The following is a 144,179-nucleotide window of genomic DNA, read 5'->3' as shown; positions in this document are numbered from 1 at the left end:
TTGTTTTCTATAATTTTTATGTTTCCGAATTCGTATTCGTTTAATCTAGCTAACCAGAGGACCAATTTGTGAAATTGTTAAATTTTCTGGATTGTGCCATTGTTGAGTTTGTGTTATTCTTGAAACTTTATAAAATATTATTGATTTTGGTTGTTAGATAGGACTATTTTGTAAAGTAGTTTTTGATTATTTTAAGGTTTAAGGACTAAATTGTTAAAGTGATAAAACTACAAGAACTTGATAAGAAATACTTGCAAATATGGGCTTTATTGAAGTCATTGAATATTCGGCCATGGATGTTTTTAACTAAAAGTTGTTAATTTGCATGATTAGGGCTTAGAGACTAAATTGAAATACAAGTGAAATATTTGGGGCAATTTCATAAAATGTTAAAAAAGACTTAATTTCATGAAATGAGTTAATTTTACTGTTGGAATTAGTTAATTGAGTGGAAATATTAGTTTAGATCATAAACGAGTGGAAAACCAAGGGAAAAAGAAATTATCGAATAGTCCCGGTGCCTATGTCATTACTGCAATTTAGTCAAGTAAGTTCGTATAGTTTAATTTTAGTATATTTTTTAAATGTATTATAGGAAATTAATTACATAATATTGTATTATAGTGATGTGTGTAATTGGAGATGGAAATAAGGAATTGAAATGACATTGATCACTGATTAAGATACTATGAGTCGTTACTGTAAATTAAACCTGTAAGTTCATACATTTAATTATGATTCGAATAATCCTTATAATCTTGTTAATATATTGTTATTGAATGTTATATCATATACCGAATTAGATCAGCAAGCGTTACCCACTGATATACTAATTGGTGCTCAGACAGGTCATACCTATTGAATCTATTGAAACGTATGCGCTCTTAAGCCATACCGTTAAATTTATTGAAAAGAATGCTCTAGCGAGTTAAAGAATCTATTGATATACTAAATAAATCTCAAGGAACTTTATCCACTGATATACTGAAGAAGCTCAGTCGAGTAGAATCTACTGGTATACTAGGTAAAGCTCAAACGAGAATTATCCATTGAATATACTGGACTATTGTACTGATTTTTAATTATTGATAAAGGTTGTGTTTATGGAAATTCAACATTTAATTTTGATTTATTACTATGTTTAATTTGAAAGGTTTATCAATATATACAAACGAACTTACTAAGCTCTATTCAAGCTTACCTGTATTTGTCTCATTTCGTAGATTACGTTTTGAAGGCTTAGAGGATCGGATCAACACAAGAAATCACACTATCCAGGAGATCTTTGGTAGAATTTGTTTTAGTTTGGTATATATGGCATGTACTAGAACACTTTTTTATGTGTGATATTGAATCATAATTGTGCAAGTGATATCTTTAAATTTGTGTTGCTATGTTGAATAATTAAGAAAGTATGCTTCTTTGCTTAAGTTGAAATGAATGATTTAAGTGAAATTAATGACCCTATATTGAATTGGGGTAAGTGATGAAATGGAGGTAAAATTCATTATGTATGTGTGCTTTGTATATGTTAGTATGGAACTGTTCTATCATGAAGTATTGAGGTGTCAATGATGGCACGTTGGTTAGGCATTTGAATTGATTCTATTATATGTTTTGGATGCCATTAGAGGTGTCTAATGACCTATAAAATTGTATGTTAGAAGATTTTTTTATGTACCTAAGCAAAGGGATGAAACTTGTGCATGGAATAGGTCATTTTTGGGCTCACACGGCCTAAGACACAGGCTGTCACACGACTGTGTGAAGCACACGGGAAACCCACACGGGCGTTTGCCCTGAGCGTGTTTTTAAACAATATAGATGCAGATCCCACACGGGTAAACACAAGGCCTGCAACACGGCCGTGTGAGGGTATTTTGAATGTTACACGGGCTAGCACACGACCAGCAACATGACCGTGGGATCCAAATTAGAGAGTTACATGCTTCATACACACGAGTGTGTAAGGTCGCGCACGGGCGTGTAGGTTAACCACATGGGCTGCACTCTGTCACACGGCCTGGACAGACGACCCTGTGACCTCTGACTTGAAAATTTTTGAGTTTTTCCTGAAAGTTCTGATTTGTTTCGATTTGGTCCTTGGATGTTTGTAACTTATTTTTAGAGCTTTGAAAGCTCAATTTAAGACCCAAAACCGAATGATCTCTTTTATAATGAATATTACTTGTAATTATGGAATTGATTGATTATTAAATGTAAATCGTATTAACTGTTCCAACTTGATTGGTAACATCCGATATCCTATTCTGACAACAGAAATGGGATATGGGTGTTACACTTTAGAACAACAATACCAATTTTCTTCTATCTTCCTAATTCAGGTGCACGAATTTGGAAGCACTGTGTTAACCTTGGGGGTGACGTCCATTTCCAATTGCACCAATTAGGGTAAAATCGATTCTCTATAATACAATATTTATTTATCTATTTTCCCTTATTATTTGTAATTGTTAATGCTAACGTCTTTGTTCTGCAGTAGTAATTATCCAACACCCAATCCCATGCTACTGAGATGTAAGAGAAAATGTGTGTAACAGCTTGAATTCGGGCCTAGTTGAAATAATGGTTTCGGGACTACAAATTGGAAAATAAAAAAAATTATTTTCATTATATTTTTATGGTCTACGATTTCACAAAATGATTTTGTAAAAATTTCGTTCGAAAATTTTGACGTTTGGGCACTCAATTTAGTCAAAAGGACTAAATTATAAAAAGTGCAAAAGTTGAGTTCTATCTGTTAGAGGTGTCCAATTTTTATGAAATATTAAATTGGAGGTCTTTATATGGTAATCAGACCATTAGTTAAGTTGGTGGACAAAAATGAGTATGGTTAGGCATGTTTCCAAAGTTTTTGATTAATGGCATTTTGGTCATTTAGTTATTAAACTGAATTAAAAACAAAATTAAAAGCCAATTTTTATCCATCTTCAACCCCTAGGCCGAAAATTGCATGGAGAAACCATGGCTAGGGTTTTTCAAGCTTCCAAGCTCGATTTTAAGTCCGTTCTATCCCCGTTTTTAATAATTTTTATGTTTTTGAAATCCTCGTAACAAGATTTACCTATTTTTTCCATTGTTTTGAACTAGGTTTTGTGTTTAAAAATTTACCATGAATGATATGCATGTATTTTGATGTTTTATGGAAGAATATGAATGTTTGGCGTGTGATAAACGATTTGTACTAAGTAAATTTCGATGAAAATGCCTAAAAGGATTATTTGTAAAAGTTATAAAATATGTCAGAAGTGTGTGAATAAGTGAGTATTGTGGACTGCTATAGTTATGAAAATGGTTCAGCTTGGCCTAAAATGCAAGAAAATTGAATAAAAATTATTTTACGAGCCTAGGGGCAAAATCGTAATTTTGTGAAACTTTAGGGGCAAAAATGTAATTTTTCTAAAGTATGATTTTTGGACTGGAATGAATATTTTGAAGGTTATATAATTTAAATGTATTGTTATAAATCAAGAAAGATGAGAAATTGAAATTGATCGATAAAAAGAAAAGTGAGAAAATGTGAAAAATTCCCGAATGAACCTTTGGAATAAAAAGGGATACGAATGAAGTGACAGAAATGATCACATGTGTGGCACGAATTGTGTGTAGGCCACTATGTAAAAGTGAAAGTGATGGTCACGTGTGTAGTACTATGTGCAGGCTACTACGTGTACCGGAATGATAGGTCGCATGTGTAGTACTATGTGCAGGCTACTATGCGTACCGGATAGTTTCGATCACGTGTGTAGTACTATGTGTAGGCTACTACGTGTATCGGATGGTAATGGCCACATGTGTAGTACTATGTGCAGGCTACTATGTGAACCGAACATCATTGATTACTAAAGTGGTTGCTATGTGCTGATTCCACCGGACATCATTTATTAATAAGGTGGTTGCTATGTGTAGAATCCACCGAGTATCTGTTATTATTCCGAAGTGTTCATCGGGAAATTGACTAAGTGTAATTGAATAATGAATATAGGTGTGGAATTGAATTGAATATTCACTTAGAAATGGAAAAGTGAATTTTGAATTGAATTGTGATTGAAAGTGAAAAAGTGAAATTATAAAAGAGTACATTTAGCAATAAAACAGTTTAGACAGCAATAGTTGTGTGACTTTGAAAAAAATCACCAAAAATGGTGGAGATCGAATTAGAGGCTAAATAATATGTGAAATTGAAGCTGAATGAGTCTATTTCACATAAAAGAAACAGAGCAAGCAAAAGAGTTATATATTTTGAGATATTTGAAGTTTAGTTAGACAGAGTCAGAATGAGTTCGGAATCCTCTGTTCTGACTTTAGAAAATTTTAAAAAATTTTTAAAAAATAATTATGGGATAAAGTTTATATTTTTATAATCCTCAGTGAATCTATTTTCAATAGAAACAAATAGAAACAATATTCGAATTCTATATAATGAGATAATTAATTTTTAGTAAAGAGAGGTCAGAACTGTCGAGCAGTGAAATAGGGGAAACTTTAAAGAATAAACTGTATTATTTGGCTAAACCAAAAATTCTGAAAATTTTATGGTAATAAGATATGATATTAATTTGGAGTTCTGTAGCTCTAGGTAAAAATAATTTAGTGACTTTGACTCGAATAGACAGCTTTGAATATACATGTGAGTGAATAGTGAAATTGTAGTTAATGTTTTTTAAGTGTGTTATACACATATTAAGGATGTGGAATGGAGAGGAGGAGGAGGAGGAAAATTGGAAGAACATATGAATGATTTGTGTATAATTGGCCATATGCTTGATTATAATCGATAAACGATTGAAAAGAAATGATGTTTATAATTGTGCATTATTAGTTATAGTTAAAGTTCATGTGAGAAAATAAAGTTTCATAGTATGTGTATGTGGTATACTTGGTATATGATCTGGTATGTAGCAATGTCAGAAATGGTTTATGAATTAACTCATGTTGATAAGTTTGATACATAAATAAATGTGGTGCTTATCCATGCTTATAATGCTTATACTATATGTTTATTTGGCTAGCATGTTTGGTGTGTATGCTTAGACTTTGGCCAAGTTGTGGCTGGATTACGCCACATTAAATTTTTAAATTATGCATTAAGATGGTAAATGTCTAGATGGAAATATGCTTGTGATCATAAAATAATGGTAAGGTTTAAAGTTTGTAATCTTTATTAAAATGGTTTATCATGTGGTTAGTCTTCAAAAAGACTAGCTTGCGACTATGGTTGAGTGTAATGTTTATATCTTGTGTGATATGCATAGGAAACGAAAGTGGAAAGGAAATGAAATACTAGGTTCAGGCTTGAAGTGTAAAATGATGCAAAAAGGGGACGTTAAGTTAAACGATAAATATGTATTAGTATTGAACTTAATGAAATTGAATTGTACGTGAATTAAATGGAAATTGAAAATTATATTATTTGAATTAAATGAATTATTGTGGTATTGAAATGTATATTGGATTGAGAAATTGAATTGAATCGTGAACATGAGAATCGTGAATTAAATGAAATGGAAATGAAGTATTGAATTGCATTAGTATATATTGGGTCTCAGAAGCCCTATTTGTTACAAATATAGTATTTTGAAGTTATAACGTGAAGATTTATAAAATCATGTTAAAAATTTGAAGAGTTTAAATTTGAATGAAATTTTATAATTCGGTTTAACATGTTTATAAGTGTATGTGTTCTAGTAATGCCTCGTACCTTATTCTGGTGTCGAATACGGGTAAGGGGTGTTACAATGTGACATCGCCAGATTCGGTCATAACGTTTAGACCGGATTTGGGGTGTTACAATGTGTCTCATGGAGGAACAACTCTTGGCTTGACAACTCCAATTCTAGGAACAACAAGAGCATAAAAGCCTGTTGGATTTGCAGAATACTCGTATTGAGTGATTAATTATGGAGTTATGTGCAACCAAGGACTTCACTAGCAGTGTACTAAATATTATTTTTCAGAAGCAAAATGCAATTACTTTTTAAGTAGGTAAAAAGTTAATTTGGTAATATAACTTTTTAATTTCTTTTTCTTGATATTCTATTACTTCTTAATTTATTTTTAATTAGATAAAAGATTCAAGTAAATTTGAAAATGAATTTGTAATTAGATAATAACGTTATTATTTTTAATTAGATAAAAATTACAATATAGATTAACAAATTTATTAAAAATGTTTTATCAAATATCACATTTAAGTTGAAAAATTGTTGGAGTTTTTGATACTGCTCGTTCCATGATATGTTAGAATGAGAATAAATTTCTAGTTGGGCCATAAGATGGTTTTGGCCTCAGGGATGTTTGATGTTTAACCTACAAAGCAGTGACATGTTTCATAAAATAATAGGTGATGTGCAGCTAGGGCTCTCTAACTCTTCAACCGATCTTCTTGTTGAAGCTATGAGTCTATCGGGTAAGGATTGAGTACTTATCCTTATCTTTTAAAGTGTCTGAAACAATTAGGGAGCTACTTTTATATGATAAATACTCTAGATAATTAATGGGATAAAATCAACTTTTAAATGAGTGTTTCAAACCTATCAAAACATTAATGATTGATCATGTTGGGATAACCCATGTTATGCAACGAACAAGTATATAACGTAAAATCAAAAAGATCAAACACACAAATTTTATGTAGAAAAACTCCTTAAAAGAGGATAAAAACCACATAGTAAAGGAGAGTACAAAAGATAGAGAGAATCAAAGGAAAACCTGAAGCCCCAAAATAAAAACCCTTCGAAACAAAGAACATATTTCTCTCAATCTAAATATTTCTATTGTATGTAACCAAGAGTAACTAAGACCTACTTATAAGCTGAAATTCGTAGAATATATGACTAGAATAATCCTAGGTTAATCAACATTTAAGTGAGAAACTAAAAACAAAGTTTAATTGGGAGAGGAAAGTCGAAAAACTTGAGGTGCACGTTGCCACATCATGACATCAACTGCTCGTGGAGTCAACTGCTCCGATAGCCAATACTAGCCATCTCCCCAATTTGAATTGTAGACGACATAATAATCCTTCTTAGTATTTGAATCAAATGATCACTTTGATTCTTTTATGGGATTACAGACTCATTTAGATTATCTACTGAAGTAAGTCATTTTTCTTACAATGTAAATGTTCTTTACAATGCCACTTATCTTCAGTTTGAAATTTAGATAATCAATGAGCTAATACTTGCTTGTTACAATTTTGCTATGCAGTCAAAATATAAAAAAACATAAATACAAAAGACATAATAGTGAAATGTGAAATTAACTTTATTTATTTAGTCATCGTTCAAATAAATAGAAACTAGTTACATGTTTACTACAACATGGGCACATTTCCCAATAGAAGAACACTTCATCGTTACGATGTCATACACTGTTTAGTCTGAAAATGTGAGGCATAACTCTAAATATCTCTACCTTGACTCGTATTTGACTTAACTCCCTTGCCAAGCCCTATTATGGGCCTAATTTGATCTTCTTCGGATACTCACCAAGTCCAAGAAATGTTTGAACTTTGAAATTGGAAGACTCTTTGTCAACATGTCAGTTGTATTGTGTTCTGTGTCAATTTTAAGAATCTGAACATCCCCTTGAATGATCACCTTTTGAAAAAAGTGATAACAAATGTCTAAATACTATATACGAGATTTGCCCCCTTTTTTCACTTACCAATTCACTAAACAGGCCTTTTAACCAAATCGCTTCTTTTACAGCTTTGGCAATTTCCATGTATTCTGCTTTAGTAGTAGATAAGGCTACTGTAGCTTGAAGTGTAGCTTTCCAACTGATGGCATAATTTCCAAAAGTGAATAGATAACCTGTGAGAGATCTTTTTCGATCTAAGTCTTCTGTATAATCTGAGTCAACATATCCGACTAAGCCCTTTTGGCTTCTTTTGAACTCTAAACACATGTTAGAGTACCTTGTAAATATCTACTTAACTGCATGTCAGTATAACGTACTCGGTTTGGCCATGTATCTACTAACAACACTAATTGCATGTGAAATATCGGTACAAGTACATACGATTGCATACATTAAACTTCCAACTACACTTGAATACGATACTTTTGACATGTACCACTCTTCTTATTCATTTTGAGGAGAATCTGAAATTGAAAATTTAAAGTGTGAAGCTATGGGAGTACTTATCGGTTTTGAGTCTTGCATCTCAAATTGCTCAAAGATATTCTTGATGTACCTTTGTTGCGATAAAAACAATTTCCCGGAATGTCTATCCCTTAAAATTTTTATCCCCAAAATTTTCTTTTTTGCTCCTAAATCTTTCATTTCAAAGTTACAATTAAGCATAGTTTTAAGTTTTTCAATTTTGGATAGATCCTTAGTCGCAATCAATTTATCATTAACATAAAGTAGAAAATATATGAATGAACCATCATCAAGACATTGTAAATATACACAACTATCATCCTTACTTCGTGAAAAACCAATACTTAACATGAAGGAATTGAACCTTTTGTACCACTACCGAGGAGACTGCTTTAGATTGTATAATGATTTTCTAAGAAGGTAAACATGATCTTCTTTACCTTCAGTTTTGAAAACTTCCGGCTACTGCATATATATGTCTTCCTCAAGGTTACCATGAAGAAAAGTAGTCTTTACATCTAATTTCTCTAACTCAAGATTATTGATGCAACAAGAGCCAAAAGTGCCCGAATGGACGAATGGACCTAATCCTTCCTTCTTCTTAAACACTCATTTGCAGCAAACTATTTTCTTATCGATGGGTGGTTTTACTAGCCGTAAAGTCTCGTTCTTTTGAAGTTACCCCATCTCTTCTTCCATATTAACAAGTCATTTGCTAGAATCAGAGGCCCCAATTGCCTCAGAATAGCATGAAGGATCGATCGAATCAATGCTCTCTACAACACTTAAAGCATATGCCACTAGGTTTCCTTCACAGTACTTTTGTGGTGGTTGGATTTCTCTCCTTTACCTATCATGAGCCAACTTTTAATTAGTTCAATAAGATGGTAATGGTACTTGAAGGTCGAACAAAGTCCCAAACTGTAACAACCCGACTATAGGCCTAATCAAAATAGTGGTTTCGGGACCACAAATCCGACGAGGGAAAATATGGTTATTATTATATTTTCATGGTCTACAATTTCACGGAAAATTTTTGTAAAAATTTCGTTAGAAAATTTCGACGTTTGGGCACTCAATTTAGTCAAAAGGACTAAATTGTAAAAAGTGCAAAAGTTGAGTTCTACATCTTAGAGGTATCTAATTGTTATGAAATTTTAAATTGGAGGTCTTTATGTGGTAATTAGACCATTAGTTAGTTGATGGACAAAAATGGGCATAGAATTAGTGAAATAGATTTTTTTAAGTAAGGGCATTTTAGTCATTTGGTAATTAAATAGAATTAAATGGGAAAAAGATGGCAAAATATGCTCATCTTCTTCATGGTGAACGAAATCAGCAAGGGGGAAGCCATAGTTAGGGTTTTCAAGCTTCCAAGCTCCATAGTAAGTGATCTCAAGCCCTGTTTTTAATGTTCTTTACGTTTTTAGAGTCCCGGGTAGCTTAATTTAGCTTATTCTAGCAATAATTCGTGCTAGGGTTCATATTTGGAAAAATACCCATAGGTGAAATGTGTTTATTTTGCTGTTTTATGGTGGAATATGAAGCTAGAAATTATGTTGAACAACTTTTGCTAAGCGATTTTAAACGAAAACGGGTAAATAGACATAATCGGTAAAAATACCTAATGTTCAAAAGTGTGTGTTAGAGTGAGAATTTGATGTTGTCATAGAAGGGAAAAATGTTCAGCATGTCATAAAACATAAGAATAAGAGATGAAGTTTAATTTCCGAGCTTAGGGATGAAAATGTAAATATGCAAAAGTTTGGGGGCAAAATTGTAATTTTTCAAAAATTTGGGTGGAGGATTATTTTAATAAATGTGAACATTAAATGAGTTAAATTTGTTATTATAGATCAAGAAAGACGAGAAGAATACCTCAAACGGGGAAAAGAGAAAGTAGTTGAGTAAATTGCAAAATTACGATATTTTGCACCGAGGTAAGTAAACATGTGAAATAATGTATTATTTTGATATTATTTGATATGTGTTGAGATTTATTTGAACATAGAATAAATATTTCGCAAAGATCCTAAAAATGTGATTAAATTGGGAAAAGTGGTAAAGTGTTGAAAAACACGGTTTCTGGTTGAACACTCGGAATAAGCCGGATTATATTGAATAACAAGGGAGTTGCTAAGTGCTGATTCCCTCAAGGGGTTGCTAAGTGCTGATTCCCTGACTCTTTGGTGGTTGCTAAGTGCTAATTCCACCATATCCTTGAATGTGAAAGGGGTTGCTAAGTGCTGATTCCCCGACTCTTTGGTGGTTGCTAAGTGCTGATTCTACCATATCCTTGAATGTGAAAGGGGTTGCTAAGTGCTGATTCCCCGAATCACTGGTGGTTGCTAAGTGCTGATTCCACCATATCCTTGAATGTAAAAAAAGGGGGTTGCTAAGTGCTGATTCCCCGAATCACTGGTGGTTGCTAAGTGCTGAATCCACCGATAACGGTTATCATTCCGAGTGTTCAACGAGTAAATTGGGAAGGTGAATATTTATACATATGGTGGACAAGGTTATGGGAGGAATATTGGGTTTGATACTTAATCAACCCATGTATAAGATGGGAGGAAATATCAGAAGTATAAAAGAAACAATTTAAATACAAAGCTGTTTCGAACAACAGCAGTTGGGCAACTTTGAAAAATCACCATAAATGGTGGAAAATGAATTGGAGGTTTAATAATATATGAAATTAAATCTGAGTGAGTCTATTTTCATATGAAAGAAATAGAGGAAGCAAAAGAGTTGTATATTTGGGGATATTTGGATTTATTTGAGACAGGGCTGGATTGATTTTAGAATCCCCTGTTCCAAATTTGGAAAATCACCAAAACTTTTATAAAAATAATTATGGCTTGAAATTTATATGCTTGGATTCCTTAATGATTCTATTTTTAATAGAAATAAACGAGAACATTTTTTGAATTTTTTTACATGGAGTTAAGTAAATTTTAGTAAAGGGAGGTCAGAGCTGTCAGACAGTGAAACAGGGGAAAATTTAAAGAATAAACTTTACTAATTGGATAAACCAAAAATTCTGAAAATTTTATGGTGGAAATTTACATGAGTCTAGTTTTGGGGAAAATTTACGGAATTCAATTTGAAGGCCTGTAGCTCCAGATAAAAATAAATTAGTGACTATGATGCAGAAAAATAGCTTGCTGGAAATTGAACAAACAATGAAATTTATTTGTGATTAAAATTATACTATGGTGTAACCTTGTGAGAAATTTATTTATCTGTCATATGTTTACTTACTAAGCTGTATGCTTACTCGTTTTTATTTTCCCCTTGATTATAGTGACATCAATCAACTCGGAACTTGGGCGAAGTCAGATAATCATCTACACTATCATCAACGCTTGGGTATTTTGCAACTCATATTTTGGAAACATGGCATGTATAGACGACTTTATGTATTATGGCGTAAACAAATATATAGTATTTTCGATTTAAAATGTTGATGTTTATTATTAGACAAATTGAGTATGATCATACAACTGTTTTTGGTTGGATTATTGGATTTGTTTGAAAGTGTGATTGAAAACTTGCAGGGGGTTGTATGTAAAAATAAGCAGAAATACTGTCAAAATTTTTTTAAAAAAAAATTAGTAATACCTCATACTCTATTCCGTTAAGGAATACGGGTAAGGGGTGTTACACAAACTGGTCCGAAATAACTTCAATTTTGCAAGAACGGGGATTTTATTGCATCATCACGACATCGCTTGCTTCCTCGTTATGATGATGACCCTATTTTTCACGATATTGTGACAAGGTTTTTCGTTTCATCATGATGTCAGCCCCTATTTTAGCTTTTTACTTTGCCTTGCTTGAGACACTCTAATTTGTTGTGTTTTTTTAAAAGCGACCCCTTTTCTGAATGAAACATGGCATATTAATCAAACGTAACAGCTCTGCTAACAATGGTTTTGTTGGTTTCCAAACACGACAGTTTAAAACCTTTTGTACCCACAGAGTAACCCAAATAAATGCACTTTATGGCTCTTGGATCGAGCTTTCCCTGGCTTACTTTAGCATAAGTAGGACATCCAAAACTTCTAAGATTAGAATAATTGGAAGGACTGCTTGACTATATCTCCTCTAAAACTTTACCATTTAATGCTCAATGTGGAGATCAATTTACCAAATAGCTTTCCAAATTTACGGTTTTATCCCAAAACCCCTTCCCGATTCCTGTATTTGGAAACATGTATTGGGCCTTTTCCAGCAAGGTTTTGTTCATTCTTTTTACAACTTCATTCTGTTGCGGGTCATTAAACTTGGATGCAAATTTCTTTCTATCCATTTTCTGTTTGTAGTAGTCATTAAACTTGGATAAGCAGAACTCAAGTCCATTGTCCATTCTCAATTGCTTTCGGACTTCCTGGTATGTTTTTCTAACAATGTTTTCCACTGCTTGAAGATTTCAAAGACATCGTTTTTCTATTTCAGAAAATAAACTCAAAATTTTCTAGAATGGTCATCAATAAATGTAGGAAATATTTATTACCTCCTTTTGAGATGTCAGGAGTTGGACCCCATAAATTGGAAAGGACATATTCAAGATTCCCTTTTGTTCTATGCACTGCTGAATCGAAACTTACTCCCGTCTGTTTCTCGTAAGTGCAGTGTCCACAGAAAACTAAGTCTCCAATTCCAGTGTCTTCTAAAAGACCTTGTTTGCATAATGTTGTTATACCTTTCTCACTTATATGATCGAGTCGCATGTGTCAGAGTTTGGTTGAATCAGAACTTGTGGAAAAGAATCACATTGCGTCGTCACGACATGGTAATGATTTCGGTAATCGCAGTCGCACCAGTAACCGTTAACCCTTGTAGAACGTATAAGTTTCCCTTTTTCTATCCTCTCATTACAACGAGAGCACCATGAGAAATTTTTAATCCATTTGATGTAATGACTATCCTGCAACCGTTAGTATCCAAAATTCCCAACGAGATAAGATTTTTCTTTAAGTCGGGTACATACCTGACATCTGAAAATGTTCAAATAATTTTATCATGCATCCTAATTTGTAAGATTCCTATTTTTCTTATCTTACATGGAGAATGATTTCCCATTAGCACAACTCCACCTTCAACTAAATTGTACGTGGAGAACCAGTCCTTGTTGGGACACATGTGATAGGAGCACCTTGAATCTAGGATCCATTTAGAAGTAAGCTTAGAGCTTTCACTCGTCGAAACTAACAAGAAATCATCATCTCTATATTCGGCTACACTAGCATCAACAAATTCATCTTTCTACTCTTTCTCATTGTTTGTAGCATTTGAGTTGATGTGGCCCTTTTTCTTATAGTAGCCATATTCTTTGTCATGGTTTCTGGATTTAAATCTCACCCTAGACCTGATTCAATCTGGCTTTATGATTGTTGTCTACCCCTTGCAACTAGAATTAAGGTTTGCCTGCCTGATATTTTGTTTGGGCCTAACTCGATGTCAAACTTATATTTGCTCAGTAGATTCCCCTTCATGTCCTCAAATGAGAGAATGATATCTCCCATAAATCAGAGTTCCCTGAAAGTTTTATAAGAAAAGGGCAAAAAACATAACAATAACATATCTTGATCCTCATCACTAATCTTTGTTTCGAGATTCTTCAAGCCATTTAAAAGGGTAACAAACTCACTAATATGAGTTCTAATAGACTCAACTTCGACCATTCTGAATGTGTAGAGGTGTTATTTTAACACTAACCTATTGGGCAAGGATGTCGTCATGTACAAGGCTTCCAGTTTCTTCCATAACATATACATTGTTTTCTCCTTTAAAACCTCTTATAACACATTATTTTTTAAACATAATTGAATTGTGGATAGAGTCTTTTTTTCTAACCTATCCCATTCTGACTGATCCATGTTTACAGGTTTCCCCTTTGTAAGGATCCTATCAGGACCACTTTGAAATAGTATTGCTGACATTCGAACTTGCCTTAGACTAAAATTTGTAATGCTATCGAACTTATAGATATCAAACCTTCATGTTGCCATCTCTAAATGGGTTAAATGTGGAAATCAAACTAGCTTTGATACTAATTTGTTGGGAAATAACCCGTGTTATGCAACGAATAAGAAAGTAAAGTAAAAGTTAAAAGATCGAACACACAAATTTTACGTGGAAAAACTCCTCAAAAGAGGATAAAAAACCACAAGGAAAAGGAGATTTACTGTAATAAATGAGAGTACAAAAGATGGAGAGAATAAAAGGAAAAACTGAAGCAACAAAAGAAAAATCCTTTAAAACAAAGAACATAATTCTCTTAATCTAAATATTTCTATTTTATCTAACCTAGAGTAACTAAGGCCCATTTATAGGCTGAAATTCATAGCATATATGACTATAATAATCCTAGGTTAATCAGAGTTTCAATGGGAAACTAAAAACAAAGTTTAACTGGGAGAGAAAAGTCGAAAACTTAAGGTGCACGTTGCCACATCATGACGTGGCATTTGTATTGTCGGAATAAAGAGGCGTCGTGTCATCGAGATGAAGGATCTCTTCTTGTCGGGATGAAGAAAACTTCCTCATCGTGATGTCACACAATGTTTAGTCTGAAAATGTGAGGCATAACTCTATAGATCACTTGAAGAGACTATAAATAGGTTGTTTTGTGCCGCACATATGTGCAGTTTTTTAGTGTCTTTAACATTTGTATTTTGCTATTTTATTAGGTAAAGTTGTAACACTCTTTTAGACATTTTTTTAGAGAGGTTTATTGATTGTATTATGAGGAATTTGGGTGAATGGTTTGAAAGAATCAAGGTCGATATGTAAAGGTATATTGGGCTTAAGCCAACAGGAGATTTGGAAGATTGTTGAATAAAATCATTCATTGAGCAGTGCTTTGTAGAGGAGGATTGTTAAATCCAAACTACGTTAACAAATATCATGTGTTAATTCTCTCATTATTTTGCTTCTTACTTCAATTTGCATTTAATTTGTTTAGTTCAATTCTATTGCAACAACAATTAGAATGAAACTATTTTTCTAGCTACAAATCGAGGCCTTGTCAAAAATAATTACAATTTACAAATAACAAAGTTATATAATAATAAAACATTGAACTCTTTAAGATCATATTAAAAACAACTCTATAATACCTGGCAAAAATTTATGGAAGATATATGTAGATAACATTCGTGTATTTAAACTATAAAACACCTTGAAATCTCAATGAAAGTGGTCATTTACTCGGGTGGCTACAAAAGAAATGGTAGTCCCTTTAAAGTTGGACTCTAAAAAACAATGAGTGTTTGTTGCACTAAGATTATCTATGCTACTATTATATTGAATTACATTAAATTAGGTAGTTTACATTGATTATCATAACAAAAACAATCACAAAAAATCTGGCAAATGTTGCCCATAAACCCTAACCTAGAAATCCACGCTAACCCCATGATTTTTGTTAGCCTCTATAGCCTTCTCAAAGCACTACTAACCCTTTAACACATTTCTTTGAGCCATAAAGACTAATTCAAAATTGTAAGCCTAAAACATTAATCTATAACTCGAACCCCAAACCTTAAAACATGATATTAAGTCAATATTATTTCAACTAGATACTGAGATCATATTATGTAATGCCAATATCTATTTAAATGCCCTGACCTAAACCTTGTATATAGCCCTTTCTCACTCTATTTTCTCAACCATGTAACCTAAAACCTTTAATCATAAATCCTAAATTTTCTATATAGTTAATATAAAATTCGTCAATAGTAACTAAATTACAAGCCACAACTTTTTTAATAAGGAATTTATAATAAAAAGAAACTATAAGAAACCCTAAATCCTTAAGACTTAAAATTTTAATTCAAATACAATTACCCAAAACGAATACCTTCTGCCCTATACTCAAAACCTAAAACATAAAACTTAAAACAAAACCTTTAAATACAAATCCCTAAATTGAATAACTTTAAACCTAAATCTTAAACTATGGACAATAAAGTATAAACTACATGCTACGAAACCTAAACCCTAAGGCTGGGGTAGTAAATGACTAAACTACATGCTACAACTAGTATAAATGGGGAATTTATAAATAAATATAAGTTATATACCCTAAAACATGATTTTGACCAATAACTTGTTACAACTTGTACAAGTTTTAAACATTAAAACAATAAATTAAAACGTGAATAAACTATTTAGAAATTAAATATGGAATTTTTTTCAATGTGTCCAATATTGAATACAATTTATTAATAAAATAGTCAAATATATATTTTCTCACTTGTACAATTTAAACATGCCTCTCGACACTTGATGTTTGTCCTGTTCTACATCTTGAAAATCGTTTTGGTTGGTGGCCAAATAAAAGCAAAATTATAACAATTTAAATAAAATTAAGTTGTTAAGTTAAATTATTTTTCTAATTTTATGACTCGATTTAAATAATTTTATTTTTAAATTTAGATAAACTTAGATATATATTTTAATTTAAAAATATTTTTTTAATTCTAATTAAAAATATCTTTAGACATCATACTAACATATTAATTAAAAAAATCTTTCACTATCTAAATATGTTCTATAGCTCATTTTAAATATTCTCTAGTTGTTTTGTCGATAATTCTATTAGGAAAGCACCATATTTAAATATTATATAATATTTATGAGAATAAATACTAAAATTATATACGAATTTTGATACCGTTTGTAATGTTATACATTAATTTTAATTTGGTGCATTGGTATACATTAAATTTTAATTTTGGTTCAATTTTCACATTTCATTGACCCGTTATTTATGTGATACAGTTTTTTATTAAATCATGTGCAAATTGTTGACATCATATTTTATTAGGTTAAAAAATAAACAAACAAATTTAAATTATTTCCTCCTAGATTAAAAAAAATCTGGAGAATAAAATACCCTTTTCCCGGATGTGTTTATTTTTTAATCTAGGTGAGAATGATTTAAATTTATTATTTTTTAACCTAATAAAATGTCATGTCAATAATTTACACATGACTTAACGAAACTATGTAGATAACAGGGTTAGTGAAATATGAAAATTGAACAAAATTTAAAGTTTGTTGTATAGTAATTTACCAAATTAAAGTTGATGTATAACATTGTAAATTGTAGCAAAGATCACAAATAATTTTAGTATTTATCCCATATTTAAATTATCAATATTATATAAAATCTTATTTTTTATTCAATTTTCAACATTAGTGAATTTTCTTCTTCTCTGCTCGTTTTTTTTCTCGAAAGGGTTTCTATGTAAAATTGTCTGTTTTATTTTTTTCTTTCTTATTACTTTCCGATTGTTTTATATTACCATTATCGACGTTTAGTTTTACAGTTCACATATAATTTTAGTATTTATCCCATATTTAAATTATCATTATTATATAAAATCTTATAATATTATTTTTCAAATATTATAAATTATAAAATCTCAATTTTTAAGAAATAATATTATAATTAAAATATGAATAAAATTATTTAATATTATAATATAAAACATAAAACTATATTAATTTAGAGAAGTAAAATAAGTAATATCCAATTTGTATTAAGAATAATCATAGTTTAAGTTTTTTTTTCTTCATTATGAGCATGGGATGAAAAAGTATTACCAACAAAATAACTAATGTAAATATATTCATTTGATTAATAAAAATGTAAAAAGAATTAAGCTCAAAGTAATAAATGGTGTATACTAAAAATGTTACCAAATAGATTGGATTAAATTAAAATTTTATTAAGATTAAGTTTAAAACTTTTGGAAGGGTCAAATATAATTTATATTACTTTTAAATAATGATACAAGGACTATTTTAAAATATTAAAAAATTTGAGTGGCCAAATCTAATTTTACATTTTTTAAAGTAATGATACAAGAACAATTTAATGATGTTAAAAACTTTGGGCGGAATTTTACCTTTTTTAATTGCCTAAACAACTGACAATAAGATAATAATAATATTGTTAAAATTTTGAGAGGGGCGGGGAGGTGGGAGGTTACCCTCCAAAATTGGAAAATTTTATTTTTTTACTATTTAAAATTTATAAAATTATAAAGTAATAATTGTTAAATTATATTTTAATATTTTAAAAATTTATAAAGATATTAACTATTATAATGATAAAATTACATTCAAAATTTATAAACCATGTGCTATGACCATTCTCCTTATTGGGGAGTGGTGGAAAGTCATGTTGATAAATGTTGATTATATGATCAAATCTGTAGACACCATCAACATATTTCAAGGGCGTCAAGATTAAACTATTTCAAGTCAAATCGATATTGATATAGTTGTACAAGATTTTTGGAAGATTATCCAAAAGTAAAAAACTTAACTTCTATCACCAATAAATTTTAGGATCTAGTAGGGTCATCTTATCATTTCCCCAATGATGAGACTCAATTTCCACAAAATTGTTTAACATTAATATTTGTTGATATTGAAATTAAATAAAAAATTGCCACATGGAAAACAACACATTTTTAGAAATAATTCCAAAATAAGAAAAAAATAACAATATTTAAATAAAAACCTCAAGAAGGATATTTTCTTCTAGTCTAATCTTTTTTAAAAGGAAAAGAAAGCGAAAATCTCATCTTCTTTGTTATAGTTTCTTATTAAATTTTATTTATGTCCTATATCAATAATTCCATTTTTTTTGTCAAGAAAATAATATGTTTATTAAAAAAAAACACTAACGTAGAGTTCGATACATAACTACCTCTAGAGCATCATCTAAAAAAAGATGACAAATGAAAATTACTGCCTAGATGGGCTAAAGCATCAGCACACTTGTTCCTTTATCGAAAGACGTGTCTAGCATCTAGAATTCATAGAACGGAGAAGCATCCTACACTCATCAATCAAAGGAGATAACAAAGTATTTCGATTAGTAGAGGATTGAATAAATGTAACACCCATAACCCGCTTTCATCGCCCGATTAGGATTACAAAGTCTTATCGGATGATTCAGAACAATCAATAACATATTGCATCAAGTTACCAAATTAATTAATGAAATTTTATAAATAATTTAAATCGGAGTGGAACCTACACTTATGGGCCTTAAATCCAGCCTACGAGGCCTTTAAAATAGTATAGGAACAATCAGGGACCAATTCGAGACAAAATAGAAGATTTGGGGCAAAAGTGAAAATTTTCAAATTAGGGGTCACACGGCCATGTGACAGAGCCCAGATTGTGTAGCTCCAGTCATGGCTGTGTGGCTATCCCAAATGCTCGTGTGCTACATCACACACTCGTGTGCTTAGGCCGTGGAGCTCACTGACTTGCTTCATACACCCGTGTCTCAGCTTGTGTGTTTACCCGTGTAACTCACTAACTTGGGCCACATGGTCGTGTCGGAGGCCTTGTGCTAGCGCATGTGAACATTGCACCTAACACGTTCGGGGTACACACCCATGTAGGTTGCCTGCATGTGACACACGGCCGTGTGACAGCCCGTGTCCCAGGGCGTGTGTTCCCAAAAGTGTTCCAAAACATGCTCATTTCACATCCAAATGTTTAGGTATTTAATTATACACTTACACACATGTTCACAAGACTTTGGAATGCATTTTAAACCACTCAAATCAAGTTAATCAACCATCTAACCAATGTGCCACCATTGACACCACATTTCAATCACATAACAAACTGTTATCAAGCTAAACATTCAAGCTATCCGTGCATACCACATCAAATAACAAAACTTACCAATTCATGCTTGATTAGCATCAACCATTCATGCCTTCACTAGAATTAAGCATACATGCCTCAAATAAAAACTTGACACAACAAAAATACAAGTACATCAAGCTACCACTTATGTGCCTAAGGCTATCACAAAACATCCACCATTAGCCTATTACATGCCATATAAGCCAAGGTTATAGTCAAAGTCTACCAAAAGATTCTCGGATAGTGTGATTCTTTGAGTTGATCCAATCTCCCGATTTCCACAAAAAATTAATCTACAAAGAAAAAGACAAGGACACGAGTAAGCTTACATAAATCTTAGTAAGTTCGTCGATTAAACAATAAAGCTTACTGAATTAAAATAATAATTCAAATAACAAGGTTACTAACAGAGTTCCTGTCAATCACAGCTCACAACAGGTGAGTAATTTTCAAACAATAGTACAAATCAATTTCTCACATTTCAATAACATTCAGTGATCAATAAAACATTGCCCGTACGAGTACATGTTTAACCATCCATAACACACCGGACACTTATATGAGCCAATCCAACCGATAACACACCTCGGCACTAAGTGACTAGCCCGTAGGCTAACATCCAGCCCCGTAACACACTAGAAAAAATTGTAATATAACACGATAGTCCGCAACATATGCAGGACTCCAATATATTCAGTGAACAAGGGATATACAGAAATCATCATCACATCTCATAACGATCCCATACCGCGCTTAAAACAACCTATTGGCATGCCAATCGTACTCTATCCTACGTTCATCAGTTTAGAATATTCTAATCAGTGATCGATACCATATAAATTCATTATTTCCATTCCTAAATACGTGCATCAATATTATCCATCATTTTACAATTAATTTCATATAATATACATTTAAAATGTATTAAAATCGAACCGAACAAACCTACCAGACTAAACTGCAACGATGGCAAAGGTATAGGGTCTATTTAGCAACTTTTCTATGCCTCGATTTTTAACCCATTCTTGATCAAATCAAGGAGCCCTAGCTTGGCTGAAAGCTTATCTATCTCTACTATGATAATTCGGTCTTCACCACCAGAAACAAAAAAAAAAAAAGAAGATGATGATATTATCTTTGTAATCTTTTAATTTCAATTACCATTTAACTTTTTACAAACTTAACCTTTCAATTATAACTTATAAAAGCATTAAAACATGTCCATATTTGTCCATCAAATGAGAATATGGTATAATTACCATCTAAAGGGATTCAATTGCACAATTGGTCCTTAAATTATTTTAAATTTTTAACTAAACAGACTTAATTTCAATTTAACCCTAAACTAATTAGGACTAAATGAGCAAATAGCCCAAAAGCTAGTGGATTAATCATATCCACCACTGCTTGGACTTTTTGATCATGGTTTAATCACCATTTTGGTCCCTTTACTAATTTAACTCTATAGAGATTAATTTTTACCTCTTTTACAATTTAACCCTTTTGGCTTAATCAAGCAACCAATCGTCAAAATTACCAGACAAAACCTCAATTCACCTATAATACAACTCTGTAAACATTAAATAAAAATAGTTATGGTCTTAAATTACAGAAACGGGTCCCAATACCTCATTTTTAAAAATCATTTGACTTTTAGACTAAACCACTTATACTAACCATTAATTCAATTAATTAAAAATCATGAAATCAAAATTCAATACAAATATTACTATTGAGTCGTATAATCTAAAGACGAATTTTACAAACCTACTCGTCAGATTTACGGTCCCGAAACCACTGAAAAACGGGTTGTTATAATTCTTCCCCTTAGAAAATTTCATCTTCAAAATTTCTTAACTAAAGTTACCGAATTCTGAAAGATTCTTTTATTGTTCAAATCAAATGTATCACCACAAACTTTTTCTCGCTCCATTCTGACAAGTATAATGAGATCCTACATTTTCGTTTGTGAAAAGCTTCAAACGATGTCATTTTTATTCTGGATTGACCACTGCTATAACAAGCGAATTTTATCAACGGCATAAATTCTTCATAGCTACCTTTAATCTCAAGAATATAATATCGTAGTTTAATTTCCAAAATTTGTATTACTGTTCTGACTGTCTGTCTGTCTATAGATGAAATGTTGTACCAAAGTTAAGTTTATTACCCAGAGCCTCACAAAGTTTACCCTAAAATCTCGAGGTGAATCTCAGATCTTGATTGGAAATAATAGACAATGATATTTTGATTAATTTGAGAATCATTGATACCTTTTCATGTAAGCAGTCTCTCCTGATCGAAATCAACTGAGTCAATTTCGTTAGACTGCCAACAACAACCCAGATTGAATTTTTCTTTCTTTGTATCACAAGTAATCCAAATATAAATTCTTTATGACTAGCTCCCAAATTTCACTCAAGAATCATAACTGGCTGTAATAACCCACAGAACCTGATGCTCGACTATCATAATTTTTGAAATTTCTTGGTTCCTACCTGGCCACCCGTATATCAGTTTCAAAGCATAAAACATTTTAGTATTACCCGTATGAATGGAGTACACACTACTATGAACCTATGATATTGTCTCATTGTAATTCCAAATCATTCGAAACACAATCTATTACGAAAATACGATATATCAATAATACAAATTCTGAATTCTGTGATTTGATCACCATGTATCTGTTATCGTTTAACTATCAGCTTTCAGGTCGTCATCTTGCAACTCCCGAATTCTTTGTAGAAACAATGGTCTAGTTTCAATTTAGCTAATACAAAACTATTACTATAAACAACATATTTTTTTCCCAATTCAGGATGGATTAGTACAAAAATTTTCGTCAATAAAGCTTTCAGCTGATCCAACTCTCAAAGACATTTCAGAGTTTTCATATAACAATAAAAGAGAGTTTACTCGAATCTACACGAATCCCATATACCATATTTACATAACCAAGAAAACCAACCTCGCTGAGCCAAAACTCGCATTTATTAATTTTCACATAAATTGTTTCTCGTATTTGTTAAACGTGCATAACTGCTATCTAAAATGGATTAGGATGTCATCAATATACATAACTACGACGATATATAAATATCTAGATAAGACTGAACAATTTGATTCATCAAATTCATAAATTAACAGAGATATTAGTTAGTCCAGACAACATTACCTGAATTCATAATGGTCGCCTTAAGTTCGAAAAACAGTTTTCAACATATCACAATCTTTAACTAGCAACTAATAATAACAACAGAATCTATATTTATCTTCGAAAACACTGTTACCACTTTATAAATGATTAAACAAGTTGCCTATATGAGATAAGAAATATATTTATTCTTTATCCTGAATTTATTTCATTTTCACATTTTGGTAGAAATCCTAGAAATTCTTAATGAAACAGATCAAGAAACCCACTGGCAATTGGTACATGATAAATCTTTAATCCTAATTCTTGAGTATCAAGTATATATATACTAGAAATGTTTTACAATCTTTTCACATTATTTTCTGTACAGAGGTAACTGAAATAACTCCGGTTGTACTATCTGGTTTACCCGATTTAACTATATTCATTTCACCGATCTAAAATTTCAAATCAATTCATTTCAGTCTACAGTTTACTATAGCATCATATAACTTTAGCCATTCTATTCCTAGAATAATATCAAATTCATGAAATGGTAATAACATCAGATCAATAGGAAAATCACAGTCATAAATTTTCAGCAGACAATCAAACTCAGTTGACTTAATAGGTAGATCCTTATCCGTTACTAATGCAGTACAAATATATGAGTAAGTTGATCCAATATCAATCAGTGCATATACAATAAATAATATCAAAGGGATAGAACGTACCAGAAATACTATCAAGCACAGTAACTTCAGATCCAACAATTTTGTCTTCGATCCCACTCCGTAACTCTAGTGTTATTGTTTTAACTAAGGCGTTTTCCTTTCTGAGGTGTAGACAACTGTTTAACATTATTCACTGACACAATTTATTGACCTGTATAATTTCTTGTCCAGATGACATTTGATGACATTTTTCAATCTGAATTCAAATCTGAAGAAATCCCAGTTAATTTTTCCTCTCAGTACAATCGCTGTTAATGTCGACCACCAAATATAAGCCTTACCCATTTTATCAAGACATGATGCATCTAAGATAATCATCAAGAAAACAAGCCATTTCCTCTAAAGTTCACTGTATATTTTCAAGCCAATACCCAACCCTAGTTAAATCTTCATCTATTTTACCTCTGAATTCTTCAGCACCATACTTTCTAATTATTAATCGAGAGCTATCAAAATATTCCAATCGATTGAGGACCTAGGGGTGCCATAAGAAGTATATTAGGGGGAGAGGTTGTGGAGCCACTAAATTGGCTCACGCCATTTCTGTGAACTACTAACTCATTAAGTTGAAAAGACATTTTGACTTCACTATCAGACATTTACAAAATTGATAAACTATAACTTACCTCTTGTTTAGAAAACAAAATATTACCGTTTACCTCATCAAGGTCAGTATGATTAGATTCTTTTAACATTCATTAAATCTGTAAGAAAAACAATGATTAGATCGGAACAATCAATATCACACTATCACCTATTTATATGGCATGTAATTCTAGACTTCACCACGATACGTTCGATAATTGACTAAACTGTAGCTTTGATAGCACTAAATATAACACCCATAACTCGTTTCCATCTCCAAATTAGGGTTATAGAGTATTATCAGATGATTCAAAATAATCATTAACAAATAGCATCAAGTTACCAAAATAATTAACGAAATTTCATAAATAATTTAGATCGGAGTAGAACCTACAATTATGGGCCTTAAATCGAGCCTGTGATGCCTTTAAAACAGTTTAAGAACAATCAGGGACAAATTTGAGACTAAATAGAAGACTTGGGGCAAAAGTGAAAATTTTCAAATCAATGGTCACACGACTGTGTGACAAAGCCCAGACCGTCTGGCTCCAGAGATGGCCATGTGGCTATCCCACATGCCTGTGCGCTTATACCGTGGAGCTTACTAACTTGGGTCACACGTCCATGTCCCAGCTCGTGTGTTTACCCATGTAACTCACTGACTTGGGCCATACGGCCGTGTCGCAGGTCGTGTGTCAGCCTATGTAAACCCTGCTGTCGAAACCGTTTTTTGAAAACAAAAATTTTGGTTGTCGACTTTAAAAACAAAACAGGAGTAGCCACCGATCCTTTATAAAGGTGTAATCGGCCCACCTTAAAAAATAATTTTGGTTTGCGAAATTTGAGAAAACAGGTTCGGGAGTCAGTTACGCACGAGGAAGGATTAGCACCCTTGTAACGCCCAAAATTGGTACCAAATTGATTTTTGTTAATGTCTTGGTGTCGAAAATTTCAAAAGATTTTAAAAGGAAACTCTTTATTTCAAAACATTCTTATTTCAAAGAAATAAAACACCACACCTAGTGAGTTAGGGCACAATGTTTTTAAATCTTCAAAATACCCGAATATTGCCTTCTGCTTTTGAAAATTCTTATTTCGAGAAGAAAATGTCATGACTAGTAAGCTTTTGAATTCCCGAGAATAAGCTTTTATTTAAAAATTGTGAATTTATTGCAAAACAAATACTTGGCTTTCTAAACTCATCGAAAAATAATCGCGATCCAGTAAGTTAGGACACGATCTTTCACGAGAATCATGAATGCCAAATATTTTGGAATTTATAAAATAGGATGATTTAAATATTTTGAGAAAATCCGAATGTATATTTTTAAAAGGGATGCTAAAAAGGGTTAAGGTATAATATGAAACAGATACTCTAATTTCAAACATATATGAATAAATATTTACAAATATATACAAGTAGGTATAATATACAAATAAATTTACAAGTATGTGTACGCATATATTTAATGCATACATATAAGTGTACATAAAAAGACAAAATTTAGTAATCTCTAAAAGCGTATATGTGAGCAGGAATAAGAAAAATGCCTATGTATGTATTTAAAAATCAGGGTGAAAAAAGGATATGTATATGCATATGTTCACAAAATAAAATGTATAAGTATATAAATCTATTATAAAAAAATGTGTATATTGAAAACCATGTGTATTTCAAACGTGCATGTGTACATATACATATATTTGTAAAAAAAAATGTTTGTGAAGGATAAAAAACGTATATACATATTTTCAAAAAAAAAGAGGGAAAAAAATATTTATATATATATATAAACGTATACTATAAAAACGTATGTACACTATATAAAAATCTATGCGTATATATATGTATAGGAGGTAATGAAAATAAAATAATAATAGAATATATATAGAGAGAGAGAATGCACATGTAATTATAAAAGGTATATATGTAAGATGCGTGAAAATGTATAAAAATAATGAAAATGATAATGATGACAAAAACAATAAATAATATAATAGTAAAAATGCAATAATAACATTAACAATATTAAAAAAACTAAAATGTCAAATGAAGAATTAAATCGAAAATAAAAGAATTTTGAGGGCTGAATTTAAAATTAGAAAATACGCGAATGGACCTAATTAAAGTGCGCACAACAGAAGGAGGACCCAAGTGGAAATTAATCCATCCTCTCAAAACACTACGCATCTAGGGACCAAATCGAAACAGTAACAAGGTGTGCGTTAAAATTTAAAAGACTTAAGAAATCTAATTAAAAACACTGCAGAAATAAGGGGGACCAAACGCGAAATTAGACCATTTAAGGTCTGAACGCGCGGACCCCCTCTCCCCAAAGTGCTGTCTGTTTCTGCTTTAAGGAGAGCAAATCTGGGAAAAAAGGGAAAAAAACACATTTTGTTCATTCTTTCTTTTTTAAAAAATGGTCTGCTAGGGTTTCTTCAAAATTTTCTTTCTGCGCCGTCGCTCGTCGGCCTTTTGAATCGGATCTCCGATTGCGGCAGAGATGGTAACAAACGGCGGCCCGAACACAGAGGTAAACTCCTCTTCGCTCTCTTCTCTTTATAAATCAACAATAAACATGAAAAAATAATGAACACCGGAAGAAAAAAACCTTTATTTTCAAAAAAATTTGTATCTTTCTTTCTTTTTCTCTGTATTTTTCAGTGTTTCTATGTGTATTCCTTTACACCGAAATATCCCCCCCGATTCATTGATCTTTCACGGCTTTAAATTGCTGAAATAGAAAAGGAGGAAAAAAATCAAAATCACTAAAGATCTATTCTGTTTGGCATCTTCTCCGATTTTTTGTTATTCTTTTGCCTTTTTTTCGCAGGTTTGGTGGCTGTTAAGTGCGTGCATAGAGAGGAGGCTCGAGACGTGCGGTGCCTGGAACCTCGCTGGAGGTGTGGGTGCTGTGGCGCAGAGGCAAAAAAGGGCTAGAGTTTTACTTAGGTTTTTTTTTTGTTTTGTTGTATTGGGCTAGTATGTGGGCCTGGACAATTGGGCTTATTATAGTTGCCCCTCTTTGCTTGTTGTCGTGTAACAGGAACAGAGCAAAGAATACAAGGCCCAATTGTCTGGTCTTACTGAGCCTTGACTTCTTCAATGCTTCTCTTCTTCAAATAGCCTTATTCCTTCCTACTGTATCTTCAGAGGTATAGGAACTGGTGCTCCAATCTACTCCACTGGAATGTCAGGAGATAGGATTCGCATGCTGTAGCTTCAAAATTTGCTATCTTTAATCTGCTCCACTGCAACTTCAGGGAGATAAGACTTATAGCTTCAATTTGTTCAACTGCAATGTCGGGGAAACCAGATCCGCCGTCGTAGCTTCAATCTGTTCCACCGCACCGTCAGGGAAGTAAGATCTGTCGTTGTGGCTTCAATCTTTTTAATTGCAATATCAGAGAAACCAGATCCGCCGTTGTAGCTTCAATCTGTTCCACTGCACTGCTAAGGAAGTAAGATCCGCCGTTGTGGCTTCAATCTTTTTAATTGCAATATCAGGGAAACCAGATCCGCCGTCGTAGCTTCAATCTGTTCCACTGCACTGCTAAGGAAGTAAGATCCGCCGTTGTGGCTTCAATCTTTTTAATTGCAATATCAGGGAAACCAGATCCGCCGTCGTAGCTTCAATCTATTCCACTACACAGCTAAGGAAGTAAGATCCGCCGTTGTGGCTTCAATCTTTTTAATTACAATATCAGGGAAACCAGATCTGCCATCGTAGCTTCAATCTGTTCCACTGCACTGCTAAGGAGGTAAGATCTGAAATCTTCAATCTATTCCGCTGCTGCCCAGGGAAGTAGAATTACTGGCTTCAATGTACTCCACTGTAACCACAGGGAGGTAAAATCTGCCATCTTTGATCTGCTCCACTACTGCTTAGGGAGACAAGATCTGAAATCTTCAATCTATTCCGCTGCTGTCCAAGGAAGTAGAATTACTGGCTTCAATGTACTCCACTGTAACCACAGGAAGGTAAAATCTGCCATCTTTGATCTGCTCCACTACTGCTTAGGGAGACAAGATTTGAAATCCTCAATCTATTCCGTTGCTGTCCAGGGAAGTAGAATTACTGGCTTCAATGTACTCCATTGTAACCACAGGGACGTAAAATCTGCCATATTTGATCTACTCCGCTACTGCTTAGGGAAACAATATCTGAAATCTTCAATCTATTCCGCTGCTGTCCAAGGAAGTAGAATTACTGGCTTCAATGTACTCCACTGTAACTACAGGGAGGTAATATCTGCCATCTTTGATCTGCTCCACTACTGCTTAGGGAGACAAGATCTGAAATCTTCAATCTATTCTACTGCTATCTAGAGAAGTAGAATTACTGGCTTCAATGTACTCCACTGTAACCACAGGGAGGTAAAATCTGCCGTCTTCGATCTGCTTCTCTATCTATGCAGGAAGACAAGATCTAAAATCTTCAGTCTATTCCACTGCTGCCCAGGGAGATAGAATTACTGGCTTTAATGTACTCCACTGCAACCTCAGGGAGGTAAAATCTGCCATCTTCGATCTTCTCCACTACTACTTAGGGAGATAAGATCTGAAATCCTCAATCTATTCCACTGCTGCCCAGGGAGATTGAATTACTGGCTTCAATGTACTCCACTGTAACCACAGGGAGGTAAAATTCACCATCTTTGATCTGCTCCGCTGTCTATGCAGGAAGGCAAGATCTGCTATCCTCAACTTGCTCCACTGTCTCCGAGGGAGGCGAGGTTGGTGTCTTTGATCTGCTTCACTGTCGATGCAGGAAGGCAAGGTCTGTTATCATCACTGATCTGTTATCTGGGGAACATGATCTGTATAATGAATTTTATGAACCTAATTATGCCTAGTGATTAGGATGTCATGATCATAATAAATCCAATGCTCCTAACTAGACATGTATGAATGACATTTGAATGAATGCAGAATGTCATGAAAATGATATTTTAACGCTTGAGTTATTATTACTCCAAGTTTATTAAGGTTTCATCACTAATATGTTATAACACCTTCTTGCTCAGCTGGCGTCTCCAAAGAAACACTTGACCAGATTGCCCCTACTGTAAACCTCCAAGTTTGATCCACTAGGATGTAAAATTTGTACCATCTTTCTTCCATTGTAACCCAAGAGTAAAAAGATTTGGCCTTTTCTTAATCATCTGCTATCACAACACAAGGATGTAGAATGTGAAGCTCATTTGTCATTTTCACCATTTCTAGAGAATCATACCAAATGTTCATGCACAAATGAAGAATATCCTTCTCCAAGAACAATTTTTTCTTATTATTCGGTGATCTTCGCTTGCTTGTTCATTGAGGCTTTGTCACCAACACGACATCTTGCCATTCTTCAATCAATGTTTTAGACAACAAAACTCAAAAGGATAGTCTTAATTTAGACTCTTCCTTATTAGATTTCCAACCCGGTGCGTTCTAAACAATAGTCATATTTCAGGTTCCTGTATTATTTAGAAGCTTCTAAAGTAATATGCAAAACTTCCCTTGTAAAAGTTTTATTAGTCTATTAATCATTACTCTAATGCGACACACTTGCAAAGAGAACAAAATGATGGATAAAATTGAATTGGTTCTGAGCATAACTCGAAATGAATAAATTATCAGAGATAATAAAGATGGATAACAAAGACATTGATTTAGGAATGCGTATCTTGGAAATGAATAAAGTGTTCCAAGAATAACAAAAATAGTATAAGGATTAGGTGCCCCAGATATCACAGCTTGAACTTTACTGTACAGACTTTCTGATGACCATTCTGAGTTTAACATGTGTTTAGGAGTACTTTGTCGATGCCCCAAGATGTCGCCTACCCTTTCCTGTTGATTCCGGTATAGCAAGACCACTGCATGCCCCCATTTTGATCAGTATTTGAGCTGCTCTAAAAATTTCAAAAGCCATTTTGATCAACATTTGAGTCGCCCTTTTTGGGTTTTCAACTCAAATCCCCTTTGGTCTAAGGCGCCCTTTGCGAGTTTTCACCTTAGCCTCTCCATTTTTACTTTTTCATTTTTTCATTTTCATCTTTTTATTTTTTCATATCACTTCCTTTTCTTTTTTTTTTGGGATTCAAACTGCCCTTTGCGGGTTTTTACCTTGGCCATCTCCTTCTTTAAGCGGAGTATTTCCTGACTGAACCTTAGTTTACAGGACTTTGCAGGTTTATCATTCATCTTGCTCAAAATCAAAGCTCCTTTGGAAAAGACCTTCTCTATAACATAAGGTTCTTCCCAATTTGGCCTCCGTTATATTTTTTTGTCGAGTGAGGATCTTCTTCAGCATTAGGTCGCCATCATGGAATTCTCTGGGACAAACCTTTTGCTATAGGCTCACATCATTCATTTCTTGGTACATCTGACCATGATGAATAGTTTCCAGCCTTTTCCTTCAATTAGGTTCAACTAATCGTATCGGGATTGGATCTTCATCCTGCTTCAGCTCAACCAAAACTCGAAGAGAAAGAATTTCAACTTCAATGAAAAAATCGTGATAAACTGGAAAGAGTGGCATTGCCCCGGTAGAGTTTTCATTCACCTTGAACATACTACAAATTTCTGGTATCGTGCTATTATTCAGATTGCAATGACAGTGCTTAAACCGAGCACATCCTGGTATGACTATCCGAAGGCATCTTTGAATGCTTGAAGTAACTCAATAATGTTTTACTTTATTTTTTCAGTCATGCATGTTCCCTCAAGGTCCCAGTCTCTATTGTCTCATTTTTTTCTCTTATTGCATTACCATCCTCAACAAGTCAAGAGATAAGCTACAATTTATGACATATTCAAAGTCATGAGATCTCTCTAAACACATGTTTCACTCAAAAAGCGGTTTTGAGTCTGTAGCAGCGTCACTCATGTCATTGATATCCAAAGACCTATTGTAGGTGCTAAAGGATATACAAAGAATGTATGAATAATATGAATGAACGAATGAATGGTTTGGCAGAAAAAATCCAAAAGAATGGAAAAAAATCGTAAAGAATGAAAGAACATTTGCTCAAAGATGATTGCAATAATGTATTTCATTAAAATAATAATGTTTAGACGTGAGCCTATCTCACATCGAAATTCTTATTGCTTCTAGGCTGAAAGCAACAAGTGTGTTCTGAACATTACTCTAAGTAAGCCCTAGATGCTATAGAGATTTCTTTTACAATCCGATTATTTAGACGCTCTCAAGTTTATAAGGGTGGATACCTAACAAGGTCCCTTTTCAAGTGTGTCTTCATATACGACATTGATATGAACGCTTTCCAACTCTTCTTCATATGTCGTATTCATCCCAATATCAATGTGATTGGGTAGTGAATTTTCTGCACTCGATGAGTCACCAAACTTGACAACACCCATGTTGATGAGTCTCTCAACCAGCTTCTTGAAGGCAGTGCAATTCTCTATTGAATGTCCTGTAATTCCCGCATGGTAGTCACATTGTGCGTTCACATCATACCATTCGGGATACGGAGGTTGTAGAGGCTTCACATGAAAAGGGGAAACAACGTGTTCATCAAATAAGCCTTGATATAACTCTCCATACGACATCGATATGGGTGTGAACTGAAGCCTTCCTGTATTTGTTCTCATGCAAGGTTCTTGCTTTAAAGGGGCTTGATGGTTGGTGGTCTTTGTCTTTGGCTGCCCCACAGTAGTTGGTTTTGAGTAGCCCCTATTGTACCTACTTGCATTATCCACCTTATTCCCCTTATTCCTTGGGGCTTTTACAGTATCTGGGTGCTCTACTCTTACCTGCTTTGTTTCTGCTGGGTCATTAAGGGCAACAGGACTGGTTAGATTGCCTCTTAGATTACAACCTGGGCCTGTCGAGTGATTCATCAGTGTCGATGTACCAGTCTGATATTGTTGAGGCCTGATAGTAAAGAGTGCCCCTCGTGGGTGTGCATCTGGCTGGATCTGAACACTTATTGGGGGATAGGCAGGGTCTTCATTATTATCCCCAAAGTGAACCGCTGGACTTTTCCCTTTTTCTAACCATTTACCCAATAACTGGGTTAATTGGCTCATTATATCTCTTTGGAATTCTAATAGCTGATCTCTCATATCTTGCTAAAATTTGGTCAATTGTTCTTGTATCCGTACTTGCATTTGCTCTAATTTATCCAACCTTTGGTCCATTTCTCTAGCCTTTGCTTGGGTGCCGTGAGGGTGTTGGTTTTCCAATTTAACTGAAATAATTTTACTCAATTAGGCTCTTTCAATGGATTTTAATGCATATGATGCTATGTAATGCAAATGCATGAGATGAATGCAAAAAGAGACGTTGATTCTGATTCAATTCCATTTAGAAAACTTTTCTAGAAGACAAATTTCTTTACATAAAGCGGATATATATATACGGCTTTGCCCTCATACTCCAAGCGAGGACATCTTCTCCTTCTTCATCTGGATGCTAAGATAAATCTTGCAAATTCTTCAAAAGGGGTATCTCCTCTACCTCTTTTTTACTTGATCCTGGTTATAATCCAACGTCTGCCCATCCCCGTAATGCTCCTCAACTTCTTTAAGGTAGTTGGAATGTCAGAAACTCTTGAATAATCAGCTTGACCTTGAGGCACGAAGTAAAGTTATGTATTCCTCCATCACCCTTCTCTTATCACGTTTTCTTGGACCATATTCGGACAACCATATTGTCATCCACTTTATCAAGAAACCCATTTTCTTATGACAAGCTATCTATTTAGTAATCGAACTCGAATCAACATCTCTTTTCTAAGATGCAAATGCAATGCAATAATGATGTCATGCAATTAAAACAAAATAAACCCAAGTCAGTATCCCACCAAAAAGATATAATCCAATACAAACATGAAATAGCCAGAACATTTATTCAGGAATCCTCTAAGGTTTGGTATAGCTCTACCTAGGGCAAGTTCTTAAAGCTCACTATATGAAGTTTAGTTTCTAGAGTAAGGGTACCCAAACCAGCAGATTCCTTGATCCTCACCCATTATAGGCTCATGTGGATCGAGTTCAGTTCAGGGGGATACATTTCCCTATGGCTACACAGAGATGAAAATCTCACGAAGACATAAGTACGGATGTATCCCGGAAGCGGTCCACTACCCTACACGGAGGTGAAAACCTCACGAAGGACTAGTTTCTCGCTCCCACTTAAGGATGAAATGCAAAATGCAAATGCAAAGTTGTCAACTTTCCAAGATGAAAAATCAATGAATGCGAAGGGAACTCATGAATTTTTTTAAAAAAACTTTTGATTTTCGACACAAAGACAAATATAATCAATTTATGGCTCGACTTTCTAGTTTCCCCAGTGGAGTCGCCAAGCTGTTGAAACCGCTTTTTGAAAACAAAAATTTTGGTTGTCGACTTTAAAAACAAAACAGGAGTCGCCACCGATCCTTTATAAAGGTGTAATCGGCCCACCTTAAAAAATAATTTTGGTTTGCGAAATTTGAGAAAACAGGTTCGGGAGTCAGTTACGCATAAGGAAGGATTAGCACCCTTGTAACGCCCAAAATTGGTACCAAATTGATTTTTGTTAATGTCTTGGTGTCGAAAATTTGAAAAGATTTTAAAAGGAAACTCTTTATTTCGTGAATGAATTAAAATAATAAGACATTCTTATTTTAAAGAAATAAAACACCACACCCAGTGAGTTAGGGCACAATGTTTTTAAATCTTCAAAATACCCGAATATTGCCTTCTGCTTTTTAAAATTCTTATTTCGAGAAGAAAATGTCATGACCAGTAAGTTAGGACACGATCTTTCACGAGAATCATGAATGCCAAATATTTTGGAATTTATAAAATAGGATGATTTAAATATTTTGAGAAAATCCGAATGTATATTTTTAAAAGGGATGCTAAAAAGGGTTAAGGTATAATATGAAACAGATACTCTAATTTCAAACATATATGAATAAATATTTACAAATTTATACAAGTAGGTATAATATACGAATAAATTTACAAGTATGCGTACGCATATATTTAATGCATACATATAAGTGTACATAAAAAGACAAAATTTAGTAATCTCTAAAAGCGTATATGTGAGCAGGAATAAGAAAAATGCCTATGTATGTATTTAAAAATCGGAGTGAAAAAAAGATATGTATATGCATATGTTCACAAAATAAAATGTATAAGTATATAAATCTATTATAAAAAAATGTGTATATTGAAAACCATGTGTATTTCAAACGTGCATGTGTACATATACATATATTTGTAAAAAAAATGTTTGTGAAGGATAAAAAACGTATATACATATTTTCAAAAAAAAGAGGGAAAAAAATATTTATATATATATAAACGTATACTATAAAAACGTATGTACACTATATAAAAATCTATGCGTATATATATGTATAGGAGGTAATGAAAATAAAGTAATAATAGACTATATAAATATATATAGAGAGAATGCACATGTAATTATAAAAGGTATATATGTAAGATGCGTGAAAATGTATAAAAATAATGAAAATGATAATGATGACAAAAATAATAAATAATATAATAGTAAAAATGCAATAATAACATTAACAATATTAAAAAAAACTAAAATGTCAAATGAAGAATTAAATCGAAAATAAAAGAATTTTGAGGGCTGAATTTAAAATTAGAAAATACGCGAATGGACCCAATTAAAGTGCGCACAATAGAAGGAGGACCCAAGTGGAAATTAATCCATCCTCTTAAAACACTGCGCATCTAGGGACCAAATCGAAACAGCAACAAGGTGTGTGTTAAAATTTAAAAGACTTAAGAAATCTAATTAAAAACACTGCAGAAATAAGGGGGACCAAACGCGAAATTAGACCATTTAAGGTCTGAACGCGCGGACCCCCCTCTCCCCAAAGTGCTGTTCTTCTGCTTTAAGGAGAGCAAATCTGGGAAAAAAGGGAAAAAACACATTTTGTTCTTTCTTTCTTTTTTAAAAAATGGTCTGCTAGGGTTTCTTCAAAATTTTCTTTCTGCGCCGTCGCTCGTCGGCCTTTTGAACCGGATCTCCGATTGCGGCGGAGATGGTAGCAAACGGTGGCCCGAACATAGAGGTAAACTCCTCTTCGCTCTCTTCTCTTTATAAATCAACAATAAACATGAAAAAATAATGAACACCGAAAGAAAAAAACCTTTATATTCAAAAAAATTTGTATCTTTCTTTCTTTTTCTCTGTATTTTTCAGTATTTCTATGTGTATTCCTTTACACCAAAATATCCCCCCGATTCACTGATCTTTCACGGCTTTAAATAGCCGAAATAGAAAAGGAAGAAAAAAAATCAAAATCACTAAAGATCTATTCTGTTTGGCATCTTCTCCGATTTTTTGTTATTCTTCTGCCTTTTGTCGTGTTTGTACGCCTCTTTTTCGCAGGTTTGGTGGCTGTTAAGTGCGTGCGTGGAGAGGAGGCCTGAGACGTACGGCGCTTGGAACCTAGCTGGAGGCGTGGGTGCTGTGGCGCAGAGGCAAAAAAGGGCTAGAGTTTTACTTAGGTTTTTGTTTTGTTTTGTTGTATTGGGCTAGTATGTGGGCCTGGACAATTGGGCTTATTATAACGCTTAACTTTTTTAGGGCACACGCCCGTGTAGGTTCCTTGTGTCTGACACATTGCCTTTTGATAGCCTGTGTCTCAGGCCATGTGTGCCCAAAAGCATTCCAAAACATACTTATTTCACATCCAAATGCTTAGGTATTTAATTATACATTTACACACATGTTCACAAGACTTTGGAAAGCATTTTAAACCACTCAAATCAAGTTAATCAACCATACTATATGCCTAACCAATGTGCCACCATTGACACCACATTTCAATCACAAACACAATATTATCAAGCCAAACTTTCAAGCCATCCATGCATACCACACCAAATAACAAAACTTACCAATTCATGCTTGATTAGCATTAACCATTCATGCCTTCACTAGAATTAAGCATACATGCCTCAAATAGCTACTTGACACAACAAAAATACAAGTACATCAAGGTACCACTTATGTGCCTAAGACTATCCCAAAACACCCACCATTAGCCTATTACATGTCATATAGGCCAAGGTTATAGTCAAAGTCTACCAAAAGATTCTCAGATAGTGTGATTCTTTGAGTTGATCCGATCTTCTGATTTCCACAAAAATGTAACCTATAAAGAAAAAGACAAGGACACAAGTAAGCTTACATAAAGCTAGTAAGTTCATCGGTTAAAAAATAAAGCTTATTGAATTAAAATAATAATTCAAACAACAAGGTTACTAACAGAGTTCCTGTCAATCACAGCTCACAATAGGTTACAAATCAATTTCTCACATTTGAATAACATTTAGTGATCAATAAAACATCCAGCCCCATAGCACACCAGAAAAACATTGTAATATAACACCATAGTACACAACATATGCAGGACCTTGGTATATTTAGTGAACAGATGATATATAGAAATCATCATCACATCTCATACGAATCACGTACCACACGCACAACGAGCTATTGGCATGCCAATCGTACTCTATCTTACGTTCATCGGTTTAGAATATTCGAATCAGTGATTGATACCATATCAATTCATTATTTCCATTCCTAAATACATGCATCAATATTATCCATTATTCTACAATTAATTTCATATAATGTACATTTAAAATGTATTTAAATCGAACCGAACGAACTTACCAGACTAAACTGCAACGATGGCAAAGGTAAAGGGATTATTCAGCAACTTCTCTATGCCTCGATTTTCAGCCTATTCTTGATCAATTCAAGGAGCCCTAGCTTGGCCGAAAGCTTCTCTACCTCTACTACGGCCATTTGGTCTTCACCACCAGAAAAAGAGAAGGAAAGAAGATGATGATATTATCCTTTTAATATTTTAATTTAAATTACCATTTAACTTTTTACAAACTTAACCTTTCAGTTATAACTTATAAAATCATTGAAACATGTCTGTATTTTTCCATCAAATCAGAATATTGTATAATTACCATTTAAGGGGGTTTAATTACACAATTGGTCCTTAAATTAATTTATATTTTTAACTAAACAAGCTTAATTTCAATTTAACCCTAAACTAACTAGGACTAAATGAGCCAATAGCCCAAAAGCTAGTGGATTAATCATATCCACCACCGCTTGGACTTTTTGACCAATGTTTAATCATCATTTTGGTCTCTTTACTAATTTAAACCTATAGCGATTAACTTTTACCTCTTTTACAAATTAATCCTTTTACCTTAATTAAGCAACCAATCATCAAAATTACTGAATCAAACCTCCATTCACCTATAATACAACTCTGTAAAGATTATCAAATTAAAAATTATCAAATCAAAATTTAACATAAAAATTATTATTGACTCGTATAATTTAAATGCTAATTTTACGAACTTACTTGTCAGATTTGTGGTCCCGAAACCACTGAACAGTAGTAACATCTACTTCTATATCAACATTTAAAATGTTATGGTCACGTGTAAGGGAGAGTCCATCTTGTAAATCCCAAAGCTTAGCTTCTACATTGGTCACTCTTGGTGTATGTCAATAGGCGCCAATCACCCAATTGCCATTATGGTCTCGAATGAGAGCTCTAGCCCCCACCTTCCCTAGATTACCTAAAGAAAAACCATCCATGTTAAGTTTGAATCATCCTAGTTGGGGTGGTTTCCAAGAGACAGGAACAAAATCTGAAAGCCCTTTAAACTTCCAATGGGGGATAGGGTAGAAAATTCATAAGCATTAACAAGTACTCTATGAACAATCCCATCTAGAGATCGATTCTGGTTAAAGATAAGCGCTTTTTGGCACAACCAGTTTCCCCATAGAAAGAAGTAGAACATAATAACCCATGGTTGATAGGGAGAATGAACTCACGCTTTAGTAGAAATATTTATTCAAAACCAATCTTCCTAATTATCACAGGGATGGGGGAGATTTGAAATTGATTATAGATAGACTTCTACAATAGCAAAGTTGAAGGGCAATCTCTAAATAGGTGTTGGATCCTTTCTGGGGTCGATGAATAGAAGTTATATCGGTCAGTAATATCGAAACCCCGTTGAGCCACAAATTGTTTAGTGTGAAGAGCCTTGTGACCACATTTCCAAAGAAAGAATGTAACTTTTTGGGGTAATTTGGATTTTCAAATCAATGCCTACAAGTTACTATTAGTGCTCAGGAGGTCTCTATACCTATGCAAGGATAGGGAATGAGCAATTGCAAAATTTAAGAATTAAGAACCCGATGGACCTCAGCCTAGAAAATCATCCCCTATAGCCTGAATAATAGAGGGTATACTGAGGAATTTTTTGAATACTTCTTGAAGGAGTTGGAAGGAGGTAGAGTTTAAACCATAGATACTCCATCTATTAAAAACTTAGTTATCATGCCAAAAGTTGACAATACGACCACTGCGTATGATCCATTGTAGCCCAGACTCTAGAATCAGGTTAATTTTTCGTAGTTAGGACCAAGTATGGGAAACAATTGTTAATCAATGAGGAAATATGGCTCATGAAGATATTTTTCGATAAGGGTTTGAACCCAAAGCCTATCATTCTCATGTAGAATCCGTTAGCCGAATTTAACCAACAAGTCTTGGTTTTTAACTTTTTCGAAAGGAATTCTCAAGCCACAATCCGATTTGGGTCGACAGATTGTTTCCCAATCAACAAAGTACCCATGTAGTGAATGTTCAGAACAACCCAAAGAAAGTTTTGATTTATACGGTCTAGTTGGGAAAGGATGGAAGCTGGGAGCATGTTGCACTGTAAAAAATAATTCTGAATAGTGGCCATCATAAATTGAATGAGGACTAATATGCCTACACGAGAGAGGAACTGGGCTTTCCAATAGCTTAGTTTGGACCTTACTTTGTCGACAATAAAATTAAAATCTCTCTTAGAAAATCGTTTAAAGAGTATTGGAAAACCCTAGTAATGCCCTAGCTTTGTAGATTCACGAACTCCCAGTGAATTAGAGATCCCCTCCTTGGTAGACTCTTGCATGAAAACTTGCAAGATATGATCAATCGCAAAGATTAATTGAGAGTTCGTTTTAGTAAAAAGTCTAACATCGTCTACAAAAAAGAGGTGAGAGAAAGAGGAGCCACACTTAGAGGCCTTAATGGGCGCCATTTTTGGAATAACACCACACTTGATTCCTTCATAGACAGTCGTCTCCAAAAGGTTTTACTAACAAAAAGCACTCTTAAAAATTGGTGCCTGAGATGGTGGGCACTCCTCCAAGCACTAAATGAAAAACAATAATCACACAAGATACAAGAAGATGATTACACAGTTCAATTTCCCTAAATCTACGAAGCTTGACTCAATGAGAAATATACACCTTTTCAACAATTACAAAGTGAACGTACTCAATCACACACACTGTGATTGTTCCCCTCACCACACAATTCTTTCACGACTATGACCACAACAAGTAAACCACAATAGAAGGTTTTACTAACAAAAAGCACTCTTACAAATTATTCTTACAAGAATAGATTAAGGGTATACCTCTCAACACAATTTCCTAGGCAAATCTCTCAAATATATAGAGTTTGACTTTGAGACTTGCTTACAATTGAAGATTTAATATAATCTCATTAAAATAGTAACACCATAAGAATAATACAATATAATAATAACAAATGAAGTAAATATGGCCTCTTGGCAGCTCATCATTAAAATCACTATCTAATCCAAAGTCCATAATCCAATGGATTGCTTTGGGAAATTTTGATCCAAATCGATTATCAATATTTGTATTCCCAACCAATATGATCTTCCATAATGGGCTAGATATTCACCATGAAATCAGTATAACCCAAAAATAAGGTTTAATAAATTGTCAACACCTAAATATGGAAACAATCTCACATATATTTTGTGGGCAAGAGAGTGGACACTCCCTCTGACACTAAATTGTATGTTTTATATTTTTCAACAATCATCTTACTTGAAAAAACTTATATAATGAACTAAAGAACCACATAAAATTACGTGTAAGACATATCACATTAAATATATATGTATAAATATAATTTTAAAAAAAAAATTTAAACTTATAAAAATATATTATATTGTTTATTGTATTCCATAATTATTACTAAATATAATAATTTTTTATTATTAAATATTAAATATTAGAAAATATTTTGTTAAAGATGAAATTACAACTTGTATCCAGAATTAAACTACACTTGCACCATGATTTTCAAATTTGAGTTTCACTTTTATTAGTATTTCAATAATATAAAACTAAAACTTATCACTATAAAATTGATGTGTTAACATTCAATATTTAGATATTTTCAGTTAATTAGTAATTAAAAATTACAAAAAGTTTGAATTTCAGTATTATTTTCTTTCAAACTTTAATTATGGTTTGAAGTTTTTTATTATTGTAATATTTTAATTTTTAAAATTATTAACATATTTTAATTATATTAAAAATTTAAATAATATTACTTTATATTAATTACATCAAATAAAATTTAATTATTTAACTAACAAAAAAAAAGTCACGTGCAATGCTTGTGATATTAAAAAATAATACATATAGAATGATGGGTTTGAAAAATCATTTTAAGTGACAATAAATATATTTATTGTTTATTATACTAATGGCATTAGAATAATATTTTATTTTATTATTTAATTTTGAATATTTAAAAAAATTATTAAAGCTTATATTTCACTTTGTATTTCTGTTACATTATTGCTATGATTTAAATTATTTAATTTTGAGTTAGATTATTACTGGTATTTTAATAATATAAAGCTAACACTTATCACTATGAAATAAATGTAACAATGTTTAACCTTTAATATTTTCATTCAAGTAGGAGCTATGAAATAAATAAATAAAAATTATTCCAATTTCATTATCACTTTCATTCGGTCTCTAATTATGTTGAAGTTTTTATTTTATTGTTTTAATATTTTAATTATCAAAATAATTAATTTATTTTAGTTTTGATATTTAATTTTATTAATATTAAAATAAAATAATTAAAAATTAAATAAAAAATAAATGTAAGGTATGGGATATTAAAATTTGTGACCATAAATAACTAAATTTTAAATATAAACATCAAATTATATTTTAATAATAAATTTTTGAATAACTTGATTTTGTAGAGGTGATCAAAACTCGATTTAACTTGAAAAATAAAAATAAATTTAAATTTCAAGTTAAACGAATCAATTTATTCGAGTTATTCGAGTCATCTCGAATTTTTTTTCGAATTTCGAATTCGAATTGAGTTTAATTTTTGACTTCGAATAACTCGAATAATTCGAATAAAATGAATGGCAAACTATAATATTTTATATTTTTACCCCAAACCCCCAAACCCCCAAACCTTTTTACTTTCCCCCAATACTTTTACTCCCTCCCACTTTCCCCTCAAAACTTTTACTCCCTTCCCATCCCACCCCCATCTACCCCAAACCCATTTCCCCCTATATGTTTTTTTTTTGAATATTTTCACCCCATTTACTTTCCCCCAAAATTTTACTCCCCCAACTCTCAAAACTTTTTATTTTCCCCTAAACTTTTACTTTTCACCCTTTATCCCAAATAAAAAATCATCCAAAAAATCACTAAACCTAAATAGTAATAATTTTATTTATATCAACTCTTTATATTAGTAAATTAAATTTCACATTTTGTACTATTTATATTATTGAATTGTTTAATCACATTAAATCTTTATAATTTTTTTGTTAAAATTGAATTATTGATGATGCTATAAAATATTCATGTTAAAGTTTTATGTTGGTATCAATTTCATGTTTTATCTTTAAGATAACTTTTATTAAAAATCAAATTTTTATATTTAATATATTTTTTTAATTTCAAAATACATAGTGACAAATCAGAAGATAATTGAAGCAACTAAGTAAGCAAATAAGTTAACCCGTATATAAAAAATTAATAAATAAATTATGAGGAGATGAAAGTTAATAAAAATTTTGATTATGGTGGGTGACAGTGGTTACAAGGACTAAGAGTTTGTTTTTTTAATTTAACTTGAACAACTATATTTGGTTCGAATTACATTTGACTCGACTTGATTTGAGAAAATTTCAAATCGAATTAGAAGGATAAAATATAATTCATCAAATCAATTAACTTGAAATTTTTTCATTCGATTCAATCGAACGTTTACTCCTAATTAGGAAAATCTGTAACGGTTGAATTAAACCTACCTAACTTATAAAAGAACCACGATTATCAACTTTCTTAATTCATAATTTTAGTCAAACAATAAATTAATATTTTGATCTTAATGAGTTGTAGCACATAATCTAAAGGTAGGGTAAGTGTACTACACTAGTTGTTAAATGACAAAAGAAAAACCTCTAAAATCTTATCGCATATTATTATTATTATTAAATTAAAAATAAATTTTTGAATAAAAATAACCTTTTTATCAAAATAATTTATATTTTAAAATAATTCTTAAAACGGGTGGCAAAATGTGTTTTTTTATATGTATATTGATAAAAAGAGAATTATAAGAGAATTTGAAATTCAATCATTTTGTAATGATTACAGAGGTTTATGGTTGAGTTTGGATTCGGTCTAGGTATGATATTAAGCTTAGTTTGGTTCGAAATATGGGCTTTAAATTTTGCCTAAGCCCATTTGTTTTAAGCTCACCCATATTGTTGTTAAAAAATTTTAAAATACATTTATATTATTTTTAATTTTATATTTAATAATTTTATCTATTTTATTTATTAAAATTTTATATATAGTCATCTTAACATTTTTTTTACTGCAATCTTAGCATTTTTTTAATGTTTACATTGTAATAGTATTATATACTATTATAGATTTAATTTTTATGTGTTATAAATTACATAATATATAAAAATAATATAATATACTACATTACAAACTTAGAAAATGAGCCCGGGCCTTGAATGTTCGAGCTCAGACCTTGAATATTCAAGCTCGAGCTCGACCCATATTTTTAACATGTCTAATTTTTTGCACAAGCCCATTTTTCAAGCATAATATTTTTGTCCAAACCTTCCAAATATCGAGTGAGATTTCGGGTTTGGATGGATAGTGACATGCCATCTAATGTAGTAGTCATTTTGATATATTTATGCATTTAAGGAGCTTTTTTTAGCACTTTTAATATTAATTATTGCATTTTCAATAGTTAGTAGTTAGGTAGTAAAAGTTAATAAAATAAGTGTTTTTAACACATTTTATGAGTGTTAGTGACCTATTAGGCCAACATGGGCCTTAGGTAGTCTTGATTTGTTAATTTGAGTGTGTAGGATGTTGAATTTAGGACCCAATGAATGTAGGAATTTGGAACGAGTTGGCACAAGATTCCCGAGCCACTAAAGTATGACACGAAACCAAAAGCCTACAAATTACCTATCGTGTCACGCCATAGCTTGTATATGGTGCGACATAGGACCAACATGGAGCCCAAGTCTTTTTAGGCTATTTTCATTCGTACAATAAAACTTATACGAAGACCTAGGACATGCTAAAGACCTAATTCGGGCTGCTAACACTTCTATAAATAAGACCTTAGGGGTTTGATGTAACTAAGTCGTCTTAGACGCATCCAAAAACCCTCATAGTTTAGGAGTAAGGTTTAGATTTAGTTTTCTCTTATTTTCTTAAACGCTTTGTTCTTTTCTCTTGGTATCAATTTCAATCCAAGATCTATTTTATTCAATCGAAGTTATATAAGTTACTTTTTTTTGCAAGCGACGAAATTCATTTTTCCAATCAAGAGATTCGTTATTCTACTCTTATCAATACAAATCAGGATTATTCTACATCTCTTTTCTCTTTCGGTTTATTCGTGTTATGTGCATGTTTATATCAATTAAGTTTCAGATTGTGAATACCATGAGTAGCTAATTCCCTTAAGGGAGATTAATGAGTGGATGGGGGAGTGATTAACGAAGGATTAAGGGTTTTCCTACAAAATTAGTTGGTATAATTTATGTGTTCTTAAAACCCTAGGCTTGACAACCCTAGGAAGTAATCAAAGGTTAAACGAGGTTGGGAGATAAGTTTGCCGAGTAGATCGTAATTGTTAAAATAAATGTCGATAATAGCAATAGAATGACCGCAATAATAAAGAAAAATAAGAACACACAAATTTTACGTGGAAACCCTTTCGAGAAAAAACCATAGGCAGGGGAAAAGAAATTCACTAATGTTGAAAAATGAATAATACAATAGAAGTTTCGACTACATCTATTTAAAGGTTGAAAAATCTTATTCTAATCAATGTCAAATAGAAGAAGTTTAGTTCTATACGAATTCTACTTGTGCACTACTAGTCGAGGATCTGTTGGGCTATGGCCTTGGGCCTTTAGCCTTCGACATTAAGCCCTACACAGATCTTTTTGTTTTACCACTGTATTTCTTTAACAATGATTTGGGTCACACAACTCTAACAATCTCCACATTGACATGAATTCTCAACGAACAAGTTCTCAACCTCTTTCACAAAACCCCTAAAGGGGTATTTTTAATCAATGAACACCAACCAAGTCCAAGCAATGCTCAAACTTGGTTATAGGAAGTGACTTAGTCATCATATCTACAAGATTATCATGAGTACTAAATTTTCTCACAACAATATCACCACGAGCAATAATATCACACAAAATCATACTGAATATCAATGTGCTTTGTTCTCTTATGAAACATTTGATCCTTTCTAAGGAGGATGACACTCTAACTATCACAAAACATTATACTGATTTAAAGGTCTTTACTGAGTTGATCAAAAATTCCCTTTAGCCAAATAGCTTCTTTACAAGCCTCAGTAATCACCACGTACTCGAATTTAGTAGTAGACAAAACAATTGTAGTCTGCAAAGTGACTTTCCAACTAATTGCCCAACTGTGAAAGATATGCGACTATACAAAATCGTATGTTTAAAGGTTGAATAAGATAGGGGCAATGAATAAAGTAGAATTAACCCTAAATCTTCTTTATCATATTGATCCTCTATGGCCTCTAAGTCCAAGACAATTTCTTTAAACACAGTTAAGTGTTTGAGCATAGACGCACCTTCTTCCAAACAATGAGAATAAAGACTCTGCGTTAGATGCAACTTGCTAGTTAGGGTTTTCAACGTGCATAACTGCTCCAACTTTGCCTATAATGTAGCGATAGTCTTTTCCTTCAACACGTCTTGTAGAATTTTATTTGACAGATGCAGATATAATTGCATTAAAAACTTTCGATCTTTACACTTCTTCTCTTCAGTCGTCAATTTCAAAGGTATCTTATCTAACCCTAGCAAGGCATCCTTCAAATCCATCTGCACAAAAACTACATGCATCTTTACTTGTCACAACGTGAATCTGGTGTTGCAATCCAACAGTGAAATATCATACTTCATTCTCGCCATTATAGTGATCGAGACAAGGAACTTGAAATGCTATGATAACCGTTTGTTAAAACTAAACGTCGATAATTGCAATATAGAACGATCGTAAAGTAATAAGAAAAGAAAAATAAAACACAGATTTTACGTGAAAATCTATTCGGGAAAAGTACCAGGGTAGAGGAGTAAAATTCACTAATGTTGAAAAATGAATAATACAATAGGGGTTTTGACTACATCTACTTAAAGGTTGAAAAACTTACTCTAATCAATGTCAAATAGAAAAAGTGTAGTTCTATACGAATTTTATTTGTGCCCTACACAGATCCTCTTATTTTACCACTGTATTTCTTTAATAAGGTTTCAGGTCACACAACTTTAACAATAATTTATCTTGGTTGAGAAAGTGAGGTTGGGACATAAGCGAGTACCAATTAATTAATTAATTAGTTAGAGGCTGGGAAGTAATAATTGGTTAGTTAATAGCTAATTCACCCTAAAACTCGAATTCGAAGTTAATTACAACCCCTGAAATGAGTTAATCTTCTTGATTGGTTTAATTTGTTTAGTTGTTTGTTTATTTTATTGTTTATTTATTTTAGCTATTTAGTTTCTGAAATTGATCTCTTTTATGATTTATCGCAATATATAATTATTGTAAAGAGGTTTTCAATAGATTTAATTCATCCTCTTTTGGGTACGATCCTTAGAATACTTCACTGTGTTTCATTGTAACATAATACTATATTACAATTTAACCTGTATACTTCCGGACACCATTGCTTTATTTCTTATATATGTGGTGTAATACTTTCCAGTCAAACGTTCGCACGTTTGGCGGCGGTCAAGTTGTTGGCATCGTTACCAAGGAGGTTTCGACATTAAATCTGAAAATATCTTTACAATTAATAAGATAAATAGGAAAGTTAAAACTATATATACTGTATTTTTATTTCTTTTCTTTTATTTATTGTTATTTGTTTAACTTCTTTTTAATTTGTAAGTTGTTTATGACTCGAAGAGGAAGCACCCAAATTGAGCCATACCCAGATCCTAAGTAGATTATTAGACGCCGTCGTTAGTTGATGAACACCGATCCACTCATGGCAGTTAATCGACCTCGGGAGAATGCATTTTTTGACGATCCACAAGAACAACAAGAGAACATCTGTATAGAAGTTTCGATGGATCAGAGGACGTTGCGTTAATATGTTCTACCTACACTAGATGTGGTGCGAGGTAGTATCAAAAGGTTGACGATTAACGCCAATAACCTCAAAAATAAGACAACCACAATTCAAATGATTCAGAATACTTTGCAATTTTATTGTTTATTTATTTTACTTATTTAGTTTCTGAAATTTATCTCTTTTATGATTTATCGTAATATAGATTTTAATTATTACTATTTAAACTTATTATTGTAAAGAGGTTTTTAATAGATTTAACTTGACTCATATACTTGCGGAAACCGCTGTCTTATTTCTTATATATTTGGTGTAGTATTTTCTAGCGAAATGTTCACACATTTCGTGGTGATCAGGTAGCCTAACCTATGAACAAGTCTAGTTAAGATAATATAGTCCTATACTAACCTTTATATGTGTTGAGGCCCTCTTAATATATTTTTAGAGCTCTCTTAGGAATCTTGACTTAAGATAGTACGAACACAAACATTATAAGTGTCGAGGTCAAGCTTTTTTTTTACAACATTCTAAAACAGATTTGGGTTTTGAGATCATGCTATCTCAAGTTTTCTTTCCCCTTCCCCTCTATACACTCTACAAAAAAAAAAGAATTAATCTTTTAAAATCCACAAACCCTAAACTTATTCTAATTACATTCAAATTTTACTACAACTTGTTTTATCATACATTTTTTCCCATTAACATGTGTTATTAGTGTTAATAAAATTGTCATAAGTTATTTTGGAAATATTGTGTCATTATTGCTATTATCAATTATAGATAGAAAATTTATAAGTGTTTCTTTTACTAATACTATGTTACTCTTGTTATTACCATTTGCTAAATATGTTTTATTTTAATACTATGTTACTCTTATTATTACCATTTGCTAAATATGTTTTATTTTATGAGTTATGTTATTGCTTTTTCTTGTTATTGTAGAAATTAGTGTTATTTTTGTTGGATACTTTGTTATTAAAAAGATATTAAATTTGCTAGTATTTTTCAAAATGTTTAGTAATTTAATATTATACAAAGAAAATGGCGAACTAATTTGTCAACCTAATCCATATGCATTGATCAATTACTTCAATTGAGATGTTTTGGAATAATGTCACCTTGTAGGACATGAAAACGAGATACAAAGAGGATATCCAATATGAAGTATAAATTTGTAAGGTCAACAAAAAAATGCTCAGTATTATGCAATGGATCTAAATGATGATGAAGATGTCAAGACAATGTCATTTGGACACTAATAGTGTGACAATCACAAAGTAGAGTAGTTAGCAAAGCTAAAGGATGTTTACTATGGATACAGATTTTTTTCAATTATCCAAGTGTGCCAATGGTTTATAGTAGTAAATTTGTTAGCAAAGCTAGAGGATATTCATCAACCAAGTGGTGATCTTGCAGTCGAGCTATTAGTGAATATTTTTACATATGTTAGACCCTTTTTCCACTCATTTGCATTACTTCTAAGTGATTTATAGCTAGTTTTGCGTCTTTTAGTTTATTTTACAAATAGTTGTAAAATGAGTCTTTGTTTACTTTTTTAGCATTTTAAGTTATTTTTTATTTATTTTTAAATGATTTTTAGTTAATAAGCTTCTGCAAGGTAGTTTCTATGCAAATGAATGAGTTCAAGGGAGGAAAAAAGTATTCGAAGATAGCAAAACAAGGAAAAAGCTAGAAAAGTAAAAAATCACACACCATCTCTTAAAATCGAGCTCGAACTTGCTAGCACCATAGCTTTACATCAATTTCTACACTTTATTTTTGTGTTTCTTTTTAAACGAGGATGATGTGATATTTTCAACTTAGCTCATGATTTTTCCTTAGAAAACATTGTATGAAGTGTTTCTTTGGTTGTAAGGAAAAGAAAGGACCTTTAGGTTTAGTTTTTCTTATGTTTATTTTCTTTTTATAGTTTTAGGAAGTATATTCAACTCTCAATTCAATCTTGGACTGCAATAACTCGATTGAGATTTATTTAATATTAAGTTTGGCTTAGTTTTATTTATTTATCTTTCATCATGTTTTACTTCCATATATTTTATGTTACTTGCAAATATACAACAAGCTAACTTGATTATGCAGTTGGGAGACCTATAGGTTAATAACTTATTAATTAAAATAATATTAAAACTCATGTCATTAATTCTAGGTGGTGGATAGGTTAACAACAATCTTAAGGGAAAGTTTGTTGAGAGCCAGTCACCCACTCTATGCTAACAATCTAAATCAAAGGTTACCCAAGACTGATTTCAGGTAACAACCTCTAGTTGAAGACCTTGAAAACCAAGGGTGAAACTAGTAAATGTGGTATATCACTTGGAGGCATTGGAGAAGGTGCGACAGTGACACTTATGCTTTCCAAGCACTTGGACAAGATCTAGAGATGTATTTGTGTCATTGATTCTAAATTTAGGTTAATTCAACATAGATTATTAATTTCTATTACCTAAAGGTGAACATTAGCATCTACTTTTGCAATTAGGTTGATTATTAAAAATAACATTTCATTATTCGTTTATGCTCTTTGCATTCATCTTACATACCTTTCATATTTTCTTGCTTTATTGGCTTTTAACTTATATTAGTAATTTAGTAGTTAGTTAGTTGAGTCATTAGTTGAATTCAATTGCACATTGTCCTGTGGGTTTGATCGATGAATTACTTCTTAACTGATTTATTTTGTCGTAATTATTACATGACAATAATAATGTGCACTTGCAATTATTAAATGATTAATAGACAATGTTTTGTGGCTTAATTGAATATTATTTTTGAACTAAATTTTTATATGTTATTCGTTATCGATCATATGGTAACATATCATATTGAGATTCCTTCAACCTCAATTGTTCTCAAGGTTAATACCTAAGACTCGATGATGCTTGAAATTCTAAAGATGTATGAAATGATGATGAATACATCATTGTTGGGACGATTTATATATCATCGAGAGATGCCTACAACCTTCGATAGGAGACATTTTCCGATAAGAAATTTCTAAAATGAAGTTGAGTTGCCCACCTCCAGTAGAATGCAGTCTCCAATTGATGCATCTATGAATTTAAAATATCATGATGACCACCTTTGAGATTTCACTAAATTCAAAGTTGAAGTCGAACTTCAACTTAAAGTTAAACATGACACTAATTTTGAGGTGGAAGATATTCCAACGATTGTTTTCCCACTAAGTTGCAACATACTTTCATACCAACCACAAATATATTATCGAACCATCAACATTGATGCAATTCAAGGGAATGAATTTCTCAAATATTCTCATGAAATGATGGATTTTAATTCCCTACAACTTGCAAACCCTAGTGAGCTTTTTATCAACCAATAATTTCCATCAAAAAAGTTGTATTTAGAAAATTCATTGACTATAGTATTAGAGAACCAAAGGATTACAAATCCTTGAATCTATGCTAATAGTTTATGTGAAAAATACAGAAAATTTGATGACAATTGCAATTCGTTAATCTTGAAATCCTATTTTTGTAAGAAAAATATTTGAGAAATCCATAAGTATAACAAGCCACATATGTAAACTGCTATATATGTATCAAATGATCATTTGAAATCCTACAATATCATCTCAGTTTTGATGGTTGGATAGGTATGATCAATTAGGTTCAAATTTCTCATTTTCTATAATATAGATATGCTTATGGTCGTCAATCACAAGTAAGCACTAAATATCCCTGACTCAAAAAGGAACAACACAATTTTTCACAAAAAGTTAATCATTCAACCATCTAATCACTGATATTCACCACTAAACACGTTAAATACTTAAATTCAGATGGATCTAATATAAAAGAAATTGTAACACCCCATTCCCGACCCGATCACCAGGTCCGAGTAATAGGATGCCACATTCATTATTGGAGTAACTACAATAAAATACATTCAATTACACCATTATACATTTTATTACGAGCAATTCATGCATTTAATATGATATACAATCATTTTTGGATCTTATATGAGCTTACAAAAACTCTATTGCTAACCTGAGGTCGAATTAGGACCAAATTGTAAAGTTTTCAAAATCTCAAGTTGACGTCGCTGTAACAACCCAATTTTTAGTGGTGTTAGAAACAAAATTTTTGGAACTTCATTTTCACAAAATGAGTATGTAAATATTAATATTTCATATTTACGAGTCTATTATAGAAATATATTAAAGTTTGGTCTAGTAATTTTGTCGAATTGATAATTAATTAAGGTAAATGGACTAAATTGTAAAAGTCTTATTATTATACAGTTTTTAATAACTAAAGGAACAAAATGGAAAATAGATCATTTTAATTTTCCATTCGATGGTGGATGAAGTTAAAAATCCACTGAGGCTAATCATGCTTATGTTGTAATTAATTAAAGGTTAATTAAGTTAATTTTGATTAATTAAAAACTAATCAAAGTATATAAGTTAAATTAGGGCTTTTATCTTTATTCTTTCTTCTTCAGACGTAAAACACCAAGAAAAACTAAAGAATTAGAGTTTGAAGCTTTCAAACTTTTGGCAACTATTTGTAAGTTGAATTCAAGTCATTTTCTTGTATATTTTTTTAATGTTTTTGAGGTCATGAGAGCTTGATTTAGCTATCCCATGTACCAAATTGTAAAACTATTAAAGTTTTTAAAAGTTTCCATTGATGATTTCTTGAACAAATTGGTGGAAAATTGATAGATTTTTAGCTTAGATGTGAAAAATGACTAGATTGTAAAGTATAAATTGCTAGTTTTGGAAAAAAATTAACGATTAGTCCTTGAAGCCTCGTTTATTATTGTTTTACTAGGTAAGTTCATATGGAAATTACTATTTTATTTGATAGCTATGTTGATTTTTATTTATTTTGATATAATTTAAATTATTATGAAATGGATGAAATTAACATCAATTGGACTAAATTGCAAAGTATGAAAACTATGATATTTATGAATAGGTACAAGGTACCAAAATGGACATGGAATGTTTATATGATTTGTATGACATGTATATACTATTATAGGGTTTGAAATGATACAATTATGATAGTAATGCTCGTGTGAACTTAGGAAAAGATTAAGATACATATGACATTCCATTAGTGTCAAATATTCAGGGATTTACATGGTTATATGAGATCCAACATTTGTTGTGGATTCTTGGTTTATATGTATCATTGGTTTAGCCTAGAATGGTAGCCTCGATATAATGTCATCATGTGTGAGCAAATTCATAAATGTAGCTTGTGTGAGCAACCCTGATTAGTATCAGCTTGTGCGAGCAATATATTCTCGTGTATCCGAGTTTGTTTTACTAGGGTTCTTTCAAGCTAGAATGTAACTTAATGGAAATGGAATTATTGAAATGGATTGACTATGAATTATATCACTTTTTTTTTCCAAATTGAATGTGATTTGTATTATACATGGTTTCAAAATTGCATTGTTGAATATGATTCCTTAACTAATGATCTTGATATGCAAAGTTTTGGACTAACATATTGGTTGTAAATTTTGATGTGCATATAATACTAAAGTATTGCAAAAGTGTTTAAATGTTTAGATTGTTGTAATGTCAAGTTAAGTTAAGTAAATTTCATATGGACTTACGAAGCATTCAATATGCTTACTCCGTTGTTTCCCCTTTCCTTATAGATTGTCAACTTGCAAAACGTGTCTAGTGGATTGTCTAGAAGCTCATACTATCACGTTTTCAAATCCGTAGCCTTTCGATCACTTTTACTATGGTTTGTGGCATGTACATAGGTGTTATGTATTGTTAAGTTGAATGTGGAACATAGTTGGAAATCTATATTTTTTCTTGATTATGGAAAGGTTAAACTTAGTTGAAATGGTATGTTTTGAATTATATGTTTAAATTACATGTTTTATATGCAAAATTTGCATGTTTCAAGAAGTTTTGAGAGAGGTAAATGTTTGGCAATTTGCAAATGGATTGGAATGTTTGTCATGGTATTTGAATGATGTATTTAATGGTTGAATAGGTGGCATATAGATTGATATGAAATTGATAATGGTTAAATGAATTGTTTTGGTATGTATTGAAAGTGTTTTAATGCAGGAAGGGTTAACCATTTATGTACTATTGATGAAAGGTCTAGTAATATTGAAATAGGTACCAAATGGCATATTACCAAAAATAGGGACTTAGTGGACAGCTTTCAGTAACGTGATACTACACTTTGGATATCACAATATCAACCCTAAATAATTATTGAAAGCTTTGCAATTTGGTCCTCAAGTTGGGAAGTTTGACAACTGTCTTTGAAATCGCGATACCAAGCCCTGGATATTGCGATACCCACTTGTTATCTTTTGAAAAATTTTAGTTTAGTCCTATTTCATGCTCGAGTCAACAATAAGATTGAATGATTAATTTATTGTATAATTGGTGGTAGTTGCTCCAGCAATGACTGTAGCATCTTGTAACTCAAACCCAGTGATCAAGTCGGGTGAGGGATGTTTTAGTCGCGACTTCAAGGGTTCCTCATCACGACAGAACATACTAACTTGGTCTCATTGCGACCACAAGGGTCTGACGTTGCGACATGACCGTTTGTTTCTAAATGGTCAAGTTTTGGCACCTATTTGCGATCACCTAAACATCTGAAACACATTTGCAATTACAATTTCAGCTAAATATACACATCCAATAAGTTCAATTACAGCCAAAGTCCCTTTTATACATTTATAATTTACATCCATTTCAACAATTTCGTTTAAGTACAGAATTCATTTCATTATACTCATCATTGAACTATTTGGCATACCACAAGTTATGCTTAACCAAATATTGTAACATTCTTAATTTCATATACTTAAACAGATGACCATTTCAAAAATACCAATCCCAACTTCAAAAGTTCACATTATCACATATTATATCAAAAACTGACTCAACCTAGGTACATGCCATATAAGGAACAAAAAGAGACTACATAAACATTGTTGAATCTAGGATTGCTTCCTGGATGCTGGAATCACTTCTTGGGACCTCGAAATGAACCTATACGTGCGCATGGGAAAACAAATCGTACACTTACTGATATACTCAGTGGTATTTCAATGATTCAAAATAATATAAAACAAGTTTATATCAATTGTATATATATTCAATATCAAATTATAACATTAAGTAATACATATACAATTCATACTAATTCTTAAGCTACATGTCCATATATATATATGCTACAAGGTGTACCATTCATTCCAAAAAAATCAATTATTCATTACAACAATTAACAAGCTATTTGAACATGTAACACCCCTAACACGTATCCGTCACCAGAATAGAGTTACCGGAATGCTACAGTAAATTAATAGAAATAAACAAGTAAAACCATGATCATTTCAATATAATTTCCCAAATACAATAAAGTAATTAAATTACAATAATATCTTACATTTACGAGGCTTAAATCGAGCTTTGGGGACTAAAGAATTAATCTTAAAACTTTTAGGGACTAATTTGTAACAAATCAAGAAATTTTAGGAAAATCTAAAAATTTTCAAAAAAAAGAGGACACACGGTCATGTGGCCAGGCTGTGTAACTTTCGAAGTTGGGATATACGGCCATGTCTCAATCTATGTCTCTGCCCGTGTAACTCACTGAGTTGGGCGACACGGTTGTCTCGCAGGCCGTGTGCTAGACCGTATAACTCTCTGACTTGTGACACACGACCGTGTTGCAAGCCGTGTAACACACTGACTTAATACACACGGTTGTGTCTTAGACCGTGTGTGGCACACGATCGTGTGGCAGTGGAGAAAGGTGTTTGGTTAAAAGCCGGGAAAATGTTATTGCTATAAATATCACAAACCGGCTCAGGTTTCAAAATTTTAATTTTCTATTGTGACAAAAAATTATTTTTAAACTGAATTTTTTCTAACATAATGATAGGTCACCAGTTGGATTATCAATAGGGTTGGGATTAGTTTTAGGCAACTCCCCCTAAGTGGTTAATGCCTAAATCAAATCCTCAATATTCTATTCTTGATTTGCTTAGGGGTTTGAAGGTGTAGGTGAATGTAACACCCCAAGCCCGGTCTAAACGTTATGACCGAATCTGGCGATGTCACATTGTAACACCCCTTAACCGTATTTGACGCCTGAATAGGGTACTACGCATTACTAGAAGACATACATTTGCATACGTATTAAACCGAGTTACAAAATTTCATCCGAATTAAAACTTTTAAATTATTAATGTGCTTTTATAATTCTTTATAGCATATCCTCGAAATATTATATTCATAACAAATTGGGCCTACGAGACCCGATATTTACTCATGTAATTCAAAGCTTCATTTCCATTTCATTCAATTCACAATTTCTAATGTTCACAATTCAAATCAATTTCTCAATCCAATATATATATTTCAATCATCTAAGAATATAATTCAAGTTAAACGAACTTACCAGGCTAAATTGCAGAAATACCAAAATTTAGGGATATTTTGGTAATTTTCTATTTTCTTTCGAATTTCCACTCAATCTTGATATAAATTAATATTTCATTCAATTTATTAATTTACGTAATAAAAAAATTCATTTCATGCAATTTGGTCACTTTTTTGACATTTTTACAAATTTACCCTTAAAATATTACTTTTATTCAATTTAGTCCCTGAACCTAAAACATGCAAATTAGCCATTTTTAATGAAAACTAATGCTAGTTGAATAATCATATATTTTTCCTCCTCCTCCTCTCCATTCCACATCCTTAATGTATATAACATGCTTATATGTAACATTATCTATAATTTCACTATTTATTTATTTGTTCATTCAAAACTGTCCACTTGAATCATTGTAACAAAATTATTTATATCTTGAGATATGTAAATCCAAATTGGGATCCGTTAATTTTATCTAAAACTAGACTCACATATCTTCTTACTATAAAATTTTCAGATTCTTTTTAGCCAATAAGTATAGTTTATTCTTTAAAGTCATCCCTGTTCTGCTGTCTGGCAATTCTGACTCTTCTTCACTAAAAATTAATTATCTCCTTGTACAAGATTTAGATGATGTTTCCATTTGTTTCTATTGAAAATAGACTCATTAAGGATTTTAAACATATAAATTTATGATTTTCCAAAGTCAGAACATGGGAACCCAAATTCAATCTGACATTGTCTCGCATAATTTATTATATCTCATGATTTACAATTTCATTACCTACATCGTTTCTTCTATGAGAAACTACACTTAATAATATTTAATTCCATATTTTTTTCATCCTATAATTCATTTTCCATAATTTATGGTGATTTTTTGAAGTTAGCCTACTGCTGCTGTCCAAAACTATTTTAGTGCAAAATGTTGATTACTAAGTTTATAACTTCCTTATTCATTTTCACTATAATATTTTCCATCACTTTCTCTTCTTTCCCTTCACTAATATATCAAGAACATAAGACTTCATTTAAGAAAACTCTAATATAACATCATTTCCATGCTTTTTCAATAATAACAAACTTTAAAATATATTGAAATCTTGATGTTCTTACCTTGTCCTATTGATTTCAATCTTTAACTTGATTTTCTCTCTCCTCCAGCTTCTATTTCTTAAATCTAACTTGATATTCTAGCTCCCCATTGTCTCCTTGTTATCTTTCTCTCTTGATGGATATGAAAGTTCTTCTGATTTCTAAGTGAAAATGGTGATTTTTTTGGTGAAAGGACCAAATTGTAAAGAAAAGAAAGTTTCTTTCTTTCTTTTCTCTTCATACGTTGGATGCATTGGAAGAAGATGAAGATTCTTCATCTTTCCTTCCATATATATAATAAATAGAATAATAATAAAATAATAAAATATCATTTAAAAATCAAATTAAAATATTAATAAACTAATATTTATTTAATTAATTAATCTAAAATATCACCAACATCATCATTGCCTTCTAGATTTCTCTCTCTTCTAATTGACCATTTTTCCCTTTATAATCTTTAAAAATTCCATCCTTGAGTCATCACTTAATTTGGTAAAATTGTAATTTAGTCCCTCAAAATTCTTCACCTTTTCAATTTGGTCCTAATTCATCCATTTTTCTTAGTTTCTAGCTTATTCCACCCTTAAAATATTTACACTATTGGTCCTTCAATTTTTTTGTATTTACACTTTAACCCCTCAAATTTTGAGTATTTACTCTTGGGCAACAAAAGTTTTCTCACTTTTGCAATTTAATCCTTTCTTGAATTAATATGTCATAATATACTTCCCAATGTTGACATAACTCAATATTATCCTTTTTATCACTTTATTTCCTTATTTTACTATATCAAGGATATTATCTTACTTTCTTACTGTAGTAATTTTCGGGGTATTATAGTGAACCTATTTCAAATGAATGATTTGGTGGACTCAACATCGGTTTAGGCAGTAGTGATAGGATCTTGAATGGTTTCAGGGATTGGGGTTTCATTGATTTTAGGATTTTCTTTAGGTGAGTAACATTTGAGATGTTTTTAGGCTTAGTAGGGATGGTTTTAGATAGTTGATGTAAAGGGGTTACCTGAACAAGATCTTAGGTAGTGGGCACTCCTTGTTCTTGATCAGTGGCAGCTTGACCTTGGCTACTTCCTTCCCTAGTCTATTGTGCTTAGAGATGTTTTTGCTATGCCTCAGTAGTGGTAATCTTGATTCTTTCCATGGTTGGGAGATGAAGTAGCGTGAAGTATTTCTTTAGGTTTCGAATGTAAAGAGGCGGCTTTGAGAAGAAATCATTGTAACACATTTTGAGAGCATTGAGAGATAGGTAGGTAAAGAATTAAGGTAATTTGAAAGGAAATTTAAATATGGAAAGAAGTAATCACTTAGCATTCAATGCGCGTCTTTCACCGAGATTTATGAGAGAGAATCCACCAGGTTTTCCCATAAAAATTTCACTTTTTTGCCCAAGAAAAATAATAATACCCTCAAATATTTTCTTTAGTAACCTGGGAATAAAAACACCAAAATGGCATTTTTGATAGTCGTGTGGATGACATCTTCAATTGTTACATGTTTTTCAAGCTCAACAAATACCAACAAAGCTTTTCAAGCTCTCAAACTTATTTGTATCTAAGGCATTCATGAACATGTAACGCCCTCGACCCGATTCGATTCGGTGGATCCAGATCTCGGGTGTTACCAGACTTATACTAACAAGCTTTAAACTTTTATAACTACTTACAAATATTTACATATATAACACTTACAAATTTTTATTAAACAAATGAACCTCTAATGTACAGACAATAGTAGATAGAAAATTTATTTACAAATTTCATTGCCATATAACATACTTTATTTCAATTACCCAAACTGTATACTTCTATGTAATACTACAAATTCATAATACGCCACCAAGCTTGCTTTGTATGCATAATAACCCGTATGTCACTCCACTGGCATAATCCTGGCATCGTTCCTCTAGGTGCGAACTCACATCTTCAAACCTATAACATAACATACAATATAGATAAGTTCATAAGAGCTTAGTGAGAAAAACACAATTTACCTTAGTGATACATGCTCATAGGAGAAGATGACTAATTATAGTGATCTTGTCGTTCTTAAACCTTAACCTTATTTCAGACAAAAACTTCTTCAAACTCTAATATTTTATACACAATGGTTATCGCCTTACTCTGAATTCATTTATATTTCCCATTGATAACTACAATTCTTCACTTATTTTTCAATCTTAACAACCATATAACTAATTTAGTTTTCTTTTCAAATATCAAAGCAATTCAATATAACACTTCATGTGCACACCTAACTTAAAACCAACGTACAAGCACAATTCATAACGAGCACATACTTAGTTGGTGGATACGTTCTTCGAATATTCAGAATTGAGCCTTTATTTAGAACAAGTCTCACTATTGAATCATAAATTTTATGTGTCTCTTCAAATCATTCTCTTTAATAAACTTTTCACCTTAAATAGTACTTACATATAACTAATTGATACTTTAAATTGTTTCAGACTTACTGAGTATTTAAAGAATCATATAGACCACACATTAGAACTTCCCTCAGAACATCACCAGTTATCCCATTCAGAATACTCCTCAAAGGCCATTCATTTAGAGTTCGCCATAAAGACAATTCTTACAGAGTGTGCCACAAAGGTTGTTCCTTTCAGAGTTTTCCATATTAGAGTTCGTGTTTTATTTGTCCTGAGAGACTTCATCATTTACCATCGTGGTGATTAGATACAAGCCTACAACCTAGACCCTTATACACTGACACGATCCATACCAGACATTTTTTATCACCAACAAACGACCTTATAACTCATTCTACAAATACCAGACACATAAATGTATATGCACTTCAACATAAAAAAATACCTAAACGCAATTCAACATGCAATTTGGACTCATCTAATTTCTTATATAAAATACATACTCACTTCTTCAATATTTTATATGCTCTTCATGATTTCCAGAAAATAGATCTTAACAATACCTTGATGGATACTTAGAAACCTTGTACGAACTACTGTGTACCAACCATTAGTCAGCAACATTTATTTCGTCGGATACCACCACAGTCTCATTATTCTCTAATACACCAGTTATCATGATCTTACCTTACCAAATCTTCCTTGACTAGCTAACTAAGAAATCCTTTCAAACCTTTCATAAATTTTGGTCACAATAATAATAGTAATAGTAATTTCTTAACAGAACATATCCTCATAAACCATTTCCAACCACCCATGCCTTAAGTTGTACCCTTGTTTTAAACAATTATCTAAAAATTATCTTGGGCGGATACATATGCATTTGGCGAATACTTTCATTGAACTAAATGCCTTCAAATTTACTCTCAAAAATACTTTGATTCTATACCAAACATATTGATATTGGCAAGAGACTGTTAGACCATTCAGATGAATTCCATATCCATATCTTTAAGAATACATATATTCAAAAAATTCATATTCCAAATTTTCTTGTGATTTTAGGAGAGGTCATTAAATCCCAGATAATCATGATTTGACAGATTCCAAGTAACCCTGATTCAACATTCATCATAATATAGACACAATTCAATGATAGATCCTTAAATCTTACATAGTTACAAATATATATCTAGCATTTTCCGGATCATTGTGGTGAATACTTTTATCATCATGTAGATACATGGTTCTTCAATAACTTATTCGATTAAATTCACAAATCTTACTGAACTAATAACCTTAAGCACAGTAATACTTTACCTCAACTATACTTATTATAGAACTAACTACTTATTCATATCTTACCAGAAATTCAGTCATGTAAATCTTACCAGACATTCATGACAGATCACGCCATACAAGCTAACCCAAGCATTCCATACAAGCTTCATACATAACCTCATTTCTACTGTCTCGGTAGACTTCATAGAAGATGCCATCATGACTTCATATGAAACACACCTTAGTGAATTCATACAGAACCATGTACTTGTGGTCTTTTCATGCAATCGTTTCATAACTGTCATGGGTCATAACCTCATGGTCTTATGTACACATTCATGTATCATGATCTACCACTTCAGTTCTTATATATATCGAAGGCTACGCCATGAATTATTCGTATCATTTCATTTCATATTCTTTATGCCATGGGACTTAGCCTCATGGACTTACACATATCATGTATCATGATCGGCCAATTTAGTCGTTAATTTACTAAAGGCTACGCCATGAGTGTTTCCATATCATAAGATGCCATGGGTCAAAATCACATGGACTTTTGTTTCATTCATGTCGTGACTTGCCAGTCTGATTAGCAATAACTGCATTATGATCTGTCAAGACTTACATGATTATTTACACCCTTTTTACACATAACTTTAGCTTGTTTAATAGTTAAATCAAAGCATCTTAGTATATATTTATGTTTTCATGCTTAAAGTAGTAGTTTATGCCTTTTAGTACTTTTTACAACATTTTATATATCTAAATAAGGTTACATGGTCTTGTACGACAAATCGGGAGCTAAAGATACATATTCGGGCTGAAACTGATGCTTATGTCGCAACACCAAGACATTGATGTCACAACATCAAAGGTAGAAGCAAAAACAAGTCCTGGAGTGAAATTGCCTTTAGTTTCGTGACATCGCTCTTAAAGGTCATGACATTGGATCTAATGTTGCAACATAGTAGGCCTGTGTTGCAACACCACTTCTACACTACCCAAAGAGACCTTACATGTAACAACTACGTTTTTTAAGGAAATTAGTAGTATTTTTCCTAATCAAACTCTAAGAACTTCAAGGAAAGTTTAGGCACTTTAATATACCAAGTTTAGCCTATATAAAGGCCATTGTAACCAAATTAAACAGGTAATTTTTAAGGAGATAGAAATCATTCTTTGGTTTTTATTTTGTTCTTAGTTTTTACTTAGTTTATTTTATGTTCTTGTAATCGAAAGATCCTATTCCAAAGTGAAACTCTCATGAGTGGAGATTGTTTCAAATTCACGCTTTCATCGATAAATTCATGAGCATCTCTTTTCCTTATTCTATTCTTTACTTCTTTTTTTTAACATTGTTAATTGAATATTTGTGTAAAGATTAGAATCAATTCATGCTTTATACATATTTCGCATGTTTCAATTGTTTAATCTAATTAATTAATTAACAGGTAGAGTTCAATTAGGATTAGTTGAATCTAGTTGACTGTAATTAAAGCCTAGGATTGACGACCTTAGGAAGTCATCTTGGTAGGTATGAACCCAAAATCGGTATTGCCTACCAAGCATCACTTAGTAGATCAGTGGTTGGGGAAGAGAGAATTTAAACCCTAGGCTTGACAATCTTAGGAACTCATATAGGTTGGAATTAACCCGAAATAGATATTGCCTATCCATGAAACCTTACCTTACCCTATCGAAGTCATATGGGTTCATCATCATTGGACTGCTCATTGGTTTCATCACTGACACCACTTTCTTGATTTTCCACTTCTATGTTTTCACTAATCTTGGTAGTGCCAAGGGGAATGGGTATTGCCTCAGGCACTAGATTGGAAGTTGTGTTCTTATCATAATCGCCATGGATTTCATGAACTCCAGCATCATCTACCACCATATTTATTAACTCCATAACATTTTTAGTTCGCTTGTTGAACACCCTATAGGCCTTATTGATCACTACATACTCAATGAAGATGCTTTCATAAGATTTAAAATCAAACTTATCTTGGTGTTCGCTATATTTCAAGATGTAATACGTACTTCTAATGACATGAAAGTTCTACATTATAGGCTTATTTCTTTTCCACAATTCATATAGAGTTATTCGAGTCTAGGCTTGATCATAACCCTGTTTATTACATATTTGGTTGTGTTAACAGCCTCAGCCTCGATGTGAAATGTTTTTACTGTTGAACATCACTCTTGCCATTTCCTGTACATTTTTTTATTGTGTTCTACTACATTTTGCTAAGGATTTTTGGAACCTAAAAACTCCCTTCTTCATCATAAAATTGCCTAAACTCTTCATTTTCAAACTCTCGTCCATGATCACTGCGTATTATCCTTATTAACCCAATGATTTTTCCTTTTAAATTCATGAGCCCCTTACACAATGATTTAAATTCATCAAATGCCTCAGCTTTTTCTCTAAGGAACCTTACCCATGTGAAACTAAAGTAGTCATCAACACACACAATGGCATATCTTTTTCCTTCAAGGATTCCTATTTAAACAGAACCAAATAGATCAATGTGAAAAAGTACAAGTGAGGCTTTGCTATGAATGTGGGTTAATTTCTAATGTTTTTCACGATGTTGTTTACCCTTCACACAGCTACTGTAAACTTTAAGAATGTTGTTGGATCTAGTGCCCTAATTCTATTATATTCATTTTGTACACTTGTAATATTTTTAACAAATTTGTTAAGAAAATTATTCATGAATTACATTAATATCCTTTGTATGATGTCATCATGTAATTTTTACGTGTAAAGAAACATAAAAGAAAATATTAGCTCACTAGTTGTCTAGTGTTTAACTAATACTAAATGGTATTACGTGGTAGGGTCGTAAGAAAAACAACTTATATTAGTAAACAAACTTAAAAATGTCCTTAGTCTAATCGAAAATGAGAAAAATTATTGAAAGACTAATATGTCGTATATCAAGTCCAATTGGGGGGATACTTTGTCTTGGGCATCAATGGATGACTTTTAGACAAGTGGACTAATAGTACATCGAATTAGACCCAAGCAGAATAGATCTTAAATTCGTTTATGGATTTATTCATTTGTGATGCTCATAGTGTGGCATACCTCAATCCTAAGTGGATGATGGACTATCTATGTGTGACTCATATACTTTGGTGTAAGTAAAAGCCTAAGTTAAAATAGATAAGGAACCTAAAGCCAGTACGTTGGGTACGCGACTTCTGCAATATGTAGCATCATTCAAAATAATGGAATTCATAGCCCAAGACATGGGTAAATGATATCCTCTCATTGGCATTACATGATAGATGAAAAGTAAACGTGGTCATGGGTCGTTTGTCTTTGTGATAAACGACTTAATTACTATATAGTAGTAATTGACTTTTCATGAAGGAAGATGCAATAGTTACCATGAGATAAAATAAGATCATATTGAGAGAACATATTTATCCCAAAGAGATTAAGGATATCCTATGAGGGTAACACACTTATGACAAGGTCATTGGACTAGAACTAATCGAGTAGCTTTCTTAATGGTTGTAATTAGGAAGAGCTCAATCACGGTACCATAGTGGAATAACTTCATGACTAAATGAGTTTATAACTAATATGCGAAAAGCTAGAACTTAATTTTAAATCATTTGAGCCCTAATCACATATGTCCAATCGGTCCCTTCGTTAGCTTGTTGAAACCAGAAATGAATTGCATGTTAAATCAACTAAACATAAATGGATAGAAATGAATCAGGTTTTCTCACTAAGTATAGGAATGACCTGAGAATTAATTTATGATTTTTCAATTTATTAATAACTAATTAAATATTTAAAGTTCGAAAATGAAATTAAATTAATTGGTCATTTTGAATCCATTGAATGTAGAAATATTAAATATATTTTTCTCATAGATTCTTTTAAGGTAAAGTTGTCATGATTTTAACGGAATCAGAATCGGACTGAGAAAATTATTTAATTGGAAAATTAATTCATTTAAATTAATTTATAATAGTTATTTTGGGAAATAGAAAATCATATATTGGGTTGGATTGAATTATAAAGTGTTGGGTTAAAATTCCAAAAAGCACTTATAATTAGACCCAATATAGGAAAGACTCAAAGCCCCTCATATTGAATACAAAGGGACGAAAAACCCTAGTGTTTTAAATAGGGTTGTCGCCCCTCTCTCTTCTATTTCAACTAGGGGATTATTTTTCTATTAAATAGGCATTAAATGCATTCTACTAATTCAATTATGGTTTCACTTCCTTTCCCTATAAAAACACAATAAGTTACACAACTTTGAGATATTGTTATTTTGCCCAAAAATAGTGAGAATTTATTTTTAAGTATAAATTATATTTTTCGGCAATAATAATTAATACCAATTTTTATAAGAGAGATAGTTTTACTTTCCCACTGAAAGTAAAGAAAATAAATTTTGGATCTGTGTTTGATTCTAAAGTATTCGAGCCTATATTCAAAGCAGTTCCTGGTATGAGAATAGCAGCAAAGGTCATTCAGTTGAAAGCCAAGAATGTCTAGGATCCATCTAGTCCAAAACACAGGTGTGATTTCGGGAAAAAGTTTATTACTAATAATATCACAAATCAGCTCGATTTTCAAATTTGTATTTTTCCATTGTGTAAGAAAACCCTTTTTCGAGCTAGATTTTTTCCAACAAATTGTTCCTGTAAGTTTGGAAATGCCTTAAACTGCCTCATATCTAACCAGCTTTTGTAATCCCTCAAAATGGATGTGACCAAGCGTTTCATGCCATAGCTCTAAATGTGATGTTCCAGCACTATTGTAGCCTATTTTAGTCATGGTTTTATAACAATTATCAAAGGTTCGACCTCCTTCCATGATCACTTCATCAATTTTATTCATGATAATGCGTTTGTTTTTAGTAAATTTAACCAACATACCTTGGTCACAAAGTTGGCTAATACTCATTAGATTTTTTGAGAACAACCATTATCAAAATACCAAATCCCATCTATAGTATACTTTAAATATCGATAAGCAACTAGCGAACATTTGACTTCTTTCTTTACCCAATTTTGTTTCTACACTTTTCTAGTTGCAGTGCCATGGAAAGTGGGCAGTACCCTAGGCACTAAATTCTTCCATATCAGATCATGAAGCATTTTGAAACAACATGACCGTATGTGACTCGGAGCACCACAATAATGGAAACTTACCATATGAGGATGCCTAATATTTTTATAAGCTTGACAATTATAATCTTTGAACTTTCTTTTGTTTCTTTTAAAGACTTAATGGACACAATAACTTGTTCCTATACAACTTTCCCTTGATCTACAAATACAAAGCCCCCTCTGCCTTTATCTCTTTTACCAGCTCCTAACATCTCATTAAGCTTATTGTTGCTGCTTGTAAACTTTTCAAGCATCAATTTAGTTTCAACTAGTTCCTACTTGATTAGCCTATAACCTATTTGATTAGCTTGGCATTCTCATCTTTCAATAGCTTGATTTCTTGAAACAATTGTGTGTTGGCCTCGCACACCATGCTCTATTTTCCCAACATGTCTTTGTAAGTCTTTAGAAAATCCTCATCACACCCCGTATCAAGTTCCTTTTTAAAATCATCTTTTACATTGGCAGTGAGGGCAATAAAGTTTTGATGATCCTCTTTAGAATCAAACCCACTAGATGAGTCATCATCATTCCATGTAACGTATAATAACTTCTTTTTCTTCAAGGTGTTAGCATACTCAGATTGAATGTAGTCATACCCCTGACACTCATAGCACTTTACTCTATTCTTTATATCCTTCTCTAGCTCTTTCTTTATGAAAATTCCCTTGGTTTTGTTTTTTTGGAGCATTTGAACTACCTTAAAATTTTTTTAACTTTCTAGCTTGTTTCTTAAAGGCCTTATTGAAGTTCTAAGTTAGTAGGGCAATTCGCTCTTAAAGATCTTCAATAGATACATTTAAGGAAGTAGGCACTGCCTCAGTGGCTTGAAAAGCTAGGTTCTTATCTTCTTTATTCCTACCTCGCTTTGCATCCTCAAGATTCATCTCTAAAGTTTATAATAAGCTAATAAGTTCATTAATGGCTAGCCTTTCCAGACCCTTGGCCTCTTCAATAACAATAACCTTTGTCGAGAACCACTCAAGAAAAGATCTTAGAACTTTTCTAACAAGCTTTTTATTAGAGTACTCTTCTCCTAATATGAATGCTTGATTTGAAAGATCGCAAAACTTAGCATAGAATTCACCAATTATTTCTGATTCTTGCATTCTAAGACATTCAAATCTATATGTTAACATTTGCCTATTTAACTGTTTGACAGTTGTAGTGCCTTCATAAGCAGTCTCCAATATATCCCAGACTAATTTTTTCATAGTGCATTTGGCAATTCTTTTGAATTCTTGAAGATCAACTCCATAAAATCTAGCATATAAATTATTCTTCCTCAATGGTCCACTAAATTTCAGGCTTAACTACTCTCCCACTTTCAGTGTCCATCTTAAGGGGTTCCCAACTTGTCAACACATCATGCCATGCATTTTCATCAATAGGCTTAATTTATTCATTCATATGTGCTTTCTAATAAGCTTAGTTTTCAACTTCGACCATAAGAGGTCAAGATGTAAAAAGCCTTCAATAACTTGATTCTAGAAACCTTTAGGACCTCCACTAGTTATGTTAAATAGAAAACTCTAATACCAATTGAAATTATTAAATTGTTGCTTACAAAATAATCTAAGTGCTTGTAAGAAGTGACAGAGACGTGGGCACGTCTTTGTGACCAAAACTTGAAACCAAAAACACAAAGAAGACACGAAAATTATTTACACAATTTGATTTCCCTACATCTGTGGAGTCTAACACAGTGAGAAATATACACTATCTTCAACAATTACAACAGGTGATCCTAACCTCTCTCACACTTCATGATGATTCTCCTCACTTTCAAACCTTGAAGACAGATACACTCACCACTAACTTCACCCCTGTGAACTTAACAAGTAAAACATTAACACAAATGGTTTTACTAACAAATTGCACTTAAAGAAACGTTCCTTACCTTAAACAAAATAAGTGCTAAAAACTCTCGGTATAATAACCTATACAAGTCTATCCTTTAAATAGATTTATGTTCAAGACTTGCTAACATTGAATATCTATAACAATCTCATTAAAACAATAATACAGTAAACTGGTTACAATATAAAATAGAGAATAAACCAATCATGGACTCTTGGCAACTAATATTATAGAGTTTCAATCCAATCCAATGCCTATGTTGCAATGGATTGACTTGGGTGTTTTAGTTCGATCCAATCTTCAATATGAGTCTCCCAAGTAAAACGACCTTTTTTTATGGGCTAAATATACTCCAAATAATAAGCACGACCCATTCAAATAGTTTAATAAATTATCAATACTCAAATATGGAAATTATCATTAAATAGCTTTGGTGCTAGAGAAGTCGGCACTTCCCTAGTATTTAAAGGTTAGTTTCATATTTTCAACATAATGCATTAACATATACATATACTAGAAATCTTATCACACACGTATAAGTGTGACAATCAAAGATTTAAAATACAGATATGTGTTTAAAAATAACAAATAATAAACAATGAAATTTATGGTTTGAAACTAATTAATCATAATAACACGTGACATTAACAAAATAAATACATCATATTAACAATACTAAATGCACTATAATTATTTATCTCGACTTTAACATCAATTGTGAGTTAATGTCGAGTTGACTTGTGACACCAACTCAATTAACAACATAATTAATACTAGGAATTCTATCACACATGTATGTGTGTGGAAACTACAAATTTTGAATAAAAATATGTGTTTAAAATAACATATAATAAATAATGAAACGTAAGGTTTGAAACTAATAATAATAACAACACATATGCAATACGTGCAAAATTAAAATGAAAAATAGTTTAACTTGTGACACCAACTCAATCAAATACATTATTAATACTAAAAATCCTATCACACACCTATTCGTGTTGAAGCCATAAATTTTGAATAAAAATGTATGTTTAAAAATAACATAAAATAAATAATGAGACGTAAGGTTTGAAACTGGTAATAATAATAACAGCACCACATGTGCAATATGCATGAAATTAAAATGAAAAATAGTTTAACTTTTGACATCAACTCAATCAAATACATTATCAATACTAAAAATCCTATCACACGGGTATGCATGTAAAAACCATGGATTTAAAACACAGATTTGTGTTTAAAACTAACATACAATAAACTATGAAACGTATGTGTTAGGGATCGACCCGATTAAGCAACAAGTAACAAAAATAGCGGAATAAATTGAGAAATTGAACACACAGATTTAACGTGGAAAAACCCCTCCAAAGAGGATAAAAAACCACGGGAAAAGATAATTTTACTATAATGGAAAAAAATGAAGAGTACAAAAGATGGAGATAAAACTAAACCCCAAAAACTCAAAAATAAAGAACCCTCAAAACGTAAACACAAAATTCTCTAAATGTGTTATGAGTTCTAATCTCTAACGGGTGTTTTTTCTAAGGTTGTAAAAGAGCCTATTTATAGGCTAAATTCATATGTCAAATAATAATAAAATAATCTAAACTAATCAGTGTTTGATTGAAACAAATAAACAGAGTTTAACTAGAAGATTATTTCTCAAATTTGACTAAAAATAAGAGTCATACTTAACAAATCTCCACCTTGACTCATATTTCTTCAACGCCATCTTTGCCAAAGCCCGCGCCACGAGCCTATCTTGAACTATGCAGGGAATTAACTGAGTCGAATCTTTGCTTAGAAACTGGAAGACTCTAGCCTTTGACTTGTACACTGCCAAATCAAAACTAACCCGGGTCTAATTTTTACGAACACAGTGCCTTAACTTTTCAAAACCTGCATCCAAAAAAGAATCTCTCTTCAACGAAATGGTCATACAATTTTCCCTCCAATGACCAAGCTTCCTCAGCTCCAAACGAGTTGACTTCGACTCTGTAATGGACGAGGGACGTCCGATTTCACCGGTCACTGTAGAACCTTCCAGAATATAAAGACTGCCAGTTCTTTTACCTTTTAACAAAACGAGAGCTCCACGAGATACTTTAATGCCGCTTGACTCGATGTTGATTCTGCATCCTTTCAAGTCTAAAATACTCAAGGAGATGAGATTATTTCATAAATTAGGTACATACCTGACATCTGAGAGTGTCCTAATCGTCCCATCGTGTATATTAATTTTAACAGTACCAATACCAATTACCTTACTAGATGAATCATTTCCCATGCGCACAACTCCACCTTCAACCGAACTGTATGTGGAGAACCATTCTCTATTAGGATACATGTGGAAAGAACATCCCGAATCTAGGATCCACTCGGACGTGAACCTGGAGTTATCGCTCATTGACACTAACAAGAAATCATCACCGCTTTCATCAATCAAATTAACGCCAGCTACATCTTCCTCGTTACTCTCAGTAGCTCTTTTATTTCGCAATTTATAACAATCTACGTTGACGTGACCTAACTTTTTACAATAGCGACACATTTTGTCTCGTTTCTTTGATGCCATCAAAACGGAAGCTTGCATATCTGGCTTGCTATCCAAATGAAGCTCATTGTTGAGTTTGTCTCTACTCAACAAATGACTCTTCACATCTTCGAGCGAGAGTTTGTCTCTGCCATAAATCAGGGTCTCCCTGAAAGACTTGTATGAAGGGGCTAAAGAACACAATAATAGCATAGCTTGATCTTCATCATCAATATGAACATCAAAGTTCTTTAAATCATTTAAAAGAGTAATGAACTGACCGATGTGATCTCTAAAAAGCTCACATTTGTTCATGCGAAACGTAAATAGACGTTGTTTCAACACTAAACGATTAGCCAAAGACTTAGTCGCATAAAGAGTTTCTAACATTTTTCGTAAGGCGGATGAGGTCTTCTCCATCAATACCTCCTGCAATATTGTATTCACGAGGCACAACTGGATTGCAAACAAGACCTTTTCATCAAGCTCTTCCCATACTGTTTTATTTAGATTCTCAGGCTTTTTCCCGGTAACAACCTTTTTCAAACCGGATTGAACTAGAATTGTCATCATCCGAACTTGCCACAGATTGAAATTTGCCTTACCTTCGAACTTCTCAATTTCAAACCTTGTTGTTGTCATATCTGAAAGGGCTGATCTATGAAAATTAAACTAGTTCTGATACCACTTGTCAGGAATCAACCCGATTAAGCAACAAGTAACAAAAATAGCGGAATAAATTGAGAAATTGAACACACAAATTTAACGTGGAAAAACCCCTCCAAAGAGGATAAAAAACCACGGGCAAAGATAATTTTACTATAATGGCAAAAAAAACGAAAAGTACAAAAGATGGAGATAAAATTAAACCCCAAAAACCCGAAAATAAAGAACCCTCAAAACATAAACACTAAATTCTCTAAATGTGTTATGAGTTCTAATCTCTAATGGGTGTTTTTTCTAAGGTTGTAAAAGAGCCTATTTATAGGCTAAATTCATATGTCAAATAATAATAAAATAATCTAAACTAATCAGTGTTTGATTGAAACAAATAACAGAGTTTAACTAGAAGATTATTTCTCAAATTTGACTGAAAATAGGAGTCATACTTAACAGTATGGTTTGAGACTAACATGAAATTAACAACATAAATAAATCATATTAACAATACTAAATGCACTATAATTATTTACAATGGTATTTTCATCAATTGTGAGTTAATGTCGAGCTTACTTATGGCACCAAGTCAATTAATAATATTATTAAAACTAGAAATCCTATCACAGCGTCTGTGTGTGGAAACCATAAATTTTGAATAAAAATTTGTGTCTAAAAATAACATACAAAAAAATGAAATGTAAGGATTGAAACTAATAATAATAACACCACGCAATATAATGAAAAATAGTTTAACTTGTAACACCAACTCTATTAAATACACTGTTAATACTAAAAATCCTATCATGTATGCGTGAGGAAATCACAAATTTTGAATAAAAATGTATGTTTAAAAATAATATAAAATAAATAATGAAACATACGGTTTGACACTAATAATAATATCAACACATATGCAATATGTTTGAAATTAAAATGAAAAATAGTTTAACTGATGACACCAACTCAATTAAATATATTATTAATACTAGAAATCCTATCACATGTGCATACATGTGGAAACCATGAATTTAAAATACAGATATGTGTTTAAAAATAACATACAATAAAAAATGAAATGTATTGTTTGAAACTAATTGATCATAATAATATATGAACTTAACAACATAAATACATCATATTAGCAATTCTAAATGCACTGCAATTATTTATCATGATGTTATCATCAATTATGAGTTAATGTCGAGTTGACTTGTGACACTAACTCAATTAACAACATTATTAATTATTAATATATACAACTGGTGGAGATAATAAATTGTGAATATTAAAATAAAAATGTATAAAAATATATTAAAATAAAAATTTAGTTAAGTGGCAAATTTAAAATTTTATTAATCTGTTTGGTGTGGGTTTAAATCTGACCATAGGCATATTTTCATTGGTTTTTGTGAAAATCAACAGACTAAAATACCCTCAAATAATATAACTTATTTTAATTATATAATTATATTTATGTAATTTTGGTGGGAACTAATTTGAGAGTAATATCTACTTAATAAATAGTAAAAAAAATATTGGCATACTAAGTTCCATCATCACTACTAACTGTTCACTGTTGAGGCATCAAGAACACAAGAACTAAGTCTGCAAATCAACACTTGCAACACAAATAATAAATCTCCATGAAATATTATATATATCTCCTATCATATGGAAAGCCATGGAAGCTCTCATGATCACCATCTTCCCGTAAATATCCAATTAAAGCAACCTAATTTGGCTGTTAATATACGGCCTCTCAATCCCTGAAAGATCACATAATAGAATTTATAGCCAAGGATTATTGATCTTTATTACAGATTAAATCCGAAAAAGAGAACGACCTACTCACGCCTACTGAAAGTGGATGCCTCAACCAAAAAACTTGATGATCATTATATATACATATAATATTATATTATATTATATACATATTATAAGGTATCTTCTTTTATCTTGTCCGCCGCCTAGGCGTGTCGGATGCCAAATTGCCAGTCCCTCAACACCATTGCTTTTTCCCCATTCCTTTTCTTGCGGAATTTCATGAGCAAACACCAACCATGGATATATATACATACATATATATATCATTTACGTGTATATATATGTATATGTATATGTATATATATATGTATATATTCTCCATTTCCTATTCCTTGAGCTTAATTAAGTAATATTAACCCATTCACGTATGACTCATCTCCAACTACACATGCATTAACTTCAGCATCTATTCAAAGATATTGCATTTACTACAAATTAGGCTAAGACAATGCGAATACTATTCCCAGGTCAGTTCTTAAATATGGCATTTGATGTTTTCCCTGCATCCTACAAATCCAAAAGCAAAAGATAGGGGTCTATTTCAACCCAATAAAAACTGAAAAAATTTATACCTCACGTATCCTAAAATTCTTTTGCGTGGTTCATATAGTTTACATTTTGTCATCAACTTCTTTAATCAACCCCTCAAAAGATAAATGTGACATCATTCCCACTAAGCCTAACCACGGTTCGGGTCAGGAGGCAATTCAATTTTATAAAAATTATTTCTTACCCAAGCTTTTTTTTTCTTGCTTTTTATCCAAGGGCACGAATTACTCTCCATTTAACATTAAATAAATTTAATTATTAAATAATAATTCGAGCCTTGATTAAAGCCAGGTTCTTGGCTAGGTGCATGAAAGTCCCACCCATTTCATCACCCTTTCTTGTTTTTTTTCTTTCTGAAATATACCAAATATATATGTTGGCCACGGAAGACGCAATATATGTTTCCATCTTGAGTAGTTCTTTGTTTTTGAGTAATTAGGTTTTTGTCACGTCAAAAAGAAGGTTCTATTACTCTATTCTTGGTGATAAGTCCACACCTTTCTCCCACGAACCCTTTTCAAAGAATCAGTTGGTGCAGTTTTCTATTGATTGTTTCAATCATCTATATATATAGATGCAAGCAGCCTTATCGTAAAGGCCAAACCCAAACACAAACCCAAAGTTTTAATCTATAATTCTTAACCTAATGATGGAAGAAATAGAATGCAAACCACCAACTCAGCTCATAGTAGAAGCTTCTATTAGCAGTACTGACCACCCAGAGAAGAACAACAGCGGTGAGGCGCTATCTCCATCATGTTCCAATATATTAACGAAGATCCATGCTGGGTATTTTAGGATAAGCCTTTCCCTTGGGTGTCAAGCTTTGTTGTGGAAGATTCTGACTCAACCAAATGGTGTTTCTCGAGATGTTCTGCATGTTTTCAGCAAGCTCCCATCTACGGCTTGTTTGCTGCTATGGTGTCTGGCTGCTTTAACACAGATTTCACTGACTTTGGTTTATGCTCTCCGATGTTACTTTCAGTTCGATTTGGTTAAGGCCGAGTTCTCACACCATATCGGAGTTAACTATCTGTATGCTCCTTGGATTTCATGGCTTGCCTTGCTTCAATCTGCACCGATTCTCCTTCAGAATTCCAGCCTTCTTCATATGATTCTCTGTTGGACCTTTATTGTTCCCTTGGCAATGCTTGATATTAAAATATACGGACAATGGTTCACAACGGAGAAACGGTTTCTATCGGTAATGGCAAACCCGACTAGCCTGATATCGGTGATTGGGAACTTGGTAGCCGCTCGAGCTGCAGCACAGATGGGCTGGAAAGAGAGTGCAGTTTGTATGTGGTCACTTGGTATGGTTCACTATTTAGTACTCTTTGTTACACTCTATCAACGCTTATCGGGTCAAAATTCTCTCCCTACGATTTTACGACCAACGTTCTTCTTGTTCTTCGCTGCTCCCAGCATGGGTAGTTTAGCTTGGAACTCCATTACCGGAACTTTCGATACCACATCGAAGATGCTCTTTTTCTTCTCTCTCTTCCTCTTCGTGTCTCTGGTAAATTTACAGCAAACAACGTTAAACATGCCTGTTTCTTGTATATATATATTATATATATAGCAGTCAAACCAGACAGTGACATCGATCTTTGCTATGGTTGGTTTTTACAGGCTTGCAGGCCATTCCTATTCAAGAAATCCATGAGGAAATTCAATGTGGCATGGTGGGCATACTCTTTCCCGTTAACCTTCCTTGCCATGGCAGCTGTTGAATACTCACGAGAGGTGAAATGTCATGTTGCAACTCTGTTAATGCTTTTGTTGTCAGTAGTGTCAGTTCTGGTCTTTCTTGGCTTAATGATGCTCACTGCTGCTAACATTGACCGGCTGTTGGGTGGAACTGATGATCCCATACTGGCTTTTTGCAAAAACAAGAAATCAAATGCTGGAGCCACAACGAAATAAGTGCCTAATATGGGTATATGTTTGATATGGGACGTAATGCTAAACTATTTCTAAGATGTATTTGGATAACTCTTGGGTTTTAATAATCAAATTATAAATGTTAAATTATGACACACCTGTGTGAGGTTTTGGTTGAATGGTGATGTATATAAAAATTTATGTTCAAATCGTATCATATATTTTTCTATATAAAAAGGCAAAAATACCCTCTACATAATACAATTACTAGGTATAATAACCCAAGAAAACAACTCAACCACATGCTTAATATATAGATATAGATGCACGTTAATGAGAATAGTTTGATGGTTTTCTTGGGCATACTTATAACTCAAATTACCAAGCATTTTGTTGGTTCAAAAATCCATATTCTTGGGTAATATAAAGTTCTTATTCTAGCATTCAAACTATTACAATGTTCTAAAATATATCAAAGATCAAAACTCATCCATTGATTCATTGAACAGATAGATTCTCAATAATAAAAACATGAAGCTGAAATGACAAAGAGAGGCTAATTTCTCAAATATATATATGAATGTGTGTATTTTTTTTTTCTTTGGATCTTTCTCCGTTTGACAAAATTCAAGAACTAAACTGCAAACGTCAAATCCATTACAGAACTCCTGAAGAACTTTATTGGAAAAACGCTAATGAAGCAGCAAAAACAATTCGCAAGAGGTGCTCAAATTCCTTAGGTATTCGTTCTTCTTACCACCTGAATGTGACAAGCTCTAGTCAGATTCAAGCTGCTTAATCCTTGCCCTCAGAGTGGCTATTTCTTCCTCCAAGGCCGTAACTTTGTCTGACCCACCTGCATCTTCAAATCCCTGACCTTGTTTCTTGGCAGTCTCCATGGTCTTCCTTCTTATACGGAGTTCTTTAATATAATGGTGTAATTTGTCTATAATTAGAGATAGGAATAGCAATCCCCCTGTAAAAAAAGTTACCCACCATTAAAAACACAGTTTCTTATCAGACCAAAAAGGAAGTGAGAGACATCCCCAGTGAACTTCTAGCTGAATAATGAAGCATACAACAACTTTTGGAAATTAATATGAGATGTAAAAAACCATAATATCAAGAAAACAAACGAAAGTTTACACTGCAAGAGGAGAATTATAGAATACATGATTCAGGTGTGAGCGTCAGCTATGAGTAAGTATACGACACGGGCATGGTTAGATTTTTCTAAGATTTTCCACACCTTTACAGATCATATCCTCAGATCTATGTGTTCAACATAGTGTTTAAGAAAAATGAAGGGTCCAAGTGCTATATGTTATATATAAGGCTAAAAAACAGGTACCATTGTCCTGTTTTCCCTCCATTTTTGAAGATAAATAATGTATACATTTCAGGGAATTGAATAAAAAGTAAAAGGGTATTGATATTATTAGAATTTGGAACCTGAATCAAGTCCTGCCTTCGCCACCCTAATTGCATAAAGAAGCAATTGAGTCAAACCAATTTATTTTGACAATTAGGTCAAACAATAAAAGCATTCTAGAAAAGAAAATAAGATATAAACAATCATAATAATTGCATACAGTATGGTAGAAGGAATCAAGATCCCGGATAAAAGTGAAAAAAATTAGGATTAGATTTTAGAAGAACTATGGAGGAAGAATTAATTAATTAATTACCCATGAGAGTAGTTTCGAGGAGGTTTTTGGCCATGAGAATCTCGTCCGTTAGAGAAGCGTTTCCATCAACGATCCAGCGTTTCTTGAGCATCATCATGCTGAATATGTACGACAACATCACAACGGATACTGTTCCGCCCACCGTCTTCACTATGACCGGACCTCGTCCCCTCTTGGCCCGATCCAGAACCATTAACACCAGCTTCCTTAACGGTGTCTTGAAGCATAGTACGATGATCACCGCCATCTCTGCGAATATCACCGTGAACAACAACTGTAGCATCTTTAAACGTTATTCCTTTTCTGGAACCCCAAAAAGAGTAATGCAAACTCTTTCAGTAACAACGAACCCAACACCGAAAAGCACAAAAACAGATTAGTTTTCCATTAATGAAGAAGATGAAGGAGCGCGATTCTCGTACGCAATTTTATTTTTGATCTTTAAGTTCTTTTTTGGGTTAAATTTCTAAAAGCCCCCTTACCTTTTTGTTTATTTGAGATATTTCTTCTTTTGAATATTCATGTAAGACGTATTTTTAAAATTATACTGATAATCGGATGGATCATATCATCGATTTTTTATTGACCAGTCCAACCAGTCTGATTGATCAAGAATTAAAAAAATTTTGAAAAATAGGGAAATCTAGAAATAAAAATTTGGAAAAAAATAAGAAAGAATATTTAAAAAAAGCTTTTATGAACTAGGTTTGAGTTGGTTGGTTATTGGGTTTAGGGTTGAGCTTTTTTTCTCGATTTGGGCTAAGAATTTTGGCCCAAAAATAAAAAGAAATCGGTTCAATTGGTTTTCAGTTCAATGCCAATTCAATCGCGGTTCAAAACGGTTCACAATTCAACCAATTCAATCATTTTATTTGAACTAGTATATCGATTGGTCCAATCCAATTTAAACAACCATAATCAACACCTTTTAGGCTGCTTCTTGTTTTCTTTTTTGAGATAAAAAGTAAGGAATATGGTTTGTCCAGAGATCAGACCTAAAATCAATTTCAACTAAATACTTAAAACTCAATTTCTTGTAATTAGGACTATTTAGGCTTTCAAAGTTTAGATTAATATTAGAGACGCTAACAAGGCTGCCCATAAGCTTGCAAGAGGCGCTTTGTTACATGCGGACTACTTTGAAGGGATGTTTGGTTCGTCGAATCTTAGATTTTGTTTCCTAATAAGATTTAGGAGAATGTAATTACGGGTGGAATGTGAGATTAACTTGTTTGTTTCATTTGATTGGAATGTAAGATTCATATGTTTGGTTAATAGAATGTAAGATTACCTAAAAGAAAGTTTTATATGTTGTCATTACTATAAAATATGAACACATTAACCAAATAATTAAGTCAACTATTAAAAGAATGTTGCAAGTTAATTCACCAAATTGTCAATCATTCTATAATCCTAATAGCTAGAACAAAAACCTAAAATCATGTAAAGAAAAAAATTTTTGATTGAAAGTTATGACCTCAATCAAAATTTCTATCGAAATGACAATTTAACTCACAAAAAACAAAGCAAATGTAATGACCCGAAAGTCAGTGATGTCGAAAAATATGGTTTTGAGACTCCATTTCTAAATACCGATAAAAATATTTACGGAGTTATATTATGCATGAATTGTAACATCCTAAAAACTGGGTTAGAAGAAATTGACTTGTGAAATCAAGAGTGGCCATCTCTCGATTTATGAGTTAAAATCTTGGAAATTTTAACAAGTAAATTGATCTGGTTTAGTGGTTAGGTGTTCTGGTCTCAATTGATGATTTGATTGATTCTCATATTCACAGAACGTCCTCTTCTCCTTCTATTTTTCTTTCTTTTATTTTTTTCTCCTCTTCTGTTCAATTATAATTTTTCTTTTCTTCTACTTCGTTATTCTGTCGTTGAATCCTTTTGTATTCGTTACGCCAAGTTCCTTTGTGCGATTAATCTTCAATCGAACTGTAAGTGTCCTTTGTCAAGTTTTATTTGCTTGAGTTTGATGATGGTCGAAGTTACATCCTTTTCATTTGGAATGGATTCTAATTTGTGTAAGTCTTTGTTAGGCGAAGTTCTCAAGAGTAATGTTATTTCAACGTTCTAAGTTTGTACTGTTGATTTTGTATGAGGGTAAGCGTTAGTTTTCGTTTTGAGATTTCGTCGGGTTTGGATGCTAATCTTAATGATTGTTTCGAATAAGTCGTTTGATTTATTGTTGTAATGTTATTTTAGGGACAGGAATCCATCCTTGTTGCTTCTACATCAAATCCGTGTCAGGTGGGTACCGATAACCCAACTTTATTTCAAGTTTAGTCATTGGAAAACTGACTGTCGACACCACACGGCCGCGTGCCAGGCTATGTGGTAAACCGTATGAGCTATACAGTTGTGTGCCAAGCCATGTGGCAGGACGTTTAACTCACTGTTCTTGAAAATTGGAGGCACACGGGTGTGTGTCCATGTCGTGTGTGGTTATGTGTTATGCGGGGTTCATACGGGCCAATGACACCGGCGTGTGTCCAGGCCGTGTAACTCACTGATTGCATATTAGGCCTGTGTAACACACCGGCGTGTGTTAGACCGTGTAAGACACACGGGCATGTGCTAGACCGTGCGGAGGCACACGGGCTAGCTATCCAGACCATGTGAAACCACACAAGCGTGTGGACCAATATTTGGAATTTTTTTCTTTAGGCCACAAGCGTCGTTCAAAACAAATGTAGGCCTATTGTAGGGTCCCTACGATCTGAATTAGGTTATATAACATTATATCTGATGATCTGGTGATGACCACCTTGTAATCTGTACGTATATCCGCTATGTTCGAACCTAAATAAGTAAGATATGTCAGAGCGGAATGTGCTGATCTTTTATGTATGCGAATTATCCAGGTACGATATGTATTCTGTTAAGTTTAACGGTATGCCTAAGAACATGTGACATCGAATATGTTGAATTGATTGGCACTGATTTTGATTTACAACCATGCATGTGACTTCATGGCAAATCTGATATTATTTGTTAAGTTTTGATCAATCTGTTTTATAACGCATGGGCTCCTATGCTTACTGACTCTGTTATTGTACGATAGCATGACTTACATGCTTATCACTATGCTTCTGTATATGCATGTCATGACACATTGCATGAGGTTTGAGATGATGTGAAAGGAGGAAGTTTCTTGCAATTTAATGATCTGCATTATCTGATGGTTTATCCACAGACCTATTCTGACAGCTTGACTGCAATATAGTGGCTTGACCACGTATATCTGATCTAGAAGTTTTAACTGCAAAATTCTGGTGGCACTGTCCATAGATATCTGTTGGTGTGATTTGGTTGGACAAGTTATAGGGGAACTCTATCTTGGTGTGTAGCGCAGTTGGATAGAATATTTTCTGATAAATCTGTATTCTTATCTATTTTGAAAAAAATGCTGCATCTGCATAAACATACATCCTTTGTATAGCTTTGCTCTATTCTGTTCTGTTTAGTTTAGCTCTGCTCTGTTCCACTATGTTATGTTCTGCTCTGTCCTGTTCCGGTAGGTTTGTGTTGTTTTGTTATATTAGCATGATGGAAATCTCCGTGATACTCTGGTCTATTCTATTCTAGTCTTATACTCGCTATTAAGTTCTCTATGTTACTCTGATTTATATACTATGTTTTGTTAATTGCAGTTGATGTTGGTTATACAGTAGGCTTTATAACTCACCTTTTGGTTTTATATTTGTGTGTTCAGGTAAGTCTCTGACTTAGGACCGGATGGTGTGTGAGATTTCATATTGTTTTGCAATAATATAAAAATGCTTTTGATCTTTTAGGTTTGTAGTCTATTTCTGAGCTCGTCTTGACTTTTGCTAAATTTGTCAGTAGTTGATAATTTTTAATGTGAAACTGCAAAACACTCAAGTCGACAAAGCGAATTTTGTTTTTCAACGTTAAACTCCGAAAAGATTTTTCCGCCATGAATCAAGTAAAGTTTTGAATGTTTTCTGGATAATTACTGAAATCAGTTTTTAATACGTTGGTGTAACTCATCCAGATTTGGTTTAAACTTCTAGGTTGGGTTTGGGGTGTTACATTTATTGAATTTTGGATAGGTAATTTTTCCGAAATAGTGATTAATTAAGGTTTAGAAACTAAATTGTAAAGTTCAATCGCTATAAATTCTTTATTAAGAAATGAGTTGGGATTTATATAGTGATTAAACCATGGACTAAAATGGAAAATTTACCACACTAGAAATGCTAGTGGACGGTAGATGGATGTTATAAAAATATATTATAAAATTTTAATTAGTTATATATTAAAAAGTTAAAAAACTAAAATTATATGTATATATATTAGAAATCAGTGGGGGAGAGAGAACATCATCTTTCCCACAGAAATTGAGAGAAATTTAAAGGGAAACTGTATGGCCGATTCTCAAGCTTTTATTCCAACAAATTGGTTAGTTCAATTTAGTCTTTTTTCTTATAATTTTTATATTTTTAAGATCTTGGGAGCTTAATCTAGGTTGCCCATGTATCAATTTGTAAAACTGTTAAAGTTTTGAAATTTGTTATAGTTGAGAATTGAAAGTTTTAGGTGTTAAATTGATAGATTTTAAGCTTAGGTGTGAAAAAATGATTAAATTGTAAAGTTTAATTGATAGTTTCGTACATTAGGGACTAAATTGAATAAAATGTAAAATTTGCTATAGAAATAAGAAATAGGAGGTCCCTAATGGATTATAGTGAAATCAAAATTAAATTTGGAGTTTTAATTTGAAAGTTATGTTAGTCTTGTTTTTAAGGACTAAATTAAACAAAATGAAAATTTTGTATAAAATGAAAATTAATTATTAATTTGGTTGGATATTGATAATATTTTATGTTTATGTTAATACGTAGCTAACATCGACTCGGATTCCTCGAAAAGAAAAGGAAAAGCTAAAGTCGTCAACGAATAGCTTGAAATTTCTGTTTGTATTTCTATGATTCAATTGAGTTTAATTATTGCTTGTTCTTGTTAAATTGCATGATTTAGTCACGACGTAAGTATATAATGCTTGTATGAGTTAAGTTGAGATGATTGATATGGTACATCGAGATAAAGGACTAAATCAAATAGAATAGAAAGTTGTATAACTTACCTGGTACATGAAATTGGTATGAAATTGAGTTGAGAATTGTTATATATGGTATTGAAATATTAAATTGATGATGAAATTGAGATTGGTAGAATGTAAATTGAACTTATAATGGAATTAAAAATTGGTTACCTAGTAAATGGATAGGTTATACTTCGGTTTATCCGATGATGCACCGTGTGTCCCAGTATAATTGCTTTGGCCTGTCCGATGATGTATTGTGTGTGCCAGTATAATTGTTTCGGTTTGTCAGATGATGCACTGTGTGTGCCAGTACAATTGCTTCGATATGTATTTTTTACATAAAACTTTTATTCGAAAATATATGTATTTTTTTACTTAAAAAAAGATATTATTTTCTTTGTTTTTTTAATTTTTAGTACTAATATTTTTTTTTAGAATTTTACTTGAAATAAATAATTTGAATTTATTTATAATATCAATAAGACAAACAAATTTATACAAAATTATAAAATATTTTTAAAATATTTTAATTGATACATACAACCAAACTTGTGCATCACCGGGTAAGAAAACTTATATTAACTAGAATTCGGATGTTATTGATGAGACATTTTTTAAGTGTATTCATTGCTAAAAATAAAAGTTTGTAGATGAATAAATAATATGAATAATCTCTGTTGTTGTTTTTTTTTAATAATAATCATAAGTTAAATGTGTTTTGTATATGATTGCACATTTTTTACTCTATTTTATAACGGTTGAACTAGAAGTGGTTTTAACTAGAAATTAAATATGTCATACGCTATATGCATGATTAATTTTTCTAGTCATAGAATAATGGAAAGCATTAGTTGATCTCATAAAATCACTGTTCTAGCACAAAATATTTTAGTGGAAATGTGGATATAATAATCCTATATTTGAAAGCGAGATCATATTATGCATGTTTCTAATGGTGCACATGATACTTATATATATATATATAGCTTGGATATGATCTACAATCTCATAGTCTTATAATTTTGAGATATAGTAAAATTTTGAAATTCACTTTAAAAGTCGTGAATCAAAGATCTCGTTAATATGAAAATACCAATATTAATGATATTTGACCTATTTTAGTAATGGATATGGTTTTGATTATAGTCACAAAATGATTAAAAATATTCATGATAAAAGGTGTATAAATGTGTGATGTTGTAGTCAAATAGTTGGACAGTAGATGATCCTCTAATATGACTGACTATATACTAAAATATATGAAATATCCTTGCTTTGTTAAGAAATCATGTTATTTGGATATGCATATGTGATAAGTTTTAAAGGTCATCTATTGACAATGAAAAGAGGTTATAGAAAATAGGAAATATGTTGTCTAGTTTCACCAAGGGATTTGAGGTCTCTTTGCAACATCTTGGTGAAAAATACATGATAATACCAATAAAGTGATCATTGTTAATTGATAATCATACAAATGGTATTCTTGATAGCATTCTTTTGCAAAAGAATGAATAACATGGTGGAGATGTTGGTCTTGTGAACTTTCAAGACACAAATAAATATAAAGTTTCACCATGTGATATAGAAAATTAATATAGCTATGTTGGAAATTTGGAAATTTAGGAATAAGGTACAAGTCCATACTATTTCAGTCACCCATGATGGAAACTTGATTCAACTCTTGGTATAACGTTAAGTCATAAGTTTTATGAGATAAAGTACATCATCAGTATGTGACTGCTAACACTATAAAACATTATATAATATACCATCACAGGGTGAAAAGTGCTAGGTACCCGTAATGATGGGGGGATAAGTATTACATTCTCAATAGACCCATAACATAAATATGTTAGATTCTTATAATTACGAGAACAATCTCGATGAGATCTACCTATGAGTAGAAATGTGGTCGCTTCTAAGAGCTCAAGGGCTTGGCTTTAACAACATGAAAAGAGGTTACAAACACATGGTCATAATAGTGTCTCTAGATACCGTGCATTGATTGGTATTGAAATCGTTGTGCGAGATGTGTTCGGTTAATCAAATGAAATACCATGCAGCTTTGATTAACTATAGCATATTTTCACTAAATGAAAATTCAATCCTAAGACCCCTTTCATTTATGCAATCGATTTTCAAGATTATCAAAATCTAAAATATTTTGAAAATGCGGGGAGGGGTGAATTGTTGGAACATTTTTAAAATATTTATAATGTTCTAATAATTATAATTGAAAAGTTACAAGTGATCCAAAAGTTGTCACTTGGTTATTAATTAAGCGATGTCATGATTTATAGTGATAATTTATGTCTATTGTCAGCAAAAGTTATATCACTTATTAATAATAAGGAGTCATAATTATTCAAATATATATCTATTGAATAATTATTTTTATTCCTAAAAGATGTGACTATTCATTTGGATAATTATGTCTCTATTAAGAGACATGAGAACTCCTATAAATAGAAGTTAAAATTCATTTATTTGGTACACCAAAAACACATCAAAAGTTGAGAAACAAAAGTTTCTTTTTATTCTCCTCCATCTTTTAATATTCTTAGATTGTTCTATAAAGAAAAACTGTAAAAAAAATTTATAGAAATTGATATTCTTGCTATGCTCCGCTCAATGCTCAGTGAACTATTTCTACTAGTGCAAAACGTAGACAACCTTTCAGTTTCATTATATCCTCAAGGTTCATTTACTAATAACTCTTACATACCAAATTATAAGTGAGACGAATAAAAATCTTAAAGAAAGTGATATTGATACACGCACATAAATTTTTTATCTCCATACACCAACAATAACAATATACTATAAATTTTTTTTAACTTCTTATAAATTAATCAAAAATTACGAGTTAAAAAAACACACAAAAATTTTAAACTTTCAACTCCACTCTTATCTAATTTTTAATAAATATATTTTTTTCAACTATTTCAATATCATGTATATGGCACGTGAATATAATTTGTGTGACATCATCTGTCTAGTCTCTTGGCTGACAGTCAAATTAATGCTAACTTATAAGTAGCTAAAAAATACTAATTTTAATAATCACATTTTCCCTTTACACAAAAATCACATTTTCAAACCTTTCCATCTTAGTGTATGCTATACTTTATAAAATTATATATAAAAGAATAATTCATCTACATAAATCCATCCATATGGGGCCAATCACAAAATCAGCCTCCCTTTTCGTTTTATCCATATAACATCATGATGTTTATATATATATATATATATAATGAATTATTTAGTTGTTGATGTTATTTTAGTTTTTTATTATTTTTTTTTTGTCTCTTTTAACTTTTAAATTTATATTATTTATTAAATTATTTTTGAAATGGATATTTATTAAATTTATTGATGTAAAATACATAACGTAAATTGTAAAGTTTAAAATCTAAAAGAATTGAACATTTAAATAAAAAATTAAAATGATTTTTTAGTAAAATTGAAGTAACAAATAAATGATTATTGCAAAATAAAAAAATTTATGTCTTACATCATGGTAGCTCAGGATGAATATAAAACTCCACCTTCTTTTTAAATCAATTTAATCATCTTACTTCATATGAATTCAAACTATGACTTCATGTTCTAGGTTCTAATAACCAGTTTTTAGTGAATACTCAACAAAGGTGTTCATTTGATCAAGTAACTGTTAAAATTATGTTTGAATGGTTACATATACATATATACATACAAAAGAAATCATTTCTAAGATGTACAAAAAAAATAAAGAATCATTTATAAGCTTATATATCAATCAAAATAGTTTGCTTGCAAATTCTTCACTGCATTCTGCAATTGCTGCAAGTTGCTTAAGTTCTGATAGGCTCCTCCCTAGCTGCAAAGCCACCTTCATTTCAAGGATTTCTCCATTTTCTCTTCTCTCAACATCTTTCTCATTGATATTTGACATTATGTTCTCTTCAATCAGCTTAAAGAATCCGGCATTACCTCGATACATCTCGAACACCATTCCGACCTGGCCGCCATGTTCCAACGAGTTCACCGCGGTAGCTACTGCACCTGCTACGACTCCCATCATCACAGGCCATGAGCAATCAGTAGTGCCCACGAAGGAAGATCCCAAAGCCCCTAAAATGGTTAACAAGGGACCTGATATTGCCAACATTTTATTAAGTTTCAATGCTTTGCTCCCCAAATCTATATACTCAGCCAAATCTTTCTGCTTCAAAACTCTAACAACTTGCCTCATTTCTTCCTCTAGCGTTCTGGTCCAACCATTGTTTCCCTCTATTTTCCCAACAAATCCTTGCTTTGACCTTTGTTTTGGCCACCACCTTGCTGGTTCAACTTTTGAAGGGAATTTTTCAAGCATAGAACCCAGTAAAGGAAGTGGATATGCCTTAGCAAGAGCTAAAACTTTCTCCATTGCTTCATTAACATCATTTATATCTAGTTTGCCAAGAGCTAATGTTGTTTCAATTTGAACACGAAGCTGCTTGAACAATCTCGCAGCATTTCTTTGTTCTTCTGCAAGTTGGGATGGTTGAATCTTGTTCATAACCAACAACAAACCCGTGGCTGCTACATAAAGCACAATGGAAGATAGCTTAAGTGCCATCAAAGGTGACCCTTCCGCAGCTAAAGCGGCTAGCCCGGCCATGGTGGCACCACTGAGGGTCATGGCGTTGATGGAAGTCAAAAGGAGGCGATTCCAATTATCACGCTGCTCTCCAATGTTCTTATGCATCTCCACTCTATCTGCAACAGCCTCCATGATCGCATAAAGCTTGGCAATCACCCGAGGATCATCAGATGATTTGGTGTCATGTCTAGCAATAGGATAACCGGTTCTCGTTTCCATTTCGTCAACTAAATATCTGCTAGGGAGCTTCGGGTGAGAGACTACACCAAGGTGGACCCTTGGTGCGTTAACTCTCGCACCAACTATTTCACGACGACAGCGCAAGGAAGGCAAACTTTTTGACAACAACAGGTTGCTTGAAACTTGAATGCCTGCCATGGCTTGTTTAAGTTTAATCTAAGAGCACCAAAGTGAATTGAGTTTTAATAGGAATGAATTCTATATATATGTAGATATGGTCTAATCATTGAAACTTGAACATTTGAACAAGATTTACGGGCTTCCTTCGCTGACTTTCAACGGTAATAACGAGTAACAGATGTTGAAACAGACAACAGCATGGGAGCTGACCATGGCTGTCTTTTGTCTTAACTCCAACCCCAATGCCAAAACTGCTACGTAGATTGAAGAAAACAAGACCATATAAAATCAAAACTTTTATTTTTGTTTAATGATAATTTAGTCAAATTATTCATGTGTACACTATAAATTAATTCTCCCCCAAGAGCAATATCTGGGAATTAGAAATTCTACAAAAATCCTAACCACATTTTCGTGTTAAAAATAAACTTCGTTGAAACTACTAGAAGTCATGTATTAAAGTATGTGAAACGTGCTTACCAAAAATAAATAAATTACAGTACTTAAGCATTTTAAAACCATTTCGTTAATTTTTTTTTGTTGACTAATTATTTCGAGGTATGGAAAAGGTCAGTAAATCACTTCTCAGCGAAATCATTCTTTCTCTACTAGTGTTATCGAATCTTACTAAATATTTTGCTGAGGGTATAAGCAAGTGATCTATATCCAAAAAGTTTTTGGTGCCCATAAGTCCTCAAGGTTTCGTCACCTTCCGATGCACCTCCATATATTCAAACACACAGTAAGTGCCTACCAATCGGTGTAATTCCAACATAACAACACCACATACTCATAACACGAATCCTACAAACATATAAAGTGATATATGTATTAAACTGAAACATAAAATATCAAACGCTAAAATTCATAAATTTTGTATTACATCTTGATGAAAAGTATAATAATTTTTCTAATTAACATATTACTGATGTTTAAAGGACTATAAGAATATGCTAACTCGAAATCAAAGTTTTAACCCCAATGACGTAGGTGGAAAACTACAATTAACTTTAGCGGGAACTCCAATGGCAATGGGTTAGAAGTATATAAAAAGAAAACCTTAATGGCTGTACAGAATATAACCAAAACAATAATTGTCAATCAATATTTATATCACAAAGTAGATGTTGACATAACGTTTAAACCTTGTTGACAAAGTGCATATTCATATTAGAAGATTTAGATTAAGCAGTAATTAATTTTACAAAACACATCAAAACATCTTACATAATAAATCATAGTTATGTATATACAAATAATTGAATATAAAAATATATCCAAAGATCAAATCTGGAAATGAAATCACATTCTAAATTCATATCAAATCATATAATTTGCGTACATAATGCAGCTGAGTTTGGATGAGATCTTTTTCCTTATTAAATTAAAATCTTTTTATCGGGTGAAGGTAAGGAAAGATGAGGTGGATTTATTGGAAGCGCAATGGTGGGACTACTCCTCGGTTATGTTTGCCTTCCAGCTCTTGGCATGGTTCTAGAGTGGGTATCAAATGGTCAGCTTCGTCCTTTGGAGCAGCAAAATTCAATGTCAACAGCGCTGCTCGACGAAAACTAGGTTTGGCTGTCTTAGGTGGAGCGTTGAGGGATCATTTCGGGAAAATATTGGAGTTATTCTCAAGATCTCTTGGTATTATGGACTCTAATGAGCCTGAACTCAAGGCCATTGTGATGGCATTGCAAATTTTTGCTTGTTCTCGGTGGAGAAATTTGTTCAGTTTGATTGTGGAATTGAACTCTGTTAAGAGAAAATATTAGTATAAAGATTGTTAAGATTGTTAGTCTGTTATCAAATCTGTTAATTAGTTTGATATGAAGTTGGTTAGGAGCAGTTACACTCATATGAGTATATAAACATCATTAATGTATTTACTCAAATAGATAAGGAATAATGATCAAAAATTACTCTGTAGATTCATCTTTCTCTCTATCAATATGTTCATGCAATTTGTATAGTATCTAACATGGTATCAGTCGCCTAACCTCCTGATGCTTTTGTCTGCTACCGCTCCATGGCTAATTCACAAGATTCCACGTCCATTGATCATTCTACTCCATCTTTTTCCAGCTCGCAATTGATCCAAGCTTTTCCCCGTCACAACACAGTGAAATTAGATGAGAAGAATTTGTGCAATGGTAGCAACATATCAGATTGGTCACAGAAGGATATGAGCTGCAAGGTTTTTTAGAAGGTACACTACCTACTCCGCCTATATTTGTGGCGTCTGCGGATGATGTTCTGACCCCAAATCTCGATGCATCTATCTTTCTTCAACAAGATAAGCTTCTAGCCACTTGGTACTCTCTACTATTAGTGCATCTTTATTATCTTCTTTTATAGCCGCTAAAACGGCGTGTGACATTTGGAGCATTGCAAATCGGTTGTTTGCTACCTCCACCGGTGCTAAAATCTCACAAATCAATCATGAATTGCACTCTCTCAAGAAAGGTACGTTGACTGTTACTGAAAACATAGCCAAGGTTCAGAATACCTGTGCTCTGCTTGAGGCTTCTGGATCTATCGTTTCGGAGGTCGAAAAGGTACAAGTGATTCTCGCTGGTCTTTCGTCGAAGCTCGATGCAATGTTGACTCTTGCATCATTTTCGTCAGAGACACTCCTGTTTCAAAAATTGGTTAATGTGCTGATGGAGTTCGAGAGTCCCCAGACACAAGCGGTGCAAGACATGCCGATGCAGGTGAACTTGGCTGAAGCCTCTCCGGCTGTGGCGGTGACTGAGTCTGATCTATGTGCTGGGCGTAGTGGTCGCTCCTCTTTTGGCTCGCTTGGGCGTGGTTTTTGTCCTCAGATGCAGTGCTAGCTATGTGATCGATACGGTAATCTCGCACAACGTTGTTTCTATTGGTTCAACCGCGACTACGGCGGTCCGAGCGAACCAACCTCGACGCGATTTCCTTCTATTCACACTGGCCAAAGCCTGCCCGGTAACTTTTCTAGCTAATCGACTACCTTCGATAGAGCTGGGCAGCATATGGAGACCACTCTGACGCACTACCCTGGTGACTTTTCATGGGAAGGGTGGCCGTCATTCCTCCGATGATGATATTTTTACTCTATGGCATAAAAGACTTGGTCATCCTTCTACTACTGTTGTTAAACTTGTCCTTGATAAGTGCCGAATTGCTTCAAATAAAAAATGTCTTGATAATGTTTGTATTGCCTGTCAGAAAGGAAAATCACATAAATTGCCCTTTTCACATTCTACTACTGAATATATGGAATTGTTTGAATTGGTTGTTTCTGATTTGTAGGGGCCGGCTCCTGTTCCCTATGGGGGTAATTTGTATTATGTTTCATTTGTAGACATGTGTAGTCGGTTTACTTGGGTTTATTTGATTAAACGTAAATCTCAAGCACTTGATTGTTTTCTTCAGTTTCAGAAAATGGTCGTCACACAGTTTGGAAAGAGTATTAAAAAATTTCAGAGTGATTAGGGAGGTGAGTTTCGTGCCTTTACATCAGTTCTAGCTAGTCATAGGATTCTTCATCATCTTTCTTGTCCACATACTTCAGAACAAATTAGGGTTGCTCAGCGTAAACACAGGCACATTGTGGAAACTGGTCTTACCTTTTTGGCTCAAGCTAATCTACCTATGAATTACTGGGATATGCATTCTGCAGTGCTGTTCATCTTATCAATCGTCTGCCTACTCCGGTCCTCAAAGGTCAGTCTCCATATCAGAATCTTTATTGTTGTGAGCCTACATATGATCACTTAAGGGTGTTTGGTTGTTGTTGCTTTCCGAATTTACGTCTTTTTGTGCAACACAAATTGGATTTTTGTTTACAGCCATGTACGTTTCTGAGGTATAGCTTTCAACATAAGGGCTATCATTGTCTCACACCAGATGGTAAGGTTATTTTTTTTCATCATGTTGTGTTTGATGAACGTCGATTCTTGTTTCATTCACCTGTTCTGGCCACTGTTCAGTCCTCTTCCAGTTTTTCTACATGTGTTCCTGTTGTTCGGCCCTCTTCTGTCTTGCTCATAGCAGAACCCGGCAGCACCACTATCTCGCCACCAGCTGTACCTCTTCCTCCTACACCAAGTTACAATTTTGACTAGTCTATTTCGATTGAGTTACCAGCTACGTGCCATCCCAGTAAATCAGTCTCAATTGATTCGTCAGCTGAATTCAGGATAAATCTAAGGGAACATTGTCTTCCAATTCCGTCTGCAGAAGCTAGTCCGGTCAGTCAAACCATTGTGTCTCCAACTATTCCTTCTCTTCTTTTCTGAAATACTCATGTTATGGTTACTAAGTCTAAGGTATGAATTTTTAAATCTAAGTCTTTGTCAGTAGACGCTTTAGATTTTGAGCCTCAATCTGTTAAGGAAGCTTTTGCTCATACGGAGTGGAAATTAGCAGTTCAAGTTGAATTTGATGCTTTAATGGCCAACTCTACCTGGGAACTTGTTCCTCTACCTCCTGGTCGGAAAGCGATTGGGTGAAAATGGCTTTCAAAATCAAGAAGAATCCTGATGGGTCGGTTGATTGTCAAAAGGCACAGTTGGTAGCAAAGGGATGTTCCCAGGTTCTTAGGTGTGACTTCAAAGAAACATTTAGCTCGGTGGTAAAACCTGCTACTATCTGAACCATTTTATTTGTTGTTGTATCCAATGATTGGAAACTTCGCCAACTTGATGTAAACAATTCCTTTTTAAATAGAGACCTAACTGATTAAGTGTTCATACAACAACCTCCAGGCTATGTTTAATATGGACCGAATTGTGAGCTATTGGTATGTCGTCTAACGAAGGGTTTGTATGGATTACAGCAAGCTCATCGTGCCTGGTTTGAAAAGTTGAAACAATTTCTAACCTCTACTATTTTTGTCTTATCTCAATCTGATGCTTCCTTGTTTGTTAAAGTTTCAACCAAGTCCACTGTCTATGTCTTGGTCTATGTGGATGATATTATTATTGGCAGCTCGACTGATGAAATAAACTGTTTTTTTCAACAACTACATAATAAATTCTCTCTAAAGGATATGGGTGAGCTTCATTATTTTTTAGGGATTGAGGTGAGTAGGTCCTCCACTGGCAGTATTCACTTGTGCCAGCGCAAATACATTCAAGACGTTCTTGACAAGAGTTCTCTGACTAATGCAAAGAGTGTTCATACGTTGATAGTTAGTTCATCAACTTTTTCTAAAAAAGAAGGTGATCGGCTTGTTGATCCTACTGAATACAAAAGTCTTGTTGGTGCTCTTCAATATGTGGTTCTAACTCGGCCGGATATTGCCTATGCTGTAAATCGTGCCGGTCAATTGATGCAATTACCTACTACAGTTCATCTGATAGCCTTAAAACGTATATTGAGGTATTTACATGGCACTATTACTCATGGGCTGGTTTTTCGACGATCCATCAGACTATCTTTGGTTGGTTATGTTGATGCCAACTGGGGTCTTGATTTTGATGATCGCCAGTCTACTACGGGCTTTTGTGTCTACTTTGGCCATAGACCTGTCTCGTGGTGTTTTAAAAAACAAAAAGTTGTTTCTCGGTCCACGACAGAGGCTGAATATTGAAGTCGAGCTACAGCTTCCAGTGATATTGTGTGGTTAGTTTCTCTATTAACAGAATTACAAATTAGTTCTGCTGATCCTTCTACGGTTTGGTGTAATTGTAACACCCCGAACCCGAGACCGACACCGGAGTCGGACACGAGATGTTAACAAACTTTGAAAAATTTTTCCAGACACTGCCCAGTCTGAGTACTAGTCGCTTCAAAAATCATATCTTGAGTTTCACAACTCGAAAATCAGTTTTGTGATTTTTCCCTGAAACTAGACTCATGTCCCCACCTATGTATTTTTTTCTAGAATTTTTGGTCAGGCCAATTAGTACAGTTTATTAGTCAAAGTCTCCCATGTTACAGGAGTCGACTACACTGACCTTTTCCCATTACGACTTGGATATCTCTCTGCACAGAGCTTCAATACTGATGCCGTTTGTTTCTATGGAAACTAGACTCAGAGAGGAATCCATACATATATGGTATGACCCCTAATTATCTCTGGTCAATTTATAGTGAATTTCCAAAGTCGGAACAGGGATTCCAGAAACTGTTCTGGCCCTGTTCCACAAGAACCCGAATATCTCTTACTGTACTGTTCCTATGATTGTTTCGTTACTTCCATATGAAAGTAGATTCATCAAGGTTCGATTACATAATTTATTCACTATTTAATTCCACTCCTACGAATTCTTGTGATTTTTCCAATCCACACCACTGCTGCTATCAGCTTCTGTTTTCAAAGTAAACCTTACCTAATTTGGGGTTTCATGGACCAACTAGGGCCTTGTCATACATAAGCCCACATATGATCATACTTAGCCATTCCAGTGGCTGATCATTTGCTCAACACTTCCATTCCAACTATAGTTACATCATGAAACCATCTATACATTCATAAACACGAATGGTCTAATGCCATACTCCACTTCTACAAGCCATTTTCGCATGGCTGTACACTTATACATTTCATAAAGTACTCGAAAAACAACAATGGGTAGTCCTATACATGCCATATCAAGATTCAACCAAAATAGTACCCAAAAGAGCCTTTGATAGTGTGGGCGACTTCGACTTCAAGATCCCGAGTCCGATAGCTGGAGAACCAAAAATCTATAAAACAGAGGAGCAATGTAACGAGTAAGCAATTTATGCTTAGTAAGTTTGAGCAAGGAATTCCAGCATAAACAAAGAATATCACACATTTAGCTAAACGGAATATTTCATAATACGCAATTTATCGATATTAAACTTGCTTCACAACATTAACAACCCTTATGCACATACACAATAGACTAACTTAGCCGAAGGCCGATAGCTCGTTTATCAACTGAGCGAACATTTATTTGTAAGGGCTCGATTAAATTCAACACATACGTAACATATCCCCATATTGGGATGTTTTTCGAGTATTCGCTGGAATTTTACAGCAAGCTCATTCATTACCAAATCACGTACCTTCGGGATTTAACCGGATATAGCTCCTCGTTCAAATGCCTTCGGGACATAGCCCGGATTTAGTAACTCACACAATGCCTTCGGGACATAACCCGGATTTAACAATTCGCACGAATGCCTTCGGGACTTAACCCGGATTTAACAACTCGCACGAATGCCTTCGGGACTTAACCCGGATTTAGTATCTCGCACAAAGGCCTTCGGATCTTAATCCGGATATATTCACTTAGCACAAAGCCTTCGGGACTTAGCCCGGACAGCATTCAATTAATCATGCACATCTAACAATAATTCATGGCACATTCATATTTCATTTTCGTTTACGAAACTCAAACACAAGGCACATATTGTCCTTGCACATTCGGCTCAATAGCCACACATAGAGCATGATTTAATCACATCGAAATTTAAGCTCTCTTACTCAAGAACTTACCTCGGGTGTTGTCGAACGATTCCGCTAGCTATTCAACCACTTTTTCCTTCCCTTTATCGGTTTTATTTCCCCTTTGCTCTTGAGCTTAATCAAACAAATAAATTGATTTCATCATTTAGGCATCAAAATATGAACACAAGGCACTTAGCCCATATTTATACATTAGACATTAAAGTCTCATACATGCAAAAATCATGCATCAACACAACATATTAGCTAATTTCTTTCCCCTTGGCCGAATATGCATGTCCATTTTTGGGGTCGATTTCAACACTTAATACACACATATACACACTAGTAAAGCATCCTCCCCCTTTTCATCAATTTAACACATGCATTGCTCATTAACATGCAAAGTTACATTCGGCCTTAGCACACATCTTGCTAGCCGATTCTTCTCCATTTAGCAACCAATGCACATATGTGCTCACACAAAAATGCTAAAAAGGAGGTTCAAGAATCATCAAGCCATCATCACATGCATCATTAACAAGCTTCATATTTTGCATGCAATGGCATTAACACAACCTCCACCTAGGCCGAATCTTAACTCATCCTCATGCCTCATCACCACAACATCAAACATCAACCAAGAATGATGCATCCATGGTCAAGTGCCATTTCCATCACATAGCAAGATTTAGACCATGGGTTAGGTAGAACTCAAGCTAACAACTAAAACATGCATGCCTCTCATGGAACATCATCAAACATACCTTAGCCTAGCTACATGCATGGCCGAATCTCTTCACCTTTCTTCTTCTTTCCTCCTTAAAATTTTTGGCCAAGGATGAACCAAAGGATGAGAAAATTTTTCTTTGTTTTCTTTCTAGTTTTGGCAAGCATGAAGATGAGAAAAGGATGAACAAAATTCCCCCTTTCTCTTCTTTAGCTCACGGCAATGGGGGGAACAAACACTACACACACATTTTTTTTTCTTTTGTTTTCCATTTCTTTATTACCCATACTCCTTATTTTATTCTTCCATTAACAAAACATGTTTCATGACATGTTTTGCCCATCATTCCTTGTCATGGCCGGCCACTACTCATTAGGGGGGAAATTTGACATGCAAGTCCCCCCTTTGTCCACATGCACTAATAGGTCCTCACACATTGACCTATCACATTTTTGAATTTTCTCACATAAGTCCTATTGACTAAATTCACATGCAATCAACCAAATCGAAGCTTGAAATTTTCACACATTCATAATTACATATTCTACACAATAAGTATCACATTCAAACATTTCGGTGACTCGGTTTAGCGGTCCCGAAACCACTTCCCGACTAGGGTCAACTTTGGGCTGTCACAGTAATAGTTCAAGTGCAGTAGCTGTTGCAGCTAATCCAGTCTTACACTCCAAATACAAAAATGTTGAACTTGACTTTTTTTTCCGTGAAAAGGTGGCTAATGGATCCATCGTTGTCGGTGAAGTGCCAGCCTATGACCAAGTTGCAGATATTCTCACTAAACCATTGTCTGTCTCTACTTTTGCTCAATTTCAAAGTTTATTTCGGGTCTTACCATTTGAGAAGCTGAGTGAATGTTAAGAGAAAATATTAGAATAAAGATTGTTAAGATTGTTAGCGTGTTATCAAATCTGTTAATTAGTTTGATAAGAAGTTGGTTAGGGGCAGTTACTTTCATATGAGTATATAAACATCATCAATGTATTTACTCAAATAGATAAGGAATAATGATAAAAAATTACTTTGTAGATTCATCTTTCTCTCTATCAATATGTTCATGCAATTTGTATAGTATCGAACGATTATTTCATGGTTGTTTAATCACACTAATCGACCTCAGAAATTCTGGGACCTATATAAAACTATTGATGCCATATGTTTAAAGCTAAACCGTGTGGCATTTGATAATGTCTTGAGAGAAGCAAACAATCTTGTAGATACCCTCGTCAACGGTGACACTGATCGAAATTCTTTATTCCAAGTATGCTAGCTCGGGGTGGCTAATGGATTATATTTTGGTGAATTTGTCTCTTTGGCATATTCCTTGGTCCGGTTGTTTGTTTTTATAGTTCCCTTTGTAGCACCCTATACCCGACTCGCTCGTCGGATTCAAGATAACAAGATGTCACATTCGTTACCGGTGAAACTACAATTTCATTTACATATTAAATAAACAAGCCATTATATTTTAAACTAATTTAAATACATTATTTAAATAAATAAGGGTTATAAATGAGCTTATTAAAGCTCTCATATTAACCTGATGATGAATGAGGGGTTTAAATATAAAATAATCAAAATCGGGGTCTACTGTCACAACACCAATGATTAATGTCGCGGCCCCAAATGCAGAATTCTGATGTTGCGACATCATATAGAATGTGTCATGACCTTGAAAATAGAATCGCGACGTCGCGACTTTAATAGGGAAACATCGCGACCTTGAAGGTAGGGGAAACTCAATATCGTAACTTCAACAAGGGAGAGCCATGACTACGAGAACAGAAGCTCAATGTCGCAATACTAAAAGAGAGTGTCACGACTTTAAGGCAATTTTCCTTGATTTGCATCTATCAAGTCAAACCTACAAATCACACCACTCAAATGGTCTAAATGACCCAAAATCTACCTCAACTCATCTTAAAACAAATTATCATATTTATATTTCCATCCAATTGAATCTCATACATCATACATATACTAAATGAGCATATACACCCTTGTTTTACTAACTTTGATCATAACCATGATGTTTAGTATATATATTGTCATTTACAAAATGTAACATTCTTACCATTTGTACCAAAACATCCAAAATGGACCCTAATATCAATTCATGACCTTAGGTACATGTCAATTTTCATTAAAAAAATAAAACTTATATGAACTTTGTTGAGTCAAGAGTGAGTTTTGGACTCTGTTTTACTCCTCAAGACCTCGAGATCTGACGATACCTGCGCACGAAAATAAACAAATCGTACGTTGAGTAATAGGGTTCAGTGGTACTTTCATAATTTAAATAAATAATCAATAGAAACAAGATATAATACAATCAATATATGATTCATCTATCAAATAAATCATTTTACATTCCATGTCTCAAGTGCATAACCTGATATAAAATTCCGTTTGAAATTTCATACATTAACACATAATTTCTTTTATCATCATATCTCAATTTCATATATGGTATGTCATACTTTAAGCCCATTCTTTTCTCCTTTTTATCTCAATTCCATATATTTGTTTTATATTCATATCAGCCCTCAGAGCTTGCTTTAACCAATTCACTTGATCTTTCACATGTCATCTTTTATTACTTTAACAATAACATACAATATACACCATTCAATATTGGTATTTCATATCAAATGTCAAATATCATGGTATATGTTTCATAATCCCTATTAACCGGACACGGACTCAAGTTAGATACACAAATCATCCAACCATTACACTAATATATTTGACAACCAATGCCTCATCGATATGCCCGAAGTATAAATTGCACTACACACCTCATCGATATAAACCGAAGTAATGTGCGCTCCGCACCTCATTAGAACATCCGAAGTATAATATGCATTTTGTGCCTCATTGGTATAAACCAAAATAAATCCCGTACACTAATCTTATGACACGTCAACTATACCTAACTCCGTTTGAGACAGTTAATAGGGTAACCAATGTTTTCAAGTATATGTATGACCCACAAATCATAATTTCATACATAATAAATTGCATCAAGCTAAGTTTGATCCATATCATTTCATATCATCATATACATACTAAAGCATGAGCCAAGTAAGATTCTTACCTTAATTAAGCTAGTTTGTAATAAGGCATATATATACATATTGAATTTAAATCATTAAAGTACAAACCGTATTAGCTACTTGTCTACGACTCTCGTCCTTCCTTTATCTTGAGACAACCTGACATCGTCTTTAGCTACATTCGATAATTCAATTATAAAAATGGTATTAGTTTCCACTCAATCTCATGAAAAACATATAATCACCATATTTTGCATTTTATTCATTTTAGTCTTTATATCTAAAATACTCATATTTTTCGATCTTTAACATTGAATCAAAATATTATTTCATAACTTTTCATTAGGGACCTTATACTTTTAATATATAGCATAACTTCTTAATAGTTTTCTATTTATTCAATTTAGTTCTTAATATCATAAAATTATCTATAAAGCTTAACTTAATTTCTAAATCCTTAACATCATTCAAGCTTACTAAATAAAAATCTCTTCAAATCCAAACTTAAATTCATCAATTATACTTTAATGGTAACTTGCTAAACATCTAACAATTGAAGAAATTAATACATGGGTTAACTAAATCAAGCTCCCATGCTTCAAAATTTATAAAATTTAAAAATACAAGTTTACCTTAGTTAGTTGGGACCAAAAATGGAGATGAAAACTTGGGAATTTTTCTTTTTTTCTAACTTGGGACGGCACAGCTAAGTTGGAAAATATGAATGTTTTCATCTTCCACTAACTATTTTTATTTATACTTTGATTAATAATATAATTAAACTTAATTAACTTGATTAACCAATGTTTAATAATTATAATCCAACTTAAATTTGTAAAATAGAAATGGAAGAGTTTATTTGGTCTCACCCACTAACTCATGCATTAATAATGGTTAAATAACCATTAGGTCCTTTAATTAATTGCCAATTGAGTCCTCAATCATTTTCTAATTTAAAATTCAATAGTGATTGAAATTTTACAATTTAGTTCCTGAACTTTTATTAATGATTTTCCATATTTAATTACTTAATCATTCTTTAACATACTTCCATACTAACTTCATAAGTCCTCCTATTATAATCTCACAAACTCGATTCACGGAATTTGGTTCCGAACCATATTTTTCAACACAGACTAAGGTTGGGTCGTTACATCCTTATTATAGATTTTGGCTATCTATTTTTATATTTCTCTATTTTAGTTTGGTGCTTTTCTCGTCCTGCACCTTTGTATGTTTTCTATTGTTGTTTTGGAAGCTCATCTTATAAATCCTTGTGGTTGAGCAAAAAAAACAAAAAACTGTACTTAATCCTATATGTACAAGATTAGGTTGATTTTAAAGGTGATATCAAGTCACTTACTTGAGCTCCTTACTTCCAATAACTTAGCTCATCCCCAAGATAGGTAAATTCCTATCCAGAACCATATAAGAAAAATAAACTAACCATATTCTTCGAAGTAACTCCTAATCTTTTAGATAATAGTCTTACCAACTTGCGTAATATGTATTAAATTAGTCATATTTTGAGTTTAAAATACATGAAATCATGACCGATTTAGAAATTATACTTAAAAATTGTTTAGTAAAATATTGAAACTACCTTTAGTGCTACTATTAGACAATGTTTACTAAAAATAAAATATCTTCAGTTTCAAAATTCGGATCCTTGTTTTGTTTAATCGATTAAAAACTAGAGATGGCTCAAATCCTAATTAAGTTTTATATAAGATCCAATAATTCTAGCAATTTACCTTTCTTGTTATTTTCTAGAAGTATAAATTGATTATCTTTACATACAAAACTCCAGATTCGCTTATGTTTATTTCATGACTAAGTAGACTTAGGACCTTTCTAAACATATAATCCATATATACGGATAAGACAGAAAATTTCATATCATTCTTCTATATTCATAATATACAATTTAAGTTCTTTACCTACCATATCTTAAATCCAATAAAAGAATCTTAAGAATGATATCTTATACATGATAGAATAAAACCCAATAAATTTACCTAATCTATCAAGAAGAATCATGAGAAATGTATTTATTTTTTCTCATTAATCAACTACTCTCAATTCTTGCAATCTAACAAAATATTGATTTTGTAATTCAAATAAGACAATTTAATTATCTTATTCTTTTTAATTAGAGGACCCAAAATTTAATCTCCAAGCTTCCTTTTCTTTTTAGGTGTAACAACCCTCACCCAACCCAGTCGATGACCCGAGTTACGAGATGCTACAATAGAACAGAGGCATTCACATACAAAACCAACAAAGAAATCTATTTTTAAAGTCGTTATAATTCTATTTAGATCACACGCATATATAGTAGATGTTATAACATAAATGAGACTGATCAAGTTTTAAACAACATTATTAGTTTCAGGTATTTTACAAATCTATACGAAAATTTTTAAACAAAACATGCCAAGATGGTTCATCAAAAAAATGTCCGCCCAAAGTCTATCTACCATGTGTTCTTATTACTTTATTATTATTCGTCCAAATAGTCTGCATTTGTAAGTCCACCAATTATTCAAAATAAGTTAACATATTTAATACATGCAATTATTTCCATTTCAAACGCATTAATAGTCTACGCCAACATTGAACAAGTATCATAAAAGAGTATACACATATATATATACTTAACGTTCAAAACATCACCATTCATTCACATACAATTTCACCGAATAGTCCTTATATACATGCCACTTGACCCAGTGTAAAGTTAAAATAATTCTACCGAAACAAGAATCGGATAGTGTGAGTTGTGGATCGACCCGCCTATCGAGTTTTGTCAAAATATCTATCGGGAAGGGGAAATTAAACGGGATAAATACTAAATATGCTTAGTCAGTACATAGGTTTAAACATTAAACTCACCTCACAAAACATTCATACATATATATAACTTAACTAAATTCTTTAAGTTGTCAACACAATTCACATGTACAAGGTAACTGCATTGCATTTAGACATATAACATATCCCAAACATTTCATTACTCATTCACACATTATTTCAACTCATATAAATCCTACCGTCAGCATTTATATTTCAAAAATATCCAGCCCGATGAATCACCATGAACAGAAAGGAATACGTAGGTGACCATCCGATAACACACTAAATTGCTCATAAGAGCTTTCCAACTGATAACACGCAAAATGCACATAGTGCTAAACCCGTAGGCTAAATATTCCCCCCGACAACACGTCAGATTGCTCATAAGAGCTTTCCAACCAATAACATGCTAGATGCATATAGTGCTAAGCTTATAGGCTAAATATTCGCCCCTGATAACACGCTAGATTGCTCATAAGAGTTTTCCAACCGATAACACGCCAGAATCTTCGAAGATATTAAATTGGAACTTTGCAACAAATACAGGATTCTGGAAACCTTCAGTAAACCTCTTTCATCTTCTTCACATTTCCTTCTTCCCGTACAATGGGCAAGTACCCCTATTGGCATGCCAATTGTATCATTTGTTCATTCGAGCAACACACGCATAACTAAACTTTCTTTTTACCATTTAACACCTTTTCTCATCTTACCAATACAAGTTTACTAACAATTTTCCATTTACATTCACATTCACATTCAAACGTATCATAAATAAACATAACAACACCCTATGAACTTACCTGGTACAGCAGTAGAACATGATATTAGAGACTATTCCAAGAGCATTCCTTTCCCTCTGTTATCAAAGGGTTGATTTGATTCTTGATATAAATATTAATACATTCAGTTCATCAATGACAACACTTCAAAATTTAACAGTTTTAAAATTAGACATGAAAGGTAGCTAGATCGAGATATAAGAATGTCAAAAACACGAACTCATAAAGAATAGGCTTTGGAAACACTTATATGCAAAACCAATTAATCAAGAAAGCTTAGAGCTTTTCTTTCTTCTACAGAGAACAATGGTTTCGGTGAAGGAATACGAGAATTAGACTCTCTTTCCATCCATTTCAACATATACTTAACATCTTAGTTTCATCATTAAATGAAAATTAACAGGTGTTCCTACTAAACATTGACATAATCGGTACTTACATGCAAGAATGGTTATTTACTACTTTAAACCTTGAAATTTTTTTATTAAACTTATTTGACTAGTTATTCGCTAATTCTTACGTTTTAGCCTGTTCATTTTTATTTCTAACCTGCTAACTGAATTTTACTAATTCAAATATCAATAAAACAATATAATGAACTCGTAAATATTATTACTCTCTCATCAGAATTGTGGTCCCTGAACTACTGTTTCTAACAATACAGAATATTAGGTTATTACATTAGGGCTTTTCATTTTCCCTTAAATTTTTATTCTTTTCTTTTCTCGAAAAAAGTTGTTACCTAGTGTGCTTTTGGGATTTTTCTCATTCTTTTTTATATTTTTTTATATTCTTGTAGGTTGGATAAGGTAATTACCCTTAAGATATGGGTTTCTAGACTAGCTATTATACAGATAATATTTATATTACCTCTATATTTTTGAATCTTCACACTTTTCATAATATCATATCATTGGCTTAACCATAAAAAAATCAACCTAAGGCAATGTTTTTTAATCAAATGTGATTGACAACAAAATGGAATAATCTCATTGGTAACTTACATACCGTAAGATATTGAGAAAGGTTTGAGGTGTTTTGCTTTAAAGATGCTTTCTAGTAGGGAAAAAAGAGTCGAGAGAAAGCTATGATACAAAAATTAAGCATTATCTAATAAGAATGAAATCATTTTCTGTGACATTTTTTATCAACAATCTTCCACTAAGGCTTCACTACAAAAGACTATGATTGGTGTTCCAATACCATGGTAGAGTTGTTGATGTATTTATCTCGCAAAAGAGGAACAAAAATGGATAAATTCTTTTTTTGTTAGATTGTCATCAATGACCAATGCATGAAGGGAGATGTATATATTGAATGGATTTAGGTTTATGGCTAGCAAAATCTATATTTCTTTTGCTAGATTCAACAGTAAAAGTGAGATTGGAAGAAGGCTTAGAAACCTGTTGTCTTCAAAACAAAGAGAATAGAGACAATGGTGATGATGTCATCATCTTGGATAAGTATGATAATAATAATAAACATGAATGAAAGTCATTCCATTTTAGGAAGGAAAAAAGGATTTGGATCAAAAAGGAAAAGAATGATAGGGATTGGCATGCCAATGGGGATTTATGTGTACCTAGAGTTCTGTATCTGGAGTCTTGCACTTAGAGTTCTGTTACCTTCGGGCATTGCACACATTACGTGTATTCTCTGTTTCCTTTGAGCTTAGCACTTTGGTGCTCTTTGGTGTGTTTGATGTTTTGGCACTTTAGTGCCCTTTGGTGTGTTTGGGAGGAATGTGATTTGGTACCTAACACTATGTGCTCCTTGGTGTGTTTTGGAAGGAGTCTCGTGTATGCGATTCATTTCCTTAGTGTTTACTATGGGCTACTTGAACCAAAAATTGATAATAAGATGTGCTTATGACTATAAATTTCAAAATGTACTCTAAAGTGGGATATGTTAGATAAATAATAAGTTAAAAGATTATATTTATATAATAAGGTTAACTATGAGCTATAAAACATGAAATTGTGATTAAAATTTATGTCTCTGTATGCCTCTAATAGAGAAACAAACAAGGGATGATAAGATTTACTTAATGAGCTCATAACCAGTGGCGGAGCCAAAAAAAATTTTTGTGGGGCGGAATTAAATTGTGTATTTTTACTTGTAAAAATACAATTTCACCATTTTAATAATCTATATCTTTATCATTTTTAAAAGATTAAATCAAATTTTTATTTTTTGGGGGGCAATGTCACATCCCAAAAATCGAGGGTTACCAGAATCGGCTTTGTGAACACACAGAGAGAGAGGGGTCATGCCGAAATTTTTGAGATTATCTATACGTTTCTGGGGAACAAAATGAGTTACTTGCCTATTGGTTAAATGTTGCTAAAATTGTCCTTGAAATCCAAGTTCAAATTCCTTCATTACACCATTTTTATTATTTTGCAAATTTTTCTTCAAACATGTAACATCCCAATTTTTTTGTTTAAATTTGGTAAAATCATTTCAATAATGAGTAATTGGCCTAGTGTTTAAGAGAAAACAATGAGCCAGTGCAATTTACTTAGAAACTCGAATTCAACAACCTTCCCTTGAAAAATAGCTTAATTTTGCTAATTTTTCTCCTTCCCCTTATTTTTGTGCCGCCCATGCCTCTTAACTTAGGTACAAATATCATTTTTTCACTTATTTTTCAGCCTTAAGTCTATTTTTCGCCTACCCTAACTGTTCTCCTCTCCTCTCTTATTTTTCTCTTAAAATTTCTTTCTTTCTTTTGAATTTCGTCACAGTTGTGTCGCCCCATTGTTAGAGTTTTTTTTATCCAGCCACCCTATTGAACGTCTAGACCTCCTAAACCATCCTTATTTTCTTCCCTAAAATTCCCTTTTTTGGCTCCTAACAGCCTCATTTACTGTCCATTGCCACCCCCTCTCCCTTGTTCGTATCAAGGCTGGTAAATCCTATTTTTCTTTCTCTGTTCTTATGCTTTGTGTGCTGATTTTTGGCTACTATTATATCCAATAAGTCATCATTTCAGCCCTTAAAATTTTTCTTTTTGGTTGTCCAAAGATCCCTCCTTGTGCCACCCCAGATCTGCCTTTTTTGTCGCCTCAAATGGTGTTGCCACCCCCTTAGAGCACCATTGTTTTGGGATTGTTGTTTCTCTTCAATTTTTTCCCTTAATATTTTAAATTTTTGGATTTTCCCTCTATTTTGATCTGACTTAAACATTCCTAATTGAGTAATTGACTAATATATTCATCCAACAACTAAGATCAGGGTAATGGGTAGTCCAAAGTGTAAACTTGTGCGAGATCTTGCACTGTTTCTCTTTGTTACTAATTTCTTCTTTGGTCGATTACTTTAAAGTCTGAATGGGGGTTTTTGGCTACTAATTTTTGGGGATTAATTATGTTTAGGTGTTGATTTAAATGTCTCGGATCATCAGTGACTACATATCTCTTTTGCACATATGTTTCGCATCAAATCAGTGTAAGTAGCCTAGTCGATTTGGATCAAAAAATTATTATGGTAATGCTGATTTGATTGAACCTTTAAGAGGTTGTTTTAGGGCTGGTTTGGCAGCATTTTAACTTGATAAATATTGTATTTTAGTTTAGGTTCAGTTTAAGTCTAAATGAGGAATCACAGGTTTTGCAAGTAGTGCTACAGTTGTACGAAAATAAGGTGTGGGTTCTAAACTATAAAATTTAAATGTTAAATAATATTTTTAGTACTTAAAATGATGATTAAGCTTGTTGGTCGAACTTAGTTAAATGGCTAAGTAAGTGATTTTAAGGTGGCTGAATCAGGTACGTTTCGAACCCTAGATAAATGGCATGTTTCCAATGTTGCATGAGTGATTGAATGTTTGAATGTCTGGTATTGATATGAATTACTATGAATTTTTTTGTGATATAATGTATGCTAGTTGTATGAGTAACACGTATTAGAATGAAAATGAAATGTATGTTTGGGTAAAATGTTGTGAAATATATGAAAGACTGCTAGACATGCACTGGAAATTTTTTTATGAATGATAATGAAATTATGGCATGTTGGAATGTCACTGTATTGATAGTGAAACTGAATGATTGATAAATGTTATTATCGAATGACAGTGAATGTTGTTATTAGAGCATGTAAAACATGCTATTGAAATGGGAATGTAATGGAAACATGATTTTGATTGAAATTTGTATGATATATTATGTGTGCATGGGATGGGATTATGTGGATGATGGAGGAGTTTCGTGGAGTAATGAAGGCATATTAAGCTCGCATATATGTTGTCAATGCATTGCACTGGGAGTAATGAGGAGAACAACGATTATATCACATTTATTTTGAATGGCAGTATATCTTCATTACATATAATGGTGGTTTAACCACATCGAGCTCAGCTCGCAATGTATGGAGTTTGGCAGACGAATTCTAAGGAACTTGTGGTATGTAGCGGATGGTTGGGGTAGGAAATCATTATGCATTATGTTTTGTCCATGACACTTTCGAATTGTAATGTTTATGCTATGTTTGTGTTACAATGTTATTAATGATGAATGATATTTGGATGAATATTTAAATGTTCTTATTGCTTAGACTCACATTGAGCTAGTTAGCTCACCCCATAGTTTCAACCATCTCAAGTAATGCTTGAGACTAGGATCCATCATGGCATGCGGACATACGACGGACTTAGGACTTATAAATTATTATGCTTACATTTTTCCTAAATTTATTTGGTTTTTGGACTTATAAATTTTCTTTTTTATAAACTTAACTTTCTAAATTATTCGCATGTGTGTTTTCCCACTTCTCATAGCCATAAGTGGAACTCACATGTGAATAAGTTAGACAGTTAAGTGAAAAGGGCTATGTACTTAGAATGGACAATATCGGTAACCTTGATGATGATCTTGAACATGAATTTCTATTGTGAATTGTTAAAGAACCATTGACCGATATGTTGAGTTCCATAATTCGAGAATCAAATTTGAATTAGTTAGAAAATGGCATAGTATAATGGAAATGAATCTTGAATAGTTCTTGATAAGAGACTAAACATTTATATTAGGATAGGATAAGTAAACTTATCCTTGAGTACTTACTAAGCTTTTTAAAGCTCACGCGTTAATGGTTTAAAACATGTAGGTAACATACGCGTTAAAAGCATAAGGTCCAAGCTTGGGAGCTTCATATCACAATTCACTTGAGGTTGTAACATATTTATATTAGTGCTATTGTATAAGGATTTTGGCATATACATAAGGACCTAATTTGATTGTGGTATTTGTAAAATTTGATTTGAAAATTTAAGTTGTTTTAATGTAATTATTTAAATTTTATTCCATTATTTGACTTGGATGTTTATGCTTTGAACTATGAGTTAAAATGTGTTTTAAATTAGATTTTTATGTTTTGGAACATATGAAAATGATATAGACATGTTTAGGCATGATTTTAAGTGTTTTCGGATTGATTCTCAGCTTCAGGGGCCTAGGGTCTGGTACCCCTGCCAAGGGTATCCACCCTGACTTGGAAAAATGCCAAAATCTACAGTACAGGGACCTAGGTACTGATACCTAGACCCTAGGTACCGATACATAAGCCCTTGGGCAAGGGTCCTGCATTGTTTTGGTCGTTTTGAGCCCTCCGAGGCTCATACGTGACCTCGGGCACCTCTAATCACCTGAAAAAATAGTAAAAAAATAGTTTATGATTTTTTTTAAATTTTTTAAATTTTTAAATTATGATCAAATTAGTACTTTCTTCAATCCAAACGACTTCATTTTAACCCAGAAAACATCGGGCATTTATTTTATGTTACATGTCAAACCTCTAAGAAGTGTTTCAAAATGATTTTTAAAAGGTATTCAAACCTCCTAAATGTTGAGATTTGTTTTTGAAGAATTTTTATTAAAACCTTAAATGATGTTTTATTAAAATAATTATTATTATATACTAGCTAAGAAAATATTTCGATAGCATCTCTTATTCATATGGATTATCGGAACGAGTATAAAATATTACATAAATTGAACTAGAGAATATATTCAACATAAACGAGTGTATAATAAAAAACTACCCATCTTTTGAAAAAAAAAATTAATAATGCGACAAATTTTTTATTGCGACAAAAATTTGTTTTTCTAGGATGATGTTATTTATATGAAAATGGAGAAAGATTTCGATAAAAATATTTGAAAAAAGAAAAAAAATCCCTTTAGTAAAACCCAAATATTCAAAACCTCGACTCTACTTGATTTAGTTATGCAAGAGAGAGCAGATTACGTCAGTTAGTTTGAGGTCAGTCTCAAAAAGGATGTTAACGGTAATAAAAATAGACTGCCTATGAGAAAGCTTATTGAGACCTACTTCCTATTGAACCAATAGAATCAAACTCGCCTACACGCTACGCAAAAGTCGCCATGGACTTGGTTTTACCACTTCCATTGCTAATACCCCAAAGAGGAAACAATCCTCAACTTGAAGATTATGGAAGCCAATAGGGTCAGCCAACGGCAAAGGACCTTGGGATCATTGATCAATAGAAAGTACAGATTTGGATATTTATATTCACTGTTTTTTTTTACAAGTGGGTTTACACATTTTAATTCTTCCTCGAAACGGATTGAGGGTAGTATAAATTATCCGAATTTACTTTACAGAATGATGACTTTGAAATCAAATTATAGAGATAAAAATCAAACTCATACATTAACTTTGGGTTCAATCTGTAATGTCATAAATGAACTTTGATTTTGTGCAATTTTATATATGACATTTTGATTTGATTCAATTTTCACAAATTACTAACAACATTATCTAATTAGCACAATTTTACATTGATATATTATATTAATATAATATGCAAATAAATGTGGGGTATTCATTTCTTTAAATGTATATAATTAAATCAAAATATAAGTTTTATGTGTATATATAAATCACAATTCAAGTTTTATGTATACAATGACACTAAATTAAAGTTCATATATCAAATTATACATTGACCCAAAATTCATGTATAAATTTAATGCTCATTCCAAAATATATATTATTCATACTTAATTCAAATTCATTGTTGTAAATTTTCAAAATAAAATTGAACTTACTAGATTGGGATGTTTAACATATACCATATATGATAGATAATTTAATTAATGCATATTTGTGTTGTAATACTTGAATTTAATACTAATGATAAATAGATTCTAATTTTGAATTATATTTCTAGATTTTTTTATATTAATATTAGGGATGAAAGAGTCTATTTATGGATTTATATTCAAACTTTGCTGTAGTACTAGATCACTTATCGTCATTGGCTCCTCGGTTGCTATAAATGAGGCTCTAGAGTTTCCCCTTGGCTTTCTCTACAAGAAAACCTTATTTGTTTCCCATCTCAAAGAAGAACAACCCTGTCACATGTCTTCTTCTCCATCAGTTCCAAAAGTATCGAACCAAAATTTGAGTGAGGAATTTAATACTGGGGATGGGTTTATCGACACAATCCCGAATGAAAAGTGTGCCGTCACTACGACACCATTGCTTCAAGAAACCTCATCTGTTTCAATGGCTACCATGCAACTTTATGCTATCTTAGAAACTGTTGCCGATAGAGTGGAGATGCACAAGAATATCGGCAATCAACGAGAAAACTGGAACACCCTTCTTCTTAACTCCACTAACATGATGATTCTTACTGCTGCAACTATGGCTGGTGTTACAGCAACTAGCCATGGTGTTTCTGTTTTGGGCTTGAAGTTGGGTTCCATTCTCTTGTTCTCAGGAGCCACTGCAACGTTGGTGATTATGAACAAGATCCAACCTTCAAAGCTTTTGGAAGAGCAACGTAAGGCAACGAAATTGTTTAAACAGCTTGGGAGCCAAGTACAAACCCTAATCACTGTTGGTTCCCCAAGCAAAGAAGATGTGAAAGGTGTTATGGCGAAAATCTTGGTCATTGATAAAGCTTACCCTCTTGCCCTGCTAGGTGGTGCAATGCTTGAAAAATTCCCGGAAAGTTTAGAGCATGCTGTTTGGTGGCCTAGAAACGAGTCTCAGAAAGAAAATATCAATAGAAAGGTGGAGATGGGCAATGGGTGGACTAAGGAGCTCGAATCGGAAATGAGGGAAATCGTTGAGGTGATTAAGAGAAAAGACAGTCAAGATTATGAGAGATTAGGCAACAAAGCATTGAAGATAAACAAAGTTTTAGCTACATCAGGGACATTACTAACTGGAATTGCAGCTTTGGCATCTACTTTCATGGGGTCTTCCAATATCGGACCTTGGGCAGCAACAGTGGCAACCATTACGGGGGCTTTAGCTTCAGCTGTTAACACTTTCGAGCATGGCGGCCAAGTTGGTATGGTGTTTGAGATGTATAGGAACAACGCCGGCTTCTTTAAATATATGCAGGAATCGATTGAATCGACTTTGGATGAAAGTGATGTGAAGAAAAGAGAAGATGGAGCGTTGTTTGAAATGAAGGTAGCATTGCAATTGGGCAGAAGCTTATCACAGTTGAGAAATTTAGCCAAAAAATCCACTTATTCTCGCATAGAAGGAATCCCCATTGATGAATTTGCAAGCAATTTGTTTTAATGTTGCACTAGATTCATGATCATAACAAGAACTATTAATTGCATGGTACTGTACTCACACCTGATGGATCCCAATACTCTGTTTCCATAATAAATTAAAATAAAAATACTTTAAGTTTTGTTACTATATAAATTTTTACTCCTACCATCCGAAACTTTCGGTTTATACAAAACAAATATTTATTTTTTAATATTTTAGTATACCTTATACAATATTTATCAACTCCTAACATCATTTGCATAGTCTAAAATACTAAATATTATTTTACCTTCAATATATGGCTTTAGTAATTACTAATATTTGTGAAGCCTAGCAAGGCCTTAGAGGGTTTGTTCTTCATAGGAGCGCCAATGCTCCTTCCAGTATAAGAAAATTAATGATTGTTCTATTCTGTTTACAGTTACTTTATGATTAGTTTGGTTTTTGTTCGTTTACTAAGTTAAATGAATGAACATAAATAAAATTTTGAGGCTTTATTAAATGAACCAAACACAAACAAAGTTTATTCAATTCATTTATATTCATGCGCAAACTAGTTTATGTTCATTTAAAATTCGTTTAATAAATCTTTTAAAGCTCGTTTACTGTTCCATTAGTATATATTAATAAAATTATTATGATTTGTATGCTTTTTATTTATAATATTTATATTTGATTATTGTATATCTAAAAATAATATGTGTGTATGCGTTTATTGTTTGTTTATTTGTTTATTATTCATGACCATTGTTTCAATTATATGTTCATGTTGGACATGTTTGAGAACATGTTCGTTTAATATTCATGAACATGTTCATTTAATTTAAACGAACGAATATGAATACACATAATTTTTAATAAACAAAAAAGAGAAAAAATTTTGAAATTCTTAAGGAACAAAGCGAACACAAACAAATTTAAAATAAACAAACAAACATGAATAAAGGTCCATTCATTCAAGCTTGGTTCATTTGCAACCCTAATTCTACTGAATCTAGGAAACCACTATGGTTTCCTCAATAAACTCAATCAAAGGAGAACTGTAACAGCTCATTTTTCAGTAATGTAAAAAACGTTGGTTTCAAAACCCCATTTACGATGTTCGAGTCCTTAAATGTTAATATTTAATATTTAAGAGGTTAGTATAAAGGTTAATTAAAGTTTGGTCCCTTAGCTTTGTCACATTGATAGATAATTATGGTACAACGACTAAATTGTAAAAATTATAAAAATTTATCGCTATGAATTTTTAAATAGCCGAAGGACCAATAGAGTAATTTGGCCATTAGTATATGACAATCAATGGTGGATGTGAATTGTAATCCACCAACTTTGCTTAAGGTTAAATAATTATAATTAATTAAATTACCGTAGATTAATTAAATATTAAGCTAAGTATATAAAATAAAATAAAATAAAATTTTCCAATTCATCTTCTTCTCCACCCATAGCAAAAGAAGAAAGAATAGGGTTTGAGCTTTCAAACTTTTGACCTTAATTAGGTAGGTTTAATTTAGTCATTTTCTTGTAATTTTTATATTTTTGAGGTTGTGGGAACTTGATTTAGCTAGCCCATGTAACAATTTACAAAATTTTTAAGGTTTCTAAAAGCTTCCATTGATGATTTCTTAAGGAATTTGATGTTCAATTGATAGATTTTAAGTTTAGATGTGAAAAATGATTAGATTGTAAAAGTGATTTGCTAATTTTTGAATATAGGGACTAAAGTGTATAGATTTTAAAATTAGTGTAAAATTTCTATAATTTTTTATAATATAGGGTCCTAAAAGAATGTAATTGAGATCGATTTTGAAATCGAAGCTCAAATTTGAAAGTTATGACAAATTTGGTTTTAAGGACTAAATTGAATAAAATGCAAAACTTTAGGGGCATTTAAAAAATGAAATTGAACTTATTTATGGATATAATAGGATGATATAAGATGTTTGAAATTGATAAATTGAAATGAATTATTGTATAGATATAGAATTGTACCAAAACGAGGATAATCAAGGAAAAGACAAAATTGATGATTAGTCCTTAGAGAATTGTTCGTTTGTTGTTTTTCCATGTAAGTTCATATAGAACTTACTATGTTGTTTTATGTTATGTTTGAATTGTGTTATTTTGCCTATAGTTTATTAATGTGAATTTAGTGACTTTTGGCATCAAATGGACTAATTTGCAATGTGTGAAATATATGACAATTATGGATAAGTACAAGATACGTAAATGAAATGAAATTCTTATATGAATGGTATAACATGTATATGATGTTACAAGGATTGAAATGATATCAATATATTAATAATGTCCATGTGAACTTAATAAAGGATTAAGATACGTATGGCATGCCATTAGGGTCAAATATGAAAACGATCTGGGATTTACATGGTTATTTAAGATCCAAAATTTGTTTCGGATTCTTGATTCATAAATATTAGCTTTTGTGAGAAAATTCCTAAATGTCAGCTTGTGTGAGCAAATTCATAAATGTCAACTTGTGTGAGCAACCCTAATCACTGTCAGCTTGTGTGAGTACTATAGTCCTGTGTATCTAATTTCGATTTACTAAGGTTCTCTCGGGCGAGAAAATGGTAACCTAATGAAAATGTAATGGTTGAAATGATTGAACATGAATTGAGTTGCTTATGTTTGCAATTTGAATATGAATTGGTTAGTATTTGATATAAGATGGAATTGTTGTATGCATATATTATTTAAGTTAGAAGTCCTTGTTATGCAAATGAACTAACCTATTGGTTGTATTGTTGAATTACATATGAAAGTATAAGGATGCCAAAGGATGCCATGATATATACTAATGTGTTTTAATTGCTTAATTTGTTGTATTCTCAAGGTAAGTTAAGTGATTTTCATATAGACTTATAAGCATTCAATATGCTTACTCTGTTGCCTCATTTTTCTTCTTGTAGATTGTTGACTTGCGAAACGTGTCAAGTGGATCAACAAGAAGCTCACACTGTCCCGTTATTGACTCAGTAGTCTTTTAAATGTTTTAAAGCTCGGCTTTGTGGCATGTACATAGGTGTTATGTATTTGGTTAATTTTGAATAATGACATAACTTGTCATTTATTTTATGCATGAATTTGCATAATGGTAATGCTTGTTGATATGGTATGTTTTTGGTAAATGGTTTGAGTTGAGTATATGGAATTTGGAATGGTATTTTGGATGTGAATTGATAATGCCAAATATGGTATTTGGTTAATGGTTGATATGTATGCTTTGATAAAGGAATGTTATGTTCAATTGTTGAATTGGTAGTATAAGTTGATGTAAGGATGACTGTAGATGTTTAAACCTGTTTAGATATGTTTTTGTGTAGAAGAAGTTATATGAATATGCACCAAAGGTTCAAATTGAAAGGTAACCATGAAATAGGTACTAAATGGCCCAACTTGTACTAAAAATAGAGTCCATGTTGCAATTGTCAAGTAGTGCTCGTCGCGACGAGCTCTGGGCTTCAGGCCACAGCATGGCAAGGAACCCTATTGTAATAGCTCGTTTTCAGTTAAATCAGAATAGTGGTTTTAGGACCACAAATCTGAAGTTAAAAAAATATTTTAATATTATTTTAATATCTATATCATGATAGTATTATAGTATAAAAATTTCGTTAAGAAATTTTACCGTTTGTATGCTCAATTTTTGAAAAAGGACTAAATCACATAAAGTGCGAAAGTTGTGTTCTATTAGCTAAAGGTGTTAAATAGCTCTACAACTTTAAAGTGGAGGTCCTTAAATGGTAATTAGACCATTAAATGAGTTAGTGGATATGCATGGCTTGGTAAGTATGAAATTATTAAAGTTAGGTAAGGGTAATTTGGTAAATAGGTAATTAAATGTTAAAATTTAATAAAAACAAAAAGGCATCAGCTTTCCTTCTTCAACCTACCAAAATTTTCAAAAAAATAGAGGTTTTTGAAGCTTAAAAATTCAGCCAAGAGAAGTCCTTGCATGTAAGTGAATTTGGTGTTCGTTTTTGTTGATTTTTATGTTTTTGGAATCGTTATAGCTTAACCTAGCTAACTAGGGGACTAATTTGCAAAAATATTGAATATTTTGAGTTTTTCCATTGATGAATAAGTTAGGTTTTTGAATTTTAATGGAAGAAAATGAATCTTTGTTGTTAAATAAACAACTTTTGTTAAGTGATTTTTAATGAAACTGTTATATTGGGGTTAAATTGAGAAATGTGAAAAAATTTTCGATAAATATGTGAAATTATGAAATGTATGGGTTGCTATGAGCATGTATTAAATTCTGCTAGGCTTAGATGTAGATGAAATTGCATGAATTTCATTTTACGAGCCTAGGGATTAAATTGTAAATAAATCAAAAGTATAGAGGCAAAATGATAATTTTTCCATAACATGGTTTTTGAATTGAATTGAATTGAATTGAATAAAGATTAAATTGGTTAAATTTTATTATATAGATCAAGAAAAACAACGTAAAGAATTAGATCAGAGGAAAGATAAAGTCATATTTTCGTTGTACGAGTTTAAGGTAAGTTCGTGTAATTTAAATTGCGTATTTACATGCTTTAATTGAAATATATGTATGTGAATTTTATAATTCCTATGCATAATTATCAATCGCATAACCGACGATGTACGAAGAATACGGAGCCCCGTTTCAACCTTAGGATTTCGTAGGATACAAATGACATGTCATTAGGGTTACCAATTCCAGCTCTTATGAGCTTACCAATACTCAGCTCGTATGAGCTTACCGTTATTCAGCTCAGATGAGCTTATCATTTATCGCTCGTATGAGCATACATGTACAAAAATTGACGGATTAAATTTAGTACACCTCGTGTGTACTACCTGCGTATCTAACGATATTCTAAGTGGTTCAAAGGACACAACTCTGTTATGGATTTATTTGAGTTCGATACGAACTTGTACAGGTATTTATATGGAAATGGTTTATATATGATATATGTATATACGGAATAGATGTTATATGTATATGGAATTCAAATATTTTATGAATTCATATATATTTCCCCATTTTTATATGTATACATGGCTAACTTGGTTATTGATTATGTGATAGGCTTTGGCCAAATTGTATTGTGTTATACTTTGAATTATTGACCTAAATTGTGGTTAAATGGTAAGTTTAATTCCGTGTTAAACGAACTTACTAAGCTTAATTTCTTACTCTATTTATTTTTCTGTGTTTTATAGTAATTTGGAAGCTCGTTCAGATTGAAAGTCGTCAGGGATCTCATCACACTTTCAAACTCTATTTTGGTACTTTTGACTATAAATTTTGGGTCAAATGGCATGTATAGGTCATTTTGGCTAACGGTAGCCTATATGTTTTGTTGTGTTTTGGCCATGTGAATTGGCTTATATTATGGACATACTTTTTTATATGTAAATAGCCCTATGGTATGTGTTGTATGTTTGCCATGTGAATGCCTTGGTTGTGAAGTGGTATTTTGGGTACCAAATGGTTGAGATTGATAAATGGCATGCATGTTAAGTTTTAGGCACAATGTGTCATATATGTGTTTGACCATTTAGGTAGATTTTGGAGGCATTATTGGTATGTTTTAAAGTGGCCATTTGAGGTGCATATTAGTATCATGGTTGTGTATGATGTTATAAGCTTAATATTGGTTGGTTTTGAATGTCTAATTATGCCATGGTTATATGCAAATTATTGTGTTTAGGTTGGTACCAATTTGAGTGAGAAATATGGCTTGGAAAATGACTTATTTTTGTCTACACGGGCGTGTGTCTCAGTCGTGTGTGACACACTGCCAGGTGACACTGTCGTGTGTCCCCTGTAACTTCCTGAGAAATCAAGTTAGTAGGTGCACACAGCCTAGCACACGGGCGTGTGGCTTGGCCGTATGGTACAAGTTAGTATATCCTCCAGTTTTCACACGGCCTGGCACACGGACGTGTGAGGTCATTTCGAAGGGTACACGGCCTGGCACACAGGCGTGTGGTTTGGCCGTGTGACCCAAGTCAGTATGCTCACTAGTTTGGACACGGGCCACACGGGCGTGTGTTCCCTGTACCTTCGAAAATTTTACATGTTTTTCAGAAAATTTCTTGAGTACTCGATTTAGTCCTGACCTATTTTTAATGTCTATTTGAGGCTTCGAGGGCTCGTATTGGGGACTATATGAATAAAATTTAATGGTTTTTTATTTGAATGAGAAATGTACATGAAATGTTTGCTTGATTGGGTTATTAGTTTGATAATGCTCCGTAAGCCTGTTCTAGCATCGTATACGGGTTAGAGGTGTTACATTTATTGGTATCAGAGCTATGGTTTAGTCAATTCTCTAACTAATGTAGCATATGTGAGTCTAGCTATACACGCCATTATATAATCTGTGATAGTGTGATGTCTTCTGACAGTTTAAAAATCATGTTTTCATATAGTAATGGATTCCAACTGAGCAGACTCCGATGATGTTGAAAGTAACGCGTCGGCCTCCGTTTGCAGAGCTGTTTCTTCTAGATCGAGACCCATATTTGAAGGTCATGGAGAAGAGGCTAAGAAAGCCTTCTTCCATATGATGAATGAATAGTTCACTGAGTTTGTCTGAACTATTTCGGCTGCTCAACAACCTCAACCTTCGCCTTTTCCCCAACCGGTCCTCATAGCTCCTCAAGTTTTAAAACCCGTACGCATGAGCAAATCGCCTGTTGATAAAATTCAAAAATATGGGGCCGAAGATTTTAGAGCTATAGTTGATGATGACCCTGACAGAGCTGAGTTTTGGCTTGAAAATAGGATTCGGGTCTTTGATGAATTGTCTTGTACGTCAACAGAATGTGTTAAATGTGTCATATCTCTTCTAAAAGATGCTGCATATTAGTGGTTGAGCACTTTAATTTCTATGGTACCGAAGGAACGTGTTACATGGGAATTCTTTCAGACATAATTTAGAAAGAAGTATATAAGTCAACGGTTCCTTGATCAAAAGTTCAAAGAATTTCTAGAGTTGAAACTGGGTCGTATGACCATATCTGAATATGAAAGAGAGTTTGTCCGATTGAGCAAGTATGCCCGAAAGTGCATTCCAATCGAATTGGTTATGTGCAAACGTTTTGAAGATGGGTTGTATGAAGACATTAAGATTTTAGTTGGAACACTTGAACTGAAAGAATTTGTTGTCTTAACCGACAGAGCACACAAAGCTGAGGAGCTTAGTAAAGAAAAGAGAAAAACTGAATTTGAAGTAGAGATTCGAGAAAGAGATTTATGGAAAAGTCTCATCAGTCAGCATCGAAGAAATCTAAAGAACATCACTACCGTCCTACTATTTCTTTGGCTCATTCTAATATAGATAGAGATGCAAGACACTCCAGTCCTAAACCCCAGGCTACATCTGTAGCGAGTGTGGGTAGTGTTAGAAATGCTAGACCCGAGTGCAAACACTGCAACAAGCCACATTATGCCGAGTGTTGAGTGAAAAGCGAAGCATGTTTTAGATGTGGTTCCTTCGACCACTACCTTAGAGATTGCCCTGAGAAGTATGAGAAAGAAAAAGCTCAAACCACGAGGCCGAGCAATACAGTTGCTAGAGGAAGACCACCCTGAAATACTAGAAATATAAGTGGTAGTCGAGGTGCAACGAGAGATCCTGCAGTGAGATCTGAGGCACAGGCGCCAGCCAGAGCTTACGCTATACGCACTCACGAAGATGTATCGGGGCCAGATATTATCACCGATACTTTTTCTCTCTATAACACTGATGTAATTACTTTAATTGATCCCGGATCAACCCATTCTTATGTATGTATGAATTTAGTGTCTAGTAAGGGTTTACTGGTAGAGTCCACTAAATCCGTGGTTAAGGTATCGAACCCTTTGGGTCAGTATATCCTAATTGATAAAGTTTGCAAGAATTGTCCTTTGATAACTCGGGGTTACAATTTTCTGGCCGATTTGATTCTTTTACTGTTTGATGAATTCAAAGTGACTTTGGGTATGGATTGGCTGACTTTGCATGATGTGGTTGTAAACTGTAGACGAAAGCTTATTGTATTAAAATGTAAGAATGATGAGACTCTTCGAATTGAATCCAATGATTCGATTGGGTCACCTATTGTGATATTGGCTATGTTAGCGCAAAAGTATGTGAGAAAAGGTTGTGATGCTTACCTTGCATATGTACTTGATACTAAAGTGTCTGAATTGAAGATTGAGTCAGTGCCAGTGGTTTGTGAATATCTAGATGTGTTTTCAGAAGAGTTACCCGGGTTGCCACCGATCAGAGAGGTTGAGTTTGCTATTGATTAGTACCAAGAACATCACCGATATCGATAGCTCCATATAGAATAGCTCCTACAGAGTTGAAAGAGTTGAAATCTCAGTTACAAGAGTTGATAGATAGAGGTTCTGCACGACCGATTTTCTCACCCAAGGTGCACCAGTTTTGTTTGTAACGAAGAAAGATGGATAAATGAGATTGTGTATCAATTATCGACAGCTTAACAAGGTTACGATTAAGAATAAGTATCCATTGTCGCGAATTGATGATTTTTTTGATCAGCTGAAAGGTGAAACAATATTTTCAAAGATTGATTTACGTTCCGATTATTATCAATTGCGGGTTAAAGATTTGGATGTGCCGAAAACGGTAGTCAGGACCAGTTACGGGCATTATGAATTTCTTGTTATGCCATTTGGGTTAACTAATGCTCCTGAAATATTTATGGACTTGATGAATAGAATCTTCAAACCGTATTTAGACAGATTTGTTGTTGTATTCATTGATGATATTTTGATTTATTCTCGAGACGAGCCTGAACATGCCGAGCATTTGAGAATTGTGTTACAAACTCTGAGAGATAAACAATTGTTTGCTAAATTCAGCAAATACGAGTTTTGGCTCCGAGAAGTTGGGTTTTTAGGACACATTATATCGATAAAAGGCATTAGAATTGATCCGAGCAAGATTTCAGCAGTTGTTGATTGGAAACCACCAAGAAACATATCCGAGGTCAGAAGTTTTCTGGGATTAGCGGTCTATTATTGGAGATTTGTAAAAGGGTTTTCAATGATAGCTACACTGATGACTCGGTTATTGTAGAAAGATGTAAAGTTTGAGTGGTATGAGAAATGCCAACAGAGTTTTAATCAGTTGAAAGCACTGTTAACTAAAGCACTAGTATTGGTTTAGCCTGAGTCGGGTAAAGAGTTTGTGATTTTCAATAATGCATTATTGAATGGTTTGGGCTATGTTCTAATGCAAGAAGGCAAAATGATAGCTTATGCTTCCAAACAATTAAAGACGCACAAGAAGAATTATCTGACAGACGACTTAGAGTTAGCTACAATCGTGTTTGCACTGAAAATTTGGCAATACCATTTGTTCGGTGAAAAATGCCACATATTTACCAATCACAATAGCTTAAAGTATCTGATGTCACAAAAAGATCTGAATTTGAGACAGCGAAAGTGGCTAGAACTGTTGAAAGATTATGAGTTAATTATTGATTACCATCCGGGAAAAGCGAATATAGTCGCAGATGTTTTGAGTAGAAAATTGTGGTTTTCCTTACGAGGGATGAATACGCGATTGGCTTTGTCTGATGATGGTTCGATATTAGCCGAGTTAAAAGCTAAATCAATTTTTCTGTAGCAAATCTACGAGGCTCAAAAATGTGATAATGAATTGCAAGCTAAAAGGGTATAGTGTGAGTCGACTACTGATTCAGAGTTTCAGATCGGATCTGATGATTGTTTGTTGTTTCGAGGTAGAGTTTGTGTGCCAAAAAATATAGAACTTATACAGAAAATTCTACATGAAGCTCATAGTGGCAGCTTATCTGTTCATCCTAGGAGTAACAAAATGTACAGTGATTTGAGACAGATGTACTGATTGTCGGGTATGAAACACGACATTTCTAACTTTATGTCTAGATGTTTGATTTGTCAACAAGTCAAAGTCGAACATCAAGTGCCTTCAGGACTTTTACAGCCAGTGATGATACCAGAATGGAAATGGGATAAATTACGATGGATTTTGTATTGGGATTACCTCTATCTCCAAAAAAGAAACATGCTATTTGGGTCATTGTTGATTGTTTGACGAAGTCTGCACATTTTATTCTGGTGCGTACAGACTTCTCACTTGATAGGTTAGCTGAGTTGTATATTTCTGAGGTCGTCAGATTACACGAACTGCCAGTCTCCATTATTTCGGATAGAGATTCGCAGTTTACATTATGATTTTGGAATAAGTTACAAGAAGCTTTGGGTACGCAGTTGCATTTTAGCACCGCATTTCATCCTCAAACTGATGGTCAGTTTGAGAGAGTGATTCAGATTCTCAAAGATATGCTTTGATGTTGTGTTTTAGAATTCAAAGGTAATTGGGAAAAATATTTCCGTTGGTTGAATTCGAGTATAATAATAGTTTTTAATCAAGCATAAAAATGGCACCGTATAAATCTTTATATGGCCATAAATGTCGAATTCCATTGTACTGAACCGAGCTTAGAGACAAAAAGATACACGGGGTTGATTTGATCTGAGAGACCGAGGAGAAATTGAATGTGGTTCGTGACAGTTTGAAAGCAGCTTCAGATCGGCAGAAATCGTATGCGGATTTGAAATGTAAAGATATTGAATTTTAGATTGGTGATAGAGTGTTTCTGACAGTATCGCCTTGGAAAAGAATTCTCCGATTTGGTCGTAAAGGAAAGCTGGGTCCACGATTTATCGAACTGTACAAGGTTATCGAGAGAATAGGGCCAGCGACATATCGACTTTATTTACCGCCAAAACTTGAGAAGATTCATAATATATTACATGTATCTATATTACGACGGTACCGATCGGACCCTTCACATATAATTTCTCCGACAGAGGTTGAGATTCAGGCCGACATTTCGTATAACGAAGAACTGATCAAAATTTTGGCACAAAAGATTAAAGAGTTAAGAAACAAAATTATAACCTTAGTAAATGATCTTTGGAAACGTCACAGGATTCAAAAGGCTACATGGGATCCCGAGGAAGCTTTGAGAAAACAACACCCTAACCTATTTTCTGGTAATATTTTCGGGGACGAAAATTCCTAAAGGGGAAGAGTTGTAACAACCCGTTTTCAATGAAATCGGAGGAGTGGTTTCGGGACCAAAAATCTCAAGTCTAAAAATTTGTTTTAATATTATTTTAATATCTACAGCATGATAGTATTATAGTATAAAAATTTCGTTAAGAAATTTAATCGTTTGTATGCTCAATTTGTGAAAAGGGACTAAATCGCGTAAAGTACGAATGTGTTCTATTAGCTAATGGTGTTAAATAGCTATATAACTTTAAAGTGAAGGCACTTATATGGTAATTAGACCATTAAATGAGTTAGTGGATGTGCATGGCTTGATAATTATGAAATTATTAAAGTTAGGTAAGGGTAAGTTAGTAAATAGATAATTAAAGGTTAAAATTTAATAATAAAAAAAGCCATCATCTTTCCTTCTTCAACCTGCTAAAATTTTCAGAAAAAATACAGGTTTTTGAAGCTTAAAAATTCAGCCAAGAGAAGTCCTTGCATGTAAGTGAATTTGGTGTTCATTTTTGTTGATTTTTATGTTTTTGGAATCGTTGTAGCTTAACCTAGCTAACTAGGGGACTAATAAGTTAGGGTTTTGAATTTTAATAGAGCAAAATGAATCTTTGTTGTTAAATAAATAACTTTAGTTAAGTAATTTTTAATAAAATTTTCATATTGGGGTTAAATTGAGAAATGTGAAAAGTTTTATGGTAAATATGTGAAACTGTGAAATTTATGGATTGCTATGAGCATGTATTAAATTTTTCTAGGCTTAGATGTAGATGAAATTGCATGAATTTCATTTTACGAGCCTAGGGATTAAATTGTAAAGAAATCAAAAGTATAAAGGAAAAATGGTAATTTTTCCATAACATGAATTTTTAATTTAATTGAATTGAATAAAGATTAAATTGTTTAAATTTTATTATATAGATCAAGAAAAACAACGTACGGAATTAGATTGGAGGAAAGATAAAGTCGTGGATTAAACGATTGTATTTCCGTCGTACGAGTTTAGGGTCAGTTCTTGTAATTTAAATTGCGTATTTATATGCTTTAATTGAAATATATGTATGTGAATCTTATAATTCCTATGCATAATTATCAATTTCATAACCGACGATGTATGAAGAATACCGAGCCCCGTTTCAACCTTAGGAATTCGTAGGATACAAATGACATGTCATTAGGGTTACCGATTCCAGCTCTTATGAGCTTACAGATACTCAGCTCTTATGACCTTACCATTATTCAACTCAGCGGAGCTTATCGTTTATCGCTCGTATGAGCATACATGTACAAAAATTGACGGATTAAATTCAGTACACCTCGTGTGTACTACCCGCGTATCTAACGATATTCTAAGTGGTTCAAAGGACACAACTCTGTTATGAATTTTTTTGAGTTCGATACGAACTTGTACAGGTATTTACATGGAAATGGTTTATATATGATATATGTATATACGGCATAGATGTTACATGTACATGGAACTCAAATATTTTATGAATTCATATATGATTCTCGGTTTTTATATGTATACATGGCTAACTTGGTTATTGATTATGTGATAGCCTTTGGCCAAATTGAATTGCGTTATGCTTTGAATTACTTACCTAAATTGTGGTTAAATGGTAAGTTTAATTCTATGTTATACGAACTTACTAAGCTTAATTGCTTACTCTGTTTAGTTTTCTTTGTTTTATAGTGATTCGGAAGCTCGTTCAGATTGGAAGTCGTCAGGGATCTCATCATTCTATCAAACGCTATTTTGGTACTTTTGACTATAAATTTTGGGTTAAATGACCTGTATAGGTCATTTTGGCTAATGGTAGCCTATATGTTTTGTTGTGTTTTAGCCATGTGAATTGGCTTATATTATGGACATACTTTTTTTATATGTAAATATGTAAATAGCCCTATGGTATGTGTTGTATGTTTGCCATGTGAATGCCTTGGTTGTGAAGTGGTATTTTGGGTACCAAATGGTTGAGATTGATAAATGGCATGCATGTTAAGTTTTAGGCACAATGTCTCATATATGTGTTTGATCATTTAGGTAGATTTTGGAGGCATTATTGGTATGTTTTAAAGTGGCCATTTGAGGTGCATACTAGTATCATGGTTGTGTGTGATGTTATAAGCTTAATATTGGTTGGTTTTGAATGTCTAATTATGCCATGGTTATATGTAAATTGTTGTGTTTAGGTTGGTACCAATTTGGGTGAGAAATATGGCTTGGAAAATGGCTTCTTTTTGTCTACACGGGCGTGTGTCTCAGCCGTGTGTGAGATGACACAGCCGTGTGTCCCCTATAACTTCCTTATAAATCAAGTCAGTAGTTTCACACAGCCTACCACACCGACGTGTGAGGCCATTTCAAAGGGTACACGGCCTTGCACTCGGGCATGAAATCTGGCCATGTGACCCAAGTCAGTATGCTCACTAGTTTAGACACAGCCTAGGGCACGGGCGTGTGGCCTAATTTCGAATGCCTACACAGACAGAGACATGAACGTGTCTCTTGGCTGTGTAAGACACACAGGGGTGTCTCTTGGCCGTGTGAGACACTCAGCCTGGCCACACTGGCATGTCTCTTGGCCATGTGAGATGCACGGCCTGGCCACACGGGCGTGTCTCTTGGATTTGTGAGACTCACGGCCTGGCCAGATAGGGTGCCTCTTAGCCATGTGAGACACACAGCCTGGCCACACTGGCGTTAGGGGTGTGCATAATTCGGTTAAAATCAAATTTTTTGGTTAACTGGTTGAGTTCGGTTAATCGGTCGATGAATCGAAAAAAATTCGATTGAGGGTCTGTTAATTTTTTTTGTTTTTTTCGGTTAACGGTTAATTCGGTTCGAAACCGGTCGGTTAACCGAAAAAATTTGGGTAAACCGAATTTTGCAGGGTAAGGCCTAAACCAGGTCAAATTAAACCCGGCCCAATTTATTCGCAGGCTCAGCACAGAACTTTTTCTCTATTCTCAGCAGCAGCCGGCTTTCACAGTTTCACTTAACAGTTAACACCCCTAGCCCTAAATCCCTAATATTCTCAATCTCAGTCGAATCAAGAAAACAGAAAACCCACCATTTTTACACCTTTTTGGCTTTTGCTGTCCGTTTCTCTTCCACCGGAGTCAGACCACCATACCAATACCCAGACCCAGGGCCAGGTTTGCTTTCTTCTAATTTCCCTTTTGTTTTTTTTTCCAATTTCATGAACGGGTCTGTATTGAATCTCTAGTTGACTAGTTCTTGAATGGCTATGTCAAATCTTAAGACTTCTCACTGATAAACTTACCTAATCTCCCTCAGTAAACTAAACTAATTAGGAAACCAAAGTAACTAACTTTGAGGCTAGTAATTTGGGAAACAAACAGAAAAGTAAAAGGATTGCCTAATTTTTCCTTTAGAAGCTTTTTAGCATAATCAGAGACGCCATCAGAGACCAAAACGACAATGTCTTTAGTTGATCCAGTGTCCCTTATCTATTTCCCTAAAACCCTAACCCCTAAGAGAAACTCATCTCCGTACAGCAGTGTTACATAAGCTTCTTTCGATGAAGATTGAGGTTTAACCCCCAACGCCGCCTTTGTTTGTATAGTAATCAAAAGGAGTAGAAACAAGATCAAGAGTTTTGGTAATTTCATAGTATTCGATTTTCTCGAGAAAATGATCTGGATTTCGTCAAGGATAAAATTACTTTATTTATTTGAATTTTTTTCCCTTTAAGATTGAATTAAAGGTTGATAAACACAAGGAGCTTTGAATAAGAAGAAGAAGAAGATTCTTCATTTTATTCAATTTGTGATGTCGTTTTTTACCATAGACTTTTTTTTATCGTTTTAGTTTCCAACTCTTTTTGAATTTTACAAAAAAGAAAATGGAGGAATATTCAACCTAAAGAAAAAATTAATTACTTTTATTTTGTTCGAAATTTAATTTAATTTCCTCTATTTCTTAATTTAATTACTTCTTTAATTTTTTAATTATTAAAAGTTTTGAAATTAATATACAATAGAGTTATACAAAAAAAATATATTTTAAGGTTATGGAAAAAAGAAAGTTAATTGAATTGTCACAAAAAAAATATTCTTAGCATGGGTTATTTATAAATATATGATAATTTTTTTTCAAAGTATTAAATTATTATAATTAGACTATCGAGTAATTATTAAGTAAAATCAAATCATTATAGTACAAATAATTGATTACTAATATAATTCAGATTAAACCCAATAAATTAAACTAAAATTTGTAAACATAATGAGAGTCGGACCTATACATATAATTACTTATAATAGATCATTTTGGACTTAATCATTAACTTCATTTAAAAAAAAACTTTATATCATTTTGGACTTAATCATTTAAATAATTTTCTATTTTGAATTTCATTTAACATTTTTATTAATTTTAAAATTTATAATTTTTTTAAAAGATTAAATTCAAGATGAACCTCTAGAAATAAAAAGTTATTCTAGATATAAAAAGTTCAAGCAGATAGGGTATTGGGGAATAACACTTCAAACATTGCTTCAAATTTTCGATAGATCAGCTTCACCAAAATTATTCCAACTAGACATTGCAAAATCAAACATCCCAAATGTTAATTTAATTGATTAAGTTGAATACCGAAGGAATCTATATAAATAATGTTTGCACTTGTGTGTTAATTTAAGTTGAAATTAACACACATATTAATTAACATTGCAAAATCATTTCACTAAGGGTGCAGTGCATGTGTTCCATAATGATCAGCTAATTTAATTGATTAAGTTGAATACCGAAGGGTGCAGTGCATGTGTTCCATAATGATCTAAATAATATTGCATCAATTTAATTAAGTTTCTGGATTTTGTAAATAATATTGTCCTTGACCCCAAGTTTGTCGTATTATTTTAATTTATTATATACATTTTTTCTTGCAGAAGGTCAACCGAACCAACATCTATTGAGGGTAGTGTTACACCTCCTACTTCGATAGATTCTGAAAATTCGGGAGTTGGAGCTTCAATCCAAACAAAGGGGACTACCGGGAAAAGAAAAGCCACTCCTCAAAGGTCAGAAGTTTGGTCTCACTTCACTAAGATTATTAATAGTGAGGGTGCAAGTAAGGCTAAATGTAATTATTGTCAAAAGGAATTTTGTTGCTATATGAAAAAAGATGGTACAAGGTCATTGAAATATCATATTGGTTCATGTGAGAAAAATCCTAGTAATGTTGTTGACACTAGTCAAGGGCAACTAGTTTTACCTAGAAAGGGAGTTGAAGGGGGGAAGGGAATCTTTCAACTTGGAGATTTGATCAAGAAGCATGTAGGAAAAGATTAGCACAAATGATTGTGATTGATGAATTACCTTTCAAGTTTGTTGAAAGTGAAGGTTTTAAGAAACTTATGTTTGTGGCATGTCCTAGGTTTCATATTCCTTCACGAACTACTATGACTAGGAATATTTATCAATTGTAGGAAAGGACAACTAGTTTTACCTAGAAAGGGAGTTGAAGGGGGGAAAGGAATCTTTCAACTTGGAGATTTGATCGAGAAGCATGTAGGAAAGAATTAGCACAAATGATTGTGATTGATGAATTACCTTTCAAGTTTGTTGAAAGTGAAGGTTTTAAAAAATTTATGTTTGTGGCATGTCCTAGGTTTCATATTCCTTCACGAACTACTATGACTAGGGATGTTTATCAATTGTATTTAGATGAAAGGGTCAAGATAAAAAAAATTTTGAGAAGTTCTTGTTCTAGAGTTTGCTTAACTACTGACACATGGACTTCTTTGCAAATAGTTAATTATTTGTGTATCACTGCTCACTTTATTGATAACGATTGGAAATTGAATAAAAAGATTTTAAACTTTTGTCCAATTTCTAGTCATAAGGGTGGGTCCATTAGGATGGTGATTGAGAAATGCTTGTTGAATTGGGGGATTGATAAGTTGTTTACTGTTACTGTTGATAATGTAAGTTCAAATGGTGTTGCTATTGGTTATTTGAGAAAGAAATTTAACCCTTGAGGGGGTTTAGTTCAAAATGGTAAATATCTTCATATGAGATGCATGGCACACATTGTGAATTTGATCATTGTTGTAGGCTTAAATGAAATGAATAAATCTGTTGAACGTGTTAGGGGGCTATTAGATATGTGAGACAATCTCCAGCTAGATTACAAAAGTTTAAGAAGTGTGTTGTGGTGGAAAAGATAAAGTGCAAGAAGATGTTGTGTATTGATGTTTGTACTAGGAGGAACTCGACCTACTTAATGTTAGACACTGCTTAGAACTTTGAGAGAGCTTTTGAGAGATTTAAGGAGAAAGATACAAACTTTAGGGCTGAACTTGAAAGGGGAGAGGGTTGGCCTAGTGTGGATGATTGGGATAATGTTAGAAACTTGAGGGATTTCTTGGAACACTTTTATGAAGTCACTTTGAGTATATCTGGCACTTCATATGTCACGTCCAATAATTTTTTTAATGAGCTTTCTGAAATTGATATTCTTTTACAAGATGCTCAGTTAAATAGTAATATTGATTTCAATGTTATGGCCATCAAGATGAAAGAGAAGTATGATAAGTATTAGGGTGATATTGATAAGATAAATTTGATTATGTTTGTTGCTTTTGTTTTAGATCCTAGACAACAACTAAAGTATCTTGAATTTACACTTAGTGAAATGTCTAATTCTGAAAAAGCTTGTGAAATGATGCAAAAATTGAAGGAATCTTTGTATGAATTGTTTGATGAGTATAAGCCTCCACTTCATAGTACTTGTAGCCAATCGAGTGTGCCAACACATGTTTCTTTCGGTGAACCACAACAAAAAATGAAAAGGCGAATGCAAGCTTTGTATAAAAAGCGTGAGTTGGAAATTTGTGGTGAGGATAAACCATCTGAGTTGGATAAATATCTAGCTGAGGCTAATGAGTAATTTTTTTGAAGATTTTGATATTTTATTGTGGTGGAAAGTGAATAGCCCTAGATTTCCCACTCTTTCAAAAATTGCTAGAGATGTGCTAGCTATACCGGTTTCTACGGTTGCTTCAGAGTCTGCATTTAGCACCGGGGGACGTGTGCGTGATCAATATAGGAGTTCTTTAACTCCTAAAATTGTACAAGCTCTTGTGTGTACTCAAGATTGGATTCGAAAATCATCATCACAAGAAGACATAAAAAAAGATTGAAGAAAAAATCCAAGAGCTTGACAAGATTGAAAATGGTATATTTATTGTTTTATTCTAATAGTTTCAATTTTTTTACCATATCACTCCTACTTATTTAATTGATTCAATGTTTAGACATTTCTTGGAATGCAGTAGATCCTACCCTAGATTCATGAGCTTTTGTGAGTTGAAGGGTATGCTTACTATCTTCTTCTTGTTAATTTATAATCTATTCGTTTGTTTATACTATTTGATTTTTTTTTAAATGCGTATATTTCTATTATATGCTAAATTTTTGCATATGTTTTTTTTGTAGGTTTAATGCAAATGGAGATCTTTTGGAGAGATGAAATGGATATAAATGGAGAATATTAAAGACTTACATTTCAATTATGTGTTAATTTCAAGACTTATGTAATGTTTTTAATTATGTAGTGATTCAAAGATTTATGTAATGTTTTTAATTATGTAGTGATACAATTCGGGTAATTCGGGTAATTCAGGTAATTCGGGTAATTTTTGGGTAATTCGGGTAATTTTTAAGCAAAAATAAAAAACACATAATTTTCAGTTAATTCGGTTAACTGACCTAATTAACCGAAAAAATTTTGGTTCAGTTAATGGTTTTTTAAAAAAATTCGGTTCGGTTAACGGTTAAAAATTTTGGAAGGTCAGTTAATTCGGTTATAACAATTTCGGGTCAGTTAACCAGTCAGTTAACCGAATGAACACCCCTAACTGGCATGTATCCCCTGTACATTTCAAAATTTTACATGTTTTTCGAAAAATTTCTTGAGTGCTCGATTTAGTCCCGAACTATTTTTAATGTCTATTTGAGGCCTTGAGGGATCATATTAGGGACTATATGAATGAAATTGAATGGTTTTTTTATTTGAATGAGAAATGTACATAAAATGTTTGCTTGATTGGGTTATAAGTCCGGTAATGTTACGTAAGCCTGTTCTGGCGTCAAATACAGGTCAGGGGTGTTACACCTATCATCACAATAAGGCCAAGTCAGTATGTCACGTTGTGACAAATTGCAACGAGGAACTCTCTCATGTCACGACGTCGACCTAAAGTTTTGAAACTTTTACAAATTAGTCCTTGCTCAATCTAAGGCTAACTTTAGAGCATACATAAGTTTGTATAAGACCCGAGAAATGTTATATATCATGTCTATGGTTTGAAATGCTTTGTATCATTACCGTTTTGAGGTTCGATGTTTTGAAAATTAAAGAAAAATTTCCTAATTGTCAATACCCTTCCCAAGGTGTCGATATTTCACATCAAGTATCGATACATTCCCTATCGTATCGATACTATAGGCGCTTAACGATCACTAAATTTGGGCATTAAATGCCTAAAGTATCGATACCTTTTGTTGCAGGAGTCATTCATGCTTTAGTTTTTACACCTTTAAAGAATCAATTCATTTTTCCAACAACCCAAATAGTTGGAAATCTATGAAAGTCTATAAATACTAGCTTCCAAAGCTTCTACAAAAACAAGAGAGATTACAGGGGATTAAGAGCTATCAAAAAACATCAAGAAATCTATAACCAACCATTTGTGCTTAATTTTTTCTTGCGAGCATTCATTGTATTTTCTTAGATCAAATGTTTTTCTTGAGTGTGTACTTCATTTGCAAACAGTCTAATCTTGTAAGGATTGCTTCTTTATTTGCTTATTTGTTTGCTTATTTGAAATGGTTTGTGTCTTAAGGTTTGGGTAGAAATCTTGTAACATCCATACCCCATTTTTATTTTTGGAATAGGATACCAGATGTTAGCAGTCAAGTTGGAGCAGTCAATGAAAGAGATCATTCTGTTTCAAGTATTAAATCGAGCTTTCGAAGCTCTAAAAATAAGTTACAAACATTCAGGGATCAAATCAGAACAAATCAAAACTTTTAGGAAAATTTTGAAATTTTTCAAGTCAGGGGTCACATAGTTATGTGTCTAGGTCGTGTGACAGAGTCCAACCCGTGTGGCTCCAAACATGATCGTGTGTGTGTGACTTCATATGCCTGTGTGCATGAACCATGTAACTCTCTAGTCTGGATCACACGATCATGTCGCAGGCCGTGTGTCAGCCAATGTAGCATTCGAAATACCCTCACACGGTCATGTCTTAGGCCGTGTGTCTGCCCATATGAGAACTACACCTATACTTTTTTTAAATACGTTCTGGGCACATGGCCATGTGACAGCCCGTGTCCCAAGCCGTGTGAGACCAAAAATGACCAATTCCAAGCTAAATTTTCACCTATTTGCTTAAAAGTTTAAACACATTCAAATACACACTTTCATAGGCTAAAAACCATCTTCAAACACATTCAAAACATGTCGATGGATTCAACCTATTTATCAAACCAATGTGCCCTCATTGACACCACAAATCATTTCATAACATTTCATCTTCAAGGTTTCATATACAATATATAGTTACACATCAAAACATCAATTCATTTCAAACCATAATCTCACATATTTTTAATGTTTTCCACCATCAAGCTTAACACTTAACTTAGATGAAACATGCATAATTTCATTTGTCACAGCACATAACACAAACTTAAGTAAACTTGCTCAAACTAGGATTCAACATCATACATACAAAGAGGTCCTAGTACATGCCATATGTAACGCCCTAGAATTTGGGCCTAGAAGTATTGGGCCTTGAGCAAGGGAACGGTTCGGAAACTGTGTGCAAAAGTATGTCTGCTTTAGTGGTTAAAGGTCCTGAGAGGAGTTGGAAAAGTCCTGGGTTCAAACCTGGGCTTTAGCAAAAATTTTGGTTTTAAGTGCATAAAACCCTAGATGCTTGGATGTAGGCCTTTTAAATTATTGTGTTAAAAAAAGTCACAAGGAAGCATGTGGTCTAGTGGTTGTGGCCTCATTAAAGGTTACAAGGGAGGTTGGGTTCAAGTCTTGGCTCTTGGAATTTATTTTGGTTTTTCTTTAAAAGGAACCTGGACTTTGGCCTTTTGACCTTTTAATTAATTGAAGACAAAATGTGACACAAAAAAAGCTTGTGGTAAGGAGGCAAGTGGAGTGAATTGGCTAATGCGAGAGCTTGGGTTTGAATCTTATTACAAGCAAAAAGGATATTTATTTTGCTAGCATGAGGCGGCAGGAGTTTGAGGTGGTTTCGAACTCTGTTGGGTGAGATTTTGAATGGGTCTTGGAGGTTGTTATGGAGGATATCAAGGAGGGATATTTGGAGAGATTTGATGAGAGAATATTGGGATTTTGGGAGGTTGTTGTTGTGGAGAGCTACTATATATCACATTTCATTTGTTCCTTGTTCTAAATCTTGGGCGATAAACTGTGGAGGCCTCCATGAGCATTTTCATGGGCTTAGGCCGTAATGGGCCGTGTGGGCTTGTGGGCCCCACACGGATGAAACCCACTATTTGTGGCAAATACTAGACTGGACTATGTAGATCTCATAGCCATGGTGAAATCTGGGCTGAACAGGACATATGAGTGTGTCGGCCCACTTGGGCCGAATAATGGGCCTTGGGCCGATTTACACTGTTGTGACCAATTAGGTTACCTGAGTCGCTCGAGGCGACTGCGGACCTTTCGAGAGGTCAATATCTGGACCGAAATACCCCCAAAAGGTAAAATAACCAAAATACCCTCGAAGGGTAAAATGATCGAAATACCCTCGATGGGTAAAATGACCGTAATGCCCCTATAAGATAAAATGACTGAAATGCCCCCATAGGGTAAAATAATCGAAATACCCTCGATGGGTAAGAAAACCGAAATGCTCTCATATGGTAAAATAATCGAAATACCCCCGTAGGTAGAATACCAAAATACCCCTGTAAGGTAAAATGACTATAATACCCTTGTAGGGTAAAATAACCGTAATACCCCTGTAAGGTAAAATGACCGTAATTCCCCTATAGGGTAAAATGGCTGTAATGCCTCTATAGGATAAAATGATCGTAATGCCTCTATAGGGTAAAATGACCGTAATGCCCTTGTAGGGTAAAATGACCGTAATGCCCATGTAGGGTCAAATGACCATAATACCCCTGTAGGTAAAATGACCGTAATGCCCTAGTGGGTAAATGACTATTTTTGTCCCTCAAGGTCAAATGATTGTTTTTTCTGTGGTTAAATGACTGATTTGTCTGTGTTTGGTATGACTGATTTGTTTGTGATTTGAATGACTAATTCTGAGCATCGCATTCTACATACACGACATACTGCATGGGGTTGGGATACTATTATGGAGGAAGTATTGTACTGGTGGCTCTGCCACAATCACTGTTACTGGTGGCTTGACCACATATACTATTACTGGTAGCTTTGCTGCGATACTGTTGCTGGCAGCTTTGCTGCGATGCTACTAATGGTTTTGTGCCAATCATAGTATCGTTACTGATAGCTTTGTGTCGATCATAGTACTGTTACTGATGGCTTTGTGCCGATCATATTACCGTTACTAATGGCTGTGTGCCGATCATTTCACTGTTACTGATGGGTGTATGCCGATCATATTACGGCTACTGATGGCTTTGTGCTGATCATGTTACCGTTACTCATGGCTGTGTGTTGATCATATCGTTGCTACTGATGGCTTTGTGCCAATCACATTATTGTACTACTGGCTTGTAGCCATTCTGTTTATAGCTTATAACTATCCTATTTACGGTTCTTAGCCATTCTAACTACTGGCAGCGCTGCTACGATATTGGTGTAAGGGTTGGATGGGTCGACTCTGTCCCCACATGGTGTGTTGGGTTAGTACAGGTGTGTTGGCTAGATTGGGATGGGTTTGCATACTTGCACCATACTGATACTGAATCGGGCTTAGGCCCACACTGTTTATGTATTGGGCTAAAGCCCACACTGTACTGTTACTGTTAAAGGGCTCTGGTCTAGACTGATTATGTTCTGTATGCCAACTGTTTGATAAGGGATTACACACTGAGTTTTTGTAAACTCACCCTCTCCTCTTAACTGTGTAGGTAATCATCAGCCATAGTTGATTTGGTGTTGCGAGGGACTCGGAGGTGGCCACACAACCGCATCAACTTTTGTTTTTAGCTTTTGATTTATAAGTAACTAAATTTGGATATTTTTATGTAAAAAGGCCTCTTTAAAGTTTAAAACTTCAAATTGGGGTTTTTATTTATCTAGTTTGATATAAACTGATAGTTGTAGAATAAGACGGGTTTTCAAAAGGCAATCGTTTTCAAAGACACCACGTTTTCACAATAAATGAGATTTTGGAAAATTTATAACGTTTTAAAAGTGATTAGTTTTTAATGATGCACGTTTGGAAATGAACAACTTGTTTTCGAATCACCGCTTAATAACAAAATGATTAATTGATTTTAAAGATTTCAACAACAACAAGTTTTACGCTAAACAACTCAATGTGACACCGCCAAATTCGGTCATAACTCTTAGGCCGGGTTTGGGGTGTTACACCATATATACCAAACTAAAACAAAGTCTACCAAAGATCTCCTGGATAGTGTGATTTCTTGTGTTAATCTGAACTTCTAAGCCTTCAAAATGTAATCTACAAAATAAGACAAATACAGGTAAGCTTAAATAAAGCTTAGTAAGTTCATTTGTATATATTGATAAACCTCTCCAATTAAACATAATAATCAATTAAAATTAAACGTTAAAATTCCATAAAACACAACATTTATCATAAATTAGCGATCAGTATAGTAGTTCAATATATTCAGTGGATAATGCTCCTTTGAGCTTTACTTAGTATATCACTAGATTTCGCTCGATTGAGCTTCTTCAGTATATCATTATTCAGTATATCAGTAGATTCTTTTACTCAATAGAGCATTATTTTGAATAGATTCAGTAGGTATGGCTCGAAAGCGCATACGTTTCAATAGATTCAGTAGGTATCGTTCGTCTGAGCACCAATCAATATATCAGTGGGTAACGCTTGCTAATCTCATTCAGTATCTAATATAAAATTCAATAATAGTATACTAAGAAAAAGTATAAGGATTATTAGAAGCGTTTATAAATGCTTGAACTTACAGGATTGATTTACAGTAACGACTCATAATATCTAAATTAGTGATCAATGTCATTTCAATTCATTATTTCCATTTCCAATTACACACATCAATATAATCCAATATTATGCAATTAAGTTCCTATAATATATTTAAATATGTACTAAAATTAAACCGTGCGAACTTAGCGGACTAAACTATAGCAACGACAAAGTACAGGGGCTATTTGGTAATATCCTCTTATCCTCGATTTTCCACTCGTATAGGATATAAAATAATAATTCCATACAAATCACTACTTCTAACAGCAACATCTATTCATTTTATGCAATTAAGTTATTTTTTAATTTTTTACAAAATTTCCCCAACATTTTACTTTTATACAATTTAGTCCCTAAGCCCAAAATAGGCAATTTAACCAATTTCAAATAAAATACAGTTTAGCTGAACTATATAAGGCCTCTCTACAGCCCATAATTTCTGTTATTACACAACAAGTCTCTGTAATTTTATCACTTTAATGATTTAGTCCTTAAACATTAAAATTACCAAAAATTACTTTACAAAATAGTCTTATCTAGAAACCAAGCTTCATATTCTACCATAAAACTTCAAGATTCAGTGGCAGAATCCAAAAAATTTGATAGCTTTACAAATTAATCTCCGAGTTAGCTAGATTAAGCTAATACGAGCTCAAAAACATAAAAATTACTGAAAAGGGGCAAGATTTACCTACTCAATTGACGAAACCTAGCTTGGTCGAAGGTTTCTCCTCTCAACAATGGTAGATTCAAATTTTGAAGGAAGAAACAAAAATATGATAGCCAATTTTGGCTTTTGCTTTATTTTCATTTTACCTAATTTCATAAATTACTATTATAACCTTACAATTTCAATAAAATTTCATGTAATTAGCCTTGCAAACCGTGCATTATCTACTCAAATGGTATAATTTCTAATTAATGAGGGTTTAATTGCACAATTGGTTCTTCAATTATTTTAAATTTTAACTAAACAAGCTTATTTTCAATTTAGTCCTAAACTAATTAGGACTAAATGAGCAAATAGCCCCAAAAGTTAGTAGATTTTATCATGCCACCACCGCTTGGACTTTTTTACCATGGTTCAATTACCATTTTGATCCTTTTACTATTTTAAATCTATAGCAATTAACTTTTACTTCTTTTACAATTTAATCCCTTTTACCTCAATTAAGCAAAAAAATCATCAAAATTACCGGACCCAACTTCAATTCATGTATAATACGACTCTATAAATATTTAATAAAAATATTTACGACTTTATATTACGGAAACAAGGTATTAATAGCTCGTTTTCAATAACCACTTGACTTTTGAACTAAATCACTTAAACTAACCTTTAATTCAATTATTTAAAATCATCAAATCAAAATTCAATATAAAAATTACTATTGACTCGTATAATTTAAATACTAATTATATGAACTTACTCATCGAATTTGTGGTCCCAAAATCACTGTTTCCGACATCACTGAAAAACAGGCTGGTACAAATCCTATGGGAGTTGTAAGTTTAAGTATTGTCCTCAAAGGTTCATCAAATTAGTGTAAGACAATCCTTAGTGGTGGAAAGCTAAGGTAGTAGAGTAGGAAATCGGGGCTGAACCAATCTAAAATCATTGTGTTATGGGTCTCATTTTCTTATCCTTGCTTCCACAAAAATTTTTAATAGCCAATTGACCCCCTCTTGGCTATTTTAGCTAATCGATTGAGCTAACAGTAGGTCACACCATGAATGCCACAAGTGAATGAATCCATAAATAGATCTAGGATAAATTCAACTTGGGGTCAATTGGACATATATAACAAGGGATTAAATAATTTGTAATAAGTTCCCACTTATAACACCCTATACCCGGTCTGGTCATTGGACCTAAGCTACAAGATGCTACAAATAAAACAAAATAATCATGTAAAATTTAAAACATTGAATGATTCTATTTATACACACAATAATTATTACAAATGAGAACGGAACTAAAATCGAGTTTTAAATACAAAGGGTTAGATTTGAGCATGAAAATGACCAAATTATAAAATTTTCAAAAACTGGACAAGGCATCGATATTTTTGTAATAGGTATCTGTATTTTTAAGTTTGATATCAATACCAAATTAAATATCGATACGAGTTTGAAATTCTGTCAAATTTGGAAAATTTGGTTCAAATCATTTTATCGATACCTCTAAAAGGTATCGATGTTTTTAAAGAATTATCGATACTTATTGAAAAATACCGATACCAAATTAGAATTCTGTCGATTTTAAAATTGTTCATTTGGTCCAGTATCGATACCTTAGTCCCTAACATCGATACTTTTATCAAAATTGTCAAAATCATGAGTTTTAAAGTTCATTTTATGCTCAAATCACATACCATTTTAAGGATACATACATACACATATAGCACCTTAAAATTTCTTTAAATTCTTACCTAAAACACTTTATGAACTCAATCCAAAACATGATATAATACATCCTAGATTGCCTAACCAATATGCCATAAGACATCATCACAAACATCATTCAAGATTAAGCATAGCTAAGCAATTACCATATGAATCATCAAAGATATCATAACTTCTATCACTAACCAACAACCACATACCAAGGTATATTCACCAGTGCATTTGCTAACAAAATAACCATTATACATAACACCTAAATAACATCCAGATCAAATGTAAAACCATTATGCCTTATGTTCAACCAAAATCTCACTTAGCAATTCATTTCATACCATATTACAACCAACCAATTACCTATTTTATTTCATCATATACTAAGCTCAATTTCACATTCAAGATTACCACATCAAACCATGAGCAACCATACCATTTAACCATTAACCACACTTCATTTTGTGCAAACACCAACATATATACATTACAACCACACAAGTTCATATACAAATTACTCTTATTACATGCCACAAAACCAAAATATAACATTTTCAAAGTCTACTAAAAAATGGCTGGATAGTGTGATCTGATTACCCAGTTCCGCAACACGACAACTACAAAAAACAAGAAAAACAAAGCAGAGTGGGCTTCAATTGAGCTTAGTAAGTTCATAGGTTAAAACAATATAACATACCTTTTATTTAAATTTTAAACAACAAACAATTAACTATACTTAACCCTGTCACCACAACCATATCAAGAGGTAGGTACTTCATATTCAAGCCATATGAACTTTCAAGTAAACGAGTTAATTCAATATCAAATCATCATATAACATCTATAAATATAAGCACATTTTCAATTTTTTCATCAAGATTTATCACCATATATCCATACAAGTCATTAAATTGTTTAACAATTAAGATTCAGCCCGATGAACTGATATGAACTATCGATACGTGACTATCCACCAAAAACACGCTAGAATGCTCAGTCGAGTTAATCCAACCGAGAACATGCCTGGGCGCTAAGGCCTAGCCCAAAGGCTAACATCCCTCTAGAAACATGTCTGGGCACCAATTGCCAAGCTCGTAGGCTTTACATCCTCCCCTAGTAACACGTCAAGATCACTATAAATATAACTCAGTAATCCACAACAAATGATGGATTTTGATACATTTAATGTATAATATCATATCATCTGTCATCATCTCAGCACATATCAATCCCGTAAAGCACACAATATAACCAATTGGCATGCCAATTGTATCCTATCCTATGTTCATTCGAGCTCATTACATATAACAGACATTTCCATCTCAATTCATTTTCTCACCTTGTATCAATTGTAGCATTTAAGTTCACATTCAATATCCCTAAAATACAAAATTCAATAAAAACATTACTAAAATACACAAGACAATATTGTATGAACTTACCGAGGCCAACCAATAAAGATAGGAGTATCAGGGACTAGTATGCGATTTTCTCTTTTCCACGATTACCTATCGGTTCTTGATCTATACAGTAATTTTATTTCAATTCTTCAGCCTCAATTACATTATAACATTCAATTTAATGCCTATGACTTCTTATTAACATTTTCACAAATTCCCTAAAATTTTACATTTTGTTCAATTTATCCCTTAAAATCGAAACAAGCTTACTTTCCACAATTAAGCCCTAAACCATCATGTCGAATTCATTACCATCCTTATAAAACCCTCAAGTACTGAAATTTTACAAGAAATTCATGCCAAAATTAGCATACTTTCGATTTAGTCCTTAAACTTAAATCTATCCAAATCCACTTTACAAAATAGTCTGATTTCAACACCAAGCTTCAAACTCAACCATTAAAATCTAAAAAGCTTCAAGAACATCAATAGTAACTTTAAAAACTTTAACAATATTTCAAAATAGTCCCTGGGCTAGCTAAATTAAAATACAATGATTTCAAAAATATAAAATTCATGAAAAATGGGTATAAAATTAACTTACATGCAAAGGTCCTAGCCGAACCTTGGAGGCTTAACAATGGTTTCTCAAGACTTCTTTTTCTTATTTCAATGGTGAAAGACTAATAAAATGTTTGGTTAGGGATTTATGAGTAGATTCCAGCCCAATTCGGCGGTCTCACCACCTGATATTAGTTTGGTTAACTGTAATGGTATTACGAGCCTAAATTGATTCAGGGTCTATTACAGGAATTGGCTGAATAGCCATTCCCTTCGCTCATCGCTGAATTATCATTCAATACGTGGAATAAGATTATTTTCCCCCAATTTTAATTTTTCCCCTCACATTTGCCGAAAGAATAAAGAAACTGTAACTTTCCTTTCTTCCCATCTCTACGTTCCTTTTTTTTCCCTTTGATTACAGAGGAGACCTAGGTCAATCTATTGAAGCCATCATTCCTTTTAAGTCAATAAAACCCTTTGGTTGTAGAGTTGAAACCCTTTTTTTCCTTCTTTTTTTTTACTTTTTCACTGCATTTCTGATTTCTCCTATTTGATTTCATTGCTTTTATTTCACAAATGCTGGAAAGATAACAAGGCAAGTTGTTGTTAAGTAAAGATGGAAGACTAGGATAAGTTTTAATTTTAGCCCGAATTTGTTGTTAATTCTTAGGGCTTTGACTGATAAGTGATTCTATTTTCTTTTGTATGTTTTTTTATGTATGAACTTGAATGTGGGAAATTTCTTTTTTTTTAGAGCTAAATGTTTATTGGGTTTATTGAAATTTAGGGTTTTTACTTGTTTTTGGTTTTAGATTTTATGAGGTTGAGTTGAGATGTTTCAAAGGTGTTTGCTTTGAGTTTCTTGGAAGATCGGCTATGGTGTTACCAGACCAAAAAGAGAAATTTAGGGTTTTTTCTTTCGATTAAAAAGAAAAACTGCATGTAGTGGAAGATCAGTAATTGTGGCAACATCCTAGGAATTTAGTATTGGCTTCAATTGTTGGGATTTTCTAGTTCTTTTCTTGAAACATTATCTGATGGTCGCCTCGTAGTTTTGCATAGGAGTTTTAAAGTGTAAAGAGACCTTAAAGCAGATTCATTTCTATTATGTATTTCATATGTTTCTAAGTTGTTAATAAGTGCTAAAGATTATGGTATGTTTCCAATCTTAGTTGGAGAACCTATTGCATTATGTCATTCATTTTATTCATGGTTTCCTTTTCTTGAAATCCCCCTTTTTTTTGCTCAAGAAGTTGTATGCTATTGTTGCAGAGGATGAGATTCCACCTCTCCCTACAAAGGAACAACTTAAAAGCAAATGGGATGATAAAGATATTGATGACTCTGATATCAAGGAATCATGGGAAGATGAAGATGAACTTGTTCTGCCTCCGGTATGATGGGCTTCATTGTAACTTGTATTAGTTACGTTTACTAGTATTTTGTTGTCAGGGCTCTTTGGTCCTATATCTTCTTATTGCTTCTTAAAATTCTATACTAGAAAACATGTTCAAAATTGCAACCTTTTAAACAACCTAAACATAGGCAAGAAAAACTTGGTTACAAGTGTTGAGCATGGTGTATGTAGGGCTGTTCATTCCGTTAACCGACCCGAAATAAAATTAACCAAATTAATCGACCTTTCAAAATCTTTAACCGTTAACTGAACCGAAATTTTTTCAAAAAAATTAACCGAACCAAAATTTTTTCGACTAATTCGATCGGTTAATCGAGTTAACTAAAAATTATATGTTTTTTTATTTTTGGTTAAAAATTAACCGAATTACCGAATTAACTGAATTACCTGAATTACCCGAATTAACCGAATTGAATCACTACATAATTAAATTATTTTTAGACTTTTAGACTTTAGTTTTAGTTTTAGTTTTAGTTTTAGTTTTAGTTTTAGTTTAAGTTTTAGTTTTAGTTTTAGTTTTAGTTTTAGAATTTTATTTTTATTTATTAAATTATTTGTAATTTTTATGATTGGGTTGGGTTGGGTAATTGGTTTGGGTTGAATACTTGGGTTTGGATTGGGTTTAGGTGAATAGTGGACCTATATATATATTATAATTTTATTTATTAATTTTTTCGGTTAAACCAAAAAAATTCGGTTAACCGATCGATTTCGAATCGAATTAACTGTTAACCGAAAAATAAAAAAATAATTAACCGACTCCCGACCGAAAAAATTTGGTTAACCGACCAATTAACCAAATTCAGTCGGTTAACTGAATTTTTTCGGTTTTACCCGAATTTTGCACACCCCTAGGTGTATGGATTTGCTTATGTTATTATGAAAGTTATTAGTTCTTTCTAGATTGGTCCTGATTTGATTTTTGATACATGTAAATCCTAGCACTGTTAGATGGATAAATCGTATCTAATCTTGATTTAGTGACCTGATTTATAACTTAAATTTGGTAATTCAAACTCTATTAAGATGCGCCTCATACTCGATGTGATAAGAATATAACTTAAATTTGGCAATTCAAACTCTATTAAGATGCGCCTCATTCCTAATGTGATCCATTATCATGTCTTCTATTCTTACCATTTGGATCTAGCACCAAGTAGATAGAGACTCTCCTTGTATCTTTTTTTATGGTGGCATAAGATTTGTTTTGAGGCTAATTGTAGTGTCACTTATAACAATTTTGTGGTTATTGACAGAATCATAGTGTTTTTTTCGATCTTTTGTTATAAACTCATTGGCATGAATATCTTATTACTACTATTAACTTAAATTTGTTGACTTCTATTTAGAACTATTTCATTGTAGTTTGTTTCTAAATTAGCTTAAGTCTTATTGTTATCCTCCACCCACTTTTTATTTTTGTGTGTGTATATATATGTGTATATATTTTAAAGGTGATTTTTTTTCTTCATTGCTTTTTTGCCAACAAGGTGCCATGATCTGACATTTTGCTTTCTATTATAGGTTTGTGGAAAAAGTCGATTCATGTTTCTGATATGGGGTTTTGGCATGATGTAAAGACCAAGAGGATTGAAGGCCATGGGGAGTATGGAAAGTGATTTAGATTGAAGATACATCAATGGCAGCAGCAGGACCCTTTTTCTTTTTTGATATTTTTGGGGGAATATTTTTGGAATTGATGTTAATAGGTTAGGGAAAAATATAGAGAAGTTAAAATAGAGTTCTGCTTGCTGGGGTTTGTTTGGTGTATAGATGTTTAATATTTTTCATATATATAAAAATGAGAATAATTATTGTTTTTGGATCAATATTTGTAATATTGGCAACTATGATCCCATGAGATTATGTTATGATTTTTATTAATTCATATTTTAATAATAATTATATTAAGAATGTTATTAAATTATATGTTTTTTTTATTTTTATTAAATTATAGTTGGTAATAATTATATTAAAATATAATTAAATTATTTATTATTAAATTTAATAATAATCCTAGTAAATTTAATAACAAAAATTACCTTACTTAAAAAAAATTCTATTAAGGGTATTTTGGTCATTTTAGTTTTTTTCTTATGCTATTACAACATCATTCCATTCAACCAAACACAAGAATACCATTATAGTTCTATTTCATTCCATTCAACCAAACAATTGAATTACTGATTACAGTTCTATTCTATTACAACAGCTCTATTCCATTACAGCGAACCAAACATGGTGTAAGTGGAAGATGACGATCATTCATTTTTATGGTTTTTAATTACTTTATTTTGTAAATTACATTTTTAACTAATAAACTTTAAAATAAAACATCACCAATGGTCCATAATATTTTAATTATGGTCTAATTTCAACATAAAATCTCCCACTTTTACTATTAAAGTCATTTAATTAATAAAGTAATTTTTTGCAATTTTTATGATTTAGTTCTTTTTCCTCAATTAACTATCCAAACATCAAAATTATCGAACTAAACTTTAATATGACACTCTAATACCCTCGTAAATATTAAATAAATAATATTTACGGAATCACACGTTGAAATTGTGATCTCAAAACCACTGTCTCTGATACCACTGAAATCAGGTTGTTACACTACTCTTCATCTATTAATTACAACATTATTTAGTCATAAAGTCAATCCACTAAAAGTGTCATGAATGAACTCCCCATTATATACAATTACGAAAACAACTTAGACTTATGCTTTATTCAATGGCCTTGTCATTTGTGTGTTACTCTCATAATATATCATTGAGTTATTTTAATTAAATTCATTTACACAATATGATCATATTTTATCTCATGATCAGCATTGCATCTTCCACAATGAAAAAGATTATTTCTAACAAATAGTAATAATAATCATTTGTCCCAATCGAATAACCCATGACCATATTCCTATTTCATAATTAATGCAATGTCAATGAAAAGATACCATTTACCTTTTGGGCGAGCCATAAATTCTACTATTACACCAATACTTATTATTGAGTAATTTTTTGAAAAAAAAAAATTATATAAAATGTTTTCTCTCACTCACATGGTGTATCTAGATTCACTATTATTTAAACTCCTAATTGAGTTGGTGTCACGGTTAATTGGGTAACAACTCAGTTGGAAAACGACTAATTTATCATTTCTATTATTTTGATGGGGTTTTATCTTTTCATATTTTTTATATAGTTTTTAAATAAAAATTAAAAATTAACATATCAATGATTAAACACTTGTTCAATGAATTTATAAACAAGTTCTTTACTACTACACCAATATTTATTATTAAATACATTTTAAGCAAATGATTTTTTTTACAAAAAATATTTTCTCACCCTCATCACGTATCTATACAATATTTAAATTCGTGACTAAATTAGTGTTATGGGTTAATTAGATACCAACTCAATTGGAAAAAGACTAATTTACCTTTTCTTTTAAATGATTGCTATTATTATTTTGATAACGTTTTTATATTTCCATACTTTTATATAATTTTTAAAAGAAAAATTAAAACTAAATTTTAAATAAAAAATTAAAACTAGCATATCCAAGGATCCAATACATGTTCAATAGATTTATAAATAATTTCTTTACCACTACACCAATATTTTCATAAATTTGTGTCAAAAGTCAACTAGATATTTAATTTTTTATAATTAGATATGTAATATTGATTTCCTTTCACTGGAATGATAACTTTTTTATGTGCTAGAAATATGACAATACCATGAAATAATTGGAGTGTATTTATTATTCTTAATATGATATATTAGTCTATTTAATTTTTTTACTCACAATTTAAACTTTTTTTTATTTCATAGATATTACATATGTGTTGTTATTATTATTAATTTTAAACAGTACATTTTATTATTTATTGTATGTTATTTTTAAACCATACTTATATTCTTTTTTCTTTTTTTTTTGAAAAAAAAAGTCGAGGGTCAACTTTAATTAATACCATCATTGTGATAAAATTTTAATTATATTTGTATATTTGTTTATGAGAAAAATAAAAGTAGATATTTTTAATTTATTTATGAGTAAACCACCAAAATAGTTATTTTTGTTCGCCTCAGGTTACATTTTAGTTGTCTATGTTTGAAATGTTACGTTTTAGTCACTTACGTTATTATTTTGTTATGAAATGGTCACTCTGCCATTAAGATATGTTACCTCCCAAATGATAGTCTGACGTGACACTTAAAATAAGTTTTAAATGTCAACTTAGATGTCCAACCAACTAAATTAATTGATTTTTTAATTAACTAAATTTAATTAATTAAATTTTCTAAATTAATTAAAGGAAAGTGTTAATTTAGTTTCTCAAAATAATCAAAACCTATGCATCAAATTAATCTTTAAACTAGAAAAAAAAAAGAATCCTT

The 144,179-nt window shown here is 32.7% G+C and overlaps 4 protein-coding genes and 1 long non-coding RNA gene across 5 annotated transcripts; 3 read left to right on the top strand and 2 right to left on the bottom strand.

The window, feature by feature from the left end:
- Positions 1-73,236: 73,236 nt before the first annotated feature.
- On the top strand, positions 73,237-74,691 carry LOC107900582 (S-type anion channel SLAH4). The gene is made up of 2 exons (XM_016826237.2): positions 73,237-74,176; positions 74,290-74,691. Exons 1-2 carry the CDS (start codon positions 73,304-73,306, stop codon positions 74,581-74,583), a joined length of 1,167 nt encoding a protein of 388 aa, XP_016681726.1. The 5' UTR covers positions 73,237-73,303; the 3' UTR covers positions 74,584-74,691.
- A 343-nt stretch (positions 74,692-75,034) lies between these two features.
- LOC107900583 (uncharacterized) lies at positions 75,035-76,702 on the bottom strand. Its single transcript, XM_016826238.2, has 2 exons — positions 76,230-76,702; positions 75,035-75,517 (listed from the first exon to the last, which is right to left on the bottom strand). The coding sequence occupies exons 1-2, from the start codon at positions 76,510-76,512 to the stop codon at positions 75,318-75,320; spliced, it is 483 nt and encodes a 160-aa protein (XP_016681727.1). The 5' UTR covers positions 76,513-76,702; the 3' UTR covers positions 75,035-75,317.
- An 8,392-nt stretch (positions 76,703-85,094) lies between these two features.
- On the bottom strand, positions 85,095-86,323 carry LOC107900227 (probable F-box protein At4g22030). The gene has a single exon (XM_016825914.2). It carries the CDS (start codon positions 86,165-86,167, stop codon positions 85,100-85,102), a length of 1,068 nt encoding a protein of 355 aa, XP_016681403.2. The 5' UTR covers positions 86,168-86,323; the 3' UTR covers positions 85,095-85,099.
- Positions 86,324-108,349: 22,026 nt separating this feature from the next.
- On the top strand, positions 108,350-109,840 carry LOC107900228 (probable F-box protein At4g22030). The gene has a single exon (XM_016825915.2). It carries the CDS (start codon positions 108,365-108,367, stop codon positions 109,712-109,714), a length of 1,350 nt encoding a protein of 449 aa, XP_016681404.2. The 5' UTR covers positions 108,350-108,364; the 3' UTR covers positions 109,715-109,840.
- Positions 109,841-123,765: 13,925 nt separating this feature from the next.
- Positions 123,766-128,443, top strand: LOC107900584 (uncharacterized). Its single transcript, XR_005914997.1, has 4 exons — positions 123,766-123,936; positions 125,695-127,985; positions 128,065-128,123; positions 128,246-128,443. It is a non-coding gene; the product is annotated as an uncharacterized lncRNA (long non-coding RNA).
- The last annotated feature ends 15,736 nt before the right edge of the window (positions 128,444-144,179 follow it).

This window comes from Gossypium hirsutum, chromosome D06 (genome assembly GCF_007990345.1).
Source record: "Gossypium hirsutum isolate 1008001.06 chromosome D06, Gossypium_hirsutum_v2.1, whole genome shotgun sequence".
NCBI lineage: Eukaryota > Viridiplantae > Streptophyta > Magnoliopsida > Malvales > Malvaceae > Gossypium > Gossypium hirsutum.
Note: the sequence above shows the minus strand (reverse complement) of the source record. Positions and strands in the feature narration are given on the sequence as shown.

Bases quoted from the DNA above. Each gene is read 5' to 3' on its own strand.
- LOC107900228 (XM_016825915.2), top strand. From the start codon at position 108,365: ATGAAAGAGTCTATTTATGGATTTATATTCAAACTTTGCTGTAGTACT.
- LOC107900583 (XM_016826238.2), bottom strand. From the start codon at position 76,512: ATGCTACAGTTGTTGTTCACGGTGATATTCGCAGAGATGGCGGTGATC. The intron at 75,518-76,229 runs GTAATTAATTAA...CTTTTTTTACAG, and splicing joins CCTCGAAACTACTCTCATGG to GGGGATTGCTATTCCTATCT.
- LOC107900582 (XM_016826237.2), top strand. From the start codon at position 73,304: ATGATGGAAGAAATAGAATGCAAACCACCAACTCAGCTCATAGTAGAA. The intron at 74,177-74,289 runs GTAAATTTACAG...TGGTTTTTACAG, and splicing joins TCTTCCTCTTCGTGTCTCTG to GCTTGCAGGCCATTCCTATT.
- LOC107900227 (XM_016825914.2), bottom strand. From the start codon at position 86,167: ATGGAAACGAGAACCGGTTATCCTATTGCTAGACATGACACCAAATCA.